Below are 144,179 nucleotides of genomic sequence, written 5' to 3' on the forward strand. Positions count from 1 at the left end.
CAGCAAAAAGTTGGGGGGGACGCAGTATAGTCAAGTTGGAACGTGACATCAAAGTCTCCGTTTACTATCTACATTTGACAGAAAGCCGTTTTGAGCCGTTTGATCGATGAGCATGCTTCAATGTCTGATGAATGGTTTGATGTGGTAAAGCAAAATGCCAACATACAAATGCATTTGTGGTGCTTGTATATTCTGCAACGTAATGATGTCATGAATTTTAAAAGTCTCACATACCATCTTCTGTGCCATCTTTTTTTTTGCACCTTCACAACAGCATCAGAATGTACAGCAGCGTATTTGAGCCACAGAGAAAAAAATTAAGGACACAGTCAAAAGGTCTATTTTGTGATTAAAGTGGAAATTTCAGCTTTAATCTCAAAATGTCCACTTTAACCTCGTACTTTACTTTATCATTAAGATAGACCGTTGTAAACGTCATCTTAAAACTGCCCCAGTTGTTAATTGCTATGTGCTTCTGGGGCTTCCTCCTGAACTGACAGTAACAATCGCCACACAGAACGCGTTACATTTATGATATTTCAGCTCTCTGCACATTTAGAATCCTTAGATGTATACTTGATATCACTTTCATGATGAAATGCATTATAGTATGTATGTTACATTTTCTGCGGTGGGTTGGCACCCTGCCCGGGATTGGTTCCTGCCTTGTGCCCTGTGTTGGCTGGGATTGGCTCCAGCAGACCCCCGTGACCCTGTGTTCGGATTCAGCGGGTTGGAAAATGGATGGATGTTACATTTTACAGAGAAGTCGCAATTATAAACAGTACAACGCTTGCGTAGCAGTAGTGTTTGCTAGAGCATGTGTTGCGTCGTGTTAAGTATAATCCTGGCTTTAGACTTCAAAAACTGTGGTGGTGGATCCCCTTAGTGTCTGGAGCATGTGCCCCCCTTCAGTCACATAAACTGAGCCTTTCTGTGTACATACTACAGAATTTTCATAATATGCACCCCTTACCTTTCATATATGGCACGCAAACACTATTACTAGACTTCAATAAACTTTCCCCCTCAATGTCTGAAAGTACCCCCTTCACTTACATAACTGGCACCACTCTGAGTACATAACGCAGACTTTATAGGACATGCACCCGTTAACTTTCATAAATGTCACCCCCAATGGATTGACTGGCTCAGTCTGTAATCAAAATTTACATTTATTGCCATCCCCGGCAAGATACCACTCAGAGCAGCACCTAATTCTGCCACTGTCTAATGAACTAGGCCCAATCTACCCAAATAAATAAATAGTAAATGTTGCTTAAAATCTGTTTTTGTTTTTCTTGCTTAATAACAGTAGGGAATAGATCCTGCTTCTCTTAGAAACATAGGTTGGTTTGGCCAGGGAACATTAAGCACAACTCAGATTGCTCAGCTCCTTTCTGCCGTATCTGAAACTAAAAACAGAGACCACCCATTCTAAATACCTGACTTCTTCTTCTTTCTTTTCTGTGTTCTACTGGCCAGTTCTGTTTGTAGTTTGTACATCAGCCTGTTTTTCATTCCCAATATGCTTTGAATATCTGGTCCACAGGACTGTATTATAAAAATAATGACATTAGGATTGGATTTTTTTTTATAAACAAGACAGACTTTTTATACTATAATGGCTTTTGTTCATTTTCAAATCATTAACATTTTTACTGAAGAAATAATGACTGTCAAGTATTTCCTACAAGAAAAAGTTCCTGGACCCATAACTTTTACATTGAGTTAAACTGGATCCCAGTGCTGATGGACACCTCTAAGACATATCTTTTTTCACTAGCATTCTCACGAGACCACCATCCTATGCCGCTTAACTACACTTTCCCCTGCCACCACTTTGCAGTCTTCAATCACCTTCAGATCAACTCTTCTGCATAGGATGTAATCTACCTGTGTGCACCTTCCTCCACTCTTGTACGTAACCCTATATTTCTCCCTCTTCTTAAAATATCTATTCACCACAGCCATGTCCATCCATTTGGCAAAATCCACTATCCTCTGACCTTCTTCATTCCTCTCCTTGACACCATACCTACCCATCACCTCCTCGTCTCCACTATTCCCTTCACCAACATGCCCACTGAAATCCGCTCCAATCACCACTTTCTGTCCCTTGGGTACACTGTTCATCACTTCATCCAATTCACACCAAAAATCTTCTTTCTCACCCATTGCACACCCAACTTGTGGTGCATATGCACTAACAACATTCATCACCTCCTCGTCTCCACTATTCCCTTCACCAACATGCTCATTGAAATCCGCTCTAATCACCGCTTTCTGTCCCTTGGGTACACTGTTCATCACTTCATCCAACTCACACCAAAAATCTTCTTTCTCACCCATTGCACACCCAACTTGCAGTGCATATGCACTAACAATATTCATCATCACACCTCCAATTTCCAGCTTCATAATCATTACTCTGTCTGACACTCTTTTCACCTCCAAAACACTCTTGACATACTGTTCCTTCAGAATAATTCCTACCCCATTCCTCCTCCTATCCACACCATGACAGAACAATTTGAATCCACCTCCAATACACCTGGCCTTACTCCCCTTCGATTTAGTCTCTTGCACGCACAACATATCAACCTTCCTTCTGTCCATCATATCTGCTAACTCTCTCCCCTTACCAGTCATACTGCCAACATTCAAAGTTCCTACCCTCAGTTCCACTTTCTTTACTTTACTCCTCTCTTTCTGCCTCCGTACACATCTCCCCCCTCTTCTTCTCCTTCTTCCTCTTCGGCCAGTAGTAGCTCAATTTCCGCCAGCACTCTGTTGGCTAACAGTACTGGAGGCAGTCGTTGTTAACCCGGGGCTCGACTGATCCGGTATGGAAATTTGTATTGTTGTCTGCGTATTGATTTGGCAAAATTTTACACAGGATGCCCTTCCCTTTACCCTCCCCATTTTTCCAAGGTTGGGACCGGCATGAAGAAACACACTGGTTTGTGCATCCCCTGTGGCTGGGTTACTTAATTTACAATACTGTAAATTAATAATTACAAAGTAATAATTACAGAATAATAATATGTCCCATAAAAGCTATGATAGAGTCATAATTGTACTTTTGAATCTTTCTTGTGCTGAAATATCTGGAATTTCTGGAATATCTGAAGCTTTGTACAATGTCTCCACAACCCTCAATGCAAAGAAGCTATTTCTGAACTATGACAGATGTTGTCAAAAATGAGTAAAGAAATGCAAGTGCTGTACTGACGTAAAGATGGGTTCCTTTCCACTTTCCTCCTATGTTCTACATTTGAAATGTTAGCAATGGGTTAATCTCTGTTGGAAAAGTTGTTTTTTGCTGTATATGAGAGGTGCTTGTTTTGACTGACATGTTTACCAGAATAACAATTGCAGTTCCTTCAAAAAACAAACCAAACATATAACAGCCAACGCATTTTTAAAACTGGGTTTGTGTCTTATCGGTGTCTTTCCAGTCTTGCCCTCAAGCAATGGAAAAGATTATGAAGAGACTTTTATTAACAGGCTATGAGTTGCATTGAATTCATTTCAATTCAATGTAGCTATTATATAACACATTTCCTACTGACTAGTTCAATGAAAAATATTCTTCCATCTATTCAAACTTGCTTAATTCAGTTTAGGGTCACAGGGGAAGCAACATATTTCAGCAACACTGACCCATGAGGCAGGAACCAAACCTGGGTCAACATAGGGCATATACAGATATTATAACATTAGAATAAAACATAAAGCAACATTCAATAAAAGCACAAAACATATTTATTATATCATGTGATAAGACACGTTCATTTGGTTGTAAATATACAAATATGCTTAAAAATATTTTTGTTTTCTACAAGCATCTAATATTAATGATTTAGGTGTATGTCACTGACATATCATAAATTTATATTCACAATATACAACATGTATATTAATACAAACTAATAATGAAGAGGAGGAAAACAACACCCTAGTCTGCCCATAATTCAATTGAAAGCAATCCTCTAGGGTTTATTAGGAAAAGGCATAGCAGAGTAAATCAGACCAATGAGCCATTGATGAATATTTTACAACGTACTACGGCACAGGTTAGCATTCACGATTTCACATTAATGTTATTAAAGGCTGATGCTGCTAACATCTACCATTCCCCAAAGACCCTTTCAGCAGTGAAGGGGAAGGGGAAATTCTTGAAACAATTCATCACACTCACTACCACAATTATTGCAAAATGTTGATAATCACACCGCACGGGTGAATCACATCATGTTAATATAAATATTGTATCAAGATCATATAAGGCTGCATCCAAAAATAGAAAACCATAAATGCTTTCTGACTACTCCTCAATAAAATGGTATTTAAAAGCACACCCAGGGAAAAAAATAAATAAAAAAACAGGAAAAATTTTAAGATTGCCGGCTACCGGCATTTCAATATATTTTATTTACCCCCATACTAGGAGCACACTTTTGCTCCTCTTGAATCATTTTTTACTTCTGCAATAAAGAAACAAACTCTTAATGAGATATTTTGCATTATTTGCAGTATTCTTCTCCAGCTGCCTTTTGGCATTTAACATTTCTCCTTTTAACTGTTATTTCGGAGTGTTTATTGGGAATACCTTTAGAGTGGAAGACAGAAGAAGAAATCTGAAGTGATATAGTCCTAAAAGATAAAAAGAGACTAAAACATAACATATAGAGCCAAGGCAGGGAAGGAAATGATATGGCAAAGCTTAAAAAGAACTAATTTATGAAGATTTTATGTACATGTCTAGAATGTCAAGAAATATTCGATGTGATGTGTCATGGTCACCTGAATGCAGCAGACTTCACAGCATCTTTATATAATTTATTAACAGGTAGGATAAAGTAATGCTCATAAGTAATTCATGATGCAAAACCTGAACTTATGAAACTTAGTAAATTATACCTGTGTCATGTGCTGCTTAGATAAGATGGAGAAGATCAGAAAGTTAACCCTGTCTTTTAAAATTTGGTGTAGAATGGAGAGGCAAAGTTTAAGTGGTCATCAGGACACCCCTTTGATACACATTTTTTTATTTAATATAAAAATACACATCCAATGACAAAATAAAATATCAAAATATTTTATAGCTTTAATTACTAAAATGATGGAAAGTTTATAAGGAAGAAACAGAAATATCATCCAATATTAGAAGATCATATGTCTCTTTTTTAAAAGGTTTTCCACAAATTATTTTGCAAGATTTATCATAAGAAAAATAAGAGACAGTGATACAGCATGTATTATGTAGATTGGAACACAAAGCAAAACCAAGTCAAGTCAGTTTAAGTTTATTGTCATGTGTACATGTTGTATAGTGCACACAGTACAATAAAATTCATACAAGCATATGTCCTCAGAATAGTAAAAGTGATATAAATCTAGCAAAAAAAACCATACACTCATATACACAGAACAAATATACATTGAATTCCACACATATATTTTTGCTGGTCACAGAAGAAAGGCTGAGGTACAAACTGGGTCACCCCCTTTAATATTTAGAACATCCAAAATAAACAGGCTTTCAATGGTGGGTCAAATACTAGTAATCGAAAAGGAGTGCAAAAATAAAGAGTAAGCAAGAGGATTCAGAGTTTTCTTAAAGTGGTAAATTGTCAGGTGGGAGCTATGCCCTTTGATCTGCTCTCTCTGGAATGAGATGACCCTTGCTAGTAGCGCCTCAGCTTTTTAGTGGAGGGACCAGAAGGAGAGGGGTCAGTTGGCCTTATTGGGCAGTTTCTCAGGGCTGGGGAAGGAAAGAGATGATATCATCAGTGACATTGCCCTCTCATGTCCCAGAGTAGTAGTGCTGAAATGAGCCCAGAAAGTCAACCTCAGACACTATACTATATACTATATGACTATATGTTGCATAGTTTACTGTCAAATGATGCAAAGAGTACGCGACACGTGTTTCTCCCTAATTCTGGGCTCATCAGGCATACACATTCACTGCAACCCCTCTCAGGGATCGAACCTCGGACGTCAGCATCAGAGGCGAAGCCTCTTTGTATTATTTGACAGTAAACTATGCAACATTCTATGATCTGCTTCTCACAACTGAAGAGGGCACTGTGGTGGATGTTAGCCGACTTGCAGACCAACCACAAGCGTTACCTGGTAGGTAACCACCCATACAATCAGATTATGATTCAGTCTATGAATGCCATGAATATATATATGTATATATACTGTATATACAGTATATATATATATATATATATATATATATATATATATATATATATATATATACACATACACACACAGTGTTTTCAGAATGTATTCAGACCCCTTCTCATTGTGTATGTTATATTGCAAGTTGAAAAGAAGGCAATAAGAAAACGAGGCCAACGTATTAATTATCAAATTGGCATAGAATATGAGACACAGACGTGTCAAAGTAAAAATTAAGTGATTGAAACAACTGTTGACTTTGAATGCTCTGCTGAAAACTGATCTAATTGAAGGAATAAGCATCTTTTAAATTGGTGTTAAAACTCTGCAAATACAATCCTTAATTGTTCATCACCATCAACGACCTGATAATTATACTCTACACAAGTGTTTTTCAACTGGTGTGCCATGGAAATAACAGTGCATTGCTCTTGGGTCCTGACCTGAGAAAGACCCACTCCTCAGGTGGTTGAGGCTTGTCTAAGGAGGACGGGACTACCAGGAGAAGTCGACATAAAAGTAACTCTGTGATTGCCATTTTGCAGACAGAGCACTAAAGTGAGCACTTTAGCAGTCAGGAGACATCTCAGGGGTCCATCTGCCTCAGTGTATGTTTGCCTCGCAAAGCCAAGGGACAGTGGGCATACAAGCTGCTTCTGGTCAGTGGAGTGAGGTAAAGAGAGGACCACCTGTATTAGTGGGTAAAGGGACTAAGCAGCTGGAAAGCACATTCAAAGTGCTCACTAAGTGCTGTGTCTGCGAACGGCATTCTCCAAGCTGCTTTTTTTTCCCACTCTCTATCCCACCCATTAGGACAGTTTAGCATGTGTATAGATGTCATTCCTTTGTGGTTGGTAGAATCTTAGTGTGCCTTGGGATTATTTAGGTTACAAAAAGTGTGTCACCATAGAAAAATGGTTGGAAAACACTGTTCTACATACACCTTTCCTCCTGGCATGCTAAAAAGATATCAGTAGCTGCAGTCTCGCTTAAAAAATGACATTGTGCATTATTTGAATGGTTATGTTGCGAAAATACTGCAGACTTGAATTATGGGTAAGGATAATTATTACACTTCTGTTTCGTAGAATTTTGTCATTATATTAGGGCAGTCAGCATTGTAAGCTTCTTGGCAGACTGGCAAGTTAAATACAGAGATTAACTTTGGTTTTAGTGCCACTAAAAGATAACTTATTTAGCACTGTTGTGATATGACATAGATTCGATCTTCTTACAAAAATATGAAATGAAAAAAAAAGAGGGTAATCTTTACCTTTTTACTTTCTCTAGCATTGCACCAGGACTGCTATAAATCCTTCCCCTACATCTATGTCACTATGTATAAATCAAGAAAATGATCACCAGTGCTGTGTATTGACATATGGCATATTGTTGGGAACTCCATAATACAAAATGTTAAAACTTTAAATGAATATTTTATTTAATAAAATTGTTAAAGGTATTATGTAAATATTGTACTGGATGTGTATGTAATACCTTATCCACCCTGACCAAAGTACTGGCTAAGGCATTTGTCTCATTGCTGGCCCTGGATGCGTCAATATTCTTTAATGCATTGAACAGGCCACATTAATCACAAATTTCTCATCAAAAAGCACTCAGTTACTCAGAATGACAAAGCGAAAAGAGGATTTCTGTTATTTTCTTTGTTTATTAAAATAAAAACTAAAATATCACATTGACACAAATATTAAAACCTTTTGCTGAAATTTGGCTCAGGTGTATCCCATCCTGTTATCGTTGGGATGTTTCTCCACCATGTTTGGACTGCACAACTGGTCATTTCAGTTGATTGCATATGATTAGGAAAGGCACACTACTGTCTATATAAGGTCCCACAGCTGACATAGTGTGTCAGAGCAAAAACCAAGCCATGAGATTGAAGGAATTGCCTGCAGAATTTAAAGATAAGATTGTGTCTAGACACAGGTCTAGAGAAGGCAACATAAACATTTCTGCTGCATAGAAGGGTCCCAAGAGCACAGTGTCCTCCATAATTCTTAAATGGAACACATTTGGAACAACTGCAACTCCTTAGAGCTGGCTGCCCAGCCAATCTGAGCAATTGGGAGAGAAGAGGTTTGGTAAGAGTGGTAACGGTCATTCAGATGGTCATTCTGGCTGAGCTCCAGAGAACCTTGTGGAGATGGGAAAAACTTCCAGAAAGACAATCACCAATAGAACAGTCCACTATTCAGGACTTTATGGCAGAGTGGCCAGATAACATATGAAAGCTTGTTTTAAGTTTGGAAAAAGTCACCTAAAGGACTTTTGGACTATGAGAATCTCTGGTCAAATAAGACCAAGATTGAACTGTTTAGCCTCAGTTCTAAGTATGACATCAGAATACTCTGTACTTCAGCTGGACCAAAGGTTTACCTTCCCACAGGACAATGATCTTAAAACAAAGCAAAGACAACACAGGAGTGGCTGAGGATCAACTCTTTTAATGTTCTTGAGTGGCCTAGCCAGAGCATGGACTTCAACCAATTTGAATATCCCTGGAGAGATGTGAAATTGAAAGGATCTGCAGAGAAAAATGGCAGAAAATCCCCAATCCAGATGCGAGAAGCTTTTCACATCATGACCAAGAACACTTCAGAAGACTTTACATTCTTGAACCAAACAGGTGCCATACCAGGTCATCATATGGCCATTGAAATTGTGCTCCTAAAAAAAGTTCATGAGACCAAAAGGAGAAATGTACATTTGCTTCAGACATCTGAGGAAGTAGAGGCACTGGTGAGCCTTTTGGACAGAAGCTGAAATGTGTTGTGTCCACTTCAGTTCATCATTTACAGCAACTCTAAGGAATTTAAAGCTGCTCAACCTTTCAATAGCATTCCCTTTAAAGTAGATGCCAATGTGGTCTGCCTTCTGCTTTCTGAAGTCTATGACAAGCCCCTTTCTTTTGCTGAAATTAAGGTTGAGATTGTTGTCCTGGCATCACTGAATCAGCAAGTAGACCTCTTCGTCAGATCTATGATGAAGCTGGAGCTGCATTTGTAAACACGGTCAGAGATGAACAAGGTGTACAGAATTGGGCTCAGGAAAATACCCTGTTGAATACCTGTCTGAAGATCAGGGTGGAGGATGTGATGCTGCCAATCTGCACATGGTGAGTTTGTTGGATAGAATGTCTAAATTCAATTCTGGTAGTCAGCTTTAATGATACAACACTTCCTACAACATATGTTATATGCTAGGATGTATTCTATAAACACAACTCTGGTATAACAGTTTTTATATATATATACAGATGTGCCAGGATGGTATGAAGTGCAAGGGATATGGCATCCTATGTGGAGCTGTTGTGACAGCGTGCAAGCTGGAAGTGATCATGACCATCTGGAATATTCTGTTTAATGTGTTTTCCTGTGTCTCAAAGCAATTATCACAATTGGAATGAGTAAAAGTCAAATGTAGTCATTCAGATGGTCCACAATTTTTTAATTACACACGGGAATAACTGTTGTCATTATGAGGAAGATGGGAAGCACAACATATTAAATATGTAACTGAAGACTTCATCTAATTGGTTACTGCAGGTTTTTAAAACATATCCAAAAATTCCATTTGGACCACTTGCCTTATGGACACTAACTGGTTTAAGTCCTCCTTATCCCATGTACAGAAAGAAAGATCGATGTATGAACTAACATACTGCTTGCAGTTGTGATCAAAGTGGGCATAGAAAGGATTTAACTTCACTAAGAATGGGAAATGCAGATGAGATTGGATTGTCTTACTTTGTAGTCCATTAGCATCACAAATCCCTGCCAAATATAGCATGAATTAATACAACTGCTAAATTACATCTCTAGTTTGCTCCTATACTGACATTTAGCTGCTTTGAATGATTTTCTTAGCTCATTTCTGCATTTCTTGTATGTTTCAATGTAACCATTTCCAAATGTATTGCTGTTTGCCTTCTGTAAACTCTTAATCTCAGTTGTGGACCATGGTATCGTATCAGAAAGCATGTTGGTTGTTTTTGTGGGCAATAAGCTGTCCACACATTTTTTGATGAATCCCATTCCTATGTCTGCATACTAAACGTGTCTCAATTTAAACAATCAAAGCACTCCTGAAATATTTGCTGTTTCTTAGGTCCACAACTGTAGCAGTTTTATTGTTGTCTTCTCATGTTTCAGCCTCTTCTTATAGGCTAAGCATCTTTTATTGGAGAGTAGCAATGATCCAGAGTTTTAGCACCCCTCATGAGGCAGGTGACATGAAGGTCATATTTAGGATAAACATTCCTTAAATTTGCTTTATTGCAGTCCCCAGCAACAATAAATAATCTCTCTTGTATTTTGTAATAATGTTGTACAGATCATTCAGTGCATTGTTTGGAGGAATAAAAACAGCAACCAGAAGAACAGAGAACTCTCTCTGAAGATAAAATGGATGACATTTCCTCAATAAATATTCCAGATCAGGTGAACAGTTTTTAGAGACAATTTTACCATTTATGCACCATACATTATTCACCTCAAAACACACATATCCTCCTTAGCTTTTACCTGACAGTTCAGTCTGAGAATCTTCTTCCTAAATTAAGTGACATCACATTTGGAATACTGTACAAGAGGGATATAACAGTGCCAAAGAAAGTCTGAAGAAGACTAAACGTATTCAAGATGTGCAAGGTGGTGTGCGAGGATGGACTGATGGAGTTTAATGTTCTTGGATGAAGAAAAAATAGATTTGGATGAGATATGAAAATTATGAGGGGAATAAGTAAGGAGGATAGCATCAGTTAATTTAAAATATGCTTTTCAACCAAAACACTGGGGCATATAATAGATGGGAGCTAGTTAAGGGTAAATTTTGAAGATATTTTAGGAAATAAACCTTATGCAGAGGAACAGATTGAAAGTATATTGGAAAATAACACCCTTTGGACCCTCAGCTCTCAAATCAATGTTATTTTACACATTTTACATGAATGAGAATTGTAGAATGGCATATTCTCATGAAATATTTATTATCTCTAGAACTTGCTGGGCTTGGAGACCAAGCAATATCTGAAACATTTTAGAGTTAATAAATATACTTTTTATTTACATTCTTAAACTGAAAAGAGAGTATAACAACATCTCACTTTTTTTTCAAGATATCATATGTAATAATTTCATTTCTTACTATTTTTTTGTTTTTCAAATTTGAATTACTTTTGGAGCTTATCTACACAAAAGATGAATCTTTTTTATTACAGGGAGACAGAGCCTGTTCTTGCAAAACGAAATGTAAGGCAACCACTGACAGGATGCCAATTCATGCATTGTAAGGTGTATTTCCCACATGTCATAATCCTGAGCTAATTCAGAGTCACCATCAACCTACTGTGCTTTTTGGGAGGCAGTGCTCAATCTAGGAATTGAAGCAGTGAGACAACAGCACTGAGCATTGTGTCATTTCAAATAAAAAAATAAAGAAATTTTCTTTTGTTATCTTCTTCCTTTATGCATAAATATTGAATTGATTATTTGTGTTTAGCTATTAAAGTACTCATTTATATTACTCACAGAAACCCATGCTATATAAAATGATGCCTATTTGAAAAACAAAATTTATTATGTTCTTCTGTTGCAAAATGATTTCTGTTAAATGTAATAAATGCACCTTTTACTATATGAAAAATGTCTTCATATTGGGCAAATTTTAACTAGAGAAGAACTAAATAACAGAGTAGTTAATCATGCTGAATTGATCACTGTGTCAGCAACAAGTTTATATTGATCTTAATTAATACAATTGGGAATTCAATTGAAAAACAAAACAAAAGTAATCTATAAGGTTTATATGCTCCTCTCATTGCTCTGTAGATAATTTTACTGTCTTTATCATCGTCTGCACTAGGACCCCAGCGAACAAGAATCAATTAAACTCAGGGAGACTCATTCATTCACCGCAGAATTCTACTCAGCACTTACAAAATATTACACATCCTACTAATGTAGGTAGAGAAAATGTAGTGAATAATGAAAAAATATGATGGTAAGAAAAATCTAAAGAGAATATTTGCTCTCCAGTTCAGCAGAACATGTATTTATATATATTCATGAACTTGGAAATATTGCAACTGAAATATTTTTTTAAAATGTATCTTATTCTTTTTTGAAGTTCATTGTTAAAAATAGATACAGTAATTGTTTTTGATAAATGCTATTCTTAAAAAGAAAACTCTGATGTTTGTTTTTCTGGACTGGTCAAAAGTGACAAGCGATTTCATGCTGTACAAAATAACTGGACAAATATTTGGACACCTTCTTAAGTCCACTCTTCTCCGTCTCACTTTCCACTACTCAGTTACGACAGGACTATTCTCCCACTAGCCTGAGTCACTGGTCTAACAATATAAGGCCCACAGGTCATGTAATTACTCAAGCTCTCCTCTCCAAATATGACAGCAATGTATTTACAATACTTTTATTTCTTCTGCCCCAGATCTTTTCTCAATATTTCTCCATACAAGGTAATATTCTTACCTGCGCCTTCTATTACAAATGCTTGCTTCAGCCTGAATGACACTATTTTCTTTATTGTCACTTTCTAAGTTGGATTGCTGCAGCCCTTCCATTGATCTGGTCGATCCAGTTTAACCAGAATGCTACTGTCTTTCACAGTATATTCTGTCCCATGTTAAACTCAAACTACTCTTGCACTTCATTCTATCTATTAAGATCTAATTACAAAACTGTTCTCCAGACCTACAACTTTCTGCCTGGGATGGGAACTTTCAGTCCCAGCATATCATCTCTGTGCATTTCTTATAGTTATTCGATGTTTTTCACTAAGAATTTCTCTGGTAGTCTTCCAACGTTTCTCAGAATCCAAGATTGCTGCAGTGTCATAATATCAAATGGAGAGTGTGGCCAAATATGTTCACATGTGACATTACAGCGTCCATTCTGGGAATAAAGAAATTAATAGGCTGTTTTTTGCCCCTGTGACGCCAAACTGGACTAAGAGAGTTTAATCATTTTTATGTTATGTTAATATCTGTTTTGTCATTTTAATGATGATCTTTGCTGTTATTAAGTGCTTTTATCAATACATTAAAACATTTCTAACATTTAACAAAATTGTTTTAAGTTTATTTAATAGATTTTAGTATCGTGGAACTTGTAGTCATTAGGAAATAGTTCTGTAGGCAGTATTTGCCAAGGCAAACTGAGTGAACAGAATGGGCAAGGAGAGGACATGTCAGAAAACCAGCCAGATATTCAGTAATAAAACGTCTGTCTGAATGTACATCTTATCAGTAAAATTTAAGTCCTGCGCGTAACAGCCGATATTGAAAAATCACTGACTACATAACCGCATGATGGTTTATCATCTGAAAATTTACACGCAGATGGATCAACAACATTGGCTGTTAAAGTGTTGTACTAAGAACATCATAATGCATGATGTTGGGGACCGCATTCCCCCACAAATGGCTATAGCATCTTTGCTAAACAGTCTCAAGCAGGCGCTTTGGGAAAAGCAAAATGACAAAAAATAAAAGTTCTGTTCTGTAAAGGTAAGTTTTGTACTTCAAGCATTCTTAGTTTATCTAAGTTCGATTTATCTCATGTGAAATGATGAGTCTCAACACACTGGAAACACACTTGGGGCAGCCACCCGTATATTTTCCCTGGCTGCAAAAGGTTTAAAGAAAACAAGCTGTTGTCAGGTTGAGTTCTAGGATTGAACTGATCTGGTTTGGGAAGATGGAGGTGTTATATACCGTGAACCGGAAACTATGTCATCTGACTGGAATAGGAAGTGACGTCAGTCTGGGCACTGGAAATGTAAGTGTCATCTGTCTGGCCACTGGAACTAGAAGTGACGTCAGTCTGGACGCCTGAACCGGAAGTGACGTCAGCCTGTGTGTCAGAACCGGAAGTGTTGTTAAATCAGGCAGGTTTTCCCGTATTTGGTCTGCACAGATAACAGAAATAGGTTTAGAACACCCCGCCACCCCCTTACCTCCACTTGGTTCACTCAGCTCGCTCCTAGTCACATGTGTGTGACACTCAATTGAAATGACACTGTCTTCAATACAATGTAAGTCTCAATTATTTGTTGAATGACAGTTCAGAGTTCTATTTTTATTTCTTTCATCATTTAAAGATTTTTTTTTCTTATTTCTCTGGTAAATCTACATTGTTTTGTGACATTAATTACTAATAACTGGAATTGTTTGCAGTTGTGTTTGACCTTTTTACCAAATGAAGGATTTTCCACAGGTGTTTTTTTCAAAATCAGAAATTTGTGTAAATCTAATTGTAAATAAATATTTTCATCAAATTATTATTTCCTATTGCTCCTAATTTACATTTAAAATATTTAAAACTTGTGGTAATACAATATTAAGAGTAAATTACAACATCTGTGAGGTTTCATTGACTATATTGGGCTGTTGATTAATCTCTTCCTTTGGGTACTTGACATCTTGGTCTGCATTCTTACTCTGCGACTGGTCAAACCCATAAAAACAAACAGCCACACTCACTTGTCAGTTGAGAAATTTGAAATACGCTGCCCTTTATTCATCAGACCTGCTAGCAGTCTATGAATCTATAAAGATACTGTATATATCATATAAACATACATGTAAGCAGTATTTGATATCAACAACAATATTCCATCAAATTAAGATAGACAGAGAAAAAATATACTCTACTGTATATTCAAAGAAGATATTTAAACAAAACAGATATTTGAACAAAAAAGGTTGAAGCGATCAATACATATAAATAAACAGAAAAAGTAATATTACAATAAAGATGAATTCAAAATTGTTCATGTACAGTATATAAGCATAGAAAAGTGTGACTACACATACATAAGAAACTAAAAAGCAGGGTATGTGTCAAGTAATAGCTACGTTTTGTTTCCCTTTTTTGTATGCATTGTTTATTTATTTATTTATTTTAATTTTATTAATTTTATTGTAATCATTCATACAAATCGATCAATATTTACAAAAAAATAGGATTGAAAAACAAGTCGACCCCCACCCCTGAGAGAGAGAGTCTGGCCAACAGGGTAAAACTTAAATTGATGAGTTTAATAGGCCAGTAGAGATGAATGGAGAGGAAAAAGAAATGTGGAGATAATTACTTCCTCAGTGCTTTAAGAGCTTATTCAAAAATTTGTATCCATTATTTTGATGGATCATAGTTGATACTGATTCCTGCTAATACTTAGGTTTATATCATATACTGTATTTCATTGTAAGCAGGCTTTAGCTATATTTGTGGTTATTTTTGTGTCCATGAAGAGGTAACCATTTTCTTCATGTGGTTCCTGCAGAGTGCTAAAACAAGCAAGCACTCTGCTCTACCTGTGCCCAAATTCGATAGAACCATTTTTGTTTAAATTTGCTTACATTTTTTAGTGCTATTTTAATTTTTATATGTTTTTGTTTTATTGCAGTGACATTCACAGATTGCCATTTTGTGTAGTTGCTTTCTTAAGGGGCACCACCATTTTATGTGTCTAATATCGATGATGCTGCATTGTTGCTAGGCACATGATGCATGTGTCAAGTAACCCACGCTATCACGGCAACCATGGTATATAAGATGGCTACTTGCATTAAGCAAGCATTCTAATTTTTGTAAAGTTTAGAGATTCATAAGAGATTAGCACTCAAGCAAATAATACACAATGTAGGAATATGTTCTGGTTGACAATTATCGTTTGGTTTTGACTTATGATTTGGTTAATGTTATTGGCTCTGGTGTTGATCTCAAAAGAAACTCTTGTATCAGACTCATGCTTCACCTCTGACTACTCTTTGTTTTCTCCCTTAACCCTTAAACCACCGGAACCGGCTATAGTCGGTTCCCAATGCAATTTGCCAGCACGCCGGAGCCGAGTATATTCGGCGACATACATTCATTGAACACCGCAACTGGCTATAGTCACTTCCCAGTGCAATTTGCCAGCACGCCAGAGATGATCAGTCAGTGCTGTACATTTGTTGAGCAGCCAGCTTATGACCACTGCTGGCCCCTACAGCATCACTGTCTCTGGGATTCAGCTGCTGCACTAGACTAGCCTGCAAGTATCAGCACTTACCTCTGTGTGCAGCCAGTTCAAGCACAGTTGGCTCGGTGATTTACTGAATTTCATCAATGGTGTCAGTTGCACCTGACCTTGTACATATTGTTCCAGTAGTTTTTTTAATAGTTTTTATAGTTCATTGGCAGTGTGTAAAATAATCAGCGTTGCAGTAATTGTGATGCTCTTTGAATGAAAAAAAAAATGTGTTCCATTAAAATTTCACTTTTTCTTGGTGAATTGTGATGTTTACTGAAAAAGTGCAGCAAAAAAGTATCTGGCATCCAAGGGTGCATTAACCCCCAAGTATGTGGCAGTTTAAGGGTTATGTTGCTCATCTCTTTCACTTAAAAAACTAAAATTCAGTCCAACTGGACATTACATTTTTGGCTTTTTCAAAGCCATCCTGATCTTGATTTAATGTGCTTTTCTTTATAGTTTAGTCCACCAAGATTGATAACTCCACACCTCAAAACTATTACAGTATAGCTATTAAAGACTAAATTCAGACACTAGACTAACACCCTGTACAGGGTGCAAATGATGCTTCCACCACAGACTGTGGTCCCAGAAACCTATAGCAATTAGACACTAAACTCAGACAATAGGCTAACACCTTGTTCAGGGATGAATCCTTCATTGCACATGATGCTGCCATGATGGGCTGTGGCCCCAGAAACGACTTGGATGATTGAGGATTAAGACTGTTGTGCTATCTTTAAGAGTGAAAAACTGAACTTGTTTGCCTGACACACTTTCACATGTACTGGACTGCATCTACCTCTGTTTCAGTCGTCTATTTGCTTATCCATCTTCTCACCCGAGCATCTGCAATGGGCACTGCTGTAATTAGTGAAACTTATTTTGCCATTCATTTAGTCTTTTCAGGACTCATTGAACACAAATGTCTAGATATTCTTGCACCTTTTAATCTCTTTAAACCCTAACAACAACCTCATCTTCAAACAATACATAAACAGGGCATATTTTACATATATTAGTTTGCTGGTCTTAGGTAATAATGAAAAACTCACCATCGTCTTTGATGGGGTTTACATACCTACACGTAAACTGCATGCAATCTGCAATATTTCCTGCTCCTCATTAATTTTTGTCTTTGAGACATATTTGAATTTCTTGTACCTTCAAAACAAAATTGCATCTCAGTAAGGTGAAATACAAAGTCTATTTACATTATACTTTGCATCATCCATTCCACCTACTACTTCATTTATTTATTTAATTTCCAAGATTATACATTATTTTTTCCACTCATCAGGATATATACAGTGTTGTACCCTCGAGCAGGCAAGGCAAAATTTTCTCCTGTCTTTTTCTTTTCCCCAAATTTGTTTTACATTCCAGATGTTTAAAAATTTAAAATCCTTCGTAATTACAGCACAGCAAATCTGTGGGAGTACCATACCTTTGATGCACATCAATCACTTTTAGGTCAAAGGATGCTGTGTGAATAATCAGTAACTTCTGAGGGTTTCATGATATTCTTATAAATCAGGGAAGTGAACAGATGAATATAAAAAGATAAAATGTAAAGGCAAGAGAGAAACAAAATGTAGTAAATTGGAACCAGGAAAATATGTAGAAACCTTCTTATACATAAACTATCATATATAATAAACTCATAAATATAACACAAAATGAAATAGAAAACCTAATTGGAGTGCTGCACAATGTTGTTTTCATAAGCTTTTTTTTCACTATCTTAAATTCAAATCAGTTTCTTTATATAGCATTCTTCATTGAGAACAGGCTCAGAGCAGTGTGACATATCCACAGGTAACCAAAGCATGCTCTTTCAACTCCAAATAGTTGTTTTCAGCCTTCAATTTTCTGATCTATCATCCATTATTATTTATTTATTACTATCTATTTCAAATTATTACTATCCATTCACTTCCCTATCATCTATTTTTAATTATTTATTTGTTTATCTATTATAGTATTATATAGTTATTTACCTGTCTTGTGTTTGTTCTGTGTTTATGTATATTTTGCACCATGGTCCTGGGAAGTGGATGGTATGACAATAAAGCCACTTGACTTCACTAGGTTGAGAATGCATCATAGAACAGAGTAAGTTTTTTTTTGTCTGGATTAAAGTTAAGTTAAAAATATCAGATATACAAATCTGATAGAACAATCCACACTGACTCAAGGCTGTCAAGGCTTCCAAAAGTGCAGCTACTAAGTATGGGCTTGAAGGTGGTAAGTACTTATGCAGTCAAATAATTAGTGTTTTATATTTGTAATTAATCTGGATCACTTTGCAGAGATCTGTTTTCACTTTAACATTAAAGAGCCTTTCTTTTGACCAGTTTCAAAAATGCCAAAGCAAATCTACTGTGATTCAGTGTTGTATAACAATAAATTCTTCAAACTTCCAAGAGGAGTGAATACTTTTTAAAGGCACTGTATATTTGAACATGAACTAAATATTTGTCTGTTGTGCGTTAAATGTTGTATACTGTTTTGACTTCCCCTCCAGCATCACCTGCTGATAAGCATTGTTCAATATCTACCTTTATAAGGGTGTTGCCCCAGAAAGTGTAGCAAACAAGTCCTCCACCAATGAAATGTGGTACGCCTCAAAATTGGAAACCTTGATTGGTTGATATTCAGCTTGTAATCTTCACAAATGTGAACTGTACCATTGCTTTTCAACACAGGAACAGTTAGAACATGGTCTTGGAACAGTGGGCCAGCTCTACACCCTTAGCAGGGTCCTGGAGGGTGCATGGAAGTTTGCCCAACCAGTCTACATGTGTTTTGTGGACTTGGAAAAGGCATTCGACTGTGTCCCTCGGGGAATCCTGTGGGGGGTACTCCGAGAGTATAGGGTACCGGACCCCCTGATAAGGGCTGCTCGGTCCCTGTACAACCGGTGTCAGAGCTTGGTCCGCATTGCCGGCAGTAAGTCGAACCTGCTTCCAGTGAGAGTTGGACTCTTGCAAGGCTGCCCTTTGTCACCGATTCTGTTCATAACTTTTATGGACAGAATTTCTAGGCGCAGCCAGGGCGTTGAGGGGGTCCGGTTTGGTGGGCTCAGGATTGGGTCACTGCTTTTTGCAGATGATGTTGTTCTGTTTGCTTCATCAGGCCGTGATCTTCAGCTCTCTCTGGATCGGTTCGCAGCTGAGTGTGAAGCGGCTGGGATGGGAATCAGCACCTCCAAATCCGAGACCATGGTCCTCAGCCGGAAAAGGGTGGAGTGCCCTCTCAGGGTTGGGAGCGAGATCCTGTCCCAAGTGGAGGAGTTCAAGTATCTCGGGGTCTTGTTCACAAGTGAGGGAAGAATGGAGCGGGAGATCAATAGGCGGATTGGTGCAGTGTCCGCAGTGATGCGGGCTCCGCATTGGTCTATTGTGGTGAAAAAGGAGCTGAGCCGTAAGGGAAAGCTCTCAATTTACCAGTCGATCTACGTTCCTACCTATGGTCATGAGTTATGGGTAGTGACCGAAAGAAAGAGATCGCGAATACAAGCGGCTGAAATGAGTCTCCTCCACAGGGTATCTGGGCTTTCCCTTAAAGACAGGGTGAGAAGCTCAGTCATCCAGGAGGGGCTCAGAGTAGAGCCGCTGCTCCTCCGCATCGAGAGGAGTCAGATGAGGTGGCTCGGGCATCTGATCAGGATGCCTCCTGGACGCCTCCCTGGTGAGGTGTTCCGGGCACGTTTAACTGGGAGGAGGCCCCAGGGAAGAACCAGGACACGCTGGAGGGACTATGTCTCCCGGCTGGCCTGGGAACGCCTCGGGATTCTCCCGGAAGAGCTAGAAGAAGTGGCCGGGGAGAGGGAAGTCTGGGCATCTCTGCTCAAGCTGCTGCCCCCGTGACCCGATCTCGGATAAGCGGAAGAGGATGGATGGATGGATGGATGGATGAACAGTTAGAACAGACCACTACGACCACAAGACAGACACTCTGGTTCTTTCTCTCCCTTTTTCTTGTGTCATAAGGCAATGTGACCTGCTTTAGAACCTTGGTGAAGCCAAAGCTTAACGATATGAATGCTTGTTCTAACAAATTTTCAACCACATCATGTTTTTAAAATGTTTTGGACAGATCTTCTTAGCAAAAATTTGACTTTTATCCTATTTCCAATAATACAGAACATCAGTTACCCACTGTGTTATAAAGGGTGGGATGGATTCTTCCAGTTAATCAAGAGAAGTTTAAGCCAATCATGCTTTTGCAGGCTTTCCATTGCATCATTGACCACAATCAATCAACCTTTCTGTATTCAGGCTTACATAATCACTTGCAGTGGAATTGCCTTTTCTATATATGTTGTAATTTTAATGGAAGAATTATAAAAAGTAGGGGTTTAACAAAGAGTATACAATGTTTTATAAGTTTCTTTACTTATTTACTTAATTTCTTTTTGCTGCTGACAAAGTAACACAATTACGTTTTTTTCATTCCTCATTAAATTTAAACATGGTATATAAGCACTCCTCAGTATTATCAGAATCCAGCAGGTGTGGCTGACTATGGCTTCTTGAAATGTCTATAACTTTTTATTTTACCTACAGCTCCCCTCCATTACCAAGCTAAATGAAACTGTTCAATTGTGGGGGATACTGTCTTTGAAATTACAAGTATTTATAAGATGTACCATTTGTGCGTTCTTTTTGAATGCCTTGCATTATTTACAGCAGAAACAATACCTTGTGTGATTTTCAGCACTGTTTTTTAATTTAATTTTGTTTCAAGAAAGTAACAAAGTAAACAATCAAGCAGATAACATTTACAGAATGTAAACAATAAATAACTTCAAAATCAGTCTTAAGAAAGGAGACATACAATAGCATTAACAAGCAAAGAAAACACAGAAAATAACAAAACCTAACAGAACAAAAATTCAATCCCCACCAGAGAAAAAGGGAAGAGAGCCAAGAGCAGGGAGAAAAAAGAACACACACACAAAACATCTTTTTCTTCCTATATGAATTCTTATTCCAAAAATTTTTCAATCAAACTTTCCATGTTTTAAAACGTTTTGGATAGATCCTCTAAGGAAAAATTAGATTTTTTTCCAAATTCAAATAATATAGAATGTCAGTTACCCACTGAGTTAAAAGAGGTGGTTTGGATTCTTCCAGTTAAGCAAGGTAAGTCTACATGTATATTGTATATACATTTGTATATACATTTTTTGTTGCAGACATTTATTTTTATCTTCATTTTCGCTATAATAACTGAGGCATATTTACATTGGAGAGATGTTCAATTAAGTAAACTATAACATCCATCCATCTATCCATTATTTTGCAATTTTATTTTTAAACTTGATCATATCATGGTCAAAAATACTACAGACATTCTGTCCATAGTGCAATTGTCAGGTGTATTCTTCTGCCCTTTCTGTCATCTGCAGATGTATTCCTACAAGCTAATGAACATTTGCGAGATATCCAAAAAACTGCAATTTCCTTTGGACGTGCATGTTCTGTGGGCTCCCCCCCGCCATGAACTCAGGCTAAGTATAATCTTTAAGCCAACAATCAATTAATTAATTTTTCTACATTTTTAATTACCATGCATGATGTTGAATTTATATTTCTTTTAATTTAGTTTGGACGTATTTCAGCAAATTTTAATTATTTATTTGATTTTTCAATTATGTCCCTTTAAAAAGCTATAGCTTCATATTTTTAAAATATTTTTCTACTAATATTACTACTAATTTCTACTAATATGCAAAATACTGCAGTGGTTGATGTAGTTTACTGTGTTATTATTGAGAACAGACAAGATCAGGATAGTAAACCTGCAACTTAACAGTAGTTCCACATACACTGGTATTTTCATTTTAAGATATGGGCTGGCTGAAAGAATGTAAAAATTACTGTTTATATCTGTACATGAACTATGTTAACTTTACCAAAAAAACAATTTTCAAATTCTCTTTAACATTTTGATAGTAAACATTAGTATTTCCTTTTTTTAATATACACAATTTTTCCTGTAATTGTACCTGCCTAGTTTTTCTGGCACCCACTAGGCCAGCCATATGACACATGCCTTTTCAGAATAATTTACAATTATTGCTGCTTTGGCATGTCTGAATACACCTTTTCTGTGTGTATCATTGCCGAATGCTGGTGCAAGTAACATACTTTTGGAGCTGGTCCTTTTTGGATGCTTGGACAATCTAAGGCAGGGTTCCTCAATCACGGTCCTGGAGGACCACAGTGGCTGCAGCTTTTCCTTACAGCTAGTTTCTTAATTAAAAAAGCAGTCCTTGCTGATAATGAAACTGGTATTTAACTGTATGCCTTGTTAGTGTTTTTATTCATTCAAGAGAAATTTTAATTGCACTGCTGAGTTTCTTTCTCTGAGAAGATTATCCATGTGTTTTTTGGAGCAGAACAGATTTAAACTTAATGCTCCTTCCAATTCCCTTCTCTTTTATTTATAACATTTTTTTTAACACAGATACTTCATGGTGCATATGCACAGGTTTAAAAGGAAGCACATTAGCTGGAGAGTTACTGGTTTATTGGTTATCTACATTTCATTATTAATTAATGTCTGGTTAAGAAAACAGGCAACAATTAAAACTTGAATGTCACTGCTAAAAACTAAAATAGGCAATTATGGATTTAGAATTGTAACAGGCAAGATAACTAAAATTAAGCCCAAAAAATGTATTTCTTTAGAAATAAATAAATGGGTTCTAAATAAAAAATTGGTTGAAGTGAAAACCTGTAGTCACTGCGGACAATTCAGGTCCGTAACTGAGGACCCTTGATGTAAGGTGACTCCTCGCATACAAATAGTGAAAACAGCCAGTTTAAATAAATACGGAAATATAAATACTCAAGTGTTTGAATGATGTCAAATAATGTAACTTTAAATACAGCAGCATGCATTTTGGTGTGAACAGGCACAATTTCACTGTGTGCACTAATTTGCCTATTTTTTGCTTTGGTTAAATGAATGGCATAACCAATATTTTAAGGTCTAAAAGTCCGGAACAGGACAAACATGGCAGTGGTGAAATCCTTGTGGAATATACGATACAGCTGCACTAAGGTATTATTGTAAACCTAGTGTAGCCAATATAATTTGATACTTGGTTTGACTTTAAAAAATTCAACTTGGTAGAAAGGATTGTCATATAGTAAGCTTTGTCAAGGAACAATTGTCACCTAGGGAAATGTCACATTGGTTATTTTGTTGATTAGAATACAAGTACCTTCAAATCTTTTCTGTGGCTTAATATTTCTTTAGCTAGTGTATTTATCCAAAGTGGTGTAAACTTAATGCTCAGTCGAAATAATAAATGTGTACCAGTAAAGTAAAGAGATAACCTCCAAGTGAAGCTTTTGTTGTGAGCCTCTGAGTCAGTTCCCCCAGTTTTAACTGTATTCCAATGTGTGCACTTTTCTAAAGGAAACAGAAAAGTTTGCGTCAGAACTTGATGGCCTGCACAAGACAAACACTGCAAATGACAGCTGTATGTATTATTTGTGTGTGTCTTCACAGTATGGAGAGAGCGCTGGCTGTGTGGCTGCTGCAGGGCAACTGACCTGACCCCAGAGCAAATGGCTGAAGTTTTTATAGACACAAACACAAACAGGGCTTCCAGTAGGGCTTAACATAAAAAACAGAGAGACTTCATAATGGACCATGGGGCAGATGAACACTTGCTGGTAACAACTAGTAAACTTTGTTATTTCACTTCATCTAGTACCAGAGAATTATGTTGACTTTAAAGTAATAAAATGTTATATTTTCTTGTACAACAGGCTCTTATATGGAAAAATGTTTCATCAAAATGGTATGACAATTATGAAGATCCTAAAGGTCAGTGGGTAATGTCCTATGTAGAGGATGAAAAACTAATAGATGTCCTCTACAACTATCTGTATGGAGTGCTTTCAAGAGCTGTAGGCACTTTGAAAGGATGGATAGTGTCCATATCATTCTGGTTGGGTTAATACCCGAGGTTAATTTTTCTACAGTAAATAATTAATGAGTATATAAATTGTCTGTAAGAACAACGTCCTGTTTCTATGCTTGTGATAGCCTCTTTTTAAAGCTCTGGAAAGAGTTGAGAGGATTACTCTAGCAGAGGGAAGGACATGTTTCTGGATGGCCCAGTATACACAGAGTAGAATGTCATGGGAAACAAACAAGCTCTTTCTTTTTTCTGTTCAGCACTATTCTGTTAAACAGAATACCCTTTAATTGTAGATAATTTAGATAAGAATATAAACTAAATATATGTAAATTATGTGTTGTGCAACGAGCGTTTGCTGTGAATGCCTTTTATAAGAATGATGATAGTGTGACTGCTGCACAAAGGGAATTTCGGCATCATTACCAGTTAGGACATCATGATCGTGTCCCGTATGCTCATGCGATTACAACATGGGTGCGTAATTGTAAAAAACGGGTTCAGCCTTAAAAAAAGAAGTCCTCAGGTGGAGCCACTTCTCATACTGCCTGATATTCGATGACAGGTATTTGACGATTGTTTGGAAGGCTCGTCATTTCACGTGTCTTAAAAGCCATGGTGTACCACACACGTCCTGCCACCATTGAGGACTGAAGAGTAAATTGCTGGCATTCCTCTTAACATGTTACATCAATGCCCAGTGGACACACTCATTTTACTCCGGGCTGCAGCAGTACCCTTCTTGAAAATTGTTTTTTTTCTGATTTGAAAAATGTGTTGCTGATGGATTATTGTGTAGTGGAGCAACAGAGAAAAAGCTTCTCTGCCTCAAAGTGCATCCTGCATTAGTTCCATACTTTAAGTGATAAGTAGATGACTGGTTTATTGGTATATTGATGATAATTAGTATTTACTGGGGCAAAAAGCAGGGCATATAAAGAAGTACAAGAATTTACTTCCATAGTAGACCAGGCTTGTGTAAATTCATCATTTTTAATATGTGTGTAGTTCTTCCAGCAACTGACACTAAATTGATCTTCACGAATCTGTCCCATAATATGGCTTTCAATATCACTCCAAACAGTGTTTCTTTGTTTTCTAAAATTACTGTGAAATTTGAACAATTGCAATATTACAAACAATTTTGATTGTGATGGTTCTGAACGAGAGTTATTAACTCATTGTAAGGCAGGTCTTCTGTCTTCTATGGCATAGCTCATATTCTTATAAGTTTTATTGATAAACAGACTCAAAAGAATCACATGAATTTTAGCCTCATCTCCAATTACAGTAGCCAATAAAAACACCACAGTACTTAAGCATTCTGCATATAGTCTCTAATTTTCTTCACAAAGTCACTAACCATGCCAAACAGTGCAATTTTGCATCAGTGCTAAGTTACTGAAATTATTTTATACTTCGGGAAAAAAATAGAAAAGAAAAAAGAATAAAAATATCAGTGCTGAGATGGAAAAATCTTCTCTTTATAACCGAGATTGTAGTGAGGGTGTTGAAGAAGGTGTGTGTGCACATTGTCAAGAACACCTGTTGCACTATATAAGTAACAAACAGTCCTGCATCTGGCTGGGTACTAGACAATGTGATGATACAAAAGCAGACCTTATATACTAAGGGTCTGGTAAGAGTGACAGAAGGTGTAGAAGATGGTCTTCCTCTGAGTCTACTGCTTCTGAACTGTGGAGGAAACAAAGGGAAAAGCAGCAACCAATGGTCTGTTCTTACTGGACTGAAGGAGTACCAGGCTCTGAAATCCTTATCAGTTCATCAGAATCATAGTACAGACTTGTTCGATCTTGTAGTCAGTAGTGAACATGGACAGCCATCTCACTTCTTTTTCTTGTTAACATGTCTTTACCAATTTAAGTTCTCAATCCAATCCTAAACACATCACTGTGGTAAAACATTGTCTCCATATTGTATGGAAAAACGTTTTTGGATCTGGTATACCTTTTATCCTATAAAAAGCGTATCACTGCTTGCCGATCTTCTCTTTTGCAAATGGAAAATGAAGCAGTCATGTTCACTCCTAGAAATTGTTTCTCCTAGAGAAACTGGCCAGTCATTGTTGAAAATTTACCACTGGGACCACAGACATACTATGTATTCACATGTGCACAGGAAAAGTTCTACAGCCATCAAAACAAAATTATCACTAAGGTGTTCACAATTACTGACCTGCCCTCATAATTTGGGGAATGAAAATGCTATGTCAATATATACTCTTCTGTAAATGGGCTGTTCCTCAAGTGTTTACTGCCAGAGTCATTGTGCTATTCTGGCCCTTTAAGGCCACAATTAAGTCTGAAATGACAAGGACAACAGGAGCCACTAGTTCAGGGTGCAGTTGTATTTTCCAGAACACTGTCTACACTAAATTCTACATTCCAATATTAAATACTTGTTACTTTTATGGCATATTTTTATTCTGTTCAGTCAACTAGTTCACTCTGCTAATAAAACATTCTGTTGCCCTGCAGAGTTTACTAATGCCCTCACTATAACCTACCTGGAAAGGGCTTTAAATTTATAGGAATAGTAAGGTAACTCTGAAGTGAGCGCGTCCTGATATTTCCACTCGCCATGAGTCCCCCTTCAGTTAGTCAAAGGATGCATCACCTCAATGTGTGTAGCATTTCTAATTAAAATGACCATACCCCCACAATAAAAATACAAACTGTCCTCTAATTATCACTTAAAATAATGAAGAGTTTTAAAAGTAGTATGTAAACAGTGCCCTGTTTATATTGTGACTTCCTGAGACGTCAATGTGACGACTGGGGTCATGTGACCAGTTAACCACTGCATAAACAACAAAAAAAAGATTAATGATAAAAATAACTTCAGAAATTTACTCCTCATGTGACAAAACCCAAAACAGACAAAAATACATGTGTAAATCTGACAAAATAATACAGCAGGGATATAGAAATAAACAAAACCTTATCACATTTGGAAGTCATTTTTTGTGAATTGTGTAATTTTTCCTTGCTCCCTTGTTTTTTTGCTGTTTGCATTTTTGTATTACTTGTAGTTTTGCCCCACTTGTTATGAATCACCTAGAAAATTTAGGAGTTCACAAAATGAAGATGAAAAAGGGGCAAGAGGCCTGACAAAACTAAATGAAAAAAGTATGGGTCAGAAAACCGGGAGATTAAAAAACAAAAGTAATAAAGCTAAACTGAGGAGTCAAAAACAAAGGTCAAAAACACATAGCAAAAACTCTAAACAAAACTACAAGAAAAATGGTACTATGTAAAGATTTATTTATTTATACACAAAGCTGCAAAACAGATCTTTGCAGAAATATCCCAAAACTAGGATGCTGGAAGCTGTACTCTGCCATCTTTTATAGGCAGAGTGCAATGATGTAAAATGTCACATGACTTGGTGACAAGCATAGTAACTATGAAAAATAGCCATGAAGGGAAAATGCACAAAAATTGCAAATGCAGGTGAAAACAAAATGGTTGTTTAAAGAATTCATAAAAATCCCTTGAAAACACAGCTGAAAAATAATAAAATAATAGCAAAACTGAGTCTTAGCTTTCAAAAATGGTAGATTATGACATCAGTCTCTTTATGGTTTTCACGTTTTAGTTTTCAGTTTGGACTATGACTTCTCCTTTAATTTTTTTTTTTAATTTTTAGTAAACGCTGATATTAGAAGCACTTTGTAAGCCTGGCCTTGTTTTGTGTATGTACCTGAATTTCAGACCCAGACATATTTTATATTTCTAGGCCTCAGGGGAGTTTTGAGGCCTACTTTTTAAGTTGATGCCTTTTTTGAGTTTCAAGTGAGCTTTGTGTTACAACTGGGAATCCCAAAGCACAAAGTTCCCAACAGCACTTCCAAAAATGCCCACTAAAGAGATAATAGACAGAAGAATAAATAAATGACACAAAAACAAACAAAGACATGAAACAATACTTAAACCCTGTCAGGCAAGGGACGTCGGCTGAAACATGACATTCTGCAACACAACACTAATATACAAATGAAGTGGAAAAGCAGGCTTAGTAGGATGTGCTGGGGACAAATAAAGGGTTTGAATATATTTAATTAAACCTATGACTAAAAATAATGCTCTAAACATAGACAGAAAGACAGAAAGGGAGATTACCTTTGTCTGCATTTGGTTTGTAGTCTGCATCAAAAATACCACAAAAATACAAAATTCAAAAAAGGAATCACAATAAACTTAACAGAGACTAAATAATGACAGTGCCCAATACCATATATCTAATCAGACTCCTATTTTAGTTCCCATTTCCCCCTCATCATATGACAGTAGCAACAGATGCCTGGGAAAAACTGTACATAAAATGTGGAGCTGTGGTGGAGGCCCGGCACCATCCTCTTATGCTAGCTGTCCCTCCAGGTCTCTGCTGGTATGTATTTTCAGAATACACATCTACAACTGGCTATGCCTTTGCAACTGTTTCCAGATTCTGCGATAGCTAACATCCCATTTCTGAGCCACTCTTTTAGATAATAAGAATTTTTTCAAAATTCACACTGGCCATGAAATTAAACCTAAACAATTTTAATTTTAGCCCACTTCTGAACCAATACTGAGCAGCAGCAGAGATCATGGAAATATGTCCAAAAAGTCGGACTCTTATTCAGTCCAAGCCAGTGTCTAGAACTCAATGGTAAAAGTAAGCAGGGTGCCTGAACCAGAGCTGAGCTGGAATATTAACCAGCATACACACAAAGACCAAAACTTAAGGTGCCAAAGTTGCACACAGCAAGGAAAATCAAGGCCTTTTTTTTCACAAAACAAAAGAATAAGAGACATGATTAACCTTTACAAAAAGTGACTCTCATCTGAGACACACATAGAATGCTACTCAGGGCTAGTACTCCGGAGATGCTCCTTCACTGCAAACGGAACAGACACAGCAACGGGATTTGCGGTTAATGGTCATTTGCATCTTCATTAAATGTTGTCCCATAAAAAGCCTTGATGAGCACGCAAATAAAAGCTGCAGTACATGACATCATTTAAGTGTGAGACTATAATAATTAAGAAGCAAGATAATAAACACATCATTTGAAAGACATTTGATTACAGGATCATACAATCAGGTTTTACGATAACAAATGTAAATCAACTTTACATGACTATCACACAAAATTCCAAACAAACGAATTATTTAAATGAGTGGCAAAAATTTAGGAACATTACAGAGGGGGAAATAATATTTATAAACAGAAATTTCTATCCAATAAAGAATACTCAAAAGGAAAGACTTCTCAGTGTATCGTTCTCTTATTTTTCAATAAACGCTGTTTGATGTGCACAGCCACTGTTCATAGCAAGGCCTCCATGACATTGCAGACCATACTTTATGGGCAAATACATGCCTTACAACCATATAGAGACCGATCAGACATACAAAACAGCAAAAACTTCAAACAAAAAAATGAAAATGCTAATATAAAAAATGGATTATTATTTGTAAAATCCTAACTGTCAGAACACACTTTTCCTCAATCAAAAATGTAACTGGGAGTACACCCTACATGCTTCAAGCACCTGCATCCTTTGCTTAAATGTTTTGTCTATTCATAGCCTTTACTGTACCTGTGTTACCCAGCTTTGCCCAGGACATTTTATTCAACAATGGGTGTCAGTTATAGTACCATTAATTGGATATATCAGAAGTAATTTTTGGGGCTAATTTTCTTGTTTCAATTAAATATGTCAAAAGATTTTGAGACTTTGGGGTACAGTAAAACCTTGGATTGCGAGTAACTTGGGCTGTGAGTGTTTTGCAAAACAAGCTAAAAATTGTAATAAATTTTAACTTGATAAACGAGCGAGGTCTTGCAATACAAGTAGCACATATACACTTTGTCCGCCAAGCATCACGTGGGAATTGTGAGTAATCATCTCCCATGCTTGTTCTCAGTTGGCGTGCCTCACTCATATAGTCAACATCCGTATGAGCGTATACTGTTTTACTATAGCATGGTGACCACGTGTGTGTGCTGTAACATGCGAGTCCCTGTCATGCACCCCAAAACACGAGGCAGAGTCTCAGTACTTTAGCAAAACCAGTTTTATTCAGCGTGAAACAGGAATAGCACGGTTATTTATTGAAATCTACCACTCTCCTATACAGAGACACAGCAATCAGGCAGGGTCATGACCAGGTTAGTGGCTAAGTAATACTGTGCTCTTGCATTTATAATGTTCCTTGCATCACCCATTGACGGCAGGCGCTTATAGCTTGACCGCAATCTTTTCTGATTCACTTTTATGGCGAACTGCTACAGCACTGGGAGACTGCGGTTTCTTCAGGACGCTCTTTTGCATGTTGTCCCTTTGGCGGTATGGGGGGGGGGGGGGGGGGGGGGGGGGGGGGGGGGGGGTTTAAAAACCTTACAGTGGGTAAAGCATTTTTTTTATTTTGTATCTAAGTGTAGTGGCTCTGCAGGCAAAAGCAGCTGTCATTGGATAGGTTTCCTTGTTAAGGTCGCAAAAAAAGAAATAGATTCCAGTGAGCCAACAGATAGCTGTGATTCCGTTAGTTAGAGTGAAAGTTGTCCTACACAATAACTCTCCTCCTCCTCCTCCTCTCCTCCCTCTCGTCTCCCTCACACCAGCTATGATTCTTTTCAAAGATAAAGTGCAGGTTAATTTATTTTTTTGTATTTTTACTTTATATTTTGTATTAATCATATTTATATAAATATTTGTGGGTTGTGAAACGAATTATCTTATTTTCCAATACAGTGGTACCTTGGTATATATCTGCTTTGGAATAAGTCCAACTTGGTATATGTCCTTGTTTGGACGCGAAAAATTTTGCTTGGTATACGACCTTTGTTTGGAATACGACTCACGTGCTAGAACACCACGGCTACCCTTGTTTACCTCTCTCGAGACAAAGCCAAGACTGCCTGTGGTATGGCGGGTCTGCAGGCTTCAAAAAAAAGGGCCAGGTTTTAAATCCGTATAGCTGTGTCGTTCTCCGTGGGCGCGATTGTACGACCGAGTTAATGAGGTAGTTGGAGCGAGTTGCACCTGCACGTGTGGGTGCGATCGTTCTCAATTGCTTCATTGGCTTCCTGCGACATGTGATTAAGGCGCTGCGCCCACGGAAGCATGGGTGGATGTATATATATGGGTCAGCACCAGGAAGGGGGGGATAGATTGATCGAGGAAAAGAGGAAGATAAAGGAGGTTAAAGGACGGGAAAGAGCAGTTAGCAGGCACTCAACTCTTCTCAGCAAGGTAAAGTGAGGTTAAATTTTCATTTATTTCATCTAATTGCTTTTGTATTTATGTATTTTAGTATTAAGCAGTGTTTAAATTATTTTTACACAATCTCATCAATGTATAATATGCCATTAACAATAGGATTTTTTTTCATGGGAACGGCTAAATCATTTTCCCTTTATTTCTTAAGGGAAAAATTCATTTGGTATAAGTCCTGTTTGGTATAAGTCAAAGGATCTGAAATGGATTAATGACGTATACCGAGGTGGCACTGTATTTCTTATGGGGAAATTCGCTTTGATAAATGAGTGCTTTGGATTACAAGCACGTTTCCAGAAAGAATTATGCTTCCAAACTAAAGTTCCACTGTATTTAGTTTTTCTACTGTGGTGGTGGTGAGGGGTTAACTCTAATATTGAAATATTTATATAGTCCTTTCTTAGCAGATATCTACTGGCCCTACATGTACCATCCTGCCCAATTTTTAACTAAACTGGAAATACTGGTTTTGTAGATGAGGGAGTAAATAAATGAGTCAGTTAACTTTGCGTTTTTTATATTGTGACGTGTCTTGCCACTGCATTGGTTGTAGGGAGTGGAGGCAGTTTTTGGGGGTGATTTTGGGGGAAACACACTTTGTAAGGGCTCGGGGCACCTTCCTAGAGAGAGAGCTGGGTGACAGGGTTAATTAATGGTGCATGGAGAAAAGGGAAGGGTGTGGTCGGAAGTTGTAGTTGTTGCTAGAGCGAGAGGAAGACAGCATAACGTTAAGAAGGGAGCGAACAGTTAAATAGCAGGCAAGGGGTGAATAGGATAAAATCAAATTCGTTTTGTTATTTTGGAGGTGTCCCCGTGACGCAGACAGTGGGTGGCGATAGGGCACTGTTTATATTGTGGCATATCCAATAAAAATTCGGACGGTATTTGGAAGAGTCCCCCGGACAAGTGGCTCCTGAGTGTGTTTTATTCGATGGGACATCACAATATACAGGTATACAAAGAACTGATTCTCTCTCTATATATATATATACTGTATATACTGTATATACAGGTAAAATTCCGTTACAACAAACTGCCAGGGACCTAAAAAATATTTTGTTGTAATGAAAATTTCGTTGTAATGAGATTCTGTATTTGTCACTATAGTGCTTTCTTTAACTTGCATCCATGATGCAATAATTTCAATAGCTTCTTTTGCATTAATTTTAATCTTCTCCTGTCTACAAGTTATGCTGACGAGAATTTTTCTCAGCATTTCCTTGCGATAATACACTTTCAGGGTGTGAATGATGCCCAAACCCAATGGCTGAAGCACTGCTGTGGAATTGGGTGGCAGGAATTCAACACGAACATTATCTTCTTCTTCATATTGTGAGGTTTCTGAACTCTTTTGGGATTCCCCACCCCCCACCCCCCACACACATCCACCTAATGGGAACATTCACGCTGAAGTGCATCCCGAAGCGCGATTGCCGCATCTGTTGTAAGATTGTTTGTCCATTGCCGGGGCAGAGCAACAGTAGGCTCACAGCAGTGCAGTGAGGCGCCACAGAAGTGAATCCTAAAAGATCGGGATCGCGTTATAAGTCTCCGTCTTACACCCAAAACACGAGGCTAAGTACTTTAGCAAAACCAGCTTTATTCAGCTTGAAACAGGAACAGCAGGGTTATTTATTGTAGCAGGATCTGCCACTCTCCTATAAACAGACACAGCAGTCAAGCAGGGTTGTGACAAGGTTAGTGGCCAAGTAATCTGTGCCCTGCATTTCTTTTCTGTTTGCTTCAGTGCCGAGCCACATCATAGCTGTGAGCCTGATAAACAGTCTTCACAGACACGGTGATCGCACTTCGGGATGTTCTTCGGCATGTTGTCCACTTGAGGGAGGTCCCAAAAGAGTTTAGAAATCTCACATTTTCTTGAATGAGTACCACATTAATAGGAATGTTTTCTTGAACGAGCATCACTGAACCACATAAAAACTGCTTTTTCTGCATCTTCAAATCCAGCATTTTGCATACATTTGCAACCCTTCTTTTTTTGCTCAGTCTTTCAAGACAGTTGACAAGTGTTGATGGCGAAATTACGAATTCACTGGCAACATCTTTTTTCTTTTTGCCGCAATCGAGAGCTGCAAGTTTTTTTTTCTAATATGAACTGTTAAGGTTTTTTCGTGTCTGCCATTTCTATAGGAGGGTGACAATGAGTTAAATTCCAATGGATGTTTTTCAAATGTTTGATGAGCAATAAGCAAAAGGTATCACTGAAAACCACTGAAAACAAAAACAGTCAAAAAAAAAAAAACAGTGCGAGGAAAGTTTGAAGAAGGAAAATTTTTTTTACAATTTTTTGTTGGGGATCGTTGTGCCACAACTGAGCTGTGACCATAGAACTAATTGCTCTGTGGATGATTCATTCAGGCATTTCAAGGTCTTTTGGGCACTTCGTTGTAATGAAAGTATCTGCTGAATGTACTTCGTAGTAACTAGATTTCTATAGACTCGTGTCATATGGGGAAACTGTCGGGACCATAAAAATACTTCGTTGTAATGAAAATTTCGTTGTAAAGATATTTGTTGTAACAGAATTTTACTTGTATATATACAGTATCTCACAAAAGTGAGTACACCCCTCACATTTTTGTAAATATTTTATTATATCTTTCATGGGACAACACTGAAGATATGACATTTTGATACAATGTAAAGTAGTGTGGCAGGTGGCTGATTGCCAGCCGCACCCAGCTACCTATTTAAGGAGCCGCCGCCCTGCAATCAAGGCTGGAGTCGGGTGAGGAGGTGGACGAGGTCAGAGGAGGCGGCAAGGAGAGGCCCTGAGTGTGTGTGCAGTGAAGAGACGGCTTGGAGGAGAAGCCAGGACTTTGGGAGTCAGTGGGGGTTTGTGAGGTGCACTTAGTGACTTGTATAATAATAGTGTAAATAAAACGTGTGGTGATGGACTGCAACGTGTCTGCCTGTCTGTGTCCGGGCTGTTCCCTTCTACAGTGGCGTAGTCGGCAGGATGCTGCACCTGGCACAAGGTGCGGACCTGCATTCAAGAAATTGTCTGTGGAAGGCCCGGCACAGCTGGCAAACTCACCCACGTGCCGCCGGGGCGGCGTGCACCCAACCCCGCACGTACCGGGAGTATCGCGGACCACGGGAGGTCCGCTATTGGACTTTTTGTGTTTCAGGGGCAGCTTGGGAGCGCGGCGGCAGCTAGGAGAGCTGCCGGGAAGGGAGATGCTGCAGGCCGCAGCTGCCGCAGAGCTGCCCATGAACCTCACCCTCGAGTGTGGAAATGAGGACGAGGAGGCCGCAGACCGAAGGTCCCTTCTCATAGCAGGCACAGGATCGGGCAGCGTGTCCTGTCCTCCCGCGAACGATTGGTCAGAGGCGGGAGCTGGGAATGTCCGTCTCATGCCGAGAAGAAACCCGAGTGGGTTGCAGGGAAGAGCCCACGGAGAGCAGTCGGCGAGTGATGCCGCCCGGAAGGTAAGCACACCGCCGACTGTCTCTTCCTCTTTGGCAGCAATACTGCAGGAGCTGCAGCATGAGATCCAGCGTGTGCTATCGCTGCCGGCCGAGCGATGTGCCCTCCGGGCGGAGACGCAGGTGTCAGGAGGGATGGCAGTGGCATGCGAGCGAGAGCCGAGGCAGGAGGATCGACGCACTGCAGGAGCTCCTGGACGGAGAGGCACAGCGGGGCAGGTAAGGGAGACCGACCCCGTTAAGCTCCAGACGCCAGCGAGGCTGGGTCTGCCCTCTTACAATGGGCAGATCCGAACCGCTGTGGCGTCCCAAAATAAAAGGAGGAAGCGGCTTGGGGAAGCCAGTTCCTCCGATAAGCGAGGACATGCTGCTGGGTGCGCGTGTCCCGCAAAGGGGCCGTCCTCTGCGGAGGCAGAGGAGAATCCCGCAGCTGGAGAGGTGGAAACAGAGCGTGATCCCACTGGTGATTCCGTGGCGGGGAGCACGGACTGCACGGGCTGGGAAGCCGAGAAAGGGAGCATCGGGGGCCTCCGCCCTTGTTTTTCTTTTGTATTGACAGGATCGGGCCCTAGGTTACAGTGTGTCGGCTTGCCGCCGAGGGGTTCCCGTCCTCCCGGAATGGTTCGCTTGGTCCCAGGAGGTCTCAGCTAGCAGGGGAGTCATGTGGCAGGTGACTGATTGCGAGCCGCACCCAGCTACCTATTTAAGGAGCTGCCGCCCTGCAATCAAGGCTGGAGTCGGGTGAGGAGGTGGACGAGGTCAGAGGAGGCGGCAAGGAGAGGCCCTGAGTGTATGTGCAGTGAAGAGACGGCTTGGAGGAGAAGCCAGGACTTTGGGAGTCAGTGGGGGTTTGTGAGGTGCACTTAGTGACTTGTATAATAATAGTGTAAATAAACGTGTGGTGATGGACTGCAACGTGTCTGCCTGTCTGTGTCCGGGCTGTTCCCTTCTACAGTAGTCACTGTACAGCTTGTATAACAGTGTAAATTTTCTGTCCATTCAAAATAACTCAACACACAGCCATTAATGGCTAAACCGCTGGCAACAAAAGTGGAGTACACCCCCCAAATGAAAAATGTCCAAACTGTGCCCAAAGTGTATAATATTTTGTGTGGCCACCATTATTTTCCAGCACTGCCTTAACTCTCTTGGGCATGGAGTTTACTAGAGCTTCACAGGTTGCCACTCCTCCATGATGACATCACGGAGCTGGTGGATGTTAGAGACCTTGCGCTCCGCCACCTTCCCCACAGATGCTCAATAGGGTTTAGGTCTGGAGACATGCTTGGCCAGTCCAGCACCTTTACCCTCAGTTTCTCTAGCAAGGCAGTGGTCGTCTTGGAGGTGTGTTTGGGGTCATTATCATGTTGGAAGGGAGGGGATCATGCTCTGCTTCAGTATGTCACAGTACATGTTGGCATTCATGTTTCCCTCAGTGAACTGTAGCTCAAACTATGACACTCCCACCACCATGCTTGACTGTAGGCAAGACATACTTGTCTTTGTACTCCTCACTTGGTTGCCGCCACACACGCTTGACACCATCTGAACCAAATAAGTTTATCTTGGTCTCATCAGACCACAGGACACGATTCCAGTAATCCATGTCCTTAGTCTGCTTGTCTTCAGCAAACTGTTTGCAGGCTTTTCTTGTGCATTATCTTTAGAAGAGGCTTCCTTCTGGGATGACAGCCATGCAGATCAATTTGATGCAGTGTAGCAGCATATGGTCTGAGCACTGACAGGCTGACCCCCCACCCCTTCAACCTCTGCAGCAATGCGGCACTCATACATCTTTTTCAAAAGACCACCTCTGGATATAACACTGAGCTTGTGCACTCAACTTCTTTGGTCGACCATGCAAGGCCTGTTCTGAGTGGAACCTGTCCCGTTAAAGCGCTGTGTGGTCTTGGCCACCATGCTGCAACTTAGTTTCAGGGTGATGGCAATCTTCTTATAGCCTAGGCCATCTTTATGTAGAGCAACAATTCTTTTTTGCAGATCCTCAGAGAGTTCTTTGCCATGAAGTGCCATGTTGAACTTCCAGTGACCAGTGTGAGAGAGTGTGAGAGCGATAACATCAAATTTAAACACACCTGAGACCTTGTAATACTAACGAGTCACATGACGTCAGGGAAGGAAATGGCTAATTGGGCACAATTTGGACATTTTTCACTTATGGGTGTACTCACTTTTGTTGCCAGCGGTTTTAGACATTAATGGCTGTGTGTTGAGTTATTTTGAGAGGACAGCAAATTTACACTGTTATACAAGCTGTACACTGACTACTTTACATTGTATCAAAGTGACATATCTTCAGTGTTGTCCCATGAAAAGATATAATAAAATATTTACTAAAATGTGAGGGATGTACTCACTTTTGAGACACTGTATATATATATATACACACACACACACACACATATATATATTATATATATATGTAAAGAGAGCTGTATTATCCATATCCACCACAGATGCTCATCCCATCATTGTCCTCCTCAGTATAATACCAGATAAAATATCATTGCATTGTGAGCAATTCGTTGTTGTATCTTTTTTTACACTGCAAGATTGCCATCTTATTTTCATCAACTGGATGAATCCTAGATTCAGTTTTACATGATGCATTGTTTTACTTAAAATTACAAAAAAAATGAGATTCACTTTGCAGAGAAACAGTAGAAACATTTTAATGTTTGGCAAATCTTTATCAACATTGCCCTCAACCAACACACTTCAGACTAAGAGCCTGTCATGCTCAATAGATATAAACTCTCCTGCCGGCTTGCTGAATTTAATTTGCTTTCAACACCTTTTTTGGATATCTAAATATTGTACCAAACATCTATATATATAAAATCCCTATGTGCGTCCAGGTGTCCGTGTGTGGGTGTCTTCTGATGAAGTGCGCATGCGCGGGGCACGGTGCGATGCGCGATATTATTGTCAGAGAAAGTTAGAGGCGTTTTAACGGAAATACAAACCAGTATTACTGCGAGAGGAAATTAAAGGTACATAATACAGTGACGCATATTACAGCCACATACAAGCCAGTATACTGTCAGAGGAGATTAAAGGCATATTACCGACGCGCACGCCTGCATTACCGCCAGAGAAAATTAAAGGTATATTACGGACTTACAAGCCAGCGGACGTACAAGACGGTATCCTTCAATAAGGGCGCGCACAGGCATCCTTCAATAAGGTGCGCGCACAAAAAGGCGAGCCTCAAAAGGGCGACCTCAATTGGGTGCAGCGAAATAAAGGCGCGCGTAAATAAAGATCTGCACCTTTGTTGCTCTTCACATATTCCAGAGCCATTTGAACTAAATTATCTACGAACGCCTTAATTTGCTGCGCTCAATTGAGGTCGCCCTTTTGAAGCTCGCCTTTTTGTGCGCGCCCTTATTGAATAGAGCCATACAAGACAGTAATACTGTCACAGAAAATTAAAGACACACAATACACGGCGGCAGCCCACGAAGAACGGTCAGCTCAGCAAGTAAACATCAACAAAAGAAAGGCTGAAAGAAAGAAAAATACAACCAACAAAAAGAATGAGGTCAAAGTCCCTTGCCATTTAATATAGACTGTCCTACTAATGTTTATGCACTACTGTTCTAGCCCCCGTTATTGTAACGGGCTAAATGACTAGTTATGTCTATATAAAAATATATACTTTTTAAAAAATCTAAAAAATATATTTTTTAAAGTGAAGACAAATCAATAATGCAAATCCATTTACTTATATAACACAAATAGATGTACCTACAGTACTTTTTTCCCTTTTTTTTTATTATCATGAAAGCTAAGAATCTTATTATCTGTATGATCAGATGCCATTTAGGACATAATCCTCTCTAGAAATTACACTCTGCAGAAACACATTATATTATATAATAGTTATTGAAATTGTTCTACTGTAAAGCACTTTTTGGCCTCTCCATTGAGAAAGGTGCTTTACTAAATAAAATGAACTGACCTGATTTGAAATAATTAACTGTGGCTACCTCTGCTGTTATGCTGTGTATGCAGCTCACCAAGCGAGTGAATTTCATGACATGGATAATAGCAGTCAGTGGCTGAAGGAGTTACAGGTTGCATATTATAATGTAACATCATTAAATCTGCTCTGTACAAAGAGCAGATACTGTGACTGTAGTTTTTAAATTATGTATGCAACAATGCCAATTTAGTTTATGTAGTTCTTTCCATCAACAGCTTGGTTGCAATCAAGAACAGGGAAAAATATTTGAGCACTTCACCAGCCCTGGAGAAAGAAAAAACACCAGGAATTCCAAAGTCCTCACATAAATTAAGTCTTTTGAACTTCATCCACCACACCACCCATGCCTTCCTTAGCATTTCAAATTTATACAAACAAAACTGTTCAGGCACTTTGCCAAGAAAAATGTGCATTAGATTTTGTGCATTATTAATTTTTGAATACATTTTGTCCTAGTTCCTAATCTATATATATATAAAAGTCAATGTGTGTATGTATGAATGTATGTTTCAGCATCACTTTCGAATGGCTGGAGCAATTTTCATGAAACTTGGTACACATGTTCCTCATCGGTTAACTAAAAATACCATTCTGGGTAGGGTGGGGGGTGATCTTCCTGTCTTGTATGCATGTTATCATCCAGTTGACACTCGGAACTACCACCAGAGGGCGAACTGGAGGTGACTGCCAGCATTCTTTATGTTTTGAGCACCACCACACCACGTGCCTGTTGCTTTTGAAATTAAATAGAGTTGGGCAGGTTAGCATCCCAACTATTTTTGGGACTCATTCTGTCTTTGTGACTCGAATAGCCATATATATATATCTTATATATAAAGGTCTATGCGTGGAAGTGTGTGTCTCTGTCCGGCCAGGAAGTGAGAGGTAAAGTCAGGGTAAGGGCTCCAGCCCCAAGGATACACAAGGCGAGGCCAGCACACGGGCAAAACAAAACCTCTGAAGAAAAACAGTCACTTAGCTGCGAATGCACAAACGATGCCAGGACATCAGCAACACGAATCCTCCTAGAAGAGAGTTTCCCAGACCAGTTTTGACGATTTCAATAATTTCTAGGATCCCGTGCTTTTAACAGCATGGGCTTACACGGTTAGTATATATAGCCAAATACCACTCAATCATTCACTCATCACGAAATCTCCCGAACCATGAGGACTTGGGACTTGAAATTTGGAATGTAGATTACCCTTGGCCAATAGGTGCTCGCTAAGAAACAGCTTTAAAAATTTTGTGGTCCAAGCGCATTCTGTCTGTATGTACTGTATGTCCACTTTATGTCTGTCCGCTTTTCACAAGAGAATTACTTAACGGATTTAGATCTGGTTGTTTTCTATAATTTGCTTGAACTTTCCGGTTGATTTTGTGACTTCTCTCATTGCGCTTAGTACCATAGTTCACTTGCGGTACCAATGTATTTATGCAAATCCAACAGAGTGGCTGTGGGCCGAGAGCAGGGGGCAGGGCCTTCCTCATTCCCTCGCCAATCTCTGTTCAAGTTAGTCTACATCTTACCATGTGGTACAGTGCACCTTGCCTCTGCTTAGCTAGCGATACCTGTTTGTTCAACAGACATTATCATCTACGGATTGTTAAGGAGTAATGTTTGACATTTTGAGAGAGAAATCAGAGCTACGTGTGTTTTACAGGGTAGCTGCTGATTGCCAGAGATATCACGGGCATGTGCTTTTCTCCCCACGCAGGTAACGCTTTCCCGTCAGAGCTGAACAGTGCCAAAGTCTATTGAATTTTAAAGTTTGTCCTGTTTCATTAAGTCAATGTATGTGTGTGCTTGTGTGTGTGTATGTATGTATGTATGTTCCAGCATCACTTATGAACAGCTGGAGCGATTTTCATGACACTTGATACACATGTTTCTCATTGGTCGACTTAAAATACTGTACAAAATACAACCCTAACCCACCCCCTTCTGGGTAGGGTGGGGGGGTGATCTTGCGGTCATGTATGTATGTTATCATCCAGTTGACACTTGCAATGACCACCAGAGGGTGAATTGGATGTGACTGCCAGCATTCTTTATGTTTGAGCACCACCGTGCCCCTGTTGCTTTTGAAATTAAATAGAGTTGGCCGGTTCCAAGCGTCAACTGGATGATAACATATATACAAGACCGCAAGACAAACACATTAGTGAGTCTTCATTGTTTGTTAATTTATTTTTATTTTTAAAAGTTTTTTTTTCTCAAACAATTTAAAAAAAAACAAAAACTTTTTTTTCCTCCTGGGCAACGCAGGGTATTTCAGCTAGTTTAAAATACAAAAAGATATAAACAGTTAATCACACATCCTCTAGAATTATCTCCGCATTTCTTTTTCTTCTCCATTTATCTTTATTGCCCTATTAAACTCAACAATTTAGGTATGTGTACAAGCTTTAAGTATTACTCCTTTGCCCATGCTCTCCTTCTCAGGGGTGGGGATTGATTTATTTTCAATCCTATTTTTTGTAAAAATTGATCTATTTGTACGGAATGATTACAATAAAATTAATAATAAAAAAAAAAACACATCCTCTGATGTACAAACTTGTACACACCATCAGTGTTGTTTCATGTAGTCATAGGGTGTTTCAGGTCTTACAACAGACACCCTCTACCAGGCGACCCGACCAAGGTTGATCAAGTCTCAACCTGTGTCCAAATGGCATTTTGCAGTCCCCACAAGCCATCCCTTCTCAGCTAGATCCATCTTGATGTCCCCTCTGCAGCTTTAACTATTATTGATGGCTCTTCTCCTACTTGCACCAGTGATGCCCAGCGTTCCATAGGCTTTGCTGAGAAAATTGCTGGTAAATCCCCTGAAACCCACTTACACTGGCATACACCTGGTCCTTCACCCTTTTCTACTGTCTTCAGCAGTTCCTGGTACTTTTCCCTCTTCCTTTCATGTGCCTCATCCATCCTCTCCTCCCAAGGCTCAGTTAGCTTCAGGAGGATGAGCCGTTTTGTAACCTCGAAAACTAGGATGAAATCAGGTCTCACAGTGGACTTAGTGATATGTGCTTGGATTTTCAGCTGCCTGCCTGGATCGACTGTCATCACCCAGTCTCAAGCCATTCAGAGCAAAGTTGTTCTTGGTTCTTTCCATCGACTAAACACCCTCCTTGACAGATGCAATCATCCTAGCTGTAGCACTGGCATTCCTACTCTTGCTAATCCGCCTGCTGATTTTTTTTTTCAATTGTCTAAAATCCATTACAGGGGGACCTCGGGTTACAACAAGGTTCCGTTCCTACAACAGTGATGTAACTCGCATTTTGATATAAGTCGAAACACACCCTAGCCTAAGTCACTTACCTATCCTAACACATTTGCAAAATCATAATCAAGAACATAAAAGCACAACTAAACCACAGAAAAAGGACATAAATATACTGTACTGTACACTGTGTGTAAAAAAAAAAAAAAAAAATTCCTTACCTTTCTTCCTTCTGATCTCTTTACAATATCTAATTTCACTTCCATTGTGATAGCTTTCCTCTTCTTCGAAGCACTATCATCTGAAGACTCTGACTTTCGTTAAGGAGCCATGATAAGGGCCAAAAAGTCACCAAACAAAGCAACACAAACAGAACACTTGTGCCATGCGCAACCAAACTAGTTCGCCAACTCCCTAACTCATACGCTGCATTACTGCATATTCTTCTGCTGTGCACAACCAAACTAGTTCGCCCACGTAGTCTGTAAGTACGATGCTAACGGCGTAAGCCAAAACACTCACGTCGCAGTTTTTTAAGTTTTTATGGGAGTGAGCGTTGTAAACTCGAAACGTTGTATGTCAAGACGTTGTAACCTGAGGTCCCCCTGTACTTTGAACAAATACTATTCTGCTTGTCCACTTTCAGTGTTTCAGCTTTGACCACACACACAAAGTCTGGCCTATATGCTAATTCACTGTAACCCATCACTGTTTCACCACATGTGACAAAAATTATTTTTCTTCATATTGTATAATACCTCCCTAATTAAAAATTTATGTTAAGAGTCTTTACCTTTTCTTATGGATATTTGTTCCGTTGGTCTTCTATTATCTTCTATTCCTCCATTACTTATTTTTCTCATTTCTGTAACAGTTTTTGTATTGTTATTTCCTTGTTATGTATTACAAGTTCATTTCTCCCCCACCACATATTTTCTTTTATTATTTTAACCCATACAACACACTTTCTTTTGTAATTTCCTCTGTTTCTACAATCCCTTTCCAATTCTTTATCACATAATTCCACACATCTTGTACATTTTTGCAATTCGAAAACACATGAGCTGCTGTTTCCACCTCTGAGCAGTTGTCTCTTGGACATATTGGACTTTTTGCAACTCTTCTTTTGTACATAGCCGCTTGTGTTGGTAAAATTTCATGTATTGTCATCCAACCCAAGTCTTTCTGACTATTTATTGGTTATTTATCCGCGTTTTGTTGCCACACTTTTTTTGCTTGCTCTTCTGTGATGATTGAATTTTCACTACTGTTTCTTCTTTTTCTATATATTTTTTAAGTCTTTTTTCTTTCTACAAATTTTGGAATTCCCTTCCTCCCATTAATACCGTTTTAAAAATGTAGTTAATGCCTTATAATGCTTGGGTGTATTAAAGGCATTTGGTCTATTATCAGGTGTATTTTGGTATTTCTGTACCAAGTAAATACTTTATCATATCCGCTAACTTTCCTGTTTTGTTTAACGCCATATTTACTATAGTTGCAGTGTATTTTAGAACAAGCTCATTATTTATATTTGGAAAGCCTTTTCCTCCCTTTTCTTTACTTTTCATTACTTTTCTCCTGACCAGTTTTTCACATTTTGATGTAAAAACAGCAAACCTCCTCATTAATTCCCGCCCAAATAAATCACAGCTTAATACGCTCTAAAGTTTTTTTGGTGCCCAAATGGCCTCCTAGGTAGGTTCATGGGATTAACAACAGCTTCCGCACCTCCTCCTCATGGTCAGCTACCTAATACAATAGGTCATTTTCTATCACAAAGTGAGGACCCTGTGGCATGGGCCGATGAGTTCGTTGGCCATTGACAAGAACAACTGCATTTTTAGCAAATTTTATGGAGTTTTCGTTTCACTGCTCAATTTTAAAAGAAGCCAGTGTTTCTCTAAATTAAAAATGTATCTCAGAGAGAGGGTCCAGTCTGACATCAAGGGGCGGGATTTCTTCCAGACCCATCGAGGCATTGGGTGATGATGTTTCTGCCTGCGACAGACTAGGGACTGCCCCATCCCCTTCTGGGTCTTCTGTATGTCTCTCTGCCAGCTAATTACATGGCGTGAAGACAGCTCGAGTCGGGTCATTCTCATCTATAATTAGGCCTAATTTTGTTTGGGAGTACTCAGTACTAATCCACAGTTTTTGTTAGACCAGTCCCGCCCCAGTATCACCAGAAAAGGTGGAGTTTGGAGGACCACTACAGGGAAAATTGTAAGAGATCCTCTGTGGCTGATGAAACATAAGGCAATTTTTATTACAACGGACTTCTCCATGTATGCAAGTTATACTGGTCTTTACTTTCACCCACTGTCGTGGAAGTACATATTGGTGATCAACAATGGAAATGTTGCTGCCAGAATCAAAGAGGGCTTCAGCTTTAAATCCATTTACAATCACTACTCCCATATGTGATATTGTCAGAGGGTTTGTAAGTTTACATAACCCTCTCTTCTCTCTCCACCTGCATTCCTCCTCATTCCCAAGTAAGTTGCGCACCCACAGGTCTGGGGACTTTGGAACAGGCTCTGGCTTGTAAGGAAGAGGCAGATTTTGTGGAACGTTCTTCTCTCCCAGATTGCGAGATCGTCTTAGATGATTCAATGAGCTCGATGAGCTCATCCATGTTTCTAAATTTTCCCAAGACCAGCTGGGTGAAATATTTGAGCAGATTCTTTATTCAAAGAAAACAGGCTGAAACTATTTAGAATATGTTACACTCAAATGGCCTTAGGCATAGTGCCACTTTTTCCCATAAAGCAAAGGCTTGCTCCTGGGTCGGCCGGTCTGGGTCCAATTAGCCACTAGCTGGTCTGGGAATACCACACATTTAGCTGGGAATTAGACCGCAGTGTGAGGGACAGCTCTCTCCTCCGAGAGAGCATAGTAAGCCTCCTTCGCTTCCTCCATTGGAACTAGCACACTCCTGTGTGTTTATCCCACACACTCCTTTTGTTTCTTTACTAGCCCGTTCATCTGTATTGGGAGCACAGCCTGCATCAGGTCTTTCCGGACCACGGGATGAACCCCCCACTTGGAAACTCGGCCCTGATACTCTCCCACCTGGTTATACGTCAGGTCCTGTCCCTGTTTCTTCTAGGCTTTATGTATCCTGCTGACTATGCCACTGTCACAAGAATAGTCCAAAGACATCAAAAAAGGTTGGCGCAGCCACCCGTATATTGTGCCCTGGCTGCAAATGGGTAATTCATATTGAATTCTTTACAGGTTTAAATACCCAAAACAGAACTAAACTAAAGGTTGTATATATGGTGGATTTAAAGGCTGTGACAGGACGTGATGTCATCAGGACCAGAAGTGACATCATCTGTGGCCCCAGAACCGGAAGTGATGTCATCCATGACCCTGGAACCAGAAGTGACATCATCCATGGGGCCAGGAACCGTGTGGGATTTCCCGTGGATGGTCTGCAGAGGATTGAGAGAGAAAGTCAGTGCAGCTTGCCACCCCCGGTCTGAGATCTACTATTATTCAGGCCCTTTAGTTGCCTCCCACTCGCACGTGTGAGACACATGGTAAAGTAATTGATCTCATGTATTTAATGTTTTTGTCTCATCCTGTTAGGGAATGAGTGTTATAATTCCCATTTTCATTGTACTCGTCATTTCTCAGTCTTTCAGAATATCTATAAACAAACTAAGTATATCATTTTTTTAGGATACCCCAAAATGCCAATTAAAATTATATTGGTAGACCGTCTTTCCCAGAAGTTTTTCCTTTGCTACACATTTTTACAGCTGATTCCACTTCTTTCATTTCTATTTCCTGACATAAAATTTTCCTTTGGTCCACTGTAAAAAAATGGGTCTATCATCTTTTCTATTTCGTCGATATACCCATTGTTAGCATCTTTCTTTCCATACATTTCTTTATATGAGTTGTGACTATTTCCATTATTTCGTTGTTTCCTTTTTAATAATGCCATTTTTATCCATCAATTCTTCTATTTTTGCCTTTTTCCTCCTCTCCTTTACTTTCTTGAAAAAGTATCAGGAGCACTTCTCTTCCTCTTCTTGTTCTTTAACTCTACTTTGGAGCTTTATCGTTTCTTTCTTTTTCCTTAAACACTTTTTCTAATTCTTCTTTTATTGCTCTGATTTCTGTTTCTATTTTTTCATCGTAATTCTTGATTCTATATAACTGTTCAAGTCCTTCCTGCAATGTTTTGGTTTCTTCTTTCTCCATCTTACTCCTTTCTTTGCCCTTTTTTTGGAAAAGCTCTTTTGTGTTTTCTTTCATTAGTTCACACCACTTTTTCTGAGTCCCACACCATTCTTTCAAGGTTGTCCACCCCTTATAATATTGTTGGTATTCCTCTTTTACCATTTTGTCTTCAACATTTTTACATTCAACTTTCATACAAAATCTTTTGTCTCGTCTTTACTCCCATTTTGCAGTTCCACTTTCAGCATGCTATGGTCAGAAAAAAACACTGGCCACAAATTACATGTCTTTGGTTCACAAGTCTTGTCTGTAAATATATAATCTATTCGGGAAGTTTTTTTCCCTGTCCCTCTCCAAGTGAACCCTTTTTCCTCTTCTTTTAATTTTCAATATACATCTAACATTTGAATGTATTTTATGATTTGTTTTAGTTGACTGGAAGTTCTGTCCATTTGTTGATCTTTTTTTGTGGTTCACTTGAACAACTAAAATCCCCAACCACAATTAAGTTATTTTTGTTTGCCATTGTGATTTCTAAACCCTTTAGAATCTTCATTCTCTGAACGGGTGCTGTCGATGTGTATATATTAATTAAATTAACGATATCATTTCCCGTTACAAGTTTTACTTTCATTAGTCTCCCATTCACAATTTCTTCCAATCCTTTTATTTCTATTTCATGATTCTTTATTAAAACCTCTAGACCTGCATTTTTATTTTTGTTTATTCCTGAAAAGAATGCCATGTCGTCTTTCCAGTCTTCCTCATATTCCTTACAGGATTTTTCAAAGGGTAAACCACATTCCTGCAAACAGATTATATCTACCATTATATTCTTCAGAAAAGAGAAAAACATTCTTTTCCTCTCTTTTCTCTGAAATCTCCTCACATTTATTGTGGCTATTTTAATTTTAATTTTTTTCTTTCTGGTAGTAGTTTTTTTTTTTTTTTCTTTCTGGTAGTCTCTTGTGGGCCCACCACCTGCAAGAGAGGCCATAGGGGTCGGGTGCAATGTGATATGGGTGGCAGCCGAAGGCGGGAACTCTGGCGTTCTGACCCTCGGTTGCCGAAACTGGCTTTTGGGACATGGAATGTTATTTCTCTGGCGGGGAAGGAGCCTGAACTACTGCGAGAGGTTGAGAGGTACCGGCTAGATATAGTCAGGCTTACCTCTACGCGTGGTCTGGGCTCTGGAACCATTCCTCTTGAGAGAGGCTGGACTTTGTTCCACTCTGGAGTTGCTGTGGGTGAGAGGCGTCGGGCAGGGGTGGGCTTGCTTATGGCCCCCCCGGCTCGAGGCCTGTACATTAGGGTTCTCCCCATTGAACGTGAGGGTTGTTTCCCTATGCCTTCGAGTTGGGGGAAGGACTCTGACTGTTGTTTGCGCTTATGCGCCGAACAGCAGTTCAGAGTACCCAGCCTTCTTGGAGTCCCTGGAAGAGGTGCTGCAAGGTGCAACTCCTGGGGACTCTATCGTCCTGCTGGGAGACTTAAACGCTCACGTCGGCAATGACAGTGAAACCTGGAGAGGCGTGATTGGGAGGAACGGCCTCCCTGATCTAAACTCGAGTGGTGTTCAGTTGTTGGACTTCTGTGCTGGTCATGGATTGTCCATAACGAACACCATGTTCGAGCATAAGGGTGTCCATAAGTGCACTTGGCGCCAGGATGCCCAAGGTCGCAGCTCAATGATCGACTTTGTAATCGTGTCATCAGATCTGCGACCTTATGTCTTGGACACTTGGGTGAAGAGAGGGGCTGAGCTGTCAACTGATCACCACCTGGTGGTAAGTTGGATCAGATGGCAGGGGAGGCTGCCGGACAGACCAGGCAGACCCAAATGAATAATGAGGGTCTGCTGGGAACGTCTGGCGGAGGAACCGGTCAGAAAGATCTTTAACTACCACCTCCAGCAGAACTTCAACCTCATTCTGATTGAGGCGAAGGACATTGAGTCTGAATGGGCCGTGTTCCAAGCCTCAATTGTCGTAGCAGCAGAACAGAGCTGTGGCCGCAAGGTTGTCGGTGCCTCTCGTGGCGGCAATCCACGAACCCGGTGGTGGACACCTAAAGTTCGAGAGGCCATCAAGCTGAAGAAAGAGTCCTATCGGGTCTGGTTGACCAGTGGGACTCCAGAGGCAGCTGAGGGGTACCGGCGGGCCAAGCGTGTGGCGGCATCGACTGTTGCAGAGGCAAAAACTCGAGCATGGGAGGAGTTTGGGGAAGCCATGGAAAACGACTCTCGGTCGGCACCAAGAAGGTTCTGGCAAACCGTCAGGCACCTCAGGAGGGGAAAGCAGTGCTCCACCAACACTGTGCACAGTGGAAATGGGGCCCTGTTGACTTCAACTGTAGACATTATTGACCAGTGGAAGGAATACTTCGAGGATCTTCTCAATCCCACCAGCATGTCTTCCTTAGAGGAAGCAGAGCTGGAGGACTCTGGGGGAGGCCTGTCCATAACAGGGGCTGAGGTTGCTGAGGTAGTTAAAAAGCTCCGAGATGGCAGGGCCCCTGGAGTGGACGAGGTTCACCCTGGGTTCCTCAAGGCTCTGGATGTTGTGGGGCTGTCCTGGTTGACACATCTCTGCAACATCGCATGGACATCGGGGGCAGTGCCACTGGATTGGCAAACCGGGGTGGTGGTTCCCCTTTTTAAGAAGGGTGACCGAAGGATGTGCTCCAACTATAGGGGGATCACACTCCTCAGCCTCCCCGGTAAGGTCTATTCAGAGGTGCTGGAGAAGAGAGTTTGGTTGATGGTTGAATCTCAGAATCAAGAGGAACAATGCGGATTCCGTCCCGGCCATGGAACACTGGACCAGCTCTACACCCTGGCCAGGATCCTGGAGGGGGCATGGGAGTTTGCCCAACCAGTCCACATGTGTTTTGTGGATTTGGAGAAGGCATTCGACCGTATCCCTTGAAGCATCCTGTGGGGTGTGCTCCAAGAGTATGGGGTACAAGGCTCGTTGTTACAAGCTATCCAGTCCTTGTACAGGAGGAGCAGGAGCGTGGTCCGCATTGCCGGTAATAAGTCGGACTCATTTCCTGTTGAGGTTGGACTCCGCCAGGGCTGCCCTTTGTCACCGATTCTGTTCATATATATGGACAGAATTTCTAGGTGCAGCCAAGGAGGGGAGGGGGTCTTGTTCGGTGACCTCAGAATCTCGTCTCTGCTATTTGCGGATGACGTGGTTCTGTTGGCTTCATCGGACAGTGACCTCCAGCTCTTACTGGAGCATTTCGCAGCCGAGTGCAAAGCAGCAGGGATGAGAGTCAGCACCTCTAAATCCGAGGCCATGGTTCTCAGCTGGAAAAGGGTGGAATGCTCTTTCCAGGTTGGGAGCACAGTACTGCCTCAAGTGGAGGAGTTCAAGTATCTCGGGGTCTTGTTCACGAGTGAGGGAAGAATGGAGCGGGAGGTTGACAGACGGATCGGTGCGGCATCCGCAGTAATGCAGGCTCTGCAATGGTCCGTCGTGGTGAAGAGAGAGCTGAGCCAAAAGGTGAGGCTGTCGATTTACCAGTCGATCTACGTTCCTACCCTCACCTATGGCCACAAACTTTGGGTAGTGACCAAAAGAGCAAAATCGCGGATACAAGCGGCCAAAATGAGTTTTCTCTGCAGGGTGGCTGGACTTTCCCTTAGAGATAGGGTGAGGAGTTCAGTTATCCGGGAGAGACTCGGAGTAGAGTCGCTGCTCCTCCACATTGAGAGGAGTCAGTTGAGGTGGTTCGGGCATCTGGTTAGGATGCGCCCCTGGACACCTCCCTGGGGGGGTGTTCCGGGCATGCCCCACTGGGAGAAGACCACGGGGCAGACCCAGGACACGCTGGAGGGATTATATCTCCCGGCTGGCCCTGGAGCGCCTCGGAGTCCTCCCAGAGGAGCTGGATGAGGTGGCTGGGGAGAGGGAGGTCTGGGCTTCCCTGCTTAGGCTGCTGCCCCCGCGACCCGACCTCGGATAAGCGGTGGATAATGGATGGATGGATTTCTGGTAGTTTGATCTACCTCTCCGCCTAGTTTTCCCAGATTTGGTGCCACTATGTTTTTCTTTGCTTTTTTTGCAGCTTTTCTCTCTGTTTTCCACTCCTCCACTCCTTTAATGCTTGTTGTTGTGTGGAACCCTCCCATATTTTTGGATTCCAGGTAGGAGGGAGTTGTCCCCCATTCCTGACCCTTTACATCCCCTTCTTCCACTTTTCCCGAGTTACTTGTTGATAGCAAGTCTGGACCTTGTTTCTGTTGTAAAATGGGATTGACTTGTGTTATCCCCCTATTTTCTTTTATATCCTCCTGCCCTGTGCTTTCTGACGTAGGCTGCTGAGGTGATTAACAAAGAATAATGGTTCCACTCAGAATCTCCATTATTTCTTCCGTGTGGAAAAGTGTATTCTGAGAGCCCTGTTCAATTCTTCTCTCTACATTTTGCTTAACTGTCTTGTCTTCTATGAATGTTAAAATATCACTTTTTCTGCTACTTTTTCTCTCTTCTTTTTCTTCATATCTCCTTTCATCCCTTCCTTCGGTAAGTACTGGCTATATTTCACCATATGCCCTCAATTCATCTCTTTGTATTCCTTCACTCTGCATTTCTTCATTTTCCTTTTTTACTTCGGACTTCTCATCTAGAGGTGCTATGACTTTGTCTCTCATGTCATTCATTTTTACTATTTACACATAGGAGACAGGGAAGTCCTTAAAGACATGTGCCTCCTGTCCACATAAATTTCAAATTATTGGCTTCCTACATTCTCTTGTGCTGTGTCCTTCCTCTTCGCAATTCCTACATTTTATTGTTTCACGTTCTATTACTTTTTTTTTTTTTTTGTTCTTTATTTCGCCTTATACAATTTCTTGTATTAGGAATTTGGTAGTTTTCGCATACCCCTTGGGGTCAGAGCGCAGGGTCAGCCATTGTACAGCGCCCCTGGAGCAATTACAGGTTAAGGGCCTTGCTCAAGGGCCCAGCAGAGTAGGATCTCTTTTGGCAGTGACGGGGATTCGAACCGGCAACCTTCAGGATACCAGCACAGATAGTCTATCACTCAAGTGTAATACCAAGACTTTTTTCAAAATCAGGTCAACATCCTTTTCTTTATCTACAGTTCTCACATACCTGTCATATAAAGATCTGTTCTTAAATACAACTTCAAAGGTAGTTTTCCCTGGAAATGCAAAAATAAAATCGATCTCACCTGGAACAAATTTGACAGTCTTCTGCAGCACCTCCTTGCTGAATTCTCCACGTTCCATTTGCTCTTCTTTTAACTCGAAGTGAACCACATTTTTCCTTTCTCTTCCATCTATTGGTATGCATGATGCAGGTCTCCCTAATCCACCAGGGTCATGTCAGTCTTCTTTTCCCCTTTCAAAACCCATGCTTTCACTGGAACTGCCAGGTACCATTGCTTCCAACATCTTGTTCCTATAAAATGAAATACTTGCGCACCAAGGGAAACAGAAAAAACAGGATGGTAGACATGCCGATCTTTCCTGCCCTGAATCCAAGGCTGTGGGGCGCTCCCTACACGTGAACTGGGAGAACCACCGTGGTGATCATGTTATCTCCCCTGCCAGGTAAATATCCAACTGCTGATTGCCTCAATGATGGTCTTGAGGACTTGGTTATGTCTCCAGCGATATGCCCCTCGTGTAGTGCCATGGAGCAAACGCTCAGGATGTGCTTGATGGTATCCATTTTAAATCTCAGGAGCCATGCTGGAGTTTCTACCCTACCCGTTGCAACTTTTGAACTGCACAGTAGCCTTTATAGCTGGTTCATACCCAAACAAATCAATATCTAACTAGTCTTTTGCTATAAAAAAATCTAAAAAAATATGAGTTTCTTTAATTAATCTTTTATGATTTGTTTATTAATTATTAGAGCATAAAATCTGATCTATCTTACAGTTTTTTTACATGTTCATTTTATTTTTAAGTACAATAAAAGTAGGCATTGCATAATAAGGATTAAAATGACTTATTTTAAAGATAGAAGAGGGAAGGTATATTTTTATGCCATTTTAGGAGAACAGTGTGTACATACTCAGTATGAATGCTAAAGTGAGTTTATTGTGTTTTATTAGCTGCTGGATGTGGATCATTAGGTGATCTAAGTTGTTGTATGACTTTAATTTTAGCTAAGATGTTGAGACAGATATCCCTCAGTAAAAAAAATGTAGAAGTTTACAGATAAAAGAACAGTCACTCTGTCTATAAAGTTAATTTGTCTAAAGTTGTCTCGGCATCTCTCATTCAGGTAACTTTTAGCCATCAAAGTATCTTCTTGAGCTGTATAATTTAGTAGTTTTATGTAATGTTTTGTGAGGTTTATCACAGTCTTAGGTTGTAATGTATCTATCTATCTATCTATCTAATGGTCGGCAAGCTCAATGAAGGTGGGGCCTTTATTAGCCTTTGTGTTGAACAATATCTGTATGGCATGCAATGGACTTTGATTAGTGTAAGGTTTCCAGTTCGATAAAAGTTTACAAACTTTATATAATGTTGTATATGGCCGGCCAGTCATCCCGGCCAATACCCCCAGGCCACCAGATGGAGCTCTCCCGGCAGCATGGAAGTTCCCCGAATTCCAGCAGGGCCTTGTAGTTTTTATAACCAGCCCTGCTGGATACCATGGGGACCACCAAGGGACGCTGTAGGGAGGCTCAGGGAATACTATGTGCCCTATAACCTGGAAGTGCGTCTTGGTCACATGGACAAAAGGAACAACATACTTCCGGGATAAAGAAAAGGATTTTTATCCGACCCGGAAGTGATAAGGAAGCACATGGACTGAGGGATTGAACACACTTCCGGGTCAGGGAATATAAAAGGACCATGGGTAATCCCAGACGACGAGCTGAGTTGGGAGGCAGGGTGGCTAAGTGTCTGGGAGTGGAGGATTGGTTATTGTTTATTGTGTATTGTATGAGGATAGTGGAGTGGAGGGTGCTTTGTTCACTTATTTATAATAATAAATTAAATATTTGGACTTTTATCTGGTGTCTGACGTCTGGTCTGAGGGTTCAAGGGGTTGACAGTGCCTCTATCTGTCACAATAACCAGACATGGATGTGTGTCTTCAAACAACAAACTCCAAAAACAGGCATATCAATGAAGATTTTATTTTTAATTTTATAATAACTCAGTATATATGTCAGAATATTTAAAACCAAAATAGCAAACTCATTATGACTAGAAAAGAGAATTAAATGGCAAATGGTGATTTTAATTAGTGGTTTTGATCATTCTGACAAAGCTGTAGAACAGCAGTAATCCTAAATCAAAGTTTTTATTTGTAAATGTAAAAGTCAAAAGTAGCAAATTCTTTATGTGCAATCTGGACTGATATGCAGTCCTATGCTGTCACTCAAACTCTACGTAGTGTCTTATAAAAACAACAAAACCTCACTGCTTGCATTCTTCACCCAGACCACTTGAGAAAAAGACAAACTAAAATCCATGAGAAAGATGAACATTTGTGCATGCAGTTTCTATGTTCTCTAAAATATTACAAAACAATGCATATATAAAAAAACTTTCATTACTTAGAGTGTTGAAATATGTTGTACACAAGGCATTGCAAAAAAATTCCTGAATTGTCATTCTGTATGGAATACATGACAAAAGAAAGAGAGGACTTGAATCTGTCACTCTTGTATTAGTTATTTATGTAGGACTGAAAGTGGATGGACAGATCCATGCTTGTCTTTATGGCTTTTGTGACAGTACCTGGTTGATCAAGCATAGCCTTCTGTTATCAGTGAGGAAGAAATGGGCATCAAGCAGCAAAGATTTCAGGTCAGAAAACTCCAGTACTATCACTGTAGGAGAAAAAGAGAACAAATAGAGCTTGTTTGCTGAAATAAAAATGGCATGAACAGAAACTAAAAAATCGTGTGTTAGGACAGGACAAAAACATAAAGAGGAATTGCAACACTATAGCATTAAAGTAAAAAAGAAGCACTGCGTGTTCTAAGAAAGAAAGACTGATTAACACCAACAAAGGGGAGTTTTAATTGCTGTTTTGTCACAACATGGTAGGGAAGCCAGTGCAGTGTGTGAAATACACAATCAAGACATCCTGTTAGCTCTCCACTCTTGGCAGGACACTGAAATGTTATTCTGGTATAATAGAATATACAGTAAATTAGTCCTGGAGAATATTCAGTTAAAGGAATATTCCATCCAAAAATAATATTTTAATATGTTATTAATCCCATGTAAGTTTGTAACAATGGCTGAGAAAAAATTTTAATCCCATGTTTTCATGGGACCAGGCAGAATGTTCATGCAGAATGGAGACACATACAATACCTAACGACAGACAACGGCAGACAATATCAAAAATGTCCATGAAAATGTCTCACATTATTCCTGTCACATAATCCACATGTCAAAACGTACATTCCAAACACATGTATTTTTACGAAAATATTGTTAAATATTTAAATAAATACTCACATTAAAAAAAAAAGAACACACTCAAGTGTGAAGGGGAAGTTAAGGAACCACCCTCAGCCTATATGAGATGTCTCAGGATTATTGCTGAGGTGTTACTTTTACTCTTACTCTTGTTGTTTGATTCATTTTTGGATCCCCTGTTTTTTTGAAAGTGCCCTTCTTTAATTACTCTGGATTATTATTTTGGACTCTTGCTTTCATTTCTAGTTTTGTTATTGAATTACATACTTAACTTTGCTCTCTTTTGGTTTGTCTTATAGGTAAACCTTTTAATATTCTTAGCCTTTATTTAATCTTTTGTTAATAATTCATTTTATTATTGAGTCCATTATTTTTTGTAATTGTGAGTCTCTGGTTTTTGAGTTTTGAATGCCAGGCTTACTAAATGAGGCCTACCTGATATTTTTCAGTACTGTTAGGAGTACAGCAGATGCCTGGTTTCAAGAGTGAGGCATGTTTTGTGAGGTTTCATGAAGTCTGAGTTCCTAACAGCTACGACCACAGAATACAGAAGTGCATAATTTTAATGTAAATCAGTGTTCACCTCTAATGTGAATGCTGGTTGATTCAGCAGTATCTCTCTCACATTAAGCAGTATCCATTCTTCAGCATCAGAGAGGCCAAAAAAAGTACAAAGAGTTGTGCTAAATGTTGTCTGCAGCCCAAAATTGTCTTATTGGCTTAGGATGTCTAACCAGCCTCTTTTATCTTGAATACTCAATGTTTTACTGAACAACCACTAAATTGTTATTATATTGGACCAGGAAATGAGTGTGTTTCAAAAGGCTGGAGCTAAAACATTTTTATCAAACACCAAAGTTTTACTTTATATAAAAACCAAACTCCATAAGTCAAACCATAAGCATAGTTGAAATAGGAATTGCCAGAGATATTTACTAAACAGTGAATATTTACAGATGATTATGACTGGCTTCCAAGTCGATTTAGATTTCCAAGAGCTATCCTGTTGGAAATGTGTGGTGTTAGAATACTAGGATGTACTGTATACTTGATATCATTTTTATGATGAAATGCATTAAAATATGTATATTACATTTTACAGATAAATTGTTAACTTCATTTAAATAATATATACTGTTAATAGTTAAACATGGGGGGCATGGTGACACAGTGGCAGCAGTGAGCTGGCGCCCTGCACAGGGATTATTCGGGCATTGTGCCCTATGCTTGCTGGAACTGGCAGGACTCTGGATGGATGGATGGATAGATGGATGGATGGAATAATTAAACATGTATAACAAAGATTTTTCAATATTCCTTAAAAGTTTTGAAGAACTGGCATTCTAAACAGCTGGTTTTACATTTATTACATACTTATTGTGTGACAATTGGTTATGTGGAGAAAGAAAACAGAAGGACAGGAATTGGGGGCTGGTATGTTTGACAGAGAGAGTAATGATGCAATAGATGATTCCATCCAGGGCTGTATGCATCCCAGCAAGCATCTTGCGTTAGACAGGAACAATCCCTGGACAGGGCGCCAGCTCATCGCTAAAAACTAAACAGCTCAAAAGTGTAATCTGTACCAAAATACTAACAACGGGAATTAAATCAAGAAACAAAGCTATGAATCATACTGTATCTGTATCTGAGTATCAAACACTGAGTGCACTAGACTAACATCATTTGAAAATGCAATCCAGTCTTGGAAAAAGGACTTAGGAATTGAGCTAGAATTTGTAGTATATTTTTCAGATATTGCCTCCTGGGAGACATGCCTGTAACCCTTGCAACATGTTAACCAAATGCCCAAACTCAAAAATGGTGTAATGCACTCAACGTAAACAGGTAGAAATATTAATATCTTCCTCAAGCTGAAAGATAAATTTGAAACACATATAAAAATTATAGTTTTTTTTAAATAAATCTTTACAGTAATGTACAATAAAGACGTAACAAAAATTTATCAAAGGCAAAATGTAACTGTTTTACCAATTCTTAATACTAACAGTGAAATAGGACTCCTATTTATGCTTTATCTCTTAATGTCTGTGCACTCTTTCTCAAATTCTCTTGAGGTTTGTCAAAGAAACACTTTCCTTCTCTACTGGACAGGCTAGTGCCACTGAATCATCTAGCCCCCTGCCAATGAAGAACTGTCTGCTGGCTGCTACATTTTCTTACAAACCCAGTAATGTATATGGGCTGATTCATATCATCATAGCAAGTTTTTAAAATGTACTTTTAGGGACCTCCCATCAATTTAGATTTTTAGACAAGGCCAAAGTTTTAATTAGGAGGCCCCCAACCACCCCCTCAATTCCCTGTGTTTCACATCCTGAGCTAATACATAAAGAACTGTACACAGCATTCCATAAACTTAGTGAGTTTGTCTTTATTCTTTTATTTTAATTCTCATCATTTTCCTACTTTCTTGATGCTAGAGCTTATCTTTTTCTAGCTTCAAGTTCACTGATCCAAAAGTTCAACATCATCAGTCTTCTCTTTTTAAAGTCTGAATAACTCTGCTAGCAAACATTGCCTTCATGCCTCATCACCATTGTGTTGTACAACCCTGTCTTTATGTTCTTCCTCACTTTCTTATCCACTTAAATTCTCATTTACCTTTCTTTAAAAAGCGTTCCCTGGAAACTGCATATGTTCCTTTTACTAATGTCCTCAGAAGATTTTAAGCGATTTAACGATATACTTCCTGGTTTGTCTAAACACTCTACATTTTCTTTCTCTGTTATTACTATAGTATTGATTGGCTTCATTAGTCTCTTTTGTCCCTTATCAAAACTTTTAATATTTAATTAATGCACTGTATCTATAATTTGACCAATTTCAATATACTCCATGAATGTGACAGTAGACCTGAACTTGAAACAACCATTTTATTTCCTTCTACCTTTACTTTCAATGTTGTATGAAGTCTTCATTTTCTGTTGCATTTCTTCCTTTTCTTTGTGTACTTCTGTTTGTCTATTAACTCTCTATATTTTTTCTTATGGATCTGTCTGGACAATCTCTGAGAGCTATGGTGTCTCTATTTAATTCTATGATATAAAATAGTTAGAATGCCATATGTGCTGTTGCTTTCCTTGGAAAAATTTTCATTTATTTCATTTGACTCCACTTCTTTAACAATTATCAATTTTTTTTATTATTTTGTCTTTTATACACTTTATTTATCAGCATCGTCTCCTTCTTTCTCTTCTGTCTTTTTTTGTATTATGTTTACTTTTAGTTTTATCGAGAATATTTTTAATTTCCTTTTCAGTAAAACATATTCTAACCTGGGGCCTCATGTATGAAAGGTGCGCACACACAAAAATGTTGGACACACCCATTTCCACACTCACTTTGAGATGTATAAAAACTACTCTTAGTGTAAAGCCGCTCACATTTTCATGGCAGCCTCACACCTCTATGGATAAATGGATAGTAATAAAAAGGTGCACATTTAAGGAGCTGGAACAGAAGGTGATGTGGGGTACAAGGGTGTTTTAAAATGTGTTAGCAATAGCAAAGGGCTGCCACTAGAAAGTTCAGGTTTTGTTCAGGTCCTTAAACTGAACTATGAACAGATCCTAGCTACAGGATGAATGAGCCTGAGCTGCTGCGAAATCAGTTTTAGTTCCCAGTTTTCATTGTATTCTGATCACTAAGAGTAACATGTAGAAACCCTGATGTTGGTGGGGAAGCCCGTGGAGAAAGAAAAAAAAAATTGGACACTTCTAATGCCAAGCAGTATAATACAGAAGTGTATTTGTCCTTGGAGGTGACAGGCAGCAACAGCATTTAGAGGAACACAGACCCTTTCTGGTTATTCTTGACCCCTTTAATTTATATGGAAGCTACATTCTGAGCAACTGATTTCACATAGGTGTATTGAGTTCAATTTAGTTTATGTTTACATAGCACTCAATGGGAAGAACATGCACAGAATGCTTGCACTGGTTTAAAAATGCAGAACAAAAACAAAAAAATAAATAAACAAGGCTGTAGAGTATGTGGGTAGCGCTGCTGCCTCGCAGTTAGGAGACCCGGGTTCACTTCCCGGGTCCTCCCTGCGTGGAGTTTGCATGTTCTCCCTGTGTCTGCGTGGGTTTCCACCAGGTGCTCCGGTTTCTTCCCACAGTCCAAAGACAAGCAGGTTAGGTGCATTGGTGATCCTAAATTGTCCCTAATGTGTGCTTGGTGTAGGTGTGTGTGCCCTGCGGTGGGCTGGCGCCCTGCCTTGCGCCCTGTATTGGCTGGGCTTGGCTCCAGCAGACCCCCTTGACCCTGTAGTTAGGATATAGCGGGTTGGATAATGGATGGATGGATGTACAGAATGTGTTGACCTAGTTTTGAAAACTACTTTGCTCTTTCATTGCATTGTAAAGACTTTTTTTACTGTTACCATTCCTATTTAAATGTGAATCACACAAGTTCATGTTAAAAGAGATCCATATAATTTCTAAACATTAATTTTTAAGAGTTGACACACTTGAACCTGTTTTATCTATCAAGCACAGCTTTAATAATTAACACATTCTCGCCAAGTTCAGCTCATTCTTACTGGAATATAAGGTCAAGAATTTGCACAACTTGAGAATCATAGAAGGCAAATTATTTGATAAAATTATAACCAATCACTTGTCCATTTATGTTATGTTATTTTCCATGTGTTATTGGAAAAGAAAATAGTAAACCACAAAGTCAACATGAGGAAATCATTGCAGGTTGTGCATAAACCATAATTATGTATTTGCAAAGCTGCACTTGTGTGAAAAAGCTGAAGAAAAAAGAAATTAATTTTGTCACTTAGGCATATGGTTTACACTTCGGCATCTCCAAAACACCATTGCAGTGATGATAAGTCATTATCTTCTTTTCATCAAGTTTTCTCATATTTCATTTCATTCTTTCTCACCATTTTTTTTTCTGAAATGTGAGTTTTTCTTTATGGCAACGACACCCATGAGAATAATGATACATATACTGTACATGTTTAAAAGGCTTTTCCCTATCTATTTCATAAGCTATACCAAGATATTTACTACTTGTTTTTGCTTGTAAGAACTCAATTGATTTTTGTATCATTGAACTGTCATTACAAGCCTTTCATACAAGCTATAAAAAAAAGCTTTTCCCTACATAGGAACTAAGCTATGGAGGAACTTCAGTTTCACATTATATTTTACTATTCTATATCATTTATGTCTTAAAGTAATAAATACAAACTGTTCAGACTGGTAAGACTTGTAAGCCTCAAACCAGCATTCATGACATCTTCATCAGCCACTAATTATTGCCAAAACATATTAATTGGGATTTTTTAATTTTCATTTCTGCTTTTTAGTGCAACCAGGGAAAGAATTTTAGCTGCGTACTGTATCTGTAATATTTAGAGGCAATCTCTTAACTATAAAACTAAACAAACTTTTGAGCAATAGTTACTGGTACCCTGTTCCCTGAATCAAATAAACTCGTGCAGAAAAAGATGGTCCAACAGAAGATAATTTTCCACAAGATTTCCATAGGTAATATCTTAAAAATTGCAGTGCCACATGATAATTTAAGGGAAAACAAGCTGTCCCCACCACATGCTGTTTCCAAGGGTCACCCATTTGAAATATTTCTTGCTTTACACTTAAAAAATGTTCATCCACCTAAAAAGGCTTGAAGGTGCCGACCTATGAAGTAAACCTTTTATTACAGTTCACAGTGCTTTGAGCATCTATTGTAGTAGTCCTCCATTCATGCTTGTTTTACAAAGAAACAGAGGCAGATAAAGCCTTTGACTTTCTAAAGCAGCATCGTAGAACAACTATTACTTCCAAAGTGCAATTACAAAGAAGCACACATTCACATTTCATTCATTATAAATATACACATCTACCTTCATGTAGTGCTTGTTATAATATCTCTTTTGATCTGTAGTTAAAAAAAACCCACAGCCTTAAGTTTGGTCTCCACACATTATGTTATGTATAATAACATTTCTTTCTGATAATTTTTCTTGTGGAACTTTTCATTTTTTTCTGTCTCAAACAGTGTCTTTCTGTGTAAATGCTGGTAAAATGTATTTTATACACTGATTTGACATTTGCTTAATTTACAAAAGAGCAAGGTTTTGCACTAATAATAGAAACAGATGCTCATCTTATGTCTCCCAACACCTTAATCAATGCCAAGGAGATTTGAGATATAGATATGGTTTGCTTACAATAAAAATAAAGACCACAAGGTAAGAAAACACAAATGAAAACTCACTGGACCTTACTACCATATGACTGTTGTCAATAAGATGAGACGTCTCAACCACTCATCCATCTCTTCAATACCCTGAAAGTACTCTCCCTTCTTAACCACTTTCTCTCTATTTCTCAACCCACTTTCCCCTTAACTTTATATATAAATGTACTTTGGACTTGACGTGCACTTACTTACAGACATCAATGATGTGCCATTTGTTTGGTTACAAGGAGACAAAAGTTGAACTCCTCCTATTGACCACTGATATTCTGCACCTCTGTAAACATAGTAGTCCTTAAAGAGCTGGCACACCAAGCTAACTTGTCAGCTCCCCCTCTTCTTCTTTAAGACCATGATGGCCCCACTCCACTTTATAAAGTTCTGTGTGTAGCCACTTAACAGTTGCAGTAGAGAGCACTGCCAGTGGTCCTTAATCGTGCTCTTAAAGAGTGATTGGGCCTAAGCCTTCTGAGTAAAGTACATTGTCCAGCAACCAATCGGCCACAAGGTCTTCTGGCTTCGTGCAAGCTCTCCATGGTGTTTCTCTATATTTTGAAGACATTAACCCCTAGAAGCAGCTGAATTACCTACCGTGGAGCATCCTATGTGATTCTTCTCTATTATTACTACTACAACATTACTTTTCTCTCCTAAGACAATACTCTCCCTCTATTATAGTGTACATACTTATTGCACTTCTATGGCACCACAAGGTCTACCACCTTGTAGTCAATCATACCTTTCCACATGGTTATGACAAATTGCTTATCTATTGTAGGTCTCTCTCATTGCTCAAGCACTGTTGTGGGAGCCAGTATTAGTCTAAGTTTAAGAAGAGGGTTCAACCTAATTTGAAGTTCTAACTTTATTCACAAAACATGCCACCATACATACTTGGCTTGCATTAAAAGGTCTGCAGTGTACTAGTACTCATGTTTTTTCCCCAGGAATTAAAAAAATAGCGCACACTGTATATTTGCTAGCAGTTTTTGGTAAGTTGGTCAAAAATTGTTATACTTGCTCCAGTTTATTTCCATTCACTGTCAAAATTCATTTTACTTCCTTGTTCCACTTCTGTTGATCCTATTCCCTTCTGTAGCCCAGTTATAAAATAGTTTCCTGACAAAAATAAAATGCTGGCTGTGCCCCAGGCTGGCCTGTATTTTAAGATAATATCAGTATCTCAGCTATGATAACTTGAAGCATACTAAGTGTCTCTTTAGACACTGGATGCTTGCCAGCATACTGAAAATAAGAAGTCATGGCTCCTTTGTGAAAATAATTTCCTTTTCTTCGAAGAGCATTTTATTAATTGCTGTCCATTTAATTTTCTATTTTTTTATGTAAAAAAATGTCTGCATTCCATGAGGATACTGTGTGTTTTGTAATGACGTAATTATGTGTATTTCATCTGTTTTATGCACAGATTTGTTGTATTTGTACGCTGATAATGGAAGGATTTGTATTTGTACAGTATATTGTATACAAATTGTATATTTATATATTATTGATATTTAGTGATTCAAATAAATTTATAATTTGACTTTAGTATCTTTTTACTCAGAAAATGAATAAAAGTATCTTTCTAATAGGATTTTAAAATATGAAAACAGTTAAAACTCTTGCAACATTTCCTTATACTTTTAGGGACATATACAGATCAACACAAGTTTTAAAAACAAATTAAGCATTAGTGATGACTGAACATTGCCAAGTTGGCTTCACTGTGAGTTCCCCGAAATCACAGAATTGGCAAACTGCATTAAAGTCAATGGGAAAGGACTAACTGAACTAGATTTGACTGGATTATAATGGTGCAGTCATCTTTAAAGTGTCCTAGAGGGCTAGAGAAACATCTGCCAACTATACTGGGCCAATTATTGTGGCCAAAAAGGTGACCTGAACCAACCACTGCATCACTGTACCTCTGTGCGATCAAAGAAAAAAGAACGCAGTCAGATATGCGCAATCATATATTCATCAAAACAAAGTGGAAATGCCGAAATCGTAGTCAAAAGGCAGAAAAAATATGTAGGTTTTTTAAAGGCAGAAAATTCAAAGTGGTATGTTATGATTGAAACTGCTGGCTCATTCTGTTTTTTGAAATTGCTCTTAAAGGCTCTCTAAAATGTTTGTGCTTTGCAACTTTTATTGTATCAAAAAAATGGAAACATCTTGTATATAGTAATAAATCTTCCATTATTATTATTATTATTATTAAGTCTCCTTAATGGGGGTGGGGGCATCAGGCTCCATCAAGTTCTGCATTCAGTCTCACCATGTCAAGTGGCTAATTATAATGCATGCATAGGTCACGCGCCTCCTTCTCTTATGTTGACGTGGAACTCGAAGATCAACCTGCACGTTTGGCTACAAGATAGCTCATCCCATAGAGTATGTAATGCAAATGATCAGCATTATATACTTGGGGGTGGTCCCATTAATGTTGGCTGTTACAGCTTCAGAGGACGTTGCACTGGCCTCACAAAGCACTAGGGGGCACTGGTATTAAAAAAAATTCTCCTAAACCAGCTGAATTATCAGTAAATAATTTGACGAACAAGAGCGAATGCAAACACGGCAGATTTGCTGCAAATAACACTTTTGCAAAATTCGCTAATCAACACTATTAAGCATATGCCTGCAATTCAGGGTCATTCCAAATGAGAATTTCTAGTGTTCATTTATAGAAGGACTAGCTGGGCTACTCGTCTAAGACAGGTTGAAATCTAAATAATCGACATAGACATCACCCTTAACGTTTGCAGTGCACCATGCAATGCATATATCGCTGTCTTAAGCCATTTGATGTGAGATTCGTAAAAGCAGTTTTAATTCTTGTGATGCACCATCTTTTGGAATTACAGAGACATAATAACTGACACAGACAGACACACAGACAGTTATCATTTTGTTAAGGTGGATGTGTCAATATCTGAATATACAGTAAGTTTGGGACAGTGCTCATCCTCTTGGACCTTGAATAAATACCGAAGTAATGATCATAGGAAGAGAAGCTCCTCGTCATGAGTTATAATAAGTAGTGTTTTTATAAGAACTGCACACATAATATGCAGAAGTAATCATTGAGGGGTGGAAGTTTATAATGTTTTATCTTTTGTAAACCATTGGAGTTAGCAGCAAGTATGTACTGAAAAAAAATTAAGGATACTGTATTTTGTACTTGGTATAGTGAAGTTGCCCTAAAACAGTACAGCATTAAGAAATTAATAGTGGCAAATATTTCACTTACTCTAATGAACCTTTCTTTTAATTCCATTATATTATGATTATTCTATTATTAGTAGTGATATACATTCAAAGCTATAAGGTACTGATTTTATATAATTGGAAGGTATTGTAAACTTAGATTATGGTTGCATTCAGTTCTTGGAATTAAATGAAGCAATGTACACTCGGGGATGAATGTAACACCAAGCCATTCTAAGTCTGTGCCCAGGGGCACATGATGGTAAGGGGCCTTTTTGCTAATTCCCCTTTCCCTCTCTACCACTTCATGAAAGTATCATGTATGTCCATGAGACAAAATCACCATGGGAGAGCTTAATAAAATGATTGTGAGATGGTGCAATGAAATCTCCAAGGGAGTGGACTTCAATACTGAATGCTAAATACCATTTTACTTTAATATTTTACCCATTTGTTTTTGTTCCATTGCATAATGCTAATATTAAATCAGTTTCACTTGTGATTTATGCTTTTCAATGAAACTGAATTTCAAAACAGCAATTTGATATAAAAATCCCTTCACTATTAAAGACAGTCTTTTAAAAGAGTACATAATAAAAAAATCAATTAAAAATTGATATGTAAATCAATAAATACATACAAACAGTAACAAAATATAGTTTTGTAAATAATAAATGATGGCTTACAGTATATAACAAATGTACATTTTCCTTCTTTTTCTAACTGCTTTCAAATAGAAAAAACAGCTTGCACCAGCATAATAAGGTAGCTGAAGAAGTACCAACAGCCTGGTCATCCTATCTTGGTTAAAATTACAGTGCTGTCACAGTTTACTGGCTTATAAATTTGAAGAGATTGCACCCAGCTGTTAAAAAATGTTAATTTTTATAACTTTTAAACTTGTTCATAATGTACGCACTCAGTTTAAAAATAAAGTGGTTCACATTGTCACTGTATGTACAAGGACTTATCTAGTCAGGGTGCTTAGTCCATTCTTGCTGGTTGTTGTGAACTGGAGTCTCAAACATAGCGAAATGGGGTGTGAGGCCAACAAAATGACCATAAAGCAGGCCAGAGCTCTCACTGACCAGCCCAGAAGAGGCTCACCCCTGACCAGTTTGCTCCCAGCAATTACATCCTGGCTTTGGCCTTGCTAGTCCTTAAATTGGGGAAACTGGCATTTAAAGTTCAAAATGCTCTTTAAAGTCACAAAATATCATAAATGCCTCAAAGACACCACAACCCAAGATTCTCTTTTCTTGGACTTAAACAGCATGAGCAAGATCTCAGGAGTGGTGATATCAGGGTGGCCCAGACTGTTGGGGTACCACCCGCAGATCACAAAACACATAAGAACATGAGAATTTTGACAAACGAGAGGAGACCATTCAGTCCACGAAGCTCATTGATTTAGCTAATTTAGCTCATTTAAAGTGTACACTGGAAAAGAGTAGATCTTCATTGAAGGAAAATGGGTTCTGTCAGTAGTAAAGAAAAAATAAAAAATAATGAACAATCCGGGGGGAGGGAAAAGGGGATGACATTGGAAGGATTATTTTCGGAGGATCAGCAGATGCCACATAAAAATGGGTCCCCTAGAAGCTCATTGAAAAGAAGACAGGGTTAGATTAAAAAAAAAAAAAAAAAAAAAAGGGCATGTAGGACGTGGAATAAGCACAGTGGGGGTAGATGAGAGAAACAGGAAATTAGAAAAATATTATGTAGAAATGCACAAGGATGTTGTATGTAGAAATGTATGAGGATGTTGTAACAAAGGTCCGTATTATGTATGACAGATGGCAGTTGGTTATTAAAGCCTGTATTTATTATAAGGCAGTACAGAAATGAATTATTGGCCGTGGAAAGTTAAAACTAGAAAGGAAAAACAATAGTTATTTATAGCATCACAGAAAGTGCAAGCAGATTTGGGACCACAGTCGAATGAGAAGCGGAAGAAGAAAGACCCGTTATATCCCGTACTTGCTCCCCCACCTTTCCTACACTATCCACATCCACAGCCCCCACCTTCTCCTCCAGCGCCGACCGCACCAGAATTAAAAGATGATCCCTCGGGGTCTGGTTTCTTTGAAGAATATCATTATGATCCCTCATTACACACTGATCCGGGGAATGACAAAAGTAACGTAATGGGTGCGGCGGTTGGGTTTCACGATCCTAGAACCTCCATTTCACAATGCACTAGAAGTCAAACCCCATTCCATCAGCCCCCTAATCAAAACACCACCTTTCAATCCCCCTTAAAGTCCCCCAAACCCCCAGGCCCCTTATTCGAATGCCCCCTGATTGAGATCCCAAACCCCCCCGACATGATTCAATGCAACCAGCGGGAGCCAATAACCCCACTACTGTAATGATACATCGTAACTGGGACATTCAAGAGCTGAAGGACGTTGTGTCCGAATTGCCTGATCCCAAAGTCATCGGTGGGTTGAAAAAAAAAAAAAAACAAAAAAAAAAAACAAATTCATAGAACAATTGCAGCAGCTGTATCATATGTATAAGCCCAATGCCACAGAATGGACTCAGGTGCTGCGGAGAAAGCTTCTCACCACATGGGCAACTGTAAATCATGGACAACATAACGGAAACCCGTGGCAGTGGAACAAGGCGTTGCCTCAGGGCCGAGATGAAGGTCCCTTTATTACGCATTTTGAACATGTTAAAAATAATATTAAGGACAAGTATAAGAAAGGCACAGACTGGTCTCTTATCTTGGCTGCCAAACAGAAAAAGAAGGACGAGACAGTAGACGAATGGGCACATCGTGTTCAAGATTTAATAACAAATCACTCTGGCTTAGACAATTGCAGTAAAGCTGCAGTTCCCCTTTTCGTGTCTGATCTGCAAAGTGACATTCAAAATAAAGTACGCAACTCCTGTATTGGATGGGAGGCTGATGCGTTTGAGGAAGTACAATGTCACGCAGCGCATGCTGAACGACAGAGAAAGCAGAAAGAGTCAGACACCCAGACAAAGCTGATTGCAGCACAAATGAACTATTACACTGGTGGGGCCACTCCCGGCAGAAGTCGTGAACGTGGAGGATTTTTCCGGGGACAAGGGCGTGGACGGGGACGAGGTCGCGGATATATGTTACCTAATCCAAGTGGATCACCCACTCAGTTGCCTCCCCATCCAGATCCAAACGCTACACCTTATGCTTGTTTCGGGTGTGGTTAATGGGACACTTCCACCGCAATTGCATTATTGACTTTAATGATAGATAGATAGATAGATACTTTATTAATCCCAATGGGAAATGGTGAATGGCACTGAAACTGTTTTCCTCGTGGACACAGGAGCCACGCGCTCAACCCTTTCGCTGAAGGAGGTTCCTGCCTCTCAAGAGACTGTTACTGTGCTTACTGCTTCCAGACAACCACATGTTTTACTGGTTTCAAAGCCTCTTCGAGTTCAGCTGCATTCCAGTGGTTCCATTTTAACACACCGATTTCTTTTTAAATCAGCTCTGTCCAGTTAACCTTTTAGGAAGGGATCTCATGACAAAACTTTCTCTCTCTATTTCTATGACTGAAAAAGGCTTTTTCTGTTCAACCCCCAAGTTGTTGTGTCAAATCACCCCTCATCCTAAACCCTCCTTTGCAGCATGGACTTTAAATATTTCCCCACACACCATTCTCCTCAAAGCCCTACACTCTTTTCCCTCCTGTCTTTTTCCCATTTACAAGTCCCTGACACCTTACATTGCACTGCCCAATATTTTCCTACAGAAGTAGACACCCCCCTGGCTAGAATCTTTCCTTACTTCAGGTACTTGCCCCGAAACCCTTCACATCCCTGTATTTTTATTTCATCCACAAAGGCAGCTGCGTCTGTCCATCTCACATGCTCACAGAATATTTTCTATCTAGGCGGCTCAGTGCCTCATATTTCCTTAGCCAAATCACGCACTGTTAAATGGGTGGAAATAGGACCATGGGTAGAACAATGTCTTAATAGAACAGATTGGTTACCTGTTGCTCCAGGTATTTTTGATACTTCAGACCATTTGATAACTAAAGTGGTGCTTCAAACTGATTTTTTAGTAAATCGTGCTTTGTGCCGTCCTTCCTCTTTTGCTTTTTCATTGCAAACCACTTCCCCTTCTTGGTTATCTATGCTCCCTGATTCACTGTGGTCACAGGAAAAGAATGATTATGGAAGGATAGCCCATTGTGAGCCTCTGGTGATCTACCCAAAATCCTCCTTCCGCCCGCATCGCGCTCAATATCCGCTCTCACCTGAGGCGGACGCGGGTATTGCTGCTGTTCATGCTGACCTCGTCAAACGTGGTGCTATTATTCCTATTTCTTATTCACCTGTAAATTCTCCTATCCTTCCTGTAAAAAAGGCTGATGGGTCATGGCGTTTCGTCCAAGACTTTCGTCACGTCAATGCTGCTATTTTTCCTAGGGCGCCCATCGCTCCAAATCCTTCTACTATACTTTCTACTGTCCCTCCTTCTGCCCGATATTTCTCTGTAATTGATTTGGCCAATGCTTTCTTTTCTGTTCCTGTCCATCCCGACTCTCAATTTTGGTTTGCGTTTACTTTTCAAAATCGCCGTTGGACATGGACTGTCATGCCTCAAGGGTACACTGAGTCACCCTGTGTGTATGGCCAAGCGCTTGCACAAAACTTAGAGGGTTTCTGGCCAGAAGGGGGCAGCACACTCATACAATATGTAGATGACATTATGTTATGTAGCGGCACACAGGTCTCCTGTGAACGAGACACACGAGCACTACTTTTGTTTTTAGCAGAGAATGGACATAAAGTTTCTAAAGCTAAGTTGCAATTGGTTCGCACAACCGTGAAATATTTAGGCCACACCATTATTCAAAATCTTCCTTGGCCCGTCACAAAACAACAAGTCATGTCTGTCCTAGGTATTCTAGGCTATTGCCAGCAATGGATTTTAAATTTCACAGAAAGGGCTCAACCACTACAGACATTGGCTAATACCCCTGACCTGCCTTTGACAGGCCGGGTAACCTGGACTCCGGATGCTGAACGCTCCTTCACTGATTTAAAGGCGTCTCTTCTTTCTGCCCCTGCTCTTGGATTGCCTGATTATTCTCGTCCATTCACTCTGTTTGTGGACGAAAAGGGGGGATATATGAATGCAGTTCTAACACAACTACACGGGGATAAACAAAGGCCAGTAGCCTATTTCTCAAAAAAGTTAGACCCGGTAGCAACCGCCCTACCCCCTTGTCTAAGAGCAGTGGCTGCAACGACTGAAGCCGTTCTAGCCAGCACCGACATAGTACTCATGAGTCCGCTGACAGTAAAAGTACCACATGCCGTACATTCCATTTTAATACAGGCAAAAACCTCACATTCAACTGCCGCTAGGGTAATACATTATCAAAATGTACTATTTACCCTGTCCAACGTTACCATAGAAAGGTGCTCCACCCTCAATCCAGCCACATTATTACCAACTGAGGGGGAAGGAGAGCCTCATAACTGCTAAGAAGAAATAACTCGAATAAGTAAACCACGTATAGATTTACAGGAAACACCTCTAAATTCAGGTGAAACACTTTTTGTGGACGGCTGTTCATTAAGACTGGGAAATGGAGCTCCATCCACCAGTTATGCGGTGGTCCAAGGGGACCGCCTACTGGAAGCAAAGCGACTCCCATCAAGCTTAAGTGCACAAGCAGCTGAACTCGTAGCACTCACTCGAGCGTGTCAGCTGTCCGAAGGAAAGATCGTTACAATTTATACGGATTCCAGGTATGCTTTTGGAGTCTGCCATGATCATGGAGCACTATGGAAACTAAGGGGATTTAAGACCAGTACTGGCAAACCCATCCAACATCAGAAATTGATCGAATCTCTTTTAGAAGCCATAACCAAACCATCGAAGCTAGCAATTGTTAAATGTCAAGCGCACACAGGAAAACAGGATCCTGTTAGCAAAGGAAATGAATTAGCTGACCACTTTGCTAAAAAGGCTGCATATAATAACACACCAATTTCTTTATTCCAACAGAGAAATGACCAGGACCCTGATAACCAAATTATTTCTTTACAGAGTGCAGCCACGGACATCGAAAAAAGAAAATGGTCCAAAGAAGGATCCCTTTCTGATGGAGTCTGGACTCATAAACACACTAACAAACCTTTTCTCCCAAAAGCCTCTTTCCCAGGAATGGCACAAATAGCCCATGGTCTCGATCACGCAGGTAGAGATGCCATGGTTCGAGATGCTGAAAAACATTGGGAAGCTGTAAGTTTCTCTACATATGCAGAGCAATTTTGCAGACGCTGTGCATTATGTCAGAAGTTTAATGTGGGAAAAGGTACCCAGGTAAGTCCCGCCGTTACACCTAACCCAATGGGTCCGTTTGAACACCTCCAAATGGATTTCATTGAACTAACATCGTCTAAAGGTTACCGTTATTGTCTAGTAATTGTTGATGTGTTCTCCCGATGGGTAGAAGCTGTCCCTTCAAAACACAATGATGCCAAAACAGTAGCTAAAGCACTAATTAAAGAGATTACTCCAAGTTGCAAACAGATAATGGCACTCACTTTGTGAATTCCATTATAAATGAATTAACTACCTGGCTCCAAATCAATGTGCACCATTATTGTAAATACCATCCCCAAAGCGGAGGCATCGTAGAACGATGCAATGGCACCTTAAAAGCTAAGCTCGCAAAAATTTGTGAACAAACTAATTTATCATGGCTGGATGCACTACCCTTGGCTTTAATGGGATTGAGAGGACGGACACACCGACAATTGGGACTATCGCCATTTGAAATTCTGACCGGACGTCCCATGCCTGTTGGCATGGTTATAGGTAATGTGAGTTTGCATACTGTGGACAATGATCTTCTCTCTAGTCTTGCAGGTCTCCGAACCTTGTTGAAGGAAGTCCACCAGCAGGTTAATCAGGCCTGGAGGACCAGCCCACCTTCTAAGGATTCACCACCAATTCCCTTGGGCACCTGGATCCTGGTTCGAGACACTCGGAGGAAACACTGGCATCAGCCTAGGTGGAGAGGACCGTTCCAAGTTCTTCTGTCCACGCCACACGCTGTGAAAGTTGAAGGATTGCCCGCCTGGATTCACGCTTCACACTGCAAAAGATGGCATCCCTAACATTCATACTCATTTTGATTACAGTTTTACTGTTCTTCCTTCCATTATCCATTTTACGAGTGACATTGACTTTCCAAGTGGGGAAGACTGCCTCATTCCAGGTTGCCTTTTGTGTAATTGTCCCCTGTAGTGGCAAACAAGAACAATGGGAAGAGTTTGACAAATATGTCTGTGTGAGCTACCCTTATTATGACTCTGATTCAAGTTTTGATTCATCTGACTCTGAATGTGCCTTCTGGAGTGATGTATTTGCAAATACAGGACCACACGACTGGGGTTATGAACCCTGGCAGGCCATACAGTATGGCCTAAAGACTCGATTTTCTATTATAAAAGGACACGCCCCTCATGACTGTGCTGAGAACCATTGTAACCCTTTGATTATTACTTTAAAAGATCCCTCTTTGCATGATTCAGGAACTTATGTTTTAGCTGCATACACAAGTGGTTCTGATCCACTAGGACTTTTTCAAATTAGGTTACTAATAATTCCCATGCTACTAAAACTTGCCAGCTTTCTCCTACCCTTTCTCCTGATTCACAACAGATTTCTTTTAAAATAATGAATGTTTCTACTCTTTCATCCACCTTTTCTACTGTGTCCAAATATTTCACTGCTTCCATGGCTAAGGCTTATATGTTACATGAGGAACGTACTCTTTTCTTTGAAGCCGAAACCGCCTCTCTTTAAGCCTAGATTCTTTTTTCTGCTCAAAAGGGTCGAGTGTTGAATAAGAATAAAGAAAACCTTCCATTTTGTATTTTGAGTAGGGCACAGCAAAAATCTAAAAGTGTGTACTTGACATTTAGCATGCACAACAGTTGTTTGTTTGTGTGAGCAGTTCAAAAGAATCTGACTTTACCAGGAATATGTATTTTTCGCAACTTGTTCTTCCTGTAAAATGAAGAAGTTTATCTCTTTATTCTGTAACTGCCGTATAAATTTAACTTTTAGGCTCTCGCATCAATCCTCTGTACTTCTGCAAAAGTGTGAAGCTTTGCACGCAACCAGCTGATATATAAGAGCTGAAACATCTACTGGGGGGGGGGGCATTGCAATGCTACTGACACTCCAGTCTAGGTATGCAATAAATAACAATAATAAAAGAAAGCTTTTGAACATTCTCTTCTGGTGTGAGACCCTGACTCCTTCCATAATCACGGGTTAGTGATTCTCTTCTTCCACACAATACACAATAACAAATAAAACCAACAAAAATAACATAAACATAACATAAATAACATAACATGAACAAAAATTATTCAAATTTAACAATAATAGAAAAAAACAGACAACAAATACAAGTCAGGGAAAAGATTCTGACTGTGATATAACACTGGCGACTTATCCAGATCCAGACTGTTTATTAACTTCCTTAAATAGCATTGCATTATGGAAGAAATTTATGAATACAGACAGACACCCCCCCTAACTGGAATGCCCCGATTTAAGCAATAAAACACAGGCAGGAGAAAGCATCAATCGTTATTCTTTGTCTAAATCTTTGATGAGGTAACAAGTGTATTACATGTTAGCCACATGTTAGTCACATTGCTACAAAGGAAAAAAATGTCATCAGGCTATTTTTTATACAATTCATTGATTAGGTCACTTTTCTTTAAAAGGAATTCATTACAAATTCAGAAAACTTTTAACAAGATTGGTTACACCTAGTTGCTAACAGGACATGCACAACTTGATTGATAGTCCTGTTTGTTTAGGATGTACATGACTTTTTGAAAATGTATATTTTACATTTTTATTTTAAGGAGCTGTGTGAACCTCATGAAGAAGGAAAAAGAACAATGGCCTATATATATATATATATATATATATAATATATATATATATATATATATATATATATATATATATATATATTGTGATGAATGGCCGGTGAGAGTTTCCGGCCCTCACCCCCAGGCCGCCAGGAGGAGCTCTCCCAACAGCATGGACGTGCCCCGAATTCCAGCAGGGCCTCATGGACTTTGTAGTTTTTATACACAGCCCTGCTGGATACCTTGGGGACCGCTGGGAGTCGCTGTAGGGAGGCTCTGGGACTCTTACGTGCCTTATAACCCAGAAGTGCGTCATGATCACATGACAAGAAGAAACGACGTGCTTCTGGGTTGAAGAAAAGGACTTTTTACCCTGGCCCGGAAATAATAAGGACTTGTGGGTTGTGGAACAGGAACACCTCCGGGTCAGGGGGTATAAAGGACCATGGGAAAGCCCAGACATTGAGCTGAGCAGGGAGGTAGGGTGGTGAAGTGTCTGGGAGAGGAGGAGTGATTATTGAGAGAATTGAGGATTGTATGTATAGTGTGGAGTGAAGGGTGCTTTATGCACATAGTTATTATAAAATAAATAATAATTATACTTTTACCTGGTGTTTGGAGTGGTACCTGAGGGTTCAAGAGGTCGATAAAAGCCTCTACTGCTACAATATATATATATATATATATATATATATATATATATATATATTATGATGCAGCTTGGTTCAAAACATGAAACACATTTTATCATAGTGAATAAAAATAACAGTGTCACCTTTTAAGCATAAGCTCAGAAGGATATGAGACTCAGACACATGCCAGATGCACACATAGAGCAGGGTTCAAATTTAACTCTTACAGCATACCAATTCAATATGTCTAAGTACCGTCCCATATCCTTCTCTGTATTTGTTTTTGTTTTTTGTATAAGCGTTGAGGTTTCTCACAGTATGTCACCACTACTGCAATTCCTCACTATAAACAAATCAACACAGTCCTCTAAAGTTAGTGTCAACACCTCAGAATGCAATGTGCTGTAATGCATTGCTCATTTTCTATTGTTTCATTGCATTATCAGATCATCTGTAACATGAACCTAACATGAACGGTACCAACTAAACTCTTAGGCTCTTTTCTTAATGAGGGATAGAAACAAATGCCAAAACCACCAATGCAACTTTTACTTGTAAACTCTTACTAGTACCACAGTCCATATCGTACCCTGCATATTCAACCCTGAGGACCTCTAATGACAGGCTGCTTGCTGAGTTTACTTCCAAATTTCTACTTCAGTACAGTTTTACCTTCCTTAAAAATCACAGCTGGAGAGGAAACGGATAATATAGCTTCTCATAATAGTAATAAGGCAAAGATTGATTTAAGCTTTCACTTAAAATTATATTTATTTACATCAAAATGAATAGCAACAAATATATGTAATACAAAGAATTTTACAATGTGAGTGGGTTCATGCAATTTTCATTGAGTCTCAGATGACAATTCCCAGATGGTCCAGTTTGTTAGTTACAGATTATACATCTTTAATCAAAAATGATTTAAAAAGATTTCTTGCAGAAGGTAAAGCTCACTGGAATATGTCCAGCAACTAAACAACAGTGCCTTTCTTTTTAGTAATCACTGTGTAATGGATGGGGGATATTATTGCTTGTTGCAATATTTATTTATTCATTGAGCGTCTGTAAAATAAATTAATTTCTGCCTTGAGACAAGTAGAGTACTATCTATCTATCTATCTATGACAAGCTCCTGTGGAAAGCATACCCCCGGACTCTAAAGCACCACAATGCCTTCCTCCAACACTCTTTCTTCTTTCTCTTTCTTTTCTTTCTCTTTCTCTTTTCTTTTTTGACCTCCTCTCCCATCCTCACAAGCTTCGTCTCCTTCCTCCAACTCTGGCTCAGCTTCTGGAGGGAGGCTGTCCCTTTTATGCCGACCTCCAGGTGCTCCCCCCTGATGACACTTCCTGGTGTGGCGGAAGTGTCAAGATAGCCCCTGGATGCACCCCGGGTGCCACTGGGAATTCCTCCGGCAACACTTCCTGGTGTGGCGGAAGTGCTGCCATCCAGAACTTCACAATCATCTGGGCGCCCGCGGCGGTGGCCATGTCCTCCGGTAGGGATAAGCGTCCCAGCTCCGGTCCAGTGGCCCATAAGCAGACCCAGGCGGCTGCCCCCTCATGGCCCAGGGAAGGTATTGTCCATCACGGGGACCATCCAGGCGTCCCGGCTGGGTAGGGTCCCCTTCCATCTGGGACACTCCATAGATATACACATATTTTTCCCAAAAAGAAAACGAGCTGAGCTCTTTACAAAAGTGTCAGAAATGCAACAACTGAACAGTGAGAAGGCTCTATTTTTACAACAAACAGTAACTGAGAGAGAACTATTTTTGAAAAAATTCTAATAAAAGGCAGTCATTCTCCCTTCCAGTCTCGCCCACATAAAATATCTGGCTTACTTGTTTTCATCTCTTGTTAATGGAGCATACCATGATTCTTCTTGGTTTCTGAAAAAATGGAAAATGTTTTTAAGTCATTACGACAAGCTCAAGGTTATATTCTCATGGGAATCAAAAGCTGTACTCTCTAACTAAGCAAAATACCATGAATCCTACTTTGCCTTTTAGCTTTAGAATACAGAACACTCTTGACCAGCTTGATAAGACTATCAGGTTTAAGGCCCATGATCAGTCAGCTGCAGAGGTTAAAGGATCTCCTATATACCGTTAAAACGGGAAGCACTATTTGAAACCATTATCTATAACTAATGGAGCAGAATGGAAACAGCACAACATTTTGTGAAAAAATTCAGCATTTTTACCCATTAGTCAAAACTGGCCAGCCACATTAGCTATTTAACTCCTTTTTGAGTGATTTGACCAACATTTTTTATGTTTTTTGAGAGAGAAATAGCAGACATTTTTGATTTTGTCTCTCCTGTTCTCTTTGATCCAATTCTACTCAAACACTACTATAACTCCTGAATGGAAGTGACAGCCAAAGTGGAAAATGCAGCTCGAGGTGAGTGTGCTGTTATTGCCACATAAACAGTGAACTTTTCAATTCTTGTCTAGTGTTTATATTATGCAGAATGCCTCTTTCATCCTCTTGGTATACTCCATTTGTGACAGGGGGATGGACTTTGCTTCTCATGGGTATGATTGGAATGGTTGCCCCCCCCGACTTTAGGCCTGCACATTGTTTTATGTTGCTCAACTGGAAGAATTCTAAGTTAGCTACCATAGTTCAATGGGAAAAGAGTGTCCTGTTTTACGAGGAACACTTCAAACCTTCTTTAAAATTTGGCAGGCATTTATCAGGCACTTGTCTTCTATTAACTGATCATGCTAAATAATAATTAGCTTTTTGGATATTTCAATGTCTTTGAATGATTTCTTTTTAGATTAAATGTTTTCCTTCTTTAAGTAGGAAAAGAAAATATCTAATCTTATCTGATAAGTACTCAATATGTCACAGGTGTCTGGTCACACTTATAGGTAATCTAACTTAGACACCATTAAAATATCCGACTACGCCACCCAGTTTTATTAAGAGACTGGGAACTCCTGAAATTTACCAATAATAGCACACAGGTTTCTTTAAATTGGGCGGTGAGTAAACACACAATGAAAGACACAACAGTAATTTCAGAAAAAGGCAACAGTAAGTTCTATTGTACAAGACAATATAAGGTACATTAAAAAGATAAACGAACATAACAGAACCTAAACATATCAGGAATTAATTTCCTTTTTTTAAAAGGAAAATACACAGTCCACACTCTAAAAGTCCATAAAAACAAGAATTGGAGGATACAACCTTTAGTGGTGCAGAGTCCAGTTTGGGCACTGTGTTACCCCCAACACTTAATTGTTCATGGATGCACTCTGTTCCCCGGCAGAAGTTGTGTCAAATTGTTGACTCCCTGTCAGCGTCTCTTCGTTGTTCCTTCCACTCTGGGTTCCTTGTGTGGCTGGGACCTAGGCACGCCTCATTCCTTGTCTGTCAGCTTCGCTTGGTCCTCTCATGCGGCTTCCATCTTTCGCTGAACCCACAACTGGCGTCTCCTTGTGGAGCTGTCTCTTCCTCCCTGGAAGTAAATGTTGCCGTCCTTGTGCCTCACGTCGTGCCAGCCAGGTACCCTTGTCTACCTGCGAGCCCCTCTGTCCTGTCCGAGTGTCTTGGCAGCGTTTCCTGTGGACTCTCCCCCCTGCCTTCTGCTGCCCAGAAGTTTATATTTACTTCACCCCTCTGTTGTCAGTCCTGGACAAACAGTTTAATCAATGGCACATCTAAATTTCCTGGGTTTAACAATTAATAAAAACACAAGTTAACAAAATGTATGGTTACCAAACATTAATAAGTACAGATATGCTGATTAGGAAAAAATATTTCCAAGCCAGGTAAATACAGGCATCTTCCAAGGCTAGACTTCAAAGCAGTGACTCCCTTGCAAGACAGCAAATACCATTAATAAGTACAGACAGCCTGTTAACTTCTCACCCCCCAGTCCCAACAGTGGGTGCCTAATGGAACCACCCAGTGCACAAAAAAAAATGTAAAAGTGTCCCCCTCTGACAAATGTTTTACTGATTTGTAATTTATCCATTGTAATGAAATCCAAAAAATGAATATAAAAAATGATCAAGTCACACAAGAAGAGAAATTGTAATGAAGCAAACAATGATGTGTACTCTACTGATATAATATGGCTACATGATCAAAACCCTCTGCTGGCAATGATGAAATCTTGAAAAATATTAAACTTCAGTCAGTATGAAACTATGTTAACACAAAGTAATGTAATAAACATAACACTGTCAAATCCATTTATTCCAATTCAGGGTCACTGCCTGTCCTAGAAGCACTGGGTTCAAGGCAAGAATCAGACCCAGATAGGGTGCCAGTTAACTGCAGGGCTTAACTGTGTAATTTATTGAGGCTTTTCTTACTTAGATAACTGGTTTAAAGTAACCTTCAAACCTGTTTAAGAAACACTAGGTCAATCAGAATTTAAAACACATATTGGAATGAATAATTTGTTCTGATCAAATCTTATTTTTGCCTATATTTATTTATAGTATCACATTGCCCACAGTGCATTTATATATAGAAAATTGTGGTATTGAAAGTTCAGCTGTCTGACTGCTATATCAGATCTGTATGAAATATGGATGTAGTGTAATCCTGGTTATTAATCAGTGCCTGAGGCTCAACTGTGCACATGTGGTGTTGCTCCAGGCAGAAGATAACAGGACAGTGGTGAGCAGTGGTTCATCCCACTATAAGCATTATACGTTTACCCATATAATTAGTTGTATTATGGATGCATGCAAGTGTATTATTAATGTTTATCTATCCCACTTTTATATTCTGTTTGGTCTATTTAAAATATACAAGCTGTAACCAGCCTCCCATCTTAAACCTTAGACAAATATTTAGAAATAAGCGGGTTTTAACAGCACCAAAGGGTGGGTAACAATAAACATAGATAATCAAAACCATAAATTTTTTCTATGCTCTGTCCATGCCATGCTAAATATAACAGATAATAGAATCATTGTTAAATGTGGTGGTAGATGGGCCCTCTTCTTCTTTTCAGATCTTCCAGTGCTCTTCACTTTGTTTCTCGTTTGCTTTGACTCTGTAAGACCAATTTTATTACACTCATTTTTATTTTCTGGTCGCAATTTTCACAGGTGAAACAATTTTTTTTAGTAACGCCTAATATGAAAAGTTATTGCATACTTGCAGAGGAGTGGACCCTACAGGATTTACCTCCTCGGCATCCCTACAGTTACTTTCAGAGTCCTACAAGGTGTTCTTTTTTTCAGAAAGTATTTGATAATATCCCACATGAGGGGTTTGCTTTAAACTAAATTAAGCGGATTTTCAGGATGTAGTGTGTAGATTGGTGCAGAAAACACAGGAAGAAGAGGGCTATGTTGTGAAGAAACTTATCAGAATTGGGTGATATTAAGAGTCGTGTCCCTCAAGAGTCAGTGCTGGGGCCGCTGCTGTTTTTCATATATGCATAGTGTGACAGTAGGGGGCGCTGTCGCACCTCCAAACCTGCAGACAATATGCCAAAACACCAGATAAAAGTCCAATAATTAATTTATTATTACAAAAGTGTGCACCAGGCACCTCCACTATACTCAATAATAAATCAGTAACAAACAGTAATCCACAATAAACCAATCCTCCACTCCACCCAGCAGCTCTGTCACACTCCCTCCCAACTCCAGCTCACTGCTGGGATTTCCCACAGTCTTTTTAAAGTCCTTGACCCGGAAGTGTTTCTGTCCCTCAGTCCATGTGACTTTATAACACTTCCGGGTCGGGTGAAAACTTCTTTTCTTCAGCCCGGAGGTACGTTGTTTCCTCTGTCCCTGTGACTAGGACGTACTATCGGGTTATACGGAAAATACAAGTCCTTGAGCCTCCCTGCAGCGGCCCCCACTTTATCCAGCAGGGCTGTGATGAAAGACTCCAAGTTCCATGATGCCCTCCTGGAATTCGGGGCCCCTCCATGTTGCAGGGATGGCTCCGTCTGGCGGCTTGGGGGTATTGGCCAGGATAAGCTGCCGGCCATATTCCACAATAGGAATATAATAACAAGCTGGTTAAGTTTTCAGATGATACCAAGCTAGGTGGATTGGCAGATAATCATTGAATCATTACAGAGGGACTTGGATAGCATACAGGCTTGGGCAGATATGTGGCAGATAAAATTTAATGTAAGTAAATGTAAAGTATTACACATAGGAAGTAAAAACGTTAGGTATGAATACACAATAGGAGGTTAGAAATTCGAAAGTACACCTTATGAGAAAGATTTAGGAGTTGTAGTTCACTCGTCACAGATAGCTTCTAAACTGTGTTAAGAAACCATTAAAAAAGCTAACAGAATTTTAGGTCATATAATATGATGTGAAGTGTACAAGTCAAAGATTGTTATGCTCAAGCTTTATAACACACTGGTGAGGCCTCTCCTGGAGTACTGTATGTAGTTTTTTTGGTCTCAGAGTTTCAAAAAAGACATTGCAGTGCTATAAAAAGTCAACACAAGAGCAACTAGGATGAATGGAATTTGATATTTGTTTATTGTTCTAATGTCCTGTGGCCAACAGCACACCGCATTCTGTAGGAATCTCTGTTTCTCTGCTCCCTTGTTTTGTGATTTTCATTTAAAGGATTAGATGCCCAGAATTAATTTTAGCATGTCATGATACATATTGAGCTGAGTCCCAGTACTTTTAAATGGCAATAATGGCTTTGATAAAACTTGAAATTAGAAAGGTTTGAGTGGTGCTTAGCACTTGTTATTCTCTAGTGTGTTACCCTTTTTTAGTGTTCTTCATTTTACTTGAGCATTCCTTTGCATGCATTTTATTCTTTTTGACTGAGGTGATGGGTCTCCTTTCATTATGTTTAGAAAAGTGAGTTTATCTTTGAAATAGACTTTAGTTCATTTATGGTCTTTAAGATCACTCAAATATATCGATTTTCAAGTTATTTTTGGTGTATGGTTGAAATCTGTAAAAATACCTGTTACCTTTACCACAATGGCTACACACTAGCAATACCAAAATCAGGCCAATTTGAAGTCCTTCCCTGACATAAGATCTTATTCATCAAGTTGTTTTCTCCCTTTACTGAATTCTAATAACAACCCTTAATTGCCCAGTACTATGCCATATGTAAATATACATGACATTTACACAGATTTCTGTTTTCCAAAGGAGATGCATTTGGGGAAAAAAAATTAAAACAGAATGCATACATTTTGTTAAATAATGTTTTCTTCAATGGTTGCTTTTTATTTGATTATTATGAATTTCTTTTAAAATTGATTTGTAAAATATTTCTAAAATTTCAACTCCAGTTGACCTAGTTGGTCTGAGCAGTCTAGTCGAGGGTTTATTTTAACTGAGTACTTTAAAAATTATGTGAAAACACCCAGAAAGGGTAGAACTGTATATATAATCATTTTCTGTTATTATCTATGATTCTTCTTGAATTATTTTAAATAATTTAATACATTTTTTCAATTGAATTTGTAAAACTTGTCAGAATTCACTTTAGTTTGAGAGATTTCATATTACTTTAATTCTATTAATAACCTGTTCAACCAAAAATATGTACTGTATATGTGGCAACTTGAAAAAGCAGACATCAGGTAGCTTCAGTTGCACCTTAGACATGAAAATTTGTGATATTCCAGTTAGGGTTTCCCACCAGGCAAAGGACAGAAATGACACTAAGCTGTACTGTGTGTGACATTATAATATACTCTGACGAAGGAAATTCAACAGTAGTTAGGTTGTTAGATCTAAGTATAGTCTTTGATATTGAAAAATGACACTGGGCTCACAGGCACTGAACTTGCAAGCTTTAGTTCATATTTATCAAAATGAGTTCAGTACGTACAGAAATGTGCTGACAGGACTTTGATCTTCTATTTTGAAGTTAAATATGGTGTTTTCCACAGTGCTCAGTACTCAAACCTTTACTGTTTTCACTTTACAAGCTTCCATTGGTAACTATCATAAGAAATCAGAACATAATTTTTCACTCATTTCACATTTTCTGTTATAACTGATCATGGAGCCCCAAAGTTTTTATTTTCTCTGAGGATGCTAAATGAAGTTTTTGTTTTCCTGTCCTCCATAGTTCAACAATTAATTAAATGACAGATGTTTCTGTACTCATAATTTCTCACATATTTTTCTGTCTGTGTCTTTACTTGTACTCATTGTGTAGTTAGGAATTTATATGAAGTAGTTAGTAGTTTTCACAGCACTCTGCACCTGCCCCCAGTGAATAGTGCTGTACAAATATAAACTGATTCAAATTAATTGAAGTTTGGTTTCTTTTGTGCATACAGTATATACGTGTACAGTATGACAGTTTACATCAGACAGCACTGCATTAAAAAAAAAACAGTTTCACTTGTGCAATAAAAGACCCCTCACCACCCAAAAGGCTTACTAAGGCATAGTGTAAGTTATCACAGTAGATGATTCATTGAACTTTCTAAAGATTGGAGATTAGTTTGAATTTAAGAATGTCATAAATGAGCAGTGGTTTATTTCAAGTATGCCATAAACTGAGATATTCCAAAAGTCCGTGGCCAGGTTAAGCAAGTGCCCAATGATCCTTATATTTTCATAATACAATATATTTAGATATAATTTGCTCAAGTTCAGATTTCCTCCTTCTTGTATTTATTTATTAAGGTTTGATTAGCAGGCTTATACATTTCAGTAAACTATAACATATTGGTTTTATTGCAACCAGACACTATATTGTTTATCAAGCCTTTAGCACTGTGCTTTTTTTTAATATTAACTCATACTGCTTCCCTTAGGATTAAATATCCACATTAATCTGCTATGTGGAGAGGTAAAGCTAAAGTTATCTGGCCTGCGGGAATGATGTAAAGGTTTTTAAGTTCACTTAATTTTAGAATTACATTCAGGAAAGGATAACCTCTTGATGTTTACAGACTTAATTCTGATAAATCCGAAATCCCTTAAGAGTGCATTATTGCTGGAGACATCTGCTATCTCCAGTTTCAAGTCTGGCAACACTGCATTAGCAAAGCTGACTGTTTCATGTGCATTAAACATTGTTTTGTGATGCATGGCATAAATTAGGCTTTACTGGGAGAAACAAGTGGTGCCAATGGTTATCAGAATCCCACGGGATTCACATTTACAAGCTCCATCCTCAGATACAGCAGTATTGTCTACAGTATAGTGACAAGGCCAAACTGCTCAAATTATGCATTCTTATTCTTTAAACTGGTCTTGAAACAAGTAGGACAGTTTTATAAGTAAAGTCATAAAAAGAAAATTGTGTTATCCCTGTAGAATGCCTTTTGCTCATTTGTTAACCCTTTACTTTTGTCAGGTAAAGAGCTGTTTGTTATTTTTATGGATATAATTTAAATGGAGTATTCTTGGACAGAGTGGTTATCATTGTTAGCTCACATCTCCTAAGATTTTGGCTTAGGTCTTTATCCAGTGTATACATTATACATTCCCCCATGTGTATGTGAGATTTCACTGCAATGCACTGTTATCTTCCCATTTCTCAAAGATGTACAGTATATAACCCTGGCATTACAAAACAAGGCAGCATGCCTGAGTTTGTCCTAGGGTAACGAGGACTGCCTGGATCATGCTCCTCACAAGCCAAAGGGAAAAAAATGATTTAAAAGAGTTATGGATTGATGAAAAATACTTTATCCCATGCTCAATCTTTTCCTTCTTCGTTCATGTAGTTGCTCTTCTCTTCTTCACTTACCATTTGTAAAACGTAACTTCATATTATCTTTATTCTCACTCACTTTTACAATATCTCCATTCAACAACACACAGTTCATATTAAAACAGGGGTGCTCAAGGACACTTAAACAACTTAGTTGGAAGAAAACTGCTTTCCTCCATGAATGAACCTGAGCACCCCTGACAAAAGCAACTCAAATAAAGCAATCTGAACAGTCTAGACCAGTTTCATTATCAGCAGAAAGGACTTTGTGAAGTTTCTTAATTTTAAACTGAATAACGTAAGATTGACTAGTCGGTCTCCAAATCTGCACCACAGTGTCTTAACCTTTAGACTTAATCATCTTAGTAAATTTAACTTATTGACTGAGTGATATATTTTGCAATAGATTCCAAAGATAAAGGCTGCTATCTGTTCAATAGACTGATTACCAACTACATTGTTAAAAACATATGTATAGCAGTCTCACAATTAATACTGGACATTTTTATTATTCAGAGTGTAGCAGATGAGGTCTTTGTCCACCTCTTGAACCCTCAGGTACCACTCTGAACACCAGGTGAAAGTATAATAACTATTTATTTTACTATTAAACAGTGCACAAAGCACCCTCCACTCCACACTCATAAATCACAATAAAACTCTCTTCACAAACCAATCCTCCTCGCCCAGACACTTCGCCCTCCTACCTCCCAGCTCAGCTCAGTGTCTGGGCTTTCCCATGAGTCCTTTATACACCCTGACCCGGAGGTGCCTCTGTTCCATTACCCACAAGTCCGTATTCCTTCTGGTTCAGGGTAAACAGTTCTTTTCTTCACCCCGGGAGCACGTCGTTCCTTCCTGTCACGTGACCGTGACGTACTCCCGGGTTATAGGGCACATAAGAGCCCATGATCCCCCCTACAGCGACTCCCGGTGGCCTCCAAGGTATCCAGCAGGGCTGTGTATAAACACTACATAGTCCATGAGGCTCTGCTGGAACTCGGGGCACGATCATGCTGTCGGGAGAGCTCCTCCTGGCGGCCTGGGGGTGAGGGCCGGAATGGGAAACTGGCAATCCACCACAAGAGTTATCTCTGAATCCCTTAAAGTAAGTCATGCTTTGAACATTAATAAGGAAATCAGGTGAATAAGTGAATATAAATAAGCAATCAATTTAAACTTTACTTTTTCAAAGGACTGGGGACAGAGCTCCCTCATTCTTACTTCAAGTTAGACATTGTGTCCCTCAGGGCTACATCCAAAGACCAGTTCTTTCTTTTCTATTTATTTTCTGCCACTGATTGACATCATCAAGAAGTATAACTTTATTTTTCTATATTTTTATGCTGAAGATATTCAGTCATGTTCAACAACTAAAATAAGTGACACTTTCATAGTAATATTGTAGCATCATGCCAAGCACCGCAACAGATGGATTCTTTGTTCATTACATGGCTCTTTGAGGTGACTCGCTGTCCATAAAAAAGATTGCTTGCCTTTTGCTGTACTATTTGGAAAATGTATATACAACTGTGCAAAGTTGCTGTTTTTATAGATGCTCCTGCAATAAATGATGTAACGGCAGCTTATTCTTTTGGCAATTCATTCACGGCTGTGGTAACTTGTCCAGCACTGTTTCATAGCCCTCTCTTCAAAGTCAATGTTCCCAGCAACCACTTCCAACTCCTTGCAACAGTGCATAAACTCATCAAAACTCTGGGGTGGTCTTCCCTTCCTCTTTGGTCATGCACCCAGTGTTGAGGGAACATCAGCATGGATTGGGAGTGCTATGTTGTAAGACAGAGCAACAGTTATGACCAGCACTGGTAGGTGAGACAACTGGAATGTTAAATACAGTGCTGTCATTTGGTGCAACAAAGATGTTAAACACTGGCTGTAGTCAAGCAGGCAAACCTCCTTGCGTTTAGATGCAGATGTTCTGGTCTCTTTGATGTTTTCCTTTATTGAAACTGGTGCTGCAAACTGCATTCCAGGTCAGGATCTCAGCTTTGGGACTCTCCCTCCAATGCCCTTCACAATGCCTCTATGATTTGCCTTGTCCTTTGCCAGAGCATTTTTACCACTGGCCCTGATTCTTACAGCTCACTTGGGTTCAGTGGCAACTTGATCTGCTACGCTTTTCCCCAGCTCCTTGAGATGGAATCTCCGCTGGTGTCTGTGCACCTGAGCTAATGGACCTGAGCAGATTGAGAAACGGTGATGTAGCTGCTGAGGTGTCAGTCTCTCAGCTGTCTCTATCCCTGTACTGCTGCTGCAAATGGCACTCCAGATTATGGATCTGAGCCTCGAGACTCATTTTAGGCCTCCAAGGCACTCTGCACTCTGAAAAGTCAGACTATAAGTCTTCTCTATGTCCCACTTTTGACACTAATGTAGTATCGGCACCAAGCACTGCAACGGATGGATTCTTTGATCTTTACATGGCTATGTGAGGTGGCTCGCTATCCTTAAAAGGACTGCTTGTCTTTTGCCTCCCTAGTTGAAAAATGCAGAGATGCCATTTTCATAAGCTCTCCTGCTATAGATAATGTAATGAGAGCTCATTCTTTTGGTGATTCATCCCTGGCTGATGTAACTTGTTCAATTCATTATCATTAAGACACTGATTTAGTGAAGTACAACGAGTTTGAATGAATTGCCTCTTTATAATTATTAAGAAAAAGGATGTTTTGCAAGGTAGAGTCTATGAAAATTGGAAAACTGAACTGCCCTATCATTTACCATTACAAATAACTGACAATTCCAGATAGTTTATGCTAACATTTCTCAGAAATCAGAATTAAGAGAATATATAATATAGTATCAGATTGAAAGAGACACTCTTATAAGAAGACCATTGGGTGTCACTGATCACAATTTATAATTTCCCAGAAAAAATTAATGTTAAGGGCTTTAAATAAACATGGCAAAATTCAACAATACAATAAAATCTGTATTTAGCCTGTTTGAAAATTACTATTGACAAAAACACTTACTTATATAATACAAATGAAAAAGCTGAGCACTTTAAAGGAATACTCCACCCAAAAATTATATTTTTTGCATGTTGTCTAACCCATGTAGTTTGTAAATATGCTGAATAAAAATTTTTAATTTTCAGGCTTTCTTGCAGAAATAACAATGTTTCTGATAGAAAAAGTATTTATGGTGACCAACACTGGACAACAGCAAACTGTATCAAAATGTCAATGAAAAATCTCTCATTACTTGTGTCATATAATTCTCATTTAAAGTCATTGAGTTGAACGTTCACAACATCCCAAACACATGAATTTTTTACTTAAATATTGTTAAATAAACCACTTTTAGAAAAACACTCTCATGAACAAAAATGGAATGTTTTCAAGAGTGACCAAACATTTGAACTGAAGACCTGCCTCCCCCTCCTTCATTGTTTAAGAGTCCAGCCCAGTAACTGCTTATTCACTGGCTAACACTGCACTTCACATGAAGCAAACAAAAAGCATTCACTGAGAGAAATGCAAAACTAGAGACTACAAGTAAACATAAGTGAGTGCAACAGGAACAGAATTTGCCTCACACATGAGCATATCCATGGTACTTCAATAAGCTGAAGGTCAATTTACTTGTGCAGTTTAATACTTTGCCACTAAAAAATTCTGAGGCACGACAACTGTGTATATGAATATAAATGTAATGAGGCCTACAATTCAAATGCTTGTTCGCATCTGAGGTTTTTTCATTTTTGTCAATGAAAGCATTTTCCATAAGTGGTGGAGTTAACAATATTTTAGTAAAAATATATGTGCTTGCAGACATTGTGAGCATGTGACTAGATGACTTGACAGGTGGATTATACGACATGAGTAAGATGAGATTTTTTCATAGGCATTTTGGTATTGTTTTCTGTTATGTAGTCTTGGTCACCATTAGTGTTAATAAGTGAAATTCGTCAAAGCATTTTGGCAGTGAATTTGCAAGGTTTCTTGGTAACCTTGCTTCATTTTTCCCAGAAAATGTACCATGTGGACTGATTATACACACTTTTTTTCCCTCACCACCTTGTGAGGTGGCAAATATACAAGCCATAAAAACCTGGACATTGACACAAATAGATGAACATATACATGCTTGGTCCGCAATAGAAATAAAATCCTTCAGTACTTCTTTATATTCCTTGCTTTGTACCCCGATAAATACAAGTTGTCCCCTGTGCTTCATTCACTCAGAATGTGGAACCAATGTAGGAAGTACTTTAAGACAGAGAAGCTTTTATCTGTGGCACCTCTGCACAATAACCACCTTTTTCCACCCTCTCAAACGTACACAGTTTGTAATGTCTGTAAAACATTTGGGATTAAATCACTTAGAGATCTGTACATAGACAACGTCTTCGCATCCTATTACACAATTACAATTATTAAACAATTACACACCAAATTTAACTTTCCAGCAACACATTTCTTTCACTACCTCCAAATTAGAAACACTGCTAAACAAAACCTGTCCAATTTTCCTCACCTCACACCTACTTCTATTCCGGAAAAAATATTGATCAGTCTTGAGGACTCAGACAGCATTTCTATAATATACAAAAACATTTTAAAGTCCCTCCCTTTCAAAGATCCCAGAGTACAGTGGGAAAAGGATCTCTCACTCAACATTTCAGAAAAGGAGTGGAAGGCAGCAATGCACAAAATTCATTCTAGCTCCATATCTGAAGCATACAATTATTCAACTTAAAATCACCTATAGAGCACATCTGTCTATTAGCACATATACTTATCTTGCTCAACTGGAATAATCCTAACTCGCCTCTTTTAAGTCAGTGGGTAACCGATGTTATATGAAATTGGGAAAAATCTAATTCTCACTTAGAGGATCTGTTCAAAACCTTTTTAAAAATTGGCAGGATCTAATCAATAACATTTTAGAATAAGCATTTAAATTGAGGAAGCTGATTCTCTTCCCTTTTTTTTATTTTATTTATTTATTTTTCCTACTCATGATGCTTTGCAAGGCTAGTGTGACATTTCCAGTTAACTCAAGGTGATACAAATTCATTGGAGTGTGCACATCACTAGTCACTGTAGATGACTGTTATATCAGAAACTTTGTTATCTCCATTCTGCATGAAAATGCGAGATAATTTTTTTTCCTTTCCATCATTACAAACTTTAGAGAGTAAGTAACATGTAAAAAAATATTATTTTTGGGTTGAGTATTCCTCTAAAGTGCTCGGCTTCTTTTTGTGGATTAATTGAGGAAGCACTTTTGTCCCAAGTAATTTTCAGGTTGGCTTTATTGCATTCTTGCATTTTGTAAACTGGCCATTACTCAAATTTTGTTATCTGTAAAAGTCAAAAATAACTTTTTCACCAGGAAAGATTATGGCTACTGGTTTTTGGAATTCAAAGGGTATAATTGACCTTATAAATAAATGCCAGAATCAGGCGGTGGGGGGGCATAGTAGCGTGGCGAGAGCTGTTCCTGTGTGCGATGCGGGAGTGGACAGCCCTGCACTTGGTGCACAGGTGCAGGATCGCCCGTGGCCCTAATTGATGCCGGGATCTGCTGATTGCTGCAGCTGTGCCACATCCCAGTTTTAAAAAGGGAAGCATGAGTGTGAGGGGGAGAATCAAAAGAGGAAAAAAACAAGAAGAGAAGAGATTGGAGGTTAAATGGAAAGAAAGAGCAGAAGGGAGGAGGTGGAGGGAGCTGGTGTGAGAGAGCTGAAGACAGTGAGCTTGGGAGAGAGAAGGCTGGAAGCTGGGAAGAGAGTCCCTGGAGAGGAGTATGTGGCCAGTACTCACAGGGGTTGAATTGGGTCACTCCAGCTGAACTTGCTTGAGGAGTAGGAGTAACCTGGAGTGGGAATAGCTTGCTGCAGAAGACTGGAAAGGCAGCGGGGGTTGAGGAGGCTTGGGAGGACAGCTCCAATGTGAGCACCATGGCAGCTGGGGACTCGAGATTAGGTCCGAAGAGGGAGTCTTTCCGTAGCCATGGGATGACAGGGACCCAGACCTGGGGAAATTCAGCTGCGTCTGTTGTTAGGGTGACTCCTCTGCTGCAAGGCCCATATGAGATAAGTAGAGGAGCCGCCAATTAAAACAACAATGCACTGGGCTTTTTGAAAGGACATTTTTCTGCCAGTTGGTTTTAACCTCATTTTAATGGATTTATTTATTCTGATTTTAACCTCCACTTCACCTTTGTTTTTAATTGGATTATTAATTTACTGAACTTTCTTGAAGCACTGCACTTTTTGGATACTTCTTTTTTATTTTTATTTTTAATAAAAGCACTGAGCCCTTCACACCTTCCCCCTGCTTCAAGAGTCCTCATTTGCCGAGCTCATCCCTTGGAAACGTTATCGGTACTGGTGGGTTCAAGTGGCCGCCAGTGGCACCCGGTAACGTAGAGCTGCTCCACACATTCACAGGGCTTAGAAACTGGTCAAAAACAACTCTTCTGATTGAACCGGGAACTGTGACCCAAATTAAGTTCACACTCCTTTGATAGTTTTTAAATTATCTTCTTGTTTTGATTACATATCCTTTTTGAATAAACTTTATCATTATAATGATGAGGGCTGTTTTATTATTTATCTCAGGAGTTTTTATAGTTTCCCTCTGCCATTTTGAAAAATTAAGCTTGAGTGCCCTTTAAAGGGTTCAAGCTACAAATCTGTATTTGAATTTGTACAACTGGTTTGAAGCCTTTTTTGATTTTTGTGAGCCTTGTAATTGCAATATTGATTTCAACAATTATTTCCTTGCGTTCAATTGAAAAGAAATCAACTGAAAAACTACAGGGATGATTAGTGTGATACATGGTAGATGCCCATTCTAATGGTTTATCCTCTATTAATGATATCAAGTAAGTAATACGTGCCCAATTAGATACCTTTATTCTGCTAGTCAAACACCCCTCTGAAAAGGTTTAAAAAGCATTGAAGTTTCCTTTAACCGCCACCTTATCGTGGTGGAGGGGTTTGTGTGTCCCAATGATCCTAGGAGCTCTGTTGTCCGGGGCTTTATGCCCCTGGTAGGGCCACCCAAGGCAAACTGGTCCTAGGTGAGGGATGAAACAAAGAGCGGTTAAACAAACCTCCTATGAAGAAAAACAATTTTGGACGGTGTTTTCCCTTGCCCGGACGCGGGTCACCGGGGCCCCACTCTGGAGCCAGGCCTGGAGGTGGGGCTCGATGGCGAGCGCCTGGTGGCCGGGCCTGCACCCATGGGGCTCGGCTGGGCACAGCCCGAAGAGGCAACGTGGGTCCCCCTTCCCATGGGCTCACCACCTATGGGAGGGGCCAAGGAGGTCGGGTGCAGTGTGAGTTGGGTGGTGGCCGAAGGCGGGGACCTTGGCGGTCCGATCCTCGGCTACAGAAGCTGGCTCTTGGGACGTGGAATGTCACCTCTCTGAAAGGGAAGGAGCCTGAGCTAGTGTGCGAAGTTGAGAGGTTCCAGCTAGATATAGTCGGACTCACCTCAACGCACAGCTTGGACTCTGGAACCAATCTCCTTGAGAGGGGCTGGACTCTGTACCACTCTGGAGTTGCCCCCGGTGAGAGGCGCCGAGCAGGTGTGGGTATACTTATTGCCCCCCAACTTGGAGCCTGTACATTGGGGTTTACCCCAGTAGATGAGAGGGTAGCCTCCCTTCGCCTTCAGGTGGGGGGACGGGTCCTAACTGTTGTTTGTGCGTATGCACCGAACAGCAGTTCAGAGTACCCACCCTTTTTGGAGTCCCTGGAGGGGGTGCTAGAGGGCATACCTTCTGGGGACTCCCTCGTTCTGCTGGGAGACTTCAATGCTCATGTGGGCAATGACAGTGAGACCTGGAAGGGCGTGATTGGGAGGAATGGCCCCCCCCGATCTGAACCCGAGCGGTGTTTTGTTATTGGACTTCTGTGCTCGTCACGGATTGTCCATAACGAACACCATGTTCAAGCATAGGGGGTGTTCATATGTGCACTTGGCACCAGGACACCCTAGGCCTCAGTTCGATGATCGACTTTGTGGTCGTGTCGTCGGACTTGCGGCCACATGTCTTGGACACTCAGGTGAAGAGAGGGGCGGAGCTGTCAACTGATCACCACCTGGTGGTGAGTTGGCTCCGATGGTGGGGGAGGATGCTGGTCAGGCGTGGTAGGCCCAAACGTGTTGTGAGGGTCTGCTGGGAACGTCTGGCAGAGCCCCCTGTCAGAAGTAGCTTCAACTCCCACCTCCGGCAGAACTTCGACCACATCCCGAGGGAGGTGGGGGACATTGAGTCCGAATGGGCCATGTTCCGTGCCTCTGTTGTTGAGGCAGCTGACCGGAGCTGTGGCCGTAAGGTGGTCGGTGCCTGTCGTGGCGGCAATCCCCGAACCCGTTGGTGGACACCGGCGGTGAAGGAAGCTGAAGAAGGAGTCCTACAGGACCCTTTTGTCCTGTGGGACCCTGGAGCCAGCTGATAGGTACCGGCAGGCCAAGCGGAATGCGGCTTTGGTGGTTGCTGAGGCAAAAACTCGGGCGTGGGAGGAGTTTGGGGAGGCCATGGAGAACGACTTTCGGACGGCTTCGAGGAGATTCTGGTCCACCATCCGGCGTCTCAGGAAGGGGAAGCAGTGCAGTGTCAACACTGTATATGGTGGGGATGGTGCGCTGCTGACCTCGACTCGGGACGTTGTGGGTCGGTGGGGGGAGTACTTCGAAGACCTCCTCAATCCCATTAACATGCCTTCCAATGAGGAAGCAGAGCCTGGGGACTCGGAGGTGGGCTCCCCCATCTCTGGGACTGAGGTCACCGAGGTGGTCAAAAAAACTCCTTGGTGGCAGGGCCCCGGGGGTGGATGAGATACGCCTGGAGTTCCTCAAGGCTCTGGATGTTGTAGGACTGTCTTGGCTGACACGCCTCTGCAACATCGCATGGACATCAGGGACAGTGCCTCTGGATTGGCAGACCGGGGTGGTGGTCCCCCTCTTTAAGAAGGGGGATCGGAGGGGTGTGTTCCAACTACAGAGGGATCACACTCCTCAGCCTCCCTGGAAAAGTCTATTCAGGGGTCCTGGAGAGGAGGGTCTGTCGGATAGTCGAGCCTCGGATTCAGGAGGAACAGTGTGGTTTTCGTCCTGGTCGCGGAACAGTGGACCAGCTCTATACCCTTAGCAGGGTCCTGGAGGGTGCATGGGAGTTTGCCCAACCAGTCTACATGTGTTTTGTGGACTTGGAAAAGGCATTCGACCGTGTCCCTCGGGGAATCCTGTGGGGGGTACTCCGAGAGTATGGGGTACCGGCCCCCCTGATAAGGGCTGTTCAGTCCCTGTATGATCGGTGCCAGAGCTTGGTCCGCATTGCCGGCAGTAAGTCGAACCCGTTTCCAGTGAGAGTTGGACTCCGCCAGGGCTGCCCTTTGTCACCGATTCTGTTCATAACTTTTATGGACAGAATTTCTAGGCGCAGCCAGGGCGTTGAGGGGTTCGGGTTTGGTGGGCTCAGGATTGAGTCACTGCTTTTTGCAGATGATGTTGTCCTGTTTGCTTCATCAGGCCGTGATCTTCAGCTCTCTCTGGATCGGTTCGCAGCTGAGTGTGAAACGGCTGGGATGAGAATCAGCACCTCCAAATCCGAGACCATGGTCCTCAGCCGGAAAAGGGTGGAGTGCCCTCTCAGGGTTGGTAGCGAGATCCTGCCCCAAGTGGAGGAGTTCAAGTATCTCAGGGTCTTGTTCACGAGTGAGGGAAGAATGGAGTGTGAGATCGACAGGCGGATCGGTGCGGCATCCGCAGTAATGCGGGCTCTGCATTGGTCTGTCGTGGTGAAAAAGGAGCTGAGCCACAAGGCGAAGCTCTCAATTTACCAGTCGATCTATGTTCCTACCCTCACCTATGGTCATGAACTATGGGTAGTGACCGAAAGAACGAGATCGCGAATACAAGCGGCTGAAATGAGTTTCCTCCGCAGGGTGTCTGGGCTTTCCCTTAAAGATAGGGTGAGAAGCTCAGTCATCCGGGAGGGGCTCAACACAACCTGAGAGCAGTGTGAACTGGCATCTCCCAAGGCCAATGAACATCAGATCCTGTATAGGTGGTAGCTGACATCTCCTAGATCTTCAATAATAATGGTGGTCAATAGGGCAACTAACCCGTGAAAAGTGCTTTTGCTATATACAACTTTTTATCCAGTTGAAGGTACCAGCCTCCTTTGGATTTCAGTTGTTTTAACTCTTTGAGGGCTGAATATTTTTTCCAAAAAATGATGTTTTCACACAGAAACCAACATAAAACGTCTGTTGCTGCATGCTGTGGCTGCCAGTTTGAAAAGAATGAGCTGCAGGCTTGCTGCCAGGCTGTCTTCACATGACTGGGACAGCAGCAGTGGCAGTCACGGTCGCAGTGCATTACAATCTGGATTCTACCTCTTGTCATTTTTAAGTGGCAGTCTTCCCTGGCGAACATTGTCAGTACCACGACTAGCTGGGGACCAATCAGCTGAATCTGGAATCTCACATTCATTTTCGATCGCTTGTATCAAAATCTGAGTCTGACAAGTCATAGTCCAGTTCAGAGATAATAGGCAAGACATCGTCCACAGAGTTTTTTGCTTTTACATTTGCTTTGATCTCTTGCCAGATGTCAGTGCCATTTTTGCCATTGTGTGGGCCTTGCTACTCACATGAGCGCAGGGAATCTCGGCCAAACCAATGAATCTAACTTTCCTTCTAGCAATGAGAGTTCAATGTAACGGATGGTTTTGTCACAGTTTACACTTGACTACCATCGTCAACTCCCCCTTTTGACAAAAGTCAACATCAGCTCTGAAAGAGTTAAAGAATCTTTTATTGGCTAACTAAATAGATTACAAATGCAAGCTTTTGAGGCAGCTAAGGCCTCTTCATCAGGCAAAGGTGTAACAAAGAAACTGAAAAATACTCTAGCTTATAATGGGACACCAAATAAAAGGTGTCATTTCACCCTACTTTTTCCTGTATCAATCTATGGCTAACATGGTACAACACTCTACTGCTATGGTAATAGATAGTAAAACATGCCTTTCCAACCACTTATAGAATAAAAGTAATATAACTTACAAAACTGAAATGAAGAGCTTTACTAAGCTTTTTAATGTTGATTGGTTACAATCAGTTGGAAGAAACCCACTTGGTGAAAAAACTAATTTCTCTTTCTTTCTTAAATTTAATTATGCTAGAGCTGTTGCTGTAAACAGGAGTAGAGACTGAATTCAGTGAAGAAAAAGCAAAGCAAATGTCTTGTGGCAAAGTGTTCATCCCCTTTGGTCCCTCTTTCCCTCAAATATACACTACATCTTTGTACAATGTTTTAGATTCCTTTGGTATGAATTCTCATGCATGCATGCCGGAGGGTTCCCCCAATCAGCTCAGCCAAAGTGAGCAGTTCCACTCCCTGGTGACAGGGGTTTTTGTTGCTAAAGGTAACCTCTGCTTTTTCTCAGCCCAAAAAACACACCCAGTGAGGGTGAAAAGAAAATCCTATCCCTTCTGGTCCCAGGAAAACACGCATGAAGGTGGCATCGTCTAGAGAGGACCTCAGAGAAGAGAAGAATTCAGACGAGTAATCATTCTGCTACCTCAGCTGTTTAAGTTTAAGATTGTTTCTGTTCTTTAAAACATGTGTTTCTGTTGAAATATTTTTTTTTTGGAATAAAAAATTAAACAGGGTTACCAGGGTGGTACTTCAGATTTTCACGTTGTATTGCCTGCTTCCTAGCTGCCAGTCACAAAACTTAACAATTTAGGTTAAATGTATATGTTATTTTTCTGCTTAGTCACAACAAATGGAAAATTAAAGGATAAGTTTGGTATTTTTTCAAGTCAAAGTTCTTTCTTCACAAAGATGGAATACATGCATTTGCCATGCTAAACTGTATTCTGAAGTCAAGGGTTTTCAGTAAATTTCTATCAATTTAAAAAATCAGGAGTGGTCTCCCCTAGACTTTGTCGTATACTCAGATATGGCGATGGATATTTGCAGAATAAACCGCAAGACAATGAGTATATTTTTATATTATGTACATTAAAGAACCAGACTCTGCAGCTTCATGAATAAAAAAGTACCACTTCCAGTTAGCAGAAATAGCTCAAGAGTTGATAGAAATCTACGTTTTCTACTTAATGCTTGTGTGCAAAATTTGGTTGACCTAAGTGAATGCGTACTTGAGTTATCGTGTGTACATACACACACACACCCACAGACAGACACACAGACATAATTCCAAAAATGGTATTTTCAGAGGAGGTGTAAAACGTTGAGATTCATCAAAATCTAGAAATCAAATTTTTGGATGGCTACAATACTTTCCCTACTTCGTATACAAGAAAGTAAAAATATCTTCTCTGCATTGGCATTTTACTTTGTAATTCACCTGGCACAGGTACAATCAGAAAAAAAAACTTAAAATTACAACACAGAATATCAAAAATTGTACTAATTGTCAACAATTAGAACTGCAAAAAAGCACTGACTGCAACCAGCTAGCTCTGTTTATGTTCCAGTCCTTTCTCTATCACACCATAGATTATTATATTTTCTAAGACATCATGGAAGGAAGATGAACTATTATGGAGCTAATTTTCCAAATAAGGTTTAAAATTATTATAAAATACTTTAATTATGTGTTGTCCCAAACAACCGCATCTTTTTGCTGTCTTAGGGTGTATCAATTGCTTGCTATAACACTCAAATGTAGTTTTATGATCAAATAACACCCCTTCTCAAGACAACCACAAAATGCTTAAACCAGAATAAGTAAAAAAGGGAATTCCATTTCATCAATGGATAAATGTGGCCACAGCAAATAAAGTTGAAAGAAGGATAGATAGCAAAATAAAATAATTATTTTATTTAATTTCATAATGCAAATGAAATAATCATAATATCAAGCAAGTTGAGTCTGAAAATGCAAAATCCACATACCAAGGCAAGTTCAAAATATTCTCTAGAAAAAAGGATTCCACAAAATAAAATATGAAAAATATTTTTTGTAATACTGTATACTGTATGTTCACATTGTAAGGTATCAAAACTCTTTTGGGACTTCCCCCAACGGGACGACACGCCGAAGAGCATCCCAAAGCACGATCGCCGTTCATGTGGAGGACAGCTTATCCGTTGCCGGGGCAACCGCAGGCTCCCATTGCTGCAGTGGCTCACCGTGAAAGCAAATCCGAGCCGACCACTGTTGCGCTATAAGTGCTTGTCGTTGATGGGTGATACAAGGAACATTATAAATGCAAGGTACAGTATGACTTGGCCACTAACCTAACCACGACCATGCCTGATTGCTGTGTCTGTGTATAGGAGAGTGGTAGATCCTGCTACAATAAATAACCCTGCTGTTCCTCTTTCAAGCTGAATAAAAGCTGGTTTTGCTAAAGTACTGAGACTCAGCCTCGTGTTTTGGGGTGCAAGACAGGATCTTGCACATCACAACATGTTCTAATAAGGGTATGATTAATATGAAGAACAGTTGAGAGGAAAAGCAATGAATATGATGACAAGGAATGCCTAACTGTAATTTTCTGACCTGCATTGTAATTATGATCATTTATTTATGTTTTGTCACTCAGTAAGGCCATGGGTAGAGTTTGACATTGAGGCATGGGAGAGCAAAACAAACCCTAAAAAATAATTGAGCTTTTTGGAATCACAACCAGACTGTTGCATATTTACTGTACATCCCAAGTTGAATATCATACATGTTTTTTTATATAATGTTATGAGGTAAATCTCACTTATTATATATTAACACATTTAAAACATACATGTTATGAAAAGTTCACAGGTATGTTAATGATACTTAACCCTTAACTACTCACACCATTTCTCATCTCATAAGTACTCACATGGTGTACTTTATGCACCAGTGTTAAAATGTCTATTTATATGCACGCTGTGAGGATGTAATATAAAGTATTGTAATAATTTTAAATTGTACATGTTTTTAATGTAATGTAATACCATATTACTGAATAGTATGACACAGTCTAGGACTGTCTGAAAATAAACCTGATCCACTTGCCCATTCATTACCAGTCACACATTCATCAACTGCAGGATTTGCACATGTATCACATTTCACTTCAGTTGTTGAATGTTCTTTGCAAACAAAGTCATTGCAAGAAGAACATCTCATCGTTGTCATACATACATAAGTACCCACGCGGTGTACCAAATGCACCATATGGAACTTGCGACTGTGTATCCACTCATAAAACCAGCTGGGGGCATACTGGAGAGAAACCATTGTGATACTGTACTTGAAGTGAATCAAGTTGAGGATAGATGGGGGATTCTGCTGGTAGGATAAAGTAAAAGGACTCCAGCACGAGGAGTTAAAGGTTAAATAACAGAAAACGTTGCTTTTTTTAGTTTCTCTGTTATTGTAATTGTCACAAAATAAGCACCTTGTCTTTTTTTTAAACAAGTTAGAAAACGTATGCATGACATTACATTCGGGTGCGCTCTGATGTTATCTGTTCTGAAACTTGGATTGTTTTACATTGTTAATTTATTTAATCAAAGAGACATTTAGTTACATACTTTGTCATTACATATTTTGTCACGGGGTGTGTGTAACATGTGACAGAGATTTGCGGACTGTAGAGTATTTGTTTGCTGACAGGAGTGGCTATCAAATGTGTAAAAGAGGAAAATGAAGCTGACATAAATCTCTCAAGGTAAATTTCCATCCATCCATCCATTATCCAACCCGCTATATCCCAACTACAGGGTCACGGGGGTCTACTCTGAGCCAATCCCAGCCAACACAGGGTGCAAGGCAGGAACCAATCCTGGGCAGGGCGCCAGACCACCACAGGACACACACGCACCCACACACCAAGCACACACTAGGGCCAATTTAGAATCGCCAATCCAACTAACCTGCATGTCTTTGGACTGTGGGACGAGTCAAGGTAAATTTGAAACAGTAAATTATTTTGTAAATTAAGTCATACAGAATGTTTCAAAGATAAATGAGGTATAAAAGAGGGTTGGTATGAGAAGGATGGATTTAATTATTGTGTTTATAATTAACATTTTGACATAAGATATGGCCTTAAAAAGCTTTTGAGGAAAAAAATATCTTTTAATTGAGATTTATTTTATTTTAGTAACACAGTGTATCCAATATGATGGGTCAGGTCATCCGGGTTACTCAATTAACTTTGCCTGTGAATATGTCCTTTCAAAGTTATCACATCTTTGCAGTTTTTAGCCATCAATAATTTTTCTTATATTCTTTCTCCAGCTTATGCTTTTCCTCATTCTTAATCTGAATTTGCTTTGGTTGCTCCTTTGTATTTATTTACTACCTGACCATAGGACTTTCATAGACAGGGCAAGTCCTTAACATGAGTTCACGTTTGACACCTTAATTACAATTAGGTGGCATTGATTCAAATGTCATATATTACTTCCAAAGACAATTGTTTGTGCCAGAACACGACAGTGTCATAACAAAATGGATTACTACTTACAGAACTTCATATTTATGGTTTTCATTTCTAACTAATTTAGTTTAATTTGTAGAAGTTTGTTTCCACTTAAACATTATAAAGTTTTTTTCAATATTAACTAATGACTTAAATTTTTTTTTGACTCTGTTAAGATTCAAATTTATAATAATAAAATATGAAAAAATCCAGGTCAGGTATCTACTTTTTGTAGCCTCAGTATTTCTCGATCTGGAATATAGTGCCTTTTTGCTAATCTATTAACCTTTTCATATATCTGGTATATATTGTATTTCAAATATAATTTTTCTGTCATTCTAACTGCATAAATGTTATATATTTTCCTACTTATCTATATCATTCATACTAAAATAGGAGGTAATAATGGACATTCTTCAATCACTTTCCTTGAGTTAAATTACATACTAAAAGAAACCTACTATCTGTAAGCCACTTGCATGACCTTCATTTGGGGTGATATGCTGTGAAAACTCTAGGCCTATAGCCAAAGGAAACAGAGAAGAAAGTAGAAAGTTAATCATACATACTCACCTACATTTTCGAGTGGGATGTAATAAATCTGACACTTTCACTCTGTGTTTGTGTTTTTATTATAGAGTTCCACAGAAAGGCTCTATTAATCACAGTCCAATGTCTCAGCGCCTTCATTGTGCTGGCGAGACGCTTCTGTGGATGCATCATCTTTTCCTGCAAGGCTTATTTTGTTGCTTTTTTAGTTAAATCTGATTTTCTGTTTTTTCATTGACTCATACCACATACAGAACTCCAAATGATAAAGCATATAATCATTCCTGACAGTTTGACGAAGTCCAGGCATCCCACACTGTACTGACAACTTTTAAATTGAATTTCTCTATGCTGATTAAGCATTGGTGCATAGCAGACTCTTGTTTCAATTGCACTGCTAATAATATTTTAAGGATCAGCTTAATTTTTCTTATGAATATTTAATATATATATTTACTGAACTGTTAAAAATACAATATTACACTAATCCAGCATCTTTCATCAATTGATGAGTTTTGAAGGGGAATTTTTGAGAATGACTTCCTGTCATCCATGCATAAAAAAGGAGAAATTGCCTAAAATAGCTACATTAGCAAAACATTTTACACGAATCAAACCATAGCACTAGCAAGAGTAATACATTTACAGCTGTCATTCAGCTTCGAATAGGTGAATTTTAACTTCTGCAACAGCCTATAATTAATTAAGGGACAGACATAATATTCACTGAGGCCAAAGAGGAGATAAAAGCGTTAGAAATAATTAAGGTGTAAGGATTAGGACTTTTAAAAACTGTCAGAATGGAGATGATGTGGAGATAAATACCAAAAGGGGACTGGGAGGTAAATAAAATACCCTTCCAAACTTAATGACAACACACAATGCATTTACAACGTCAGTAACTCAGCCAATCACAGAAACCTGATTTCTAAAATACCATGTAAATCCTTATTCTGAATAGGGAAATTGGGTTATTGGCTTTTTTGAAACCTGGTTAACAGGGGTAGATTTCTCTGTAAATAACCAGATTATGTGGCCATGTAAACCCTTAATCGGGTTAGTGTTAAGGATTTTGTAGTCTGCACATGTCCATTGCACTCTGTCAGCCTGTGCATGTATTTGCTTTGCACCCGTCTTACAGCAGCCACGGGTAGAAGCATCCAGAAAATACATTTCCAGAGGGAAATGTTCAGGTGACTGCGTTATCAGTATTTCAGAAGTTGTTACACTTATAAGGATGAGCTGAACTTACAGTGCTAAACTCAAAAATACAATCTCAAGAGCAGTAGGTGACACGTTTAAAGTAACACACGTTATGTAATCTGATTAGTTTTTAAAATAACAAGTAAATAACACAATAGCTATCTTATTGATAGCTAACTTATTGTAAATGAACAAATTCTGGTGAGGGAGTAGAAGAAAAGAGAACAAGAGAGTAGATCTTAAATTATACTAAATGGATGCAGAGTGATTTGCTGAATTCATGCAAAGAGCCATGTGCAGGTGAAACTGGATAGACTGGAGAAAATGAAATCATTTGGATGAAAAACACTGACAACAATAAACGAGTCAGTAAATACAGCTGGACTAGTTTCAGAGTAAGGGCTCTTAAGGCATTTCAACTGCAGATTAATTCTTCATTGACTGCACAGCCCCGATCAGGGAACAGGCATGTCTCTTTCACATCACTTCTTGCACTTTACTTTAGAACTTTAGGTATTAAGAGAAAACGGGTGGATGGACCCCCCTCCCCTTTAATATTTATCAGATAGGTGCATATTTACAATCTGGTCACACCCTTTTGAAAATGTTTTCCCAAGACCCTTCTAATAATGGAGCGTTTACCTTTTATGCAATTTTCTTTCACAGTAACCGTTATTACAAAACTGATTACTAAGAAATGAATAATTTATACAATACACTCCAGATACAGCAGTATAATAAAACACCACTTGAGTTGGGTTGAGTGACTCATTAAAATATTCTCTTATCTGTTTCTTCTAATAAAGTAGATCAGCCTTCCCTTTATATAATACATTAAGCTGGGAGAAACTTTATACTGTAAATAAGTCAGGCTTTGTTTTTCTTTAATGAACACTTTAGTACACTACAAAACCAAAACAACTGTGAATGCCACTGAACTGTTTCATTTTGCTTCAAATAATTCTTAAATAAATTTGACCAATTTCTGGCTAAGCCGATAAATGCACACATTAAAAGCAAAAGAGTGTGACATGAAGACTTCAGCCATATATTAAAGCTCATTGCTATTATGAGAAGCTCCCACTTTACCCTGAGTAAAATACACATCAGCTGACATATGACTATAACATCTCTCCAAAAAAGGTTTAGCAGCTCCTTAAACTAAAGTATTTAGAGCAAGAAGAAATTCTGTATGATTGAATAGAGTTAGAGACATGGACATGAACACAAATAGATGAACATATACAGGCTTGGTCCACAATAGAAATAAAATCCTGCTGTACTTCTTTATATTCCTTGCTTTGCACCCCAATAAATACAAGTTATCATCAATATACTAACAAAACAATAATGCTTCACTCAACCAGAATATGGAACCAATTTAGGAACTATTTTAAGATAGAGTAGCTTTTATGTGTGGCACCGCTTCACAAGAACCACCCTTTTCCACCTTCTCAAACATATGCCGTTTTTAATGCCTGGAAAACATTTAGGATTAAATCACTTTGAGATCTGTATATAGACAACGTCTTTGCATCCTACGAACAATTACACTCCAAATTTAACTTACCAGCAACAAATTTCTTTTACTACCTTCAAATTCGAAACTTTGTTAAACAGAACCTGCCCAATTTTGTTCACCTCCCACCTACCTCTATGCTAGAAAAAATATTGCCCAGTTTTGAGGACTCAGACAGCATTTCCGTAATATATAAGGGATTTGGATTGAAGACTGCCGAAAGGAGAACAATGGCGATGCTACACAGTCTCCTGAAGAGGCTCCTTTAGAAGAGCTGTAACGTTCTCCTTTGTTGTGCAGTAAAATTAAACTCATCGTTATCGGACAAGTTGTCGTGTCATTGTTGGTGAGTAACCATAATTAATTTTCTACGTACAGTACTTAGTACATGTACGTACATTTAGTGTCACTGTACACACATTTTACTGTATACAATTTTTTTTGTATTGTACGTATTTTTTGCTGTTGGCCTGTCTATCGTAATGGCTGTAACATATGTGATATCAGAGACGCTCGATATCTTTAAAATAATATTTTGGTTTTACTGTATATAAACAGTGTGTTTACATACATAATTTCAATGAATCTTACCTAATATCTTAAGAGAATACAAAGGGTTTATGCTGTATAACTGTGCGGAAAATGTTTATAAGAGTGTGGGAGAGTTTATAAGGGCTTAAAACCTTTCACGGGGCGTTCTGGAATGCAACCCCTGCAAACGAGGAGGGATCACTGTATATCAAACGCATCTCTCTCGTTTAAAATTGTCCAAAATGTTTCCAGGGCAAGATCCAACCTGCGAACACTGCAATCGAGCTCTAGCCTCACTGGGTCACATGTTTTGGGCCTGCACCAAATTAACATCATTTTGGACCAAAATCTTTACTGTAAATGCCTTTCAGACAGCCTTGGTGTCACAATCCTAATCCACTAAGAGCAGTGTTTGGTGTACTTCCAGATGGGCTTAAAGTGGAGAAGGACAAACAAACCGTAATTGCCTTTACTACACTACTGGCATGTAGACTTATCTTGCTCAATTAGAAGAATTCTAACTCACCTATTCTAAGTCAGTGGGTAACTGATGTTATAAGCTATTTGAAACTGGAAAAAATCAAACTCGCACTTAGAGGATCTGTACAGAACTTTTTGAAAACCTGGCAGGATCTAATCAATAACATTTTAGAATAAGCATTTAAATTGAGGAAGCAGGTTCTCTCCCCTCTCTTACTCCATTTATCTTTATTAATTTATTAATTTATCTATTCACTTATTTTTACTAGTATAAAGTGGGTGGGGTGGGGGTAGATTTGTTTTGAACCTTTTTTTTTTCTTTTTGTATAACTTGAGTTATGTGTATGGAATGTTATTTGATTTTAATAAAATCAATAAAATAAAAAAAAAGTGAGAGACAACCCTTGCATATTATTGTGGACTGTTGTTAATCTTACAAATGACAAATGTAACATTTTCTGTCAAATTCCTATCAACATTTGTAGCATAGCTTTTAACATTTTCTAACAGTAAATCTGGTGTTGTGAAGTCAAATTGTATTTATCAACTTAGTAATTTTACGTTAATACCACTGTTTTCTGCTCAAAAACAGCTGCCTCTCCCTTTGACTTAGTCTCAACCACATCACTATAACTCAAATTAATGCACTTGTAGCCAACATTCTTAACATCATTAATGTATTCTTACCATTGCAGATTCCTTCATTATGGCATTGCCAGAAATTTATTGATGACATTCTAATATCATCAAATACAAGTATGAAAAAAGAGCTCCCTCTTGGCATCTTGGCACACCCACAAAGATTTCCATGAAATCATAAATTCTCAAAATGCATTTATAAAATAAAGAAAAAAGGCCTCAAGTTAGACAAAAATCAGGAAGAATAAAAATGTCAAAAGGAAAGCAAGCTGGAAGAAAGCCCGTTACCGTTCTGGGTCTTAAACAACTGACTTTTAATGTAACAGGTGGCATTGCTTGCCATTTGTTACCTCTCAAGCATAACAAGCATAACATCAAAGAACTCCCTCATCTTATCCTCAGTGAACCAAAACTCATTCGGACTCCAGACCCATTCCACCATTCCACCTTTATCATGAGATGCCATTAAGTCTGCTCCAATCATCTCTTCCGGGACAACCCCTAGAATCACTTCTAGTGTCAGGAACAGCCTAACATAAGATCAGTAGTCTAAAACTCCCTCTAGTGCCCACCAGTGTCTCTGCACAGCTTATCCTGTTGTAGCTTCAATACCACCTGCAACCTGGATGTTTCCTGACTGATACTCTCTCTATCTTTCATTTATACAATTTTGGAGACACCTGCCACATGTTAGGGTCTTTGGCCAATTTGTCTACATTCTAAGGTCCTGGGGCCCTTACTTTGGCTTAAACAAAAATACACCATTCACCCTTTCTCCTACTCTTTAGTCTCTCAAGGTTTCATTTCCAGGACACCATCCATGAATGTGCGGTACAGTTCAATTCTCGTACACCAGCATGCAGACATGCTCTGTTCCTTCCATTGTGGTGCATTCTCTCCTGTGGAGTTTGGTTGAGTCTGCCTTTTGGTACCAAACTGTTTTTAGCAGTACACCCCAACATACAGGATACACTAATATTCTTTGAATTAGGTGCAGCCTTTGACACCATTGACACAGCAATTTATTATGGAGAGTTTATATTTATCTTCAGCTTTCAGACTTTTTAGATGATTTAATTCATACATAGGATACCATTTTCAATCTCTATAGAAATGGGTAGCATTCTGTAATTCCTGCCTGAACTTTTAAGAAGTGGCACTTATAAGATTATTATTATTACTGTTTTCTCTAAATAGAAAGTGTCTTGAAATATTTACATTTACATCTATGTCTATGGAAGTACTTATCAATCAAACTTAATGATGTTTCTTCTTTTGTATCATTAATCATTTGAATGAGTTAAAACTTTAAACAAGAAGTGTCTACTTGTCTTTAAATTGTATTCACAGATGGAAATAATGTACAGTAAATGTACTTGAATATTAGTATTGCTAAATCTGTATTTAGTTTTGGTATTGTTATTGCCACTGATTTTTCCTTTAGTATTTGCACTACCGAAATGTATAGACCTGCCTATTTTCATTTAAGAAATGTAGGAAATGTAGGAAAATTGTGGTTCTTTCCAATTATATAAAATAAAGAAGAAATCGTTAAATGTGTTAAAGTGTTAATTTTAAATTGATTTGAGTAATAAAATCACTTACTCATAGGCTCTTCAAATTGTGCTGATTTCAGCCATACAGTTAATTCTAAGGATTGTTAGCAGAACAAGAAAGTTCAAAACATACCCTCTTTAAATTGCAAGGATAAATGTCTTCAGCTACAGAGGCCCAAAATATTGTCCCATAGGACTCCAAATTTAAATCAGGCTCCTGAATCAGCAGATCATACTACAAAAGTGCAGTTATAAAATGGCAAAAATCAACTAACTAAGCTTTCTTATTCTCATTCTGTTGTGAGGAAACGAGTACATCAAATTACAAATTACTGGCAAAACAAGGAGATGTCAGAAGAGCTGAGAGCCACTGCTGACAGTTATGGATGTGTTTCTGTGTGATTCAAGCTTACTCCTACTACAATTTATTATCACAAAAAGGCTCTTTCTCAATAAGAAGCTGTGAAGAGCACAAAAAGCATAAATGAGTTGCCAGCAAGGTAATCCCAGGTGAACAGTGTTCCAAAAAATCAAAAATCCGTAACCACTATAAGCACAGCAAGGCACAAGTAAACTCACCACTCCCAGGCACATTCTAAATGAACTGCCAGGAACTTTGGGAGGCCCTCTGGATTTATACGGGGAAGCTCCAGGAAATGATTGGCAGGTGGATCCTCCTCTTTTGGGATCATCTGCAAAACACATGGAACATAACTCAGGCAGCTTACATACATAAAGAAAATTTCATACAAATAATGCACATAATAAGCAAAAGTAAAATTGATATAACATAAATCAAAGAATCAAGAATAAACAAAAGAGACATAAAACATGAATTTGAACACCAGCCAGGGGAGGGGACCCACGCTGAGGTGTAACAATAGAATTTGAGTATAATATGAAAGCTTATTAGGGTACAGAGAAAAGAAAAAAAAAATAGGGACACAGTGGGGAAAAAAGCTTGAAGTGTCAACTTTAATCTTGAAATTTCCACTTTAATCATGTAGTTTATTTTGTCATTAAAGTAGAATATCATAAACGTCATCTTAAAATCGTTTAATTTACTAGTTTCTAAAATCCCATCATAACTAAAGTAGCACATTAAATGCTTTGTTTTGTATGTGATCTACTATGTGCGCTATGTGTATGAATCACTACGTGCTTCTTTAAACGGGCTTTCTCTTCCTCCAACAGAACACAGAATCCATTACATTCATGATATTACAGCTCTCTGAATAATTTAAATACTAACATGTATACTTGATATCATTTTCATGATGATAGGAATTAAAGCATGTATTAAACATGGGAACATGGTGGCGCAGTGATAATGACGAGCATGTGCCTGGTCCAGAGATTGTTCATGCCTCACACAAGATGCTTGCTACGCCGTGCGGGACCTTCGATGAAATAATTTATTGCAGCAGTACTGTCTCTTACAAACGTACTAACCCCCAATTCCTGTCCTTTTTTTTTCTTTCTCCAAATACCCAATCACCACACAATCAGCTCTGTAGTAGCCATCTGTAAGCTGGGAAAACTTCAAAACTTTTAAGGAACATTGAAATATCTTCATAGTACATGTTTAATTATTCTATCCATCTATTCTTCCAGTGTCGCGCCAGCCCCAACAATAATACAGCACGAAACTGGAAGGATGGATGTATACCAATAATTCTCTTTCTGATCAGCTGCTGTAGAGCTGTGATTCCACACTCAAATACAGTGATATAAATACTCCGAGTGGTGCAGTGAGAGTAATATGGAAAAAGATGATCTGCTGTGGTAACCCCTAACTGGAGCAGCTGAAAGAAGAAGAAGGTGCAGTGAGAGTAATAACGCTAAAGCAGCTATGGTATTTGGAATAGTTTGGCTATTCCGTGGACCATTATATTGTTACAGGTTAATTTCAATCAGATGCCTTAAACTAATAAACAATATGTGGTTAGTTTTAGTGTATATGATAAAGCTGCGTCAGGGATGTGGATCTAAAAAAGAAAGGGAAACCACACTGGAAAAGCACTGCTTTGACGCTGGGTGCCGCCAGTTTGCAAAACCAAGCGGAGAACTTGCGTACACCAGGGTTTGAGCTACCGTGAAAATGTGCGTGGCCTTACGCCAAGTTTAGGTTTTACACATCGCAATTTGAGCATGGAAACGGCAGTATGCACCATGTTTACATGAGGCCCCAGGTAATGAATGTTTAACTGATAAACAGATATGGTCAACACCACTAGGACAGTTGATCAATCATCAAAATAAGAATGTAATTCAAAAATCAAAAGAGCCTAGCCAGAAGTTCACCATAGACCTTTTTCATTTATGAGTATCCCTAACCTTGGACATTGTGATACACAAAGTGCCGACTTATAAAATGTTGTGTAGATGATGTCACTATGTTTTCTGGGACCTGCTCCCTAGCAGCAGATTGTTGCATCATAGCAACTGAGCGACAACATGGTGCCACCCAAGGGAAAATTAAAATGTAATGATAAATAAAAGAAGCTATTATTTAACAGCAAAATACAAGTAAGACAACCATAAAGTTGCATTGTCCGATATTTAAATTCAAAGTAAAAGTATTCAAAGTAAAAATTAAAGTCTGCAACATCATAACACTGCATAAATTCAATTAGCCAATCAAATCTTAATATAATCTTGTTCTAATGGCAGGTTGATAATAAAGGGTGGCGCACGAAAAACTGAACCGTCTCCGACCGGCTGGCTTGAGCTATTATACAGGTGGGTGTCGTCGCGATTGCGGAGCCTCGTTGTCGCAACAGGGTCAGCAGCCCCAACTGTGCATTAGTAAGGAAGCTGTGAGCCAGTGGGTACACCGTCTTTCAAAAGGATGGAGAGACATGTCACACTTCTCATGAGTCACTTTCTCGAATTCGCAATGTCTTCTCAGAGGAATGAACTGTCAGCAAAGGTTTGTGGCCACCAAGATCACCGGACCTATCCACTTGTGAGTTTTACCTATGGCGCAATCAGAAGGGAAAAGTGTATGTCAATAATCCAAAGACATTAGAGGAACTGAAGGACAATATTCTGAGTGAAATTGGAAAAATTGAAGCGGCTGAGCTGCATTGCGTCTATGACAATATGGTGCGGCGTGCAGAAAAGTGTATTGATGCGCAAGAATATCATTTCCAGCACCTCCTCTAACCAGTAAGTACAGATGTTTGTATTGCATATCTTTTGCTTCGTGTATGGGCTAAGAAACGTATGTCAACGTTGGAGTCTGAGATGGTTCGGTTTTTCGTACACCACCCTGTATTATGGGAGACAAATGAAAACCCCAATATAGCTGCTTTCTGTAATGAATTTTTACTTTTGTGTTTGGGGCTTTCTGCTTTGATGTGTTCAGAGTCACTTAAATCTGTAACCTTGTCTACTTTCCATAATCCGTGGTCACTTGTCTATCTGCTGTAAATAGCCCTAACAACATTTACCACATATTCAGTAGTTCGGTTTGTGACATGGGTAGGTGTACCTAATAAATTGGCAACTCAATGAAGCCTGAAGAGCAATGAATAGGTTGAGAAGCATAGTCTTTTGTCCCTACTTACCATAACTGAGACTTTGCTATTAATGTGTAAGTTGTCTTTTCAGGAGGTTCCCTAGTTTTTATTTTGGATTGTTCAGAATTCAGTTTAATAAACCATTGTCAATTCCAGTGTAAACATGAAAGGTGAAAATGGGAGTTAAATGCCTTTTGACCTCATCAAAGTGCCTGATTTGATGAGACTTTGCAGTACAAGTGTATGTTGAGTCAACCGGCTTATCCAGCTGAGTGTCACCACAGCTTGGTGGTTGTAAAAGTATTTTTATCGTTTTTTGGGTGGCTTCCTGGTACTTACTATTACTTACTTACTCTTGTAATGTGGAAATAGTTTTGAGCATTGGTTTCAGTTTAAATTTATCTTCCCAAAAAGCCTGGTCAGTTACAACATTACAACACAATTAAGTACATTGGTGTGAATTTTTTTTTTTGCACCTGAAAATATATGATGAAATTACATTTGAATTGGTCAGCTTTATTAATTAGACAGTTCAGGCTGGTTTTGACCTAGATGTGCAAAAAAAGTAGGTGCTAAAATAGAGCCTTCAAGAAAACTATAAATAGTAGCAGAAACAGAGCTAACACATTTTTTTTGTTTTTAACATCAATATAAATTAATGTGTTTATGCACACCACCCAGGATTTTTAAAACTTTAAGCAAGGCGTACAGTAGTGCTATCTTTTCCTCAACTTAGACTAGTTGCAAAGAATTTGATTTGGTGAATTTCTTAATAGCACAGCATCAATGTAAATGTACAGCATAATGATAAAAAATAAACACTATTTAACAGTATCTTTTAATCAAACTGCTTGTCAAACATCCATCCATCCATTATGCAACCCGCTATATCCTAACTACAGGGTCACGGGGGTCTGCTGGAGCCAATCCCAGCCAACACAGAGTGCAAGGCAGGAAACGAACCCCGGGCAAGGCACCAGCCCACTTCAGGGTATGCACACACACACACACACTAGGGACAATTTAGAATCGCCAATGCACCTAACCTGCATGTCTTTGGACTGTGGGAGGAAACCGAAGTACCCGGAGAAAACCCATGTAGACACGGGGAGAACATGCAAACTCCACCTAGGGAGGTCCTGGGAAGTGAACCCAGGTCTCCTAACTGTGAGGCAGCAGCGCTACCCACCGTAGCCACCGTGCTACCCGCTTGTCAAACACTTAAACATAATCATCAAAGACACACCCTTTCTAAATTATGCAGTATCACAGTCAGACCCATGTTCCTATGAAAAATTAGTTGGGAGCATAGGGAAAACCACTGAGACAAGGACTGAGATCTCCAGATGCCTAATTGCATACTTTTCAGGAGCAGTACCATTTTTTCATACTTTCTTCATGAGGGACTTTGGTCAGTCCTGAATAGAAAGGACAAGACAAAGATGAGTGTTAAAAAGTCCAGCACCATTTTCCTTCGTAGACGCTTCCAGAATTTTTGGGGGAAAGAAAAGCAGATCTTGTGCCAGACCACAAAAGTTTACTTTGATTAGAATTTGGCTGCAGAGCAACCTTTAATCTTCAAACACCAGTGAAATATTAGAAGATTCACCTTCTCTGACTGAAAGGAATACATTTGAATGGCCACCAAAAACCCGCACGTGTTCCCATACATGAAAAACAAGCTGGCAGAGAATCATTGATACTTGAGTATGTTTACATTTATTTGCTTGGCAAATGCTTTTATCCAAAGTGACTTACAAAAGAGGTCAACATAATTGAGTAGCAAGTTTAACAGGGTAGGGATTACAGTAATCCCTCCTCCATCGCGGGGGTTGCGTTCCAGAGCCACCCGCGAAATAAGAAAATCCGCGAAGTAGAAACCATATGTTTATATGTTTATTTTTATATTGTCATGCTTGGGTCACAGATTTGCGCAGAAACACAGGAGGTTGTAGAGAGACAGGAACATTATTCAAACACTGCAAACAAACATTTGTCTCTTTTTCAAAAGTTTAAACTGTGCTCCATGACAAGACAGAGATGACAGTTCTGTCTCACAATTAAAAGAATGCAAACATATCTTCCTCTTCAAAGGAAACAGAGAGGAAAGCAAACAAATCAATAGGGCTGTTTGGATTTTAAGTATGCGAAGCACCGCCAGTACAAAGCTGTTGAAGGCGGCAGCTCACACCCCCTCCGTCAGGAGCAGGGAGAGAGAGAGAGAGAGAGAGATATAGAGAGAGACAGAGAAAAATCAATACGTGACCTTTGAGCTTTTAAGTATGCGAAGCACCGTGCAGCATGTCGCTTCACGAAGCAGCTGCACACAGAAGGTAGCAACGTGAAGATAATCTTTCAGCATTTTTAGACGAGCATCCGTATCGTTTAGGTGTGTGAACAGCCCCCCTGCTCAATCCCCCTACGTCAGGATCAGAGAAAGTCAGCGCAAGAGAGAGAGAGAGAAAGTAAGTTGGGTAGCTTCTCAGCCATCTGCCAATAGCGTCCCTTGTATGAAATCAACTGGGCAAACCAACTGAGGAAGCATGTACCAGAAATTAAAAGACCCATTGTCCTCAGAAATCCGCGAACCAGCAAAAAATCCGCGATATATATTTAAATATGCTTACATATAAAATCCGCGATAGAGTGAAGCTGCGAAAGGCGAAGTGCGATATAGCGAGGGATCACTGTATGAGAGAATAATTTTGAAGTAACAGTAGTAAAGTATTTTGGTTTGCAGTGCACATTGAAATATATAAACATTTGTTTTAGAGATTTCATGAAGAGAGCTACTAAAATGATTAAGTAAATGCACTTGGAGGAAGGTTGATGTAATACACAAAATGTTCCAGGAGATGATTAAGAGATCAGCAGATGTCCTGCAAACAACAAGATTGGACAGTTGTGACATACACAGAGATTTCAAGGATAATAGCTACAACTAAAAGATATAAGAAGAACAAGAGAATTATAAAATTTACTTTTATTTGGGTGTGTAAGCCAATGACGCAATCAGAGTAAATGTCAGGTGATGTGTATGAATTAATCAGTACTATTACGTAAATTCAGTTGCTTATAAAATTGACCTCTGCCCTGATTTCTATGATCCTTCTGTAAACAGACTACTGTGATGAATGCTGAAGAGATAATTAAAGATGCAATGAACAGGTTTCCTCCTGCCTGATTTCTGACTCAAAGATGTTTTATCAAACTTGTCCTAGCAGAGGATAGGTTTCTTTCTTTAATTAATATGTTGATTTCTTCCACAAGATACAAAATTGATTTCCACAAGTGAAGAGCTCAAAACAAAATATAAACTAGTTACAATTCCCAAATATACAAAACCAAGTCTTCAGACCTTCTACAAAATCACAGCAGGATGCCTTGACTGTCCCTGGCCAGCAATGTAAGGTCATTATCTTGTTCTGACAGCACCCAGAGGATGGAGGACCACACACAGATGGGTACTCATCTTTTAATTATCTGGATGGATCTATCTGCAATTTCAGAAACACCATATCCATGAAATTTACTTGGTGGAACAGAACTTGATTTGCTTTTTTAAAGTGAAAGTACTGGTACGTGTCTATGCTCTTATAACTTCTCAATGTCAGTATATCCGTGCCAAGAGATAGAGTAAAGTAACTGAAAATAAACTGCACAAAAAATTAAAGGAACACTTTGAAAACACATCAGATCTCAATGGGAAAAAAAAATCATGCTGGATATCTATACTGATATGGACTGGGTAATGTGTTAGGAACGAAGGGATGCCACATCGTTTGATGGAAATGAAAATTATCAGCCTACAGAGGGCTGAATTCAAAGACACCCTGAAAATCAAAGTGAAAAAATGATGCGGCAGGCTAGTTCATTTTGCCGAAATTTCATTGCAGCAACTCAGAATCATACTCAGTAGTTTGTATGCCCCCCACATGCTTGTATGCATGCCTGACAACATTGGGACATGCTAATAATGAGATGACGGATGGTGTCCTGGGGGATCTCCTCCCAGATCTGGACCAGGGCATCAATGAGCTCCTGGACAGTCTGAAATGCAACCTGGCGGCGTCGGATGGACCGAAACATAATGTCCCAGAGGTGTTCTATTGGATTTAGGTCAGGTGAGCATAGGGGCCAGTCAGTGGTATCAATTCCTTCTCCCATGGTGCTGGGCAGTGAGCATGGGGCCAACTAGAGGACGTTGGGTCCTCAGGCCACCCTCATGAAGTCTGTTTCTGATTGTTTGGTTAGAGACATTTACACAAGTGGCCTGCTGGAGGTCATTTTGTAGGGCTCTGGCAGTGCTCATCCTGTTCCTCCTTGCCCAAAGAAGTAGATACCGGTCCTGCTGATGGGTTAAGGACCTTCTATGGCCCTCTCCAGCTCTCCTAGAGTAACTGCCTGTCTCCTGGAATCTCCTCCATGCCCTTGAGACAGTGCTGGGAGACACAGCAAACCTTGGTAATGGCACATATTCGTGTGCCATCCTGGAGAAGTTGGACTACCTGTGCAACCTCTGTAGTGTCCAGGTATCGCCTCATGCTGCCAGTAGTGACACGGACCGTAGCCAAATGCAAAACTAGTGAAAAAACAGTCAGAAAAGATGAGGAGGGAAAAATGTCAGTGACCTCCATTTGTTAAACCATTCCTGTTTTGGGGGTTTGTCTCATTTTTGCCCCTCCAGTTCACCTCTTGTTAATTTCATTAACACCAAAGCAGCTGAAACTGATTAACAACCCCCTCTGCTACTTAACTGACTAGATCAATATCCCAGAAGTGTCATTGACTTGATGCTATACTCTGATTAAAAAGTGTTTCTTTAATTTTTTTGAGCAGTATATTTCTGTATACCGCTTACAGACATTTGCGTAAGCCATCCTCAAAGATTCTCATCCATGTTAACGGTGGTCTTGTATAAGGCGGATAACAAAATGAAAAATATACCACTCCTGGGGTGCAGTATGACAATGTGGGTAGTGCTGCTACTTCGCCCATTTGTTGTTTCGTGTATGGAATTTCTAAGATCTCTTCGTGTTTGTGCTTTTTTTCCTCCAGTTTTCCATGCAGACTAGATTCCAAATTGGCCATGTGTAGGTGTTTGCATGAGTAACCCTGTGTTGGAATGATGCCCTGTTCGGAGCTTTTCCTGTCTTGACCTCAGTGCTCCTGGCATAGGCTCTGTCTTCAATTGGATTGAGTTACATTGCGTTATCTTCCCCTATCCTCCCAACCATTTTCAAGATATGTGTCTTTTATTTTGAAAACATGGATAACATAGCCATTCCATTTACATTTGTGCTATTGTTGTCTTTCAACTAAATCCATCCACTCAAAGAAAAAAGTCAGCCAAAGTACTGTAGCTTAACTGAAATGTAAACATATATGTCTGGATAAATTAACATAATGATTTCTGAACCTACCTTTTAGTTGTAAAAGAACACTGCAATTTATTTATTTAAGAATTATCAAAACACTAACTTATTCCAGAATGCTAAATCAGCATGTTTAGAAAACTTGAAACTTCATATACTGTACATAATCTGTAAAATCTAACTACTAATAGAATGTGTTAATAAATGCAGAGTACAAGTTAAAAATGCTGCATTAGCACCTCTGTGAAGACACCTCAAAGAATGCACATAAAATATTACTGCCTGGGTGTGTTGCTGAATATGCTGTCATTTAATAATGAGGACATGCCCAAGTCCACCATACACAGACATATACCAATATGTCAGTATGACTTCAGTAATGTTTTCCTGTTATTACTCTGTTCCTCAAACACAAGCTTAGCCATTATCTTGTGCAGGAAAACTCATTCACAAACAATGTTTTTGTAACAAGCCTAGACTAGATGGATGCTATTGCTTAATGGATTTGACTTTTGTAATAGAAAGGGAAGCTTCAAATTCATGGAACTAGAAATATTAACTCTTACTTTATGTCTGGGTCTGTAGATAGATAGATAGATAGATAGATAGATAGATAGATAGATAGATAGATAGATAGATAGATAGATAGATAGATACTTTATTATTCCCAAGGGGAAATTCACATACTCCAGCAGCAGCATACTGATAAAGACAATATTAAATTAAAGAGTGATAACAATGCAGGTATACAGATAGACAGCACCCATTTTCAAGATTCACAAAATGAAAAACTGTACAATTTTTTATTTCTCAAACTTTAGACACACTGGCATTGGCTAATTTTTTAGAATGAACAAATAAAGAAAAAAAAACAAATTTCCACTGAGTGCACACCTATACATTTATATTTCATAAATAACATTCGGGTCTAATAGACCCGTGATTAATAAAAGTTGGGTAACTGTAGGAAAAAACAGGTAAACATAGCAAAAATAAAGGCTCACTGTATTCCTCCCTACTCTGTGTGTGTACGTGTTCTCCAAATCCTAGTCACATTACCATAGCACCTCTACAACTTCTACCAGTTGTCGTACTCGAACGTTTGTATTTTTTTAAGCATCAAGAACTTGTCTGCCACCATATTTCTCAATCTCTTAATCCTTAGTGTGGCAACCAGCACAATGTTATTTGAACAAATTCTAAACCATCAATAATTTTCCACATGCTGATCTGGGAATTGGGTTGGTGGCACATCTTTTAAATAGATGCGTACCACAATGTGTGTTTTCCCAATCCATCAATATAGCAAAAAGATTCCTTGACCAGACAGCCTGAACAAATAATTTTGGAAGAGACAAAAGCTGGATTTTAAGGCACTCTTTCAAGTGCAGAATGTCTCTGTCAGTTCAGAGTGATAGTAACTATGAATAGAACAATGAGTCTCAGCCATCTCCAGCCCCAGCTTGTCAGCAGATTCCAGGAAAGGAATATGGAAGTCAAAAAAGGTTAACATTGAAAGATCTTCTTTTCTAAGAGTGAGCCACCACAGATGGCAGCTAATGTAGTAAAGTTGTAGCCTGTGCCAACATGGATGGCAGTTAGTCAAGTTAAGGTTGTAAAGTCATCTTTGAGCCTTTTCATCCCAGAGACCATTCAGAAAATCATTTTGGACCACACCAATTAAGAGGGAAGTTGTGTTTTTGGACAGAAGTGGCAAAGGGTAGATTAAACACTTTTGCATGCATACTTTGGTATTCTCACCATTGCTGGTGTTTTTAGAACTTGTGGAGAATCCACAGAACCAATGTTGGATGTAAAAACTGGAAGAGACATATTCCAGGTAACCATGTCTCGGGAAAACTTCCTTATTATTTCTAAGGACATCTGCTTCGATAACTGAGACAGACCAAACCAGCTTGGTGGCTGAGAGACAAGCTAGCCGCAACTTAAACAGTGTGAGACAAGTGGGTGAACCTCCTTCTCTTGTTTTACAACGTCTGGGCCTTTCTTACAGAGGATATGCAACTTGTGTCATTTAGGGGCCATTGCCCATTCAGGGAATAAATGCCATCTAAAGCTGTAAAATATGACATGAAGTCCCAGGTTTCCTGTGATGCTTCATCATATGCACATACTGTATATGAATATATATGTCTACACAGGGAAGCCAGATGGACAAACCCCCGAGAAAAATCAAGGCATGCAGATTGTCCTGGACATGACACAGGGCTGCATTCTCACCAAGTCATGTGTGATAACTTTTTTACTTCACCCAATCTGGAACAGGAGCTTCTCAAGAGAACATTAACAATGTTTGGTACTATAAGGAAAAATAAGCTAGTGCTCCCACCTCAGCTGATGGCCACATGGAAGAGGCCAGTGAAGTTCTCAAAGTTTGTCTATACTGCTGACATGAATTTGGTGTCGTATGTACCAAAGAAAGGCAAAAATATGATCTTGATGAATATACTGCATAGGGATGGAAGAATCAGTGGTCAGGAACATCAAAAGACAGAATGATAATAAACTACAATGCTGGAAAAGGAGGAATGGACAATTTGGACCAGCTGGTGACATGCTACAGCTGCAAAAGAAAAACACCATGCAACAAGTAATTTTTCCAACACAGTACACATTTGAACATATAATGCTTTTGTCATCTGAATGACCTTGAGCCCAGACTGGAACAAGGCAAAGCATTGGCGAGACCTTACATACAATCTGAGACAGCATGTGCCAAGAACCCTAGCATATGCAGCCAATGAGAGGAGAATTCAACAATCCACAGCAGCCCAATCCATTGAGAAGTCAATGCTATCACCAGAAGTAAACGTGCATGATGATATTCATTGACTCTGTGTGTGTGGGTGTGTGTGTGTGGGTATGTGTGTGTGTGTGTGTGTGTGCATCTCACTTTCTTATCTTGGCCTGCATAGCTATGTATAGGTGCGTGTGACCATAAATGAATGAGTGTGCATAAAAGAGATGCTGAACTGTGTTTTTAGCATTCTGGCCTATGTCTGGTAGGAGCAAAAGGAAGCACTGTGATGTGTGTGAACCTAAACAAAAAAGGAAGATATAATACAACTGCATCAAATGCAAGAAATTATGACACACATAACAAAAATCAGTCAGTTATACGTATGTGTAGACAGTGAAAATTCTCCATAATGGAAACAGTGCTAGTAATAGATGTGTGAATGATGAAATTGCTTGTGTGTTTGTGTGTCTTACTGTTTTACCTTGGCCTACTGTACCTATAGCTGAAGTCATGCGTACAGTAGTTGCAGTTATAGTGTTGTGCAGAAAATTAAAATCATCCATTCTGCTTGATAAGTGCATAGCATGGTTCTTATTTAATGTGATCTACCAGACAATAAAGGGCAAATATGTTATTTACATTGCTTGCTGTTGAATTAAAGTATTTCTTTTAATACATGATTATTTTTATCATTATTTTATTGTTGGCTGAGTTATGAAAAAATGTAAACATAAGTTGAGGCTTAAGACTGTTTGCATGGTTTATCATATACAGTAGGCATAGGCTACATATCCTGGACATAACAAGAAAGACCTTCTGAAACAGTGGAGTAGAAAAGTCATAGATGGATTGTGTTATTGTTGTGTTTTAATCTGAATGACAATATCACTTGTATGACATTTGATTTGGTGAAGTGTGTATCTTTATATTAAAGCACAAAGAGGTATAATTTCAACACTGCATCTGCCTACACTCAATCAGAGTTCAACCTACTATGTTATATGAAAACCTTATTATACAACAATGCTGAAAAGTTTCAGAATTTGAATTGCATTAATTTGATTGATAATTAATAAAACAAAAATACACTGTAGATGAAGATCTTTTGACATCTTAGCTTCCTGTTGCCTGGCTGTCAAAATTACAATTAGTTAGGACCAGAAGAAATTTATCAAGGGGGCACTGGAGTTTCATGTGGCTGTAATTACAATAAATATAAAGCCCATATTATTTTTCAATAAAAAATGTGCCTGAAAGTGCATAACCCACAGATCTGTTCCTGCACCCTTGGACTCAACTGGTGTAGTAAGTAGTAATTTAGTAATAGTAGTAGTAAGTAGTAAGTTATTTTCTCGTGACCTTTTGATTTTGGTTGAAGTATGAGAAAGAGTAAAGAAAGTTACCTTGAAAAAGACTCCAGAAAGAGAAAGAGAAAACAGAAAAAAATAATTCTAAAGAAATTTTATCACTAATCAACAAAAATGAGTAATATAAGATAAATTGGAAATAAATGGAAAATCCAAAATTGTTGTTCAAATCAAAAACATAAGGTATTGTAGAAAAGGCGCTATATAGGCACCTGGCCCGGCACAGAAGGACACAGAGGCACGTATAAAACACAAGGATTTTTATTTTCTTCTTCACCTGTGGGTGCACATCTTCCCCGTGACCCACAGGCAATACACAGTCCTACAAGCACTCTTCTCTACACACCAGCAATTCTTTCTCTTTTCCCACCACTCCTCCACAAGCGTAGTCGTAGTCATCGTCGTCGTCGTCGTCGTCGTCGTCTTTGTCGTTGTCGTTGTCGTTGTCGTCGTCCTCCTCCTCCTCCTCCTCCTCCCGACCCTGGCTCCCTGAGTGGTGGTGGCTGGCCCTTTTTATAACCCACCCGGAAGCATTCCAGGTGCTTGACCTCCTGGTTCTAATTGTACTTTCGGGTGGGACTGAAGATTTGACCAGCCGGGCTACAGACTCCATGCAGCTCCCCCTAGCGGCCATCGAGCCCCCAACCAGGATGTGGAGGACTCCATCTCCCATGGAGACATGCGCCAGGTTGGGGAATCATCGTCTGCCAGGGAGGCTGCCACCAAGCGTCCCGGGGGAGGTATTGAACCATCCATGGCTGCTCCCCCGGAACAGATGCAGCAGGGGTGTCCCTGCCGGGCATGGGACCTGGCTGTCCTTCACAGTATTAACATTAAGAAACAACCATTCAAAGTCATGTGGTAACTAGATGTGCTGCTTCCTTTTTGGGTAAATGATGTTATTAAAGGAGACAGGGACTGGTGTCACACACAGTATGGTGTCTGCATATGTAGAGTTGATTCCAGAGTTCATTAAAATATCTGTGCTCACTCAGATAGTTCATTTTAGGTGCCATTTTGCCGTAGCTTAAATGTAGCTGGTAAACTAACGTTAGCCAGTTACAAATGATAATTAAAGTAAACAGTTTTGAAGCCATAGTAAAATTAAAATTTTGAATTTTTTGTGTTTAGCACCTCTGCTTCATAGAAGGGAAGATTTTATTTATTTATGTATTTTTTTAAACCTGGGTTGATATTGTTTGCTAAAATGTTTTACTTTTGCTTCAGTGTTTCCTTTGAGCAAAACAGATTAAAACTAAGGAGCTATGGTAAGACTCATTGAGATTACTGGCTGTAGTGTGTATCCCATTCAGAAGGTCTACAGACTTTGTGCACAGACAGCTTTGATAACATACTTTAGCGTAAAAATAGTGTATTCAGTAGGAGGGACTATTGCACTAAGCAAGAGGAATGAAGCATTGATGAGCAAACAGATCTCTTCTTCAACTGTTTAGGCTGATCTAGACTTGTTCTTTGAACCTACCGTGTAGAATTAACATGCAAATCTATGAAAATGTAACTATGCATTGTATCAACACAGGCCACAGCAGTCATCAATGGTCTGCTTTGTGTTGTTGCTAGTAGTAGCATGTGCATTTATATGACGCATCTTTGATACATTACAATGTTTTAAATTCAATAAATTCAATAGATCGTTATTTGGAACACATGCATTTCATGTGTGTTCTGTTTCTACAATAATCTATGTGAACACATTGTTAAAACAGAAATGTTTTTCATATTTTAGTAATAAATAACAAAATGTAGGCATAATAATGATCTATTATTTGCACTCTATGGAATAGTAGGCTGCTTGCTGCTTGTCTTGATCGGCAAATTTACAAGACAAAAGACACTGACGGGAGGTGCGAAGGGATTTAAGGTGGGCTGGATTTACACATTTTTTCATAGGCTTTGGTAATTCTAGTGTTAAACATGATTCATGGTTTGTGTTAAAACTATTCTGAGTTTATATGTATTCTGTTCATAATTACTCTCCAGACTTACCCTTCACCTTTAATTAATAAAAGTTATAACAATACTGTTTTGCCTTTAACTTTATTAAACACAAGCAGAGTAAATTGAACAACATTGAGGTAGAGTTAAATCTCTAACACTGGAATGAAAGTTAAATTAACACTGGTCAGTGAGAATTATTTAAACAATGTAAAAGTGCTTAAATGAACAATTACAGACTTGATTTAACACTAGCGATTTTGCTGTTTAAGAGGAAGTACAAAAAGAAGGTGGAAACAAAGTGTATTTTTCTGGGGTCACTCACTGCCAGAACACTTAATCCATACATACAAGTACAAATCTGCAAATAGAAAACAGGAAGGCAAAATATTCAAACATTAGACCAAAATACACATAGTTTGAATTTTCATAGCAGTTTAACTTTTTGAAACAAACAGGAAGAGGAAGACGGGACACTATCACAAGGATAAAAGTCTGGTCCAGAAGTGAGAAGGAGCAAGGACAAGTTCCTTATTTATTGCAGAGTTTTTATTGTTGTAATCTTTGTTTTTGAACCCCATATTCTCAGTTTGGGATTTTTTTTTTGCACTTTTGGTTGTTGTTTTTGCATTTTTTTAATTATTTTTTCATTATTCTGATGACACCATTTTGAGTTCTGTTTTTCTTGAGTTGTGCATCTCCTTTTTGTGACTGTACTTTAGCAGGCATACAGTTGTAGTGGGGCCACATAAAATGTTAATCGTGTTTGTTCAATGTTTATAAGTGTTGTGTTCGTCTGACCATTTTCTTATAAAAAAAGAATATGAGAAAAATAAGAATATAGATATATATATAATATATTTTTAAGAATATATATATATATATATATATATAATATATGTATATTTCTTATAGAGTAAGTTCCGAGCAGCATGTTCGCAAGTCCAATTTGTTTGTAAGTACAGCAAAGACAGCCTAGGCACCCAACAAACACAATGTAACCCCCAACTCTCAACTCCTTTAGAAAACATGTACCACTACTTGTACATACAAACGTGGTTTTTAAAGTTAATATGTGTATTTTTTGTAATAGATTCCCAGTGCATTTTAACAAAAAACAACTGAAAGTTATTTTTTATTCCTATTGTTTTCCATCAGCTGGTCTCAGTACAGTAGACTCACTTGCCTAGCGAACAAGCCTATGTATGCAGACTTAGCATACCTCTCTCTCCTCAACTCTTATCAAAAACATATCTGTACTGTATGTACAGTACAAATAACATTTAAAAGTTAATATTTTTACTGAGATTTTTGAAACGCCGACAACCCCCCAGCTGTGCTGTGTGGCGAAACTAACCCTAACCCTAACACAGGCAGTGATTAGTTGTCTGCCATTGGTACAACTGTAAGTTCAGAATCTAGCTGTGTAATGTGTCTGTTGCCCGATGGTTCAGGCAGGGAACATCTAAAACCAGATGCTGACTTGGCTGTGTATTCACTTGCTCTTTTCTCTCTTGTGAATGAAGTGTCTATTCTTTTAGTCTGAGAAGGGTGCAAGATGTCGACAGGTTCACTGTGTGCATGCTGGGGTTTCTGAGAGTGCTGAAGAGACAGCTCCCATCTGGATAACTTTGAGATGATAATAAAAAAAATCTGGACTCACCTTCTTCTCTCTTGTGTAAATCTGTGACCCACATATTATTTGCTTACAGTATTTTTATATTCATTTTGAGTGCATTTTAACAACAAACAACAAGCTGCTTCAAAATTTTAAATCACAGTACAATTTTTAATTTTTCAATGTTTTCAATAATTTTTAATTTATTGGACATGCATGTTCACATCTTTGAAAGTTCACAACTTGAAGCTTGTAAATAGGGGACATACTGTATATATATATATTGTCAAAAGAAGACAAACACAACAGATTAAGGGTTGGGGTTTTGAGCCCCGTATACTGAATGGTAAGGTTTCCAGGTCAAAACAATTCATTAAATCAACTTTGACAGCCACAATAGGGTAACACGGACATTTTATATTGACGGCACAGGAAATAAGACAGGAGGAATGTTGGGAGGCGTTGCAGTGGTTTCTGGGTATGATGTCAACAAGGCTCGTCTTTGTTTATAACTGCACCCGGAAGTGTGCGCTTGCGAGACCGTTCCGGGCGCTCTTTACGGCTCCGCTGCTTCTGCCTTTCTGAGGAATTAAGAAAACAAAGGTTAGTACACCGTCGTAGCTCCCTCGCGGGGTGTTTTATGCAACGGACTGGGTCGCTCAGCTGCTCCCTAATCGCTCGTGCATGACAATATATATACAGTCATATGAAAAAGTTTGGGAACCTCTCTTAATTCTTTGGATTTTTGTTTATCATTGGCTGAGCATTCAAAGAGCAACTTCCTTTTATTATATGACATGCCTTATGGAAACAGTAGTATTTCAGCAGTGACATTAAGTTTATTGGATTAACAGAAAATATGCAATATGCATCATAACAAAATTAGACAGGGGCAGAAATTTGGGCACCCCAACAGAGATATTACATCAATACTTAGTTGAGCCTCCTTGTGCAAATATAACAGCCTCTAGACGCCTTCTGTAGCATTTGATGAGTGTCTGGATTCTGGATGGAGGTATTTTTGACCATTCTTCCATACAAAATCTCTCCAGTTCAGTTAAATTTGATGACTGCCGAGCATGGACAGCCTGCTTCAAATCATCCCATAGATTTTCGATGATATTCAAGTCAGGGGACTGTGATGGCCATTCCAGAACATTGTACTTCTCCCTCTGCATGAATGCCTTTTTCGATTTCGAACTGTGTTTTGGGTCATTGTCTTGTTGGAATATCCAACCCCTGTGTAACTTCAACTTTGTGACTGATGCTTGAACATTATCTTAAAGAATTTGTTGATATTGGGTTGAATTCATCTGACCCTTGACTTTAACAAGGGCTCTAGTCCCTGAACTAGCCACACAGCCCAACAGCATGACGGAACCTCCACCTAATTTGACAGTAGGTAGCAGGTGTTTTTCTTCCGCCATTCAAAGCGCTTTTTGTTATGACCAAATAACTCAATTTTTGTCTCATCAGTCCAAAGCAATTTGTTCCAAAATGAATCTGGCTTGTCTAAATGAACATTTGCATATAACAAGCGACTCTGTTTGTGGCGTGCGTGCAGAAAGGGCTTCTTTCTCATCACCCTGCCATACAAATGTTCTTTGTGCAAATTGCGCTGAATTGTAGAACGATGTACGGATATACCATCTGCAGCAAGATGTTCTTGCAGGTCTTCGGAGGTGATCTGTGGGTTGTCTGCAACCATTCTCAAAATCCTGCACATATGCCGCTCCTGTATTTTTCTTGGCCTGCCAGACCTGGGTTTAACGGCAACTGTGCCTGTGGCCTTCCATTTCCTGATTACATTCCTTACAGTTGAAACTGACAACCTCTGAGATAGCTTTTTGTAGCCTTCCCCTAAACCATGATACTGAACAATCTTTGTTTCCGGGGGCCTCATGTATAAATGGTGCATACGCACAGAAATGTTGCGTACGAACGTTTCCACGCTCAAATCGCAATGTATAAAACCTAAGCTTGGCGTAAAGCCACGCACATTTCCACGGTACCTCATACCCTGGCGTACGCAATTTCTCCGCTCGGTTTTGCAGACTGGCGGCACCCAGCGTCAAAGCAGTACTACTCTTCCTGTGTGGTCACCCTTTCTTTCTTAGACCCACATTCCTGACGCGGCTTTATAAATACACTGAAACTAACTGCATATTGTTTATTAGTGTAATGCATCTGATTGTAATTAACCTGCAGCAATATAATGGTCCAGGCAATAGACATAGTATTCCAAATACCATAACTGCTTTAGCGTTGTAACTCTCACTGCATCTTCTTCTTCTTTCAGCTGCTCCCGTTAAGGGTTGCCACAGCAGATCATCTTTTTCCATATTACTCTCACTGCACCACTCGGAGTATTTATATCACTGTATCTGAGTGGGGAATCACAGCAGCAGCTGATTGGAAAGAGAATTATCGGTATACAGCATGAAGCAGACGCTGCCTCAGCCACGGCAAAACGCTTCAGAGACTTTCCTGTACAGACTTCGCGGTTTAGAAAAAGTTTCATCCCAAGAACTATAAACGCACTCAATCAGTCCATCAAGTGCTCCTTGTAGAACTGTTTGTACTTATAAGTTCAATTACCTCACTGTAAACTTGCACTACAGTTATAATATTGCACAACCTGCGCCACTTTATAAAGTGCGTATTTACATGATGACGATATCATTTTTAAGATGAAATGCAGCAAAATATGTTGATTATATTATACAGATAAAACTTTAACTTCATTTAAATAATCTGTATTGTTAATAATTAAACATGTGAGGGCACGGTGCCGCAGCGCTAGCTAGGTCAGGGATTGTTCCTGTATTGCGTTGTATTCTTGCTGGTGCTGACGCGACACTGGAAGGATAGACGGATAGAATAATTAAACATGTACTACGAAGATATTTCAATGTTCCTTAAAAGTTTTGAAGAATCGGCATTCTAAGCTTACAAATGTCTTCACATCTATTACATAGCTGATTGTGTGGCGATTGGGTATTTGGAGAAAGAAAAGTAAGGACAGGAATTGGAGGTTAGTATGTTTGAAAGAGACAGTACTTCTGTAATAAATTATTTCATCGAAGGTCGCGTGTGGCGCAGCAAGCCTCTTGCGTGAGACATGAACAAGCACTGTGCCACCGTGTTCCCATGTTTAATAACATGCTTTAACTCCTATTATCATGAAAAAGATATCACGTATACATCTCAGTATTTTAATTATTCAGAGAGCTGTAATATCACGAATGTAATGGATTATGTGTCCTGTTGGAGAAAGAGAAAGCCCATTTAAGAAGCAGGTAGTGATTCACACACATAGAGCACATAGAAGATCAAATACAGAACAAAGCATTTAACGTGCTACTTTAGTTACAATGGGATTTGAGAAACTAGTAAATTAAACGATTTTAAGATGAAGTTCATGATGTTCTACTTTAATGGCAAAATAAACTACGTGATTAAAGTGGAAATTTCTAGATTAAAGTTGACATTTCGTGCTTTTTTCCCCACTGTGTGCCTATTTTTTTTGTCTGTACCCTAATAAGCTTTCATATGACATTCAGACGATGGGCTACGACTCGCCTTTTCACGGTGACTTTGATATGTGATTTCTTTTTTATTTCGGGCACTGTGCGACTTTGTGAACTTGAGCTTTCAAGTTTCTCCGACACGCTATGTCACTCGATCAACTTCCTTTTGTTGATTATACCACTGCTTAAACCAACAAATAGTACGTTTTTCCTTTGCCTCCACTTGGTATTCGCTGAAATTCGTATATTTTCCCCTGTGCTTTTCCCATTGTCTTTTCACAGAAGGCTATTTATATTGATTTGCATATTCAAAAAGGCATAATTCTGGGAGGAGTTGCGGGGGGACAGAAGGCACGTGCACGTGCATTACTTTTCACACTGATCGGGATTTATGTAGCGGAAGAACGTGGAAGTTTGCGTACGTACAGATTCCTGCATCTGGATTTTTCTGTGGGTACGCACATTCCCGCTTTTGTGCATACACCATGTTATAGTGTGACTTTCCCTCTGCAAACCACAAGGACGTCACCAATCACAGCACTCAACCTTTTTGGAGGTGGGGGCAGGGAGGGGTTACTGTTTCAAAAGGCAGCAAGAAAAGGAAACATTTGAAAAGGCCAAGATTTATCATTATAAATGCTGCTATCATTTCATCGAAAGGAACAACAGACCATCACTTTTAACCCAGTTACACAGGGCAGTAAGGTGATTTGGACTTTTCATCATCCATTACCCCTGGCTGTCGGACTGCTATCTGGACTTACAAGTGAGATTGTTTTGGTTCATGGTTCAGAGTAGCCTCATTTGGCCTGTGTCTCTGCTGTCATTTCATTATTTGGGAATTCAACAGCTTCCATCCATTTCTCACACTCTTCAGTTACCATGTTTTCATATTGGACTTTGTCTGGTTGTGGATGCTAGTTCTTCATTTTGTATTTATATATTTGTCTTCATTAAAACAAGGGAGGGTGTGGTCTGTTTTGTGTTTTTCATTTCTTTTACTGAAAATATTTGCATCTACATCAGAATCAGGAAATTTGGTGTGTGTGTGTGTGTGATATTTCATCTTTTTCCAATATATTCATTTTTACATTTACTTAACCTTTACCTTTGACTCATTTTCCCTGTTTCTCTGTCAATTGGAGAGCTTGAGTGGAGGGCAGGTAAAAAATTGAATGGTATGGCCAAGTCCAGACTTCATTCCCACACATCCAGAGTGTGTAATTTGAGCATGTGAGCATCAGTGCACCATGGCATTTAACTAGCAAAATTGCCATAGTTTTGTACAACTGCTAAATAAAACATTGTGGCATTATTTGCTTTTAACAAAATCTGACCTTTACAGACTGTGCAGGACTGTCTGCTACCAATATCCTTAAATATAATCTTATAATATATTTAGGATTACCAGTGAACTTTTAGAAATATTCTTGCTTATCTCTTGGCATGTCATATTGCTCGCACGTTGAAGAGACTTCCTGCTGCACACACCTTGTGCCTGCTACAAGCCCCCACTGCAGCACTTTGTGCTGTTAAAGGGGTAACGCCCTGTTTTGTAATTCCTTTTCCTCTTGGCTACAAATAAATAAAGCAAGACTAAATATTTACGTACAATCATTTTAAGCGCTAATCCTTGTGAGATATTGATTTCTTACTGATCACTACCTTCAGCGATAGAAAGAGGGTCTTTTTGGTGGTGGAAGACCATGAATAATTGATGTATGAGGGAGAAGGAGAAACAACACATGGTATTTTGATGTTATGAGGCTTAAAGTACATTACACATTAGGGAACTGTAACTTTTACAGTATACATCATCTTAATTTTTTTTTTACTTTTTTGTGATTTCAAATGTATCTAACCTAAAAGGGCACCTCTGCTCTATCATAGAAATAACATGCACATTAAGAACAAGACTGTCACATATATAATATGTCTGCAATCATGTGAAAAAGTGTGTTTTACAACAAAGCACACAGTTGTATAAGAAAAAATTGCAATTTTCAATATATTACATGGAAAAAATGTGTGTATCCTTCAAATAGTGCCACTTTTAGAAGGTGTGTTTCAAATGGCACTAAAGAGTATATTGCTGTCAGTTCAAAAGTAATTATGGTGCTCTTGTCCCAATGATGAATATCCAATTAACACATATTCTAGCAAGGGGGCTTGTACTGGATTTGTAAAGAGAATGCAATTATATTGCATGTGGGCACATGGTTGTAGGGAGCTGACATTAAGTCAGCCAATTTTGAATATCACATAGAATCCGTGCAGTGCACCTGAATGTTTCTTTTTTAAATAAAAATTAAAAAATGCATCTTGTCATAGATCCATCTTATTTGTTTAGTAATACTTCCCAAATATGCCAAAATAATTGCCTGTTACAAAGTGGTACTGTCAAGAAGACATGTTCCCTGCAGCTGTACTACAAAGCTGAAGTTTTCTTTATTTTATACCTTATGAAATTTTAAACATCAAAAACATCTGCCATCATTATGTACTTAGAAAGCTTGCCGAACAATCAGAATGATGGTGGCCTTGTGTTCTTGAGACTTACAGTATATCCTCTATAACTTAACTACTAGGCAAAAGAAAACTGAGAAATATCTCAGAAGAAATGTGACTCAGTTCAAAAGCTGTAATCATGGTGTAACACTGCAAACTGTGTGGTTTAGTACCTAGAAACAATTTGTTTAAATTAACAAGACTGTGCCAAAAGCAAAAGTATATATTGTATTCGTTTGACAGTATCTTCATACAACATATAATTATAGCCGTTGACAGTCATCTTGGTATACCAAAATGTAAAACATAATAATACGTTTTTGCAGGAGAATGTAGGTGTAATAATAGCATGTGCGAAGTCTTGATTCAGTGAATGCAATTTAAGCTTATATATTGTTCACAAAGTCTTCAAACTCATAGCAGCCACACATTTACCCAGCTGCATTCCTAGTTCCAATGTGATGAGCCTGTTGTATTGTAACACAATTGGAATAATGTAATATTAACCTCACATCCATCCATTTTCTGTTTTTTTTCCCACTAACCATAGAACGCAACTATAAACTGAGTTTAATATTTGTGTGTATCAGTGTACTTACTTGAAAATTTTTTTACCGTGTTCAGATAAGAGAATAATTTAATTGATATGGCTGACAAAGTGCAATTGTAAATTTCTTAACTAGCACCCAATGATGCTAGGATGGGCTTCAGCCGAACTGCAACTCTGCAATGAGAAGAGCATATTCTGAAAAGCATTAATGGCTATTTCAAACAAGGCAATGGCAATTCAGTTTCTGTATGAATTTCTAGTCTGTCAGTTATGTACAACATTGTTCTGGTTTCCTGTACTTTTACTTATTACTGTCTTTGCTTACTTTAAAAACAACACTAATTGCCTATAAAAGTATTTACCTCCCGGATGTTTTCACATTTTATTGTTATAAAACATTGAATCACAGGAAATTTAATTTGGCTTTTAGATGCTGATCAACAAAAAAAGTTCTTTAATGTCAAGAGGAAAACAAATGTCTATAATGCAATGTTAATTATGACATATATAATACACAATCCGGTTCATCACATAAGTATTTACCCCTTTGAATAGGCCTACAACACATCTAAATCATCACTAGTGTAGCCAAATAGTTATAGATGTTCCATAATTAGTTAAATGGAGATCACCTGTCTGTAGTCAAGGGGTTTTCATTGATTGTATTATGAATGCACCTTATCTGGAAAGGCCAACTTGTGGTTAGTTAGTATGGTGACCTAACCTACACAACTATGACAAAAGAAGACTCCAGGCAAATCCATGAAAAGGTGATTGAAAATCACAAGTCAGGGGATGGGCACAAAATTATATCCAAGTTTCTGAAAATCCCTTGGAGTAAACTTTGAACAACCATTAAGAAATGGAAAAAGTATGGTATAGCTGTAAATCTGCCTACAGCAGGCTGTGAGTGATTGTGAACAAAGAAGACAAATGAGGAAGGCCAACATAAATTCTTTGAGACCTCTGAAGTAGTTACAAGCTGCAGTGACTGAGATTAGAGAAACTGGGCATAGAACTCTTCCCTGGGTACCAGTTGCAGCTCCACTGTTAAAGAAATAAAACACACACAACATCTCAGCAAGAGTTTGCCAGAAAGCACGAGAGATGCTGAAGTCATCTGGCGGAAGGTTCTATGGTTTGGTGACACTATATTTAATATTTTTTGCCATCAGGCATACCAACTCCAACACGCAGCATGGTGGTGGCAGCAACATGCCATGGGAATGATTCTCTGCCACAGGCCCTAGAAGGCTTGTAAGGATAAGAGGATAAAATAAGCGAAGCAAAATGCAAGGAAATCATGGAGGAAAACCTGATGTAGATGGCACCAAACCTATGCCTATTTGTCTTCCAGTTAGACAACTAAGATAGATAGATAGATAGATAGATAGATAGATAGATAGATAGATAGATAGATAGATAGATAGATAGATAGATAGATAGTACTAAATTTGGCCAAAAGGAGAAATTTAGCTTTTTACAGGAGCTCAATCAATAAATAAATATTATAGCAAGACAATAACAAACCCATTCAAATATGCACCAGGATTATTAACAAGTAAGAAAACCTTCTGATATGGCCTAAGATAAAAAGCACAATCACAGTCGCAGTGTGAGACTATACAACAACATTTATTTCTATAGCACATTTTCATACAAAGGATGTAGCTGAAAGAGCTTTACCATATGTCAAAGAAGTAGTTACATACAAAGAAAAACAAATGAAATTTAGACAAGAATAATGAACAGTACACAAAAGATAAATAAATAATGCACATATACTGCACATAAGAAAGATATATAATTAAGAAAAGTATAGTATTTAAATATAGGCTTTTGTTTAAGTTTCTAAATGACAGATCAGTGATATGGTCAGATGGCCAGGGTGGACAGAAAAAATAAAAACAACTCCAGTTAAGCTGGAGAAAATAACAGTCTGCAGGGGTTCTAGGCTAAGACTATTCAGCTCCCACTAGGTATTCTACCTAACATAAATTCTCTTAAGTAGTTCCTGTTAATTGTAGGCTTTATCTTAAAAGGATACAACACAGTGGGTCTTGAGACAAAGTGGAGTATCCGCTTTCATTTGGACATCACAGGTGGCTGCATAGGACTTTGATTAGGTGGTGGGTTCATAGAACACTGCCACAGAAAAACCAGAAAGGATAACAGAGAAAGGTAAAGATCAATACTAATTGCAGATTCATTTAAGAGAATACTAATTCTATACATATCTAGGTTATTATACGGGCATATTGCCATTGGGCCCCATTAGTGTTTCTAGCTAGGCCACAAAGATGACTATACAACAACTTAAAGAAGTAGTAGCTGACAGAGACACATGCCGTGCTAAAGTCCATAAGATCACAAAGAGTCAGACTCAACTAAATGATTTAAGAGAGAGAGAGAGTGTGTTTTTGACATGCTTCTGTTGAATAATTCATTGGCAGAAGTACTCAGTGTTAGTTAGAAAGAGGATGTGCAGCTTTGCTCATAAAGACTATCAGTTTTGTTTTTATTCTTTCCATTGCTACTCGAAGGGGTCCAGAGTGCGTCCTATAACTGAGCCTGCCCTTTTAATTAGCTTGTTGATTTGGTGGGCCTCTCTTGAGGTGATGTTGCCAGTGTAGAAAATCTCACTGGGCATCACAAAGTTATAGAACATGTAAAGTATGTCACTGTCCACATTAAAAGAGCACAGTCTACTCTGCCATGTCTTATACAGTTTCTTTAGCTTATCCTTGATGTTGATTCCCAAGTATTTGTAGCATAAAGTCAAAGGTACACAGAAATTCCTTAAGAACAACAATATTAATGTCCTGAAGTGGCCAAGTCAGAGTCTTGATCTCAAATAAATTGAATTTAATTGGCTAGACTTAAAAAAGGCTGTTCATTCACAGCCCCCATGCATCCCCACAGATGTTGAACAGTTTTGTAAAGAAGAATGAGGAAAAATATCAGCTGATAGAGACCTGCACCCACATATTCCAGACTGGAATGGTTGCCAAAGGTGGATCTACTAAATACTAAGTTGAAACGGACAAATACCCATGTGTCACAAAAAACCAATGGAAGCAGACAAAGGTTTGGGGATGGCCACCCTGTGTACTGAAAGTATGGCAAAATGAAACATATCTTTACAGATCAGAGTCCACAACTGAATTAACAATAGGAAGGCAGTTCTATTTATATGTGGCAGACAGGAAGACATAGGAATTCAGGAACCGGAACTGGAAGTGAGATCATCGGGAGAATGGCTTTGGGAAGTGGAAGTGATGTCATCTAGAGGCAGGACTTGAAGCGACCTTACTGGGAGGGTTTTTCAGTTGGTCAGCAGGAGTAGAAAGTGAGAGAGGATTAGATGGCAGCACCAACCCCTGGTTTGGCTGAGAAATAACATTATTTGAGCTCATAAACCGTCTTCCATGTGCACATGTGTGATACTGTGTCATCAATTATTTTGTGTTTTATATTTACAATTTATTTGTATTGCTTCACAGAAATCTGTTTTCGCTCTGACAGTGGACTTGTTTTGTTAATGTGTCAAATTAAATTCATTGTGATTCAATGTTGTACAATAATCAATATGTAAACTTCAAGGAGTTAAATATTTTTTATAGGCACCGTATAAAGTATGTTACAGGACATGTTATAAGGAGCTTTAGTAACAGCTCATCATACTGATGTTACAGGATGGAACTCCAGCATAGGTAAGTTATAAAAAAGAGCCTTGTGCATCCTCTAAGATTAGGATATACAGTAGATGCATTGGTTAAAGGTGCAAGTCCCAACAGGTGTGTAACTTAGTCTGTCAGAATGAAAAAGGACAGTCGTAAAATTTTAAAGAACAGGATGTTATGATTTTGAATTCAGTATTTGTATTTTTGCCTCTACCACCCATGAAATAAATGGCCACACAGTTGTTTTTTTTTATTTGCTTTGGCTGGCAATGTTAAATTGTTCCTAGGATCCATACATGTAATGATGCCACTTGACACTGCCATATAATGCCATAAATTTGATTATGTGGTTGCAGTGTAATTGTCATGTGGTCTAAGTAATCATTTTTCCCAACATTAAAAGAAGTCCTTAATTAAAACAAGTCATCAAAAAGTATATATTTTTGGAAAAATCTGAGTGTGTTCTTTTAACATTCATCTTCCCTGTGATTTTTGCATTTTATCTTTTGGCATTACCATTGTATCTGGTCTCTCTGGTAAATGCCTTTAGTGTTTAAAAAATGTGCCTCTTGCCAGCTTAAAAATTATTATATACTTCATTTCTTGTAGCAAAATGTTTTAGAGACCATTTTCGAGCCCTTAAGATTAAAGACCATACAAAACTTATTGTAGAACCTCACATCCCATGATCTTAGCCATTCTGAGCTCTCTGTTTGTGTTCTTTCACATGGCTTCAAAGACACTTTCTAAGAAAAACAGAAGAAGTTAAGCTCATTCTCAGCATGGTGTCACATATGTCTCATTGTCTTAATGATAGCTTTTTCTCACCCACTGTCATCTTTTACTCTTTTTATCTGCCCTGACTTTGTTCCTTCCTTCCCATCCGTATATATGTTACTTGATCTTTTCTTTTCATTTAGAAACCCAATGAAGCCAATACTGCCAAAATGTTGTGTCTTTTACCTTCTTTCCTTTTCAGCAAGAAAATAACTTTTAACCTTTTTTTTCCTTTGCAGATGCATGCTGACACAACCCTTCACTAACTCCAAAATAGTATATTGAGTCTGCTGAATGATGTTTTTATTGTAGAAGTTTTTAATATTACTGCTGTTTTTCAACAATGCCATTTTGTCTTCAAATATGGAATATGGGCTGACAGCCAGAAGTTGTGTCGAATTATGCCTAGATCCTGATGCAGTGTAAACAAGTGTTGCAATATATAAAGTTTCCATATTTCTGGACTAAGAATCATCTATAAATGGAGCATGTTAATCAACTTCATACATATACAGTCTTAATGTGAAAGAATTTCATTAGCTGGTAGAGCAGCCTCCCTCCTGATGCATCAAGACCCCACCACCTGCTTTTAAAAGTATCTGGCTGTTTTCCACAACTGAGATCAAGATCATACACAGCATTATAGTGCTTCTTCTCTGCACTCTGGGGGTCCGGGAAAGGTATAAAGCCCCAGCGTCAGAGCAAGTAGTCACTACCACCTGGCATATGTAATGGCATGATTGCTGTTATAATGAATAATACAGGCCATTTGAAAAACTGAGGGTTCAACCAGTTACCTTACCAACAACCCATTCACCATGTACAGTATAATCATGTTGGCCCAAACTACTTTGCTTCAAGATAAATGAATCATGGGCTGACCCAAGCCACTAAGACACAATGTTTGCCAGCCACAGCATGGCATTACAGATGGCTAGTACAATAATTTAATGTAACTACTTATGATTAAGAAATTAACTTTGTTCTCACTAGGTGCCTTTACTGCAATATGAATGCAGTCAATTGCTCCAATTATGTTAGGAGAACCAGGCACTGCTGCAAATTGCCTTTTTATGTTTACAAAAATATTTTTTAAGTATTTGCACCAACACCACACAAAAACTGAATATGTCATTTAATGGCTTTCAGCACAGCAGGCATGAAGGAGTGAATTTTGGCTGAGATATTCCTGACCTGTCAGCCAGTTCCCTGAGAGGTGACAACAAGTAGCTGATATAAACTGACAAAAAACTAAAACAGTTCTTCAGTGCAAATAAGTTTGGCCATCTTAAAAAAGGAACTAAATTACACTTTGCACATTATATTCATTACTACTGAGGTTTAATATGTTTGTCACATCAATGCACATTCTAATAATGTCTCAGTGGTATGAATTATTATACGCATGAGTCATCATGTAGATGGTTTGGCTGCATTTCCCTGCTTTTGATTAAGGGTATTGTCATTTCCCGGGTTCTCCAAAAAGTTGTATACAGATTGGTCAGAGTTGCCGTAAATACAGTATATGCATGTTCCCCTGTGTAAATAAAATGGATGTTTGGTGGCACTATTGCCCACCTTTTCCTCAACAGACAGACATGCTGACACAGGGTAAAAGCACTAAGAAGATATTTAATCTTTTTCTTCTTTAAATCGTGCTCCTCCAAAGCACCACAGCCACAATAAACACAACAGTAAAGTAATATTAATTCCTGATTTCTCCTTCGCACCTCCCAGCAAGCTCTGTCCTACTACCTCCCAGCTCCAGCTTGCTTGCAGGATTTCCACCAGTCCTTCATACAGTCCTTCTATTCTTCCTCCCATGTGATTTGCCAGCACTTCCGGGTCAGCTGGAGAATTCAGGTTTTAATCAGCCCGGAAGTACTTTGGGGCTTCCGGTGTCATAGTCCATTAGTACTTCCGGGCTAGGTGAGAATTTGTTCTCCCACCAACTTCCCACAGCGTCCCCTGGTACCCAGCAGGGCTGTGCTGCCGAACTCCAAGTCCCATAGTGCCCCGTGGGCATCCGGGGTACCACTGTAGTCCAGGGAAGCTGCAATCTAGTGTCTTGTGGGAGGCAGTGTCTTTGATAAGCTGCCTTCCCCCATTCTTCCATTACTGAGGCGACCCAGCCAGGATAAACTGCCGGCCATCCCTTATACCTGCCATATTTCCTTTTATAAATATACAGATATTTGTAAGTTGCATACGCCTGTTTTTGTGCACATGCAAGTTTTATAAATGAGACCCCGGTAGTCAGTAGTCACCCAACAGTGTAGTGTGCACAATAATAAACTCACCCATATAAAGCAGAAATCTTAGTCAACAGGTATCAGTCAAGCAATAATAAGAAATCATAGCTCCTGAGTTGATCTTCAAGCTCCAACATACTTGTGAAAGGATCTTTTTTTTCTCTAATACAATATCCAAGATACTAGTAAAACATATACTGATTTGCCTAGAGCATACAAGGGCCTTATGGCAGAAAAGAAAGAAAAACAAGACCAGGAGATACATAATAATTCAAATAAATAGGCTGAAACACACTTAGGAACAGGTAAACAGTCATAACACTAGAAGAAGACAAGAAATACAGACAGTCAAACCAAAAAAACACAATGACAAGAACACAAAGAAACAAATAAATGAGACATGTATTTGATGCAAAAACATTGACTACCTTTAAGAAGTGTCTACATGAGATATTGGGACAGCTTAGCTATTAGCTAAACAAACAAGCTTGATGGACTGAATAGTCTCCTCTCATTTATTAAATGTTTTATGTTGTGATATTCTAAATTGGCTCTGAATGAATGAGTGTAGAGGTGTGGTATGAGTGTGCCCTGTAGTAAACTGCCATCCTTTCCATGTTTGAATGCTGCCATGTGAGTGTTGCTGCTACAACTGATTCTAGCCCTAACCATGACGGTGTGGATACCATAAAAGGTTAAGCAAAGGGATTACAGCAGTACTTGTGTGTGCCAAAGATCTCCAATATATGTAGAATATAGCATTCTACACACACACATACAGTACAGTAGGTGTTGTTATCCTTCCTATGCCACATGTTATTAGATTATCAAGACTCCCTTATATTGGTACACTTTACATCTGGATTATGCAATTATAAATGATCCTTTTATAATATGACCTGTATTCATTTACTTTGCTAATATACCCTCACAGAATTCATCTCAAACGGATCAAAGAAAAAAAAACATTTAAAGCAAAGTAGCTGTGGGCTACAAAAAGAAAACTCACTGAAGACCTGCTACATCAGCCAAAAGTTCTCAAAAGCCAATCCACAAATGTTTGAGAGAAGTTAATAATTAAGAACTGTGATATTAGATTTCATACTATTAAATTAGTGAGGCACAATGAAGTGAGTAAAGCAATTCAGACATGATAAGTACCAGAAAGCAGCTTGCAGAATACAGTATATAGCATTCGATATGAAGGGTTTCCCATTTTAGACTTAAGAGTTATCCATAAGGAGCAGTTTCATTAATTTTTGCACATTGACGAAATATGCAGAAGTTAAGCCTTAAAGATATACTCCATACAAAAAAAAATATAAAATTGCTATTTGTTACTTACCTCATGTTGATAGTACTAATGGCCATGTTATTATGGAGAACGGAGATAACAAAGTTCCTGACACAACAGGCTTCTTTGGGAAGACAGGTCTATAATTTATATAATTTATAAGCTCGTTCTCATTAAAGTGTGCTCCCCAGTCGTTCACAAGAGACTTTTATGGAAATAGTTTATTTTATAATAGTTTAGCAAAAGTACAAGTATTTGGAAAGTTGTGGAATATGTAACATGAGTGAATTGAGATTTTTTTTACGGATGTTTTGGTATTTTTTGCTGCTTTTTCAAGATTGGTCCTCAAAGAATCCTATTGTGTCAGGATCTTTGTTATCTGCATTCTCCATAAAAATATGAAATCAACAATTTTTCTTGGCCAATACTATAAATGCAGGGTAAGTAAAGATAAAAAAATATTATTTATATTTATATTTATTTTGGGCTGGTGTAGTCATTCAAATGAAAATGCAATGAGCTTAAAAAAACAAGAGTAAAACTTGTTGCATGCACTCATAGGTAGGTATACTACACAAGCTTGATTAAACAAGGGAATCATTCTTCAACTGTTAGATTATACTGTGCTTTTAACACAGACATTACAGTGGTAGCAGGACCTTATGGTGTCCTACGCAATGGCAGATTTCTAAATCCTCCTTTTAACATATAAAGCCTTAAATGGCCAAGGTCCGGCTTACATGTCTGAACTTATCATGACTTACAAACCAGAGCGCACATGAAGAACTCAAGATGCTGGTCTGTTTATAATCCCAAGGATAAATAAAATAACAGTGGGTGGTTGTGCTTTTAGTTACAGGGCCCCTAAATTGTGGAATGATCTGCCTGCTACTATAAGAGATGCCCCTTCGGTCTCAGCTTTCAAATGCCAGCTGAAGACTCACTACTTCAGTTTAGCATATCCTGACTAGAGCTGCTGATTAACTGTAAAGACTGTATCTCTGTTGTTAGTCATTAGCACTAAAACATAAGTAATATGATAGTTATAATTTGTTATTAACCCTCACCTTTTCTGTTTCTCTTCTCAGTACTCAAATGTGGCATTTGATGCCACTGCCCTACTGCCAAGTTGTTTTGCCTGCCTAAGGTAAAGTCATCTCTGATGGAGGATCGCAGGAATCAGGTCCTTTCATCGGATTAGCTGGCCCAGAGATGACTCGGCTTGGAATGGCCAATAGGGGGAGGCAGCTTGATGGCTGAGGTCTCCGGGACTCTGAACAAATCCAAGTTATATTATGTAATATCATCTACTGTCGAATTCTGCTCTGTACTTGTAATATTTCTATTGCACTATTGTATTGAGGAATATTTGTGTTCTATTTTGTGTATTGCATTGTAATTACCCCTTTTTTTGACACCCATTGCATACCCAACCTATCTGGAAAGGGGTCTCTCTTTGAACTGCCTTTCCCAAGGTTTCTTTCATTTTTTCCCTAGAAGGGTTTTTTGGGAGTTTTTCTTTTTCTTCTTAGATAGTCAAGGCTTGGGGGGCTGTCAAGAGGCAGGACCTGTTAAAGCCCATTGCGACACTCCTTGTGTGATTTTTGGGCAATACAAAAATAAATTGTATTGTATTTTATTGAACTAAATTACCCACAAGTTTAACATCATGTTTGTTTAAAAATTTGGCCCTATAATGTCTTCAGCAGCAGTATCTGTTCTTCTCCCAGAAATTATCGTGGTGAGTTTAATTCAACCCACAAGGCAGCAAGTACGTAGTCTCATGAAAACGCATCAAGGTATGCCAGTATAGACTGTCAATTGTAAATAGGGAATTGCTGTATATTTTCTTTGATAATGTGTTAATTTTCAGCAGTAATTCCTTATTTCATAATAGAGACTTGTCATGTTTAAACCGTAGCTTGTGAATGTGAATATGTATTGTTTCCTTTTGCACTATTTGCACTTTCTGTAAGTTATTCTTCCAATTTCAAGTTTAGTATGATGATGTTAATGTAATAAACTAAATGCTAATGTTCAGATCAAACCAGGTGCCTACTTTCAGAACTGTGGAGTAAATTCTTAATAGGCAGGTACTTGATTGTTCCTGGCATCTAAAGGTTAAGTAGAGTTATTAGTCAATTTTGTAATCATTTATATAAATATTTATATCAGTAATGTGTTAATTATAGTATTTCTGACATTCTTATATATAACTTATGGTAGGTTACTTCTGTTTCTCCCGGACGCCACTCCTACACATTATAGACAAACATATCAGGTACTCAATCTGAACTGTTCATATTTTCCCAATTTTACTGAGGTGTGAAAGGGTAGTGTAAATAAACGGGTTATTCCAAAGATTTTTCAGTGTTTCTTTGACACTAACCAGACACCTGTCCTGTATTCAGCCCCTCTTTGAATCATCTCATCACATACAGTAATGTAAAGGTTGTCTTTGTCATCAGTTTTTTACAATGTGCATAAAATATTTCCTTCCCACAACACATTTGTATGCCTTTTCAAACACAGTCATATTAAATAAGCAAGGACTGCAACAATGAATTTCAGAAAAATTAAAGTATGCTTTGTAAATGCTTGACAATTCGTTATAAGAAGTAAAAAAAGAAGACTTATCTGTTCCAATCAATAATCTGAAAACTCATGTGTTTTTATTAATGTTTTATATGATTTATCCCATAATCTTTAAAGGAAAAAAAAAATTTCAAGTCATCTGAGATTTAGGTGCACTCAGTTTTGTTTTCTTATATATGTCTGGTGTCTTGTTTTCCATCACTTACTGCATATTTTGGGGAATTAATTCCAGTCGTTTTAGCTGTGTTTATTAAATGTATGGCTTTTCTTTTTCCATGCATGTTCTTTAAATTTTGTTGAAAAAATGTAATCACTGAAATAATGTGCCCACATGTTGACACTGCAATCTATTGTGTAGCCTTTCTTAATACCTGTCTTGAGTAATGCCATTTAAGCCCCGTAGATATATTATTCCATTTGTGTTATGAAAATGTTAACAAAACAGTGAAATACCCTAACGTCTTTGACAATCCATCTGGACAAAATAACATTAGATCTCAATTTTATATCTGCTGTCAATAGGAAGTGTCTCTGCAGATGAAAACTTAAAGAGTTGGGGGGAAAAAATGAGTTTTCTGTTTTGTAGGAAAAAATCAGTGAATGTAAGGTTTTCATGTGCATTACTGGCAGCTATTACAAAATTATCTATTTTCCTTTTGGTTGGGCAATCCATATTTCTAGTGGAGAGGGGCCTGTTCCTTTATTCTCCCAGGCATTTGTTCAATGAAGATGGAATTAGGAATATATTTTGAATGGACAAACAGACATAAATTGGTCTGTGGTTTCCCTTCACTTCTTGTCTCTGGTTTCAGAGCTACAGAGAAAACACACAGGCACGTTAATTCATCATCTTAAGACAATACCTATACCCGTGTTGCTTTAGTTTGGAGCATTAAAAAGATAGTAGCATGGTAAGACTCTTGAAACCACTGAAATCTTACTTCATGTTTAAAGTTTTTGGAACATTCTGCTCCTGTAACATTTGCTAAATTTCTGTTTTTAACTCTTTTTCTGTTTGTCCTAGTGAGTGTCACAGCTTCAGATTTGATCCTAACCAGGCTATGTGGGCTCTCATAGCCACCAGACATGAATCAATGAACAACACCCCATCACAATGATCCTGGAGTGGGTCCTCATTATACTTGTTCTGCAAGATGCTTGATTTGATTTATTGGGAACTATAAGGTGATTTGTGTTTTTGTTCTTTGGCTTCATATGTAACCGTACACCAATTTATCATCATCCTACCAGGAGTACAAGGATCCTGGCAATATAGATTTTAGGATCACTGAGGCACACAATATTCTCAATCTCACCAATGTCCCAAGGACATCCTAATAGAGAGGAATGAATTTTACATGTAATAGTAGGTACCTGTGTTGGACTAATATTGATCTTCAGCACTCCCATTATAAGAAACACAACCTCCTCACGTCCTCAACAGAAAGAGAAATATGATGTTATTCTTTACCTTTACATAATGTTCATAGTCTGAACTTCAACAGCAAGGACAGAGTCATTTTTAACTCTACCAACTAACCAAGACTAATCACGATTAGTCTTGCTACATCATATTTTCAACTACAAATCAGCTTTGTATAGCAGTGGTTCCCAAACTCGGTCCTGGGGACCCACTGTGGCTGCAGGTTTTTGTTCCAACCAACTTCCATTTTTCATTGTACTCTTAACCTAATTAAGTGAATCATTATTTCCTAGTTCCTTTGTTTTGGAGTCAATGTAGAAATTACAAACTAAGTCTGGAAGATTTTTATTAAAATGTAATAAGCAGTTATATGGGGAATCTGTAGTTTTTTTAGTCATTACTAGTTTTTTCAACCTAATTTTCATTGTGCTTTTCCAAGTGTTCGTGTTATTTAATTAATTATTTATTAATTAGCGGGACTGACACTGAAGTCATTGCAGCTTTCATTATTCTGGGTGTCTGCTATGCTGGTTGTTAATTGTCACTATTAGGGTTAAATAAAGGGGGCAAACTACACAGGAAAAGGGGAAAATAATAGGTAAACAACAAAAGAGGGTTAAGCATTTATAGCTTTAAAAAAAAATTATAAATATTTCTAAATGTCTTAAAAGTGTAAAAACCATGCTGTTGTGTTTTTCTGAATGCAGAATAAGAGAAGAGTAAAAAAAGACCAGCTAATTTAACGAGATCAGTTGTTATCAATTATTATCACTGATTGTGAATCTGCTTGGAACAAAAACCTGCAGTCATAGTGGGTCCCCAGGACCGAGTTTGAGAACCACTGGTATAAAGCAATAATCTTTTATTTATTGATAAATAGGCAACTAACACTTTATTTGTGTAGCAAAGGTCATAAATTATATATTTTTACCTTTTATACTACTCATTTGTTTTATTCATTTTCCAGTATCTCTTGATATGAAAACCATTTATTTCTAAAAGACAAATATTTCTCAAGTAACCAAGAAAATACCTAAGACAACACAACCACGTATTTCTGTGAAAAGATGGCATGAACATTTTTTTTTTCATATATACACTATATGGCCAAAACTTTGTAGACACCTCCATGAGCTTGTTGGAAATCCCATTCCAAAACCATGGCCATGCATCTGTGAGAATCTGTGCCCATTCAGCCAAAGCAGTATTTGTGATGTCAAATACTGATGTTTCCACAAGAAGAAGATCTGGCTCACAATCAGCATTACAATTCATCCAAAAGGTGTTCAACAGAGTTGAGGTCAGGGCTTTGTGTAGGCTACTTGAGTTCCTCCACAGCAAACTTGTCAAATCATGACTTAATGGACCGGGCTTTGTGCACATTGGCATAGTCATGCTGGAATAGAAAAAGACTTTCCCCAAACTGTTACCACAAAGTTGGAAGCCCACAACTGACTAAAATGTCTTTGTATGCTGTAGCTAGGACTAGGGTTTTGTACTGTGTTAGCCATTATGAATGTAGTGAGAAGCCAAGCAAAATGATACCTTTTATTGGCTAACTAAAAAGACTTAAGGGCCTGAGTTGCCTCGAAAGCTTGCATATTGTAATCTTTTTAGTTATGCTATAGCTTAAACAGCACCCTTCACTGGAACCAAGAGGCCTAGCCCAAACTTTGAGAAATGGCCCCAGACCATTATCCCTCCTCCATATAACTTTACAGCAGGCACTATGCAGTTCAGAAGATAATATTTTCCGAGCATCTACCAAACCCAGATTCGTCCATGAGACTACCAGACAATGAAGTGTGAATCATCACTCGAGAGAACATATTTTTCTCTTCTCCAGAGTCCAATGGCAATGTGCTTTACATGACTCCAGCCAAGGCCTGGCATTGTGCATAGTAAGAGATCTTAGGCTTGTGTTCAGCTGCTTGACCATGGAAAGTCATTTCATGAAGCTCCTAATGTTCAGTTCCTGAGCTGATGTTGCTTCCTGAGGTAGTTTGGAAGTGTGTTGTGTGTGATGCAACAGAGGATATGAGATTTTCATGAGCTGTGTACTTCAGCACTCTGTGTGTTTGCATGGTCTACCATTTCATGGCTGAGGTATTGTTACTCCCAGACACTTTTACATCAATATAACATCACAGTTAATCGGGACAGATGTGACAGAGCAGAAATTTCATGTACTGACTTGAGGCAAAGATGGCATCATATGACAGTACTACATTTAAAGTCACTGAGGTCTTAAGTACAACCCATTGTGCTACCAATGTTTGTCAAAAGAGATTGCATGGCTGTGTGATTCATTTTATGCACTTGTTTAACAATGGGTTCGACTGAAACACCTGCATTAAATAACTTGGAATGTGTTCACATAATTTTGGCTGTATAATGTACATTTTAGTAACACAATATCAAACAATGAAAAACACAAAATTCACTTATAACAATGCTCTTACAATTTCAAATTACACAGTCTCAAATCTACACCAGCAAACTAGTATAACAATAGCTGGAAATCTAAATAGGTACCACAGATGGCCTTGGCAAATTTATTTTACATAGATTCTACAGTCTGTTCTGGTTATGCAGTCTTTTTTTGAAGGTTAGAAACTGTGTTTCTTCCTTTTCTCTCTCTCTTTGGAATGGATGGCTATATGACTCCATGCTAGTCACAGGCAGGCTTCTATGCAGTCTTTATAAGCTCTGCAGTGGAGAGTATGTGGCAGAATGTGCTACTGTCATTACATGAGAGGGGGTACTAGTGCTTTTGCAAGCTTGTATGAAAACTGCCATCTCTAGTTCCTTAGGTTCACCTTCCAGTTAGGGTTTACTTCAATCCATATCACACAGGTGTTGTAGAAGGAGACATCATCATATTGTAGAATATGGAAAGAAGCCAGTGATCAGTGTTTCTCCTTTAGTTGTAAGCCTCTGTGTTTTTGTCAAGATGGTCTACACCTCCTTTTTCTGCATTGTGGTCAAGGATAATGATGGGGTTTTTTTTGTCTGGACAAGAACTGACCTCAGCATTGTCATGAAATATGGCTGTATGACATAAAAGTGAGGTTGAAGATGAAGCAAACATATAAATAAGACAACTCAGATTTTAGTTGCAGTCAAGGTAGCAAGGAGCTCAGATTTGTTTCATTTTACACTATCAACCATCATAATCATCTGTTAATGCTCAAAGGAATTAAAAAACAATCACAAGCGACATTGTGCTCCCTTCATCACATCTGTAACAACACAAATGCTTCGTTTTTTGTAGTAACTGCAGATTACTACCATGATATTGTATATAGTGTACTTCAGGATCTAATCTGGGCACTCTGTTATTTTCGATCTACATGCTCTGGTTAGATCATTCTAACTCAAAACATAAGGTGAGCTACCACAGCTATGCAGATGACATAGAGCTTAATTTATTTCTATCACCCAATGGCCTTGAAACTTTCTGTTCTCTGATCCAATGTCTTAATTGCATAACAGAATGGATATGAACTAAATCCCTCAAGCTATATAAGGAATCAAACAGAAGTCTTAGTT

The sequence above is a fragment of the Erpetoichthys calabaricus genome, chromosome 2 (genome assembly GCF_900747795.2).
Source record: "Erpetoichthys calabaricus chromosome 2, fErpCal1.3, whole genome shotgun sequence".
Classification (NCBI taxonomy): domain Eukaryota; kingdom Metazoa; phylum Chordata; class Cladistia; order Polypteriformes; family Polypteridae; genus Erpetoichthys; species Erpetoichthys calabaricus.